The sequence below is a fragment of the Chenopodium album genome, chromosome 24 (genome assembly GCF_948465745.1).
Source record: "Chenopodium album chromosome 24, dcCheAlbu1.1, whole genome shotgun sequence".
Lineage (NCBI taxonomy): Eukaryota > Viridiplantae > Streptophyta > Magnoliopsida > Caryophyllales > Amaranthaceae > Chenopodium > Chenopodium album.
Window position 1 is genome coordinate 30,616,359 of NC_137857.1, and position 144,179 is coordinate 30,760,537.

Below are 144,179 nucleotides of genomic sequence, written 5' to 3' on the forward strand. Positions count from 1 at the left end.
ATACACAGCAATGTAATGGTAACATTTTACTACCACAAATCTTATCTGCTGTTATTGTCATTGCTGCTCTTGATATGTTTAGTATCAATCATGTTTATATGGTCTGGTTCATGTTTCATGCTCTTTTTCTAAACAAGTCTTATCAAAACCTTTTTAAGGTTCTTCATCTTCCTTAATCTCTCATAATTAGAAATATCATCAATATAATTCTCAAGTTGAATTATGATGTATAACAAAGCAACACATTAAATTCATAACATAAAATTCAGCAAACAAAAGCAGTTTCTGACGCCAAAAGAAGCAAGTCATTAAGCCAAGACATACAAATGAAATCAGTAATCCTTTGCTTAATCTCAATTACTTAATCTCAATCAAAAATCGATTTTCAAATTCTTTTTTATTGTATAACAAAGCCAATTCGAAAAATTTCCAAATAAAATTGTTGAAAATGTGAGAAATGCCACTGCCATGCCTCCTGAAAAACATAATGACTTTCATAAAATACCAATTTCATTCATCATTTGGATCTTTTGTAGATTTTTCGTTGCTTGCACAATATCTTGATATAGAACCCTTTTTGTTCCGAAACTCATTGAGATCCCCCAAAGCTTTATTATGAGCACTCGTATGTCCACCTACATGTCTATCAAATGCATCAACTCTGTTCCAATATCTGAACCCCTTATTGACAAAAGCATCCCCTCCTACCGCGCTATGATTCTTGAATAGATAGCAAACTAAACAAAACGCCGCATCCTTTTCAACACTATACTCGAGCCAAGATTTATACTTATCAAACCATTTAGAGCTAAATCGACGCATTTTGTTCCCAAAAGGTCTTTGAGGAAAGTCATGCATTTCAGGCTGATATGGCTTTCTTCGAATATATTCCCTCCGAACTAGATCTCTGTCATCGGGATGAAAATCAACCATCTTTCTCCTTTTTCCGGGGTCTTCTGGTAGATTTATAACATCGGATTCACTTAATCTTTCCTTCTCAATCCGAGGATTCGAATGAGCTCCAACTTCAATAATTTTACCATCTTGATTGTTACTAATAGAATCTTCAGATTTTTGATGTAAAGTACAGATTGACAAATCAGTAGATGAAGGAGGATTTGGACTAGAAGCATCTATATGTATTCTCTTTGAAAAGAAACTTGAAATTTTCCTTTCTTTTGTTCCCTTCATTCTGAAATTTATATTCAATTAGACATTTACAATAACCCAAATCTTTATTTAAGAACTTCAATTAAAACATATTTTTACAAAAAAAAGTTAAAACCGAAAATGTACCTTTGTTGATGAATGATGTGGCTGCAATCGTGCTACGTCTAGTTTGTTGTCGCTGAAGCCGAGTTGTCGTGTGGCTGCCGATTGAGAGAAGAGGTAAGAAAGACTGTGGAGGCGGTAGAAGGGAAGGTGGGAGGGAGAAGGTGAGTTTTTATATTTCTAGTCTAGGGTGCGCGGGTAAAAAGCGCGGGAGATGTTTATTATATATATTTTTTTTCTAAATTCAAATTTCTAATTTTATGATTTTACTTCTCATAAATTTGAAGAGGGTAAAAATCAAGTGCAAAAAATTGGAGATGATAATTTACTTAAAATGTTACTCGCTTACTCCCCTTTTAATTTTACACTCCACTTCAGATTGGTCGGACGAGCACCGGAACGGTGGAACCATGTCACTGCACAACGTACGGTAAATTTTGCAGAAATTGTTTTTAAGTATTGTTATTTTATTATTTTATTTGTGATAATGACTTGTTTAATGTTACAAAATAATTGTCTTAAACTTCAGTAGATAGTCTAGATACTATTAACAAAGTTGAATAAATTTTGTATTAAAAATATTTAACTTAAGGTGCTTACAAGTTAAAAGACCAATTTTTTTCTGGAGTAAAAATTGAAAAAAATAAATTCATTTAAAATCATTAACAGGACAAGGCTAATGATATCATTTATCTTGTCCTGTTACTCCTGTATAATAATGTAGGTGTTAAAACATTATCCATGGCTAATTTTTAGTGCCATACTTGTGTGGTGCATTTTACGGATTAGTTGGTTAAACAAATTGCTCATATGTATGACAGTAAGAGTGAAAACAGTAAATGTGTCTGGCCGAATCACATCTTCAATGTTCAAATGTTTCAATGTACTGCAATTCAATCACTTGCAATCATTTTAGGTATGTTATGAAAGACAGGTATTACTGTATAACGGAATAATATATAATAACTTACCTTGCGTAGTTGTGTAAGCACACTTATTTCTGTAATCGTCTTACTGAAGTGTCCTGCACAATGGGAAAATTTCCTGCAAATGCTAGTTTCTGTCAATCATAACAAGATGTACTACACTAAAACAAAAGAAAAGAAAAAAGAATTTTAATGTAGGAAGAAGTGTTAAGTGTGTGATCTGATTTCATATGCCTATGTAGGTTGTTAAGTGATAGAGCAATTGAATGGCTGGGCAAGTCTCCCTTGGCAGAAAGATGCGTTTCGTTTTCTGTTTTTTTTTTTTTTTTTTTTTTTTTTTTTTTTTTTTTTTTTTATTTTTTATTTTTTTTATTTTTTATTTATTTTTTTATTTTTTGTTTTTTCTGCCAAAGGAGAAATACCCTGTTATTCCCCTCTATTGTTATCCTTGAATGCCTTATTATTTACTTGATCACTTCAAATTTCAAAAAACTGCTATTTATAGTTTTATACAGCAGTTCTTGATCATATGCTAAGACTTCTTTTGGAATATTTCAAGCATTATCCTATATTTTGAGCTGTCGTGGGCCGCTTCTATCTGTTTATGCTTTATGTTTTTGCTATCTGGCAAGTCATTGGAATCAAATCTGCTAAAAAACCTTCCTCTATGATATCCAAATAGTTATTGGCTTTTCGCGTTAGGAAAACAAGAATAAAATTAGTAAGGTTTTCTTGAAAATCTATTTAGGACATAATTTGGATTAAATGTCTCAATTACATGGCTAAAATAAAATGATTACATTGGTTTCTTACCACCTATGTAAAAAAATTTATTGTAGTTTACTGTACAATTATTGGCTCATCCGTTTTGGCCCTTAAGGTATTCATGATCACTATACATATGTACGTACCATTATAAAACTACTTCATAAAAAATAATTGGTGACATTTACTGTAGTCTGTTTCAATTAAAAGCTGCAAAATTGTGCAAATATGATTGTTAGCAGAACATTATTTGCAGTATATGTATCATGAAGGCTCAGTCTTGAAAGTTTTCCAAATGTTAGCATAAAGGATATTAACCTCTTGCTCCAAGGGAATAGCTTAACTCGCAAGCTGCAATTGCAAAGCTGTAGTTCCTTAAATGATACAAGTACTGCAAAATATATTAGAGATGCCTATCAAAAGGAACAAAAAACATAAACATAAGAGAAGTAATAAAAAAAGAAATGATAAATTGCTTCCTTTTCACATAGATAGAGGGAATGACAATGCTGATGAATAGCAGGGCAATTCTCCTTTGGCATGCAGATTTTATGCAGTCGCATTGTCTGTATGCCCAAGGAGAATCGCTCTGTTATTCACCTGGCCTATAGCATCAAAAATTTTCTTCTAGGACCCTATGTTTCTTGTCAGATAACCTTGAAAATCATTATATATGCTAAAATCAATTTGACTCTAGATTGGATATGCCGTAAAAGGGTAGCATATGCTTAGCACAACATGAGTACTTTTACCTTTGGAATTATGGTCCCAAAACTGTCCTAGTATTCACCAAGGACCGATCTCCATCTTCGTAATATAAGCTAAAAAATAATTTGACCCATCTCCATCTCGATTAAGGTTCAAGCTCTATGATATCTGCACATATGTACATTAATGAAGTTGTATCAATTACTTGAGGGATGATACAACTTCATTAATGTACATTCAAAACTATTTCGTATGTACATATCTGCACATATGTACATTAATGAAGTATAGAACTGTTTTCGTTTCATTTTAGTTGCAACATGTGCTCTTTAGGAATCAAATTTTACAAACTTTGACCTTATGATGTTGTTGAATTGTTTCAATGCAATCTGATAAAGTACATGTTGTAACTTGTAACTGAAGAGAACCAGCTTGGAGGAAGTATTATTTCATTGTTTAACCTGTGTTCCACAACTAGCAATAGATTGGTCTTTAAGTATATACTGAGGCAAGAGTGATAAAAACTAGCTTAATTTAACGAAAGTCTATCTGAAATGTGATCTTAATCCTACTGGTTATTATAACAGGTAAGCTTGATTTTGTAAATCAGAATCTCAGAAACAAGGAAAATAATGATATTTGATACTGCCTTAGTAACTTTAATAAATTATATACAATGTGGCATGATGATTTTTCATAATTATTTCAATTGGATAGTTCTGATTTCTTTTAGCCTGGTAATCTATTATAATAACTTCAGAATTAAAAAAATCCATGCTGTCTTAAAGGTCAGCCTTTCTAAATTAGGAACTAAAAGGAGAGAGAAAGATTCAAGTTTTTTTTTTTCCCTTTGGAAAATAAAGTATAGCTGGACAAATTTTGGGCATAATAGAACATGCCATTGGATCTACTTATGCTAGGACTAATGGTTACTTTATAATGGATATGTAGGGCTGGAGGCAGATGCCTTTACAGTAGTCCTTCGCCGAAATTACTACTTCTGGCTTTTGAAGGGCAAGAGCTGCATATGCAAGGGTCGTCAAATTGTAAGGTTAAAGTACTTTTCAAAGATTGCGGTACTTTAAGGGATTTTGTTTGAAATTTGATTATGTAATGTAACTTCCATCCATCATGGAAAGATGGGTGTTTACAAAGCTTGCATAGGGCTAACAATATTTAGAACCTTTTTTCTCCCTTATCCATTTTATAGATAATCTTCATTATTATTCTTATTCGTTATCTAACAAAGTGCCATCATAAAGCTAAGTTAATTACTTCAATGAGTGAATAGCAGTGAGACTCAAGTTAAATTCTTTTCTGTGGTTTGGTTGGAGTATTGGCCGTATAGCATAGGGGATTCAACTTGATACCTCTTACAAGTCCTCAACTTTAAGCAATAAGCTGAGTCTCACATAACAATTAAATAACATGTTAAGGGAATATGAAACTTTATGGTATATGTTACACATATATGACCTTAAAGTGTGCTTAGTATTGGTTAACGTAGACTTTATGTTGTTAAATGAAAGGAAATTTTCTCTCTGGAAATGGGTATAGAATTCCATTTCATTAGGGATCCTAATTCGAGTCACAAAAATTGAAAATTTGTTTACTGAATCAGAGTTTCATTTGGATATGCCAAAGCAAGGTACAGCATATGCTTGGGACAGTCTAGGTCCTTTTGTTATCTATGGACTTTTGTTTCTGATTCTTCCACTACAGGATTATGCAGAAAGCCTGAAAAGGTCAGAATCTTCTGTTACAATATCCCCTTTTAAAATTTAGATATGGTTTTTGCAACAGACTGACATTTTTAAATTATCTTTTTATTCATTGCTTTTCTCTATTTTCTGATTCATGACTATGTACATCAATGTGCGTGCGCCTAAGAAGGCAGGTCGTTGAACACACCAGATCAAGGAAAATATCATAAAATTCATAATAGGTGTATTTTTGTAATTGACAAAAGTATTCATAGAACTGATTCATTTTCCTGCAGCCAGATTGTTAAGGAAGGCTTTGATGGCAACCTACATAGCTAATTAATCAGCTGATGTAAATGTAGAGTCTTGTCCTGATTCTATAATAAGATCATCAGGGTGATAAGAGCTGTGCAGGTTGCGTACTTGCCTCATTTTGATCAAAGACTTAGTTAACTTTAGGTTGATAATTCTTGTACAATGTAGATACAGGATGTACCTGAAATATTGCTTTTTTGTGAAAAGAAGCCATAAATTGTTTAATGCAGGATATCCTTTCTCCATGACAACAAATGCTCAAAAGGGTCATAACTCTGCACCTCTTTTATATAGTCTAATAATCTAATTTCTTGCTTCAAAAGTGAGTTTTAATTTTTCAGATGCATGGACAAATTACTGGGAAAATTCTTTTTGACAGTTGGTTTATGATCTGCTAATTTACAGTTCATCGAAACTTGCTCACTGTCAAAGGACATTTTACTAGTAATTTGGCCATGCGATATTACAATGCAAGCTTTCAATGCCGCCTCCCACATTGCATGATACAAGGCCACTCATGCTTTTCTGCTTCTGATGAAGTTCTTGCCTTCCTAAAAACTTTTGGTTGTCTTGGGTGTATATTTTTTTAGATCAGTAATATTTATTGTTCCTTATTTGCACCAGATGGCTCCTGTGGTATATGGCCATGACTTGAGTGAAAAGTATGTGATCATATGGATGTTCATGCCCATTATGGTAACGCATTTATTTTCACCCCCAAAATTGGCTATCTTCCTATATTTTCATTACCATTCTATCAAAAGGCATAGTTGGAAGTGCCTCTGTCATTTTGGACATCCTTATGGGACGTTTCATGAAAAATAACTAATAAATTACTACGTATTACCAATTACCTCAAGAAATGGACATATGTAGTCCAGTGAAATGGGTGTACTGGTTAAATACATTTTTCATTTGTACTTTGGATGAGAAAGACCACAAAAATATGTTGTGAGGGAGGCTTATCATTTCCATCTACATTGCTCCAACAAAGTATCTTGAGTAATGGTTCAATTAAGATACTTTCAGAGAGTTGGCGCAATGCATTACTTTTATTGTGTAAGCCCTCAATAGGGCATATTTAGAAAATGAATTCATGAGATGAAACCTAGCTAAATCTTAAACTTAGTACTTAAAGTTAGTATGATTGGCTTACAGTAAGCAACTACTTAGCACATTTATATCATGTTATAGACCTTACAGCAACTGCAAAATCATGATTTTCTATATATGTTCTTTCTGAAAGGTTTCTTTTTTATTTCTGAAACTTTTGAAGCAAAAAGTCAGAACTATAACAATAAACCTGCTTCTTGAGTACTTTGATCCTTGCAAAATCTGTACTCATCAACTGATTTACTATAGTAATGATATTTTGATATACAAACTGCGTTATCTTTGTGCACAGCCAAACACATGCCTTGATGAAGTTTGCATCCACTTGAAGAAGTAACTCGAGTGCATAATAAGAAGTAGTATCATTGATATTATGTCTTTCTTCACAACATTCCCTTAGCAAGATTGGTGATTCATCAGTTCGAGGCATAACTACAATACTTGAATGCTACGAGAAATTAGTCCAAACTGACCTGTTCAAGGAAAATGTTCAAGGTATGAAACATTTTGAAAAAAATAAATAGCATGAAAAGGATCTTAGTGAGAAAATATTCAAACCTGTGTCTATTCCTTATACTTAATTAACCTTTGTAATAAAGTCGCATAGACCATCTTGGATCCTAACCCCGGTGGTTGGAGAAATACTTTGTTGCTATATATAATTGTTGTAAAGACTGCAAACAAATAATTGTAGTGTTGAATGGCAGGGCAAGTCTCCTTTGGCATGACGGCAATTATGCATGGGCACTGTCCGCATGCCAAAGGAGAATCGCACTGTAATTCACCAACCTCACATTTTCTATCTTTGTTCTTACTTTGGGACGGAGATCTGAAGAGCTATTTAAGCTACTCAAAATGCTCCCTTTGATGGGATTGTGCCAAAATGAGGAGCATATGCTGAAAAAAAATGTGAGGAGAATCAAGGAATTTCCCTTTCTTTTGTTCGTCTAGACTCTATGGTTAGACACCCATCACAAAGCAATCATTTACAATATATTAATAGTATTAGCTACTAAGACCCTGTTCACATGTACTGAAATGAGCTGAATTAAATTAAACTGATTGGAGCTGAACTGAATTAAACTAAACTGAACTGATTAGAGCTGAACTGAACTTAATAGAGCTGAAAAGCCTGAAATGAATATTTTATGAGAGAAGAAATTAGGAGCTGAACTGCACTGAACTAAACCGATTGGAGTTGAACTGAACTGATTGGAGTTGAACTGAACTGAATAGAACTGAACTATTTGGAGCTAAGCTGAACTGAACTGAATAGAGCTGAAATGAATATTTATGAGAGAAGAAATTAGCCAATAAGAGCTGAACTGAAGTTAAGCTGAAGTGAACAGGCCCTAAGTATGGAGCCGTAAGACTGGTAACACAACAAAAGAATCCATTTAGTCTATGATGGATGACTCTTATACAGTAAAGATTATGATTATTCATTAGTAAGGTGGTCTATGTTGATTTGAAAACCAAATAATCATTTAATCTTGTTGCAGTAGTCTAATACCAAGTAGGGGCCTAGACCCTGTCAGATCCTACCCTAAAATACGGATATGAGTCCAATTTATTTAGATCCTATGGATCCAGGTAGTATTGGGTACAAAGTATTCAGACCCATACCCTGCCCATACCCTACCCATAGACCCGTCATACCCAAACCCTACATAGACTTGTTCAATTTATTAAATAAAAAAAATAAAATATTACTTGTAAAAGTAAAACCCTAAGTAAACAATTTGAGCTTCGTATTAATTTATTTTTCATTGTTGTTTATGATTTGTCAAAATAATTCTAATATTCTCATGTAATATTTTTATTTTGCGTGCCATATGCAACTGTATACTAAAAAAAGACTATTAAAATTAGGAGATAAAGGTTAAATGATTTTGTTTGAACCCTGGACCCTGCCAGATCCATAGAGTTCGGATAAGGGTCAAAAAATTTAAGACCCTAAGGGTCCGGGTAGGGTATGAGTGGAAAAAAAAATTACAGGTATGAGTCTGGGTATTACTAGACCCTGCCCAGACCCTACCCATTGTCATCCCTAATACCAAGTAGTAGTAGCAGTATAATTTAGTCCATTACCCCATTTGGGTGATAGTCCTGAATGATGTAATCCAGTAAAGTATGGGCTGGGCTGGTGGACTAAATTAAAAAGAGGACGTATAAGTAGGTTAGTAGCAGTATAAAAGCAGGAGTGTGGGCAGCAGTTGGAAAAATGGAGGGTTCTGGAAGCGCAGAGGCGGGTGTTACCGGGTTTGGGATGAACATGGATGAGGCTCGAAGCGGCCATGCGATGAAGAGGGAGAGATTCAAAGAGATGTAGAAATATAAATGATTTCTGAGGATTAATTGATAATCCAATGATGGGAAAATGTTAATAATAGTTTTCAATCTGAACAATTACTTTGTCTCTCTCTCACATCATTGCTGCTCGTCTTCTCTTCTTCATCCCAAAACATACATTCATACACACAAACATACATAATTAATACGGAGTATATAATAAGCTTTCTTTCTTTCTTTCTCTCTCTCCTTTTATCACAACACCCACCTCTTCGTCGCTTCCCCCTCCCCAACCTTATGATGATTTTCTTTCTGAAGGTTACCTCTTTTTTTTAAAAAAAAAAAATTTGAGTTTTTGTTTTGTTCAAACTTACTATCTGTTTTTTTTTCTTAAAAAAAAATTGACAATCAAATTTACAATCTGATTTGTACGGAACCTAGGTTTTGTTTGTTTGTTTGTTTTTGGTTTTTTTTTTTTTTTTTTTTTTTTTTTATATAATTTTTTTTTTAACAAAAAAAAAAAAAAAAAAAAGTACATTTATCAATTACATGCACGCACTGAAAATTTCCAAGTTCATATCTTAGAAAAACTGACATGTAAATTCGAATTATTCCCGGAAACCAATGATTTAGTTAATATTTGTGATCAATATATTGTGCTATTGTGCTGTGAAAGGTTCATAAAAGGAAAAAGCAAATTATGCAGAAAATTGGTCTAAGATGTTGATTTGGTTAACAATTGTGATCAATAATGTAATGTGAAAGGGTCATAAAAGGGTCCTTTAATTTACATTTAAAAAAAAAGAAAAAAAAAAGCTACAAATACGTTTACTATCACATTGAAATTAAAGCTTTACTATAAAAAAAAAATTCTATTAACAAAGAAGATTACCCTTTTGTTGAAACACAAATTTGGCCAACTTCTTTCATTTCTCCAACAAGGTGATTAACAATTTCGAGTATCAAGATTGAAAGAGATGAATATACAACATTATATCACAAGCTATTGCAATAGACAATGGTGGCTCAGAGAACTGCACAATGCTAATTTATGAAGCTAAGTAGTCTTGGCAACATTGTTAGCAAATCCACACTATACAACTTTACCACTTGAAGTCTTGAATTGGAAAAAGTGTACTGTAATTTATTCCAATTACCCTGTCCAAGTCAAAAGGAAAAAAAATATTATGCAGGGTAACTAACAGTCTAGCCTGATTAGAATCAGTGTGTAAGTGAGTAACTATCTGCCCTCTCTAGTACTGTTGACGGGTTGGGGTAAGGCATATACATCTTGACTTCCCTGGACCCTGATAACACCCGCAGCAATGCCAACAATGGTGATGAATGGCAGGGCAAGTCTCCTTTGGCATGACAGTAGTTATGCATATGGATTGTCTGCATGCCAAAGGAGAATCGCTCTGTAATTCACCAACCTCACATTTTCTATCTTTGCCTTGCTATTTGTTGGAGAACAAATGAGAACGCGCTATTTAAGCAGCTCTACTTGTTCCCTTCACTGGGAATGTGCTAAAATGAGTAGCATATGCTGAAAATATACCAAGGATGTTCTTTCTCCCTCAACTTCATTTTTTATTTTTTTTTTTTACTTTAATGCATCTAGGCTTTATGGTCAGACAATGAGATTTAGTGTTCTTTAACTTTGTAGTGCCGTGGTAGTCCCTACTGTTGATTCATAGATTGTACATGGTCTGGCCACTATGCACGTATAATTTGACAATCAAATGCAGTTGTGAAAATGAGATTAAGAATGTGATTCTTCAATCCCTATAGCACCCCCATATATGCACACTTTTGCTGTCTTATTCTCTTTTCACAAGATCGATTTGCCACAAAAGAAATCGAGTAGCTAGTTTATGCTGTATAATATGCCACCTAGTTCTGCATTTTGAAGGGAAATGTTATAGCATATGCTTAGAGGCGATTCCAATTGAGGATCCCTTTTGTCATTTCATGGTCTATAAAAGTTGCAACTGTTTTTTGCCTGCTTTTTCCTTTTGCACTGTATCAGATTTAGATGTCTCTTTATGATCAAAATATATACTCTTATTAAAGATGGTTAAAGAAGATCAAACAAGTCAAGCGTATACTAATTTATAAATCGGATATGCTTAGGAAAATATGAGGAATCTCAGATTAACTCTTTAGCAAAAGTTTGCAAGGATCTGACTCAATTTTGAGCATCAAAATAATGACCAAGTTTGTTTGAAGTATTAACTTATGTTAAAAAAATATGCAAAACTAGATTGTCCTTTAGCAGAGATGAAAATCAGAAAATGTTATGTATATTTAGGAACTAGAGTGTATTAACATATCTGTTTGGGAATTTCTGCATTCGTTTATCTTACATTATTTATGGAGCTTTAAAGACAAATGTAATCCATGATACTTTCGTAACAGGAGGATAAAGGGTAACTACAATTACCGTAAGAAGAAATTAAGAGATAAAGTCTAACAATGCTAGAGCATGCAATGGGATTGATCTTCCTGTTCTGTTTATGCTCCATATGGATCTGTTTTAAAATCAGAGTATGTGGTAAATCTTTCGAGTTCTGAAACATACGAATGAATCGATTAAAAGTGAGAGCACTAAAACCAAATATAGATTTTATAATCTGCCCATACAACTGCAGTATGTAGCAAGATGTGAACATAGAGCATCTGAACTAATGTGCTGTTGTTCTACGAGTATCATTTCCTTTTGTTCTAGCCAGGCTTTTATCAGGAGTAATTATCGCATATTCATGGACTAATTTCTCTAATTTTTCTTTCAGAGGGTTATTCAGGGCCTGTTCTTATTGACTGAACTCAACTGAGCTGAACTAAACTGAACTGAACTAAATTTCAACGTAAGAGAACAAGCCCTCACTGATTATTGTGTGATGGAAGTATCGGTATTAGACAATGCAACGTTTTTTCTTTCATCCAATTGGGAGCACATTTGCTTTATAACAATCTGTTATGATGTGTATGAGACACCAATTCCTGCTTCTGCTTGATGAAACCAGCAGTCCAGCATTGAGTTAAATAAACTTTGTTTAAGTTTTACGCATATTTGCTTCACCTGTCATATGTTGATGTAGTAATACAATTACAATATGGAATGTCTTAAATTGGTTTTTTATTTAATAAGAATTGCTTGAAATAGTATAGCTAAATTGTGCAAAGAGTGCCTGTTTAAGAATCTAATGCATATATTGTGTAATCCAATATATTTAGAGGTTACAACTTGTGTTACATGAAATTTATGTGTAATTACCAAAAAAAATAATAATTATGCAGTAGTCTACTACCACTCTCTTGCAGGCTGCAGTCAAAGCTCGAGGAAATCATATGTCCAGACTTAGTGGAAGCCTAGCTTTGAGCTCAGAAGATTGCATATTTGCAGTAGAGCGCGCAGGGCTTGGTGAAGTCTGTGTACACTGCTTTCCTTTGAGCTTTACCTATCTGAAAAAGTAACTTGAATGAATGATAAAATATTGGACTCTCATGAAAAGTTGAATCGCAGAAGGTATTTCTTAGTAATACTGTCCATGCTTCACTACATTCCCTTAATCTCCAAGAGAAAATTAGTCCAAATTGACCTGTTCAATGAAAAGGGAAACAAGAAAAATGATGAAAGAATATCAGTATGAAAAAGGATCATAGAGGGATAATATTCAAACCTGTATCGAACTATTGATTCCCTATACTTTAAACTTTCTTATACTCCTTGGATCATTGTAAACTCAATGGTTGGAGCTGTACTTTGTTGTTGAGGCTACGAATAAATTATTGTAGTGGTGAATGGCAGGGCAAGTCTCCTTTGGCATGGCGGAAATTTTGCATGACATTGTCCACATGCCAAAGGAGAATCGCACTGTAATTCACCAAGCTCACATTTTCTATCTTTGTTCTTACTTTGGGTAAGAGATCTAATGAGAGCGCTATTAAAGCTACTCGAAAATGTTCCCTTAAATGGGATTGTGCCAAATTTGAGGAGCATATGCTGAAAGATATGCTATGTATGTTTCTTTTCCATTGATTCCATTTTCTCCTTTTGTGTGCCTAGACTTTATGGTGAGATACAATTGTTGGTCCCTAGCTTGAATTCAGAGCTAGATATACATCAGATTCTGCTGTCTTATTCCCTTTTACATGCTCGACTTGCTACAAAAATGCAGAAGCTAGTTTATGCTGAATAATATGCTGAGAAAGACATATCTCTATGCTAGTAAACAATTCCAACTGAGGAGCCTTTCTCATCTTATGGTATTTAATATAGAAGTTTCAACGATTGCTGATTGCTGATTGTACAATTGCTTCTTTTTTTTTATTACTTTATCATTAAAATGTACACATTATAGTTAAACTAATTGTTGATGGTAAAATGAAGATCAAACAAGTCAAGCCTAATCTGATTTATATCTTTGAGTACTTGGATCCTTGCAAAATCTGTATCCATCAACTGATTATTAATTATAATGATATTTTGAGATACAAACTGCAGTATATCTTTGTGCACAGTCAAACACTACCTTGATGAAGTTTGCATCCATGTCTTTACATACAGCCTGCTGTTCAAGGAAGTAGCTTGATTCAGGATGATAAATTAGAGACTCTGATCAAAAACTGAAGAAGGTAAATCATAAATTTCAATCAACCTGTTTATGCTTCACATTGTTCAGGTTGAATAATTATGCAACCTAGCCTGGTATTTAATTTCGGACACCTAAGAGAAAAATAGTCCAAATTGATTAGCCTGCTCAAGGAAAATAATAAAAGAGCAAAACATTGTAAATATTTAACATCTAAAGAATGACAATGAGAAACTGTATAAACTTCATGTACTATTATTACCCTTTATAAATGTTTCTTGCTTCAATTCCACAGCGAGGACTTTTGCAACTTTGAACATTCAGTTGCAGACTTCAAACAGGCTAAATATTTTTCTGAATGCATAGAGTAATTAGCCCAGTTTTACTGCTCAATGGAAAAAAGGAAAACAGCAAAACATTAAAATTAAATAAGCATGGTAAGGATCACAGTGAATACTATCTAAATTTACTGGTATTTCATATACTGTTCCATTTTAAATGTTTACTCGGTGAGGGTTTTAAGAAAAAGCCACCTCTCTAATGCTGTCAAATATAGTATGGTCACACAAACCTTAATTTCATATCTAAATTTACTGGTATTTCATATGCTGTCAAAAACATTATAGTATTGTAATATAGTAAGGATGATGTTGCATGCTTAATGTTGAACTTGTGATTTATTAGTATATGATCACTTGGTAGATTAGTAGATTATTGCTGGAAAGTGGATTTCTATGAGATAGAGATTTAGCAGTTCCATAAAACAACTGTTGATTACTAATAATAGAATTTTTGTAGTGCTACCTCGTCTATATAAGACTTCTCAAACAAATTCAAGCACAACCAATTTATATTAAGCAATCATGAAAATGAGGTTAAGAATGTAATTCTTACTTCTAATATACATTTTTCAATTAGGGTTACAACAAGCAATTAAATAATTATATGCAATATTTGTTGTCAAAAATATTTTAGGATTGAAGAGTTAATTTCTCTTAATTATTACAAAACCTTCCCCTTTAAAACTCAACATTATTAAATAGTTTTGTCGAAGTTTGTTTTTTAAAAGTGGTAAAAAAATATGATAATAAAGAAAAATAATTTAATTATATTAAATTTTGAATGTTTATACAATAATATATTAAAAATATGTGGCTAGTGATTGGGTGTTTTGCATTAAATGGTTTGGTTGAGAATTCTAGGTTTTAGAGGGTGGTTGTCGATGGCCGTTGGGTTGGATGGGATATTCGAAAGTGGAGTGGTTTTTATTAGTTTGGGATGATTTGGTTTGCTTGAATGGATTTTAGGGTGGTTAAGGTGGTGGGTTGTGGGTTTTGGGTGGTAGGGGTAAGGTACAACAGTGGTGGGTAATTGTTGGTGGCTTGGGTAGAATTTTGGGTGATTACGATGATTTCACAAAGGTTCAAATGGTGAAAAAGGTGGCCTGGTGGTGGTGACCGCAGTGTGGCTGGTGGTGGGGGTGTTGGCCATGGTGGGGCGAGTGTTAGTGAGCAATGCCGTCTCGGACTTTTTTGGGGCCCGGTGCGAAATATAAAAGTGGGGCCCTAAATAATGTAGATGTAATTCATAAATAATATATGCCCAATATTATATAAATTTCATATTAAAAAAGTTCACCAAAATTATGAATTACATGAGAATCATTTAAAAAATCTTGTTCTTCCAGCATTTTTGGAAGCAAATTGAAATATTATTAGTAGCACAATCACCATTCTCATCATTATCACAGCAAGCATTTTTAACATTCATATCCACATCATTATTTCTAATTTCATCATCTAAGTGAACATTATCATCATTACTAGTAGCAATATGATCAGATATATCGACATCAGTGGGCACAGTAGCATTTTCATCAACTACATCAACAACATTTTCATTACTAATAGTAGAAAAATCTGAATTTTTAGAAAAAAAAAAAAAAAATTATCAATTGCTCCTCTTTGAGATCGAACTAACTTTTCTTTCTGTTTTTTCTTTTTACGCTTTTCACAACCCGATTCATATTTTCTCTTATGCTTCATAATTAAAAAAAAAAAAAAAACAAATAATAAAACAAAATAACAAAGTATAAACCATTAAAATTCTATCAAACAAAATTAAAAAACAATTATAAAACATGCACAGTATGAATTCAATTAAAAATGTGAATCGCTATTCGTCGCTCCCATTTTACATAGTAACGCTCCCATTTTGACTTGAATGGACAAATATGCCCTTCATCGAAATTGTAATATAAAAAGAGGACTTTGTTCCCTTCATGCACATTTTACCTACTATTGGTCCCCTCAAAGTAGTACACTGTAAATCCCGAGCACATCGGTCCCCACAAAATCAAACCAAATCGGTCCCCACGACCACCTTAAAATTTTTTTTAAAAAAAAAAATTTAAATCATCAAGTTTTTTCCGACGGATCTAGAATAATGGACGGGTGGGACGACGGGGAAGTTCGTACGCCGGAGAATGCATCGCAACATTCTGTAAGTTTTTTTTTTTTTTTTTTTTTATTTTTTGAAAATGGGACATCCGCCCAAAATATCCGGATGTCCCATGGAGGATCCGCCTAAAATTTCCGGATCCTCCATGGTACTTCCGGAAATTTTAGGCGGAAGTGATGATCCGCCTAAAATATCCGGATGTACCATGGAGGATCCGGAAATTTTAGGCGGATCCTCCATGGTACATCCGGATATTTTGGGCGGATGTACCATTTTAAATTTATTTTTTTTTTTTTTATTTTTTTATTATTATTATTATTATTATTATTAAAAAAATTAGCCGTTTTAAAAAAAAAATTTATTTTATTATTGTTGTTTTAATTTTGTGTTTTTCATAATTTCAATAATTAGTAATAATGTTATTGTTGTTAAATATTGTCGTTGTTATTAGTAGTCATATTAGTAATTTTATTATTTGAAACCTTATTAGCAGTCATATTAGTAATTTTATTATTTGAAACCTTATTATTGTTATTGTTATTGTTATTGTTATTGTTATAGTTATTGTTATTGTTATTGTTGTTGTTATTTTATTGTTGTTGTTGTTATTATTATTATTATTATTATTATTATTATTATTATTATTATTATTATTATTATTATTATTATTATTATTATTATTATTATTATTATTATTATTATGATTATTATTATTATTATTATTATTATTAATATTATTATTGTTATTATTATCATTATTATTATTATTATTATTATTATTAATAATGACATAAACCGTTGTTTTGTTTAATTTTTATAGGATATGGAATCTGAAGACGGCGGTGACGGTGTGAATTATAGTGGGAATTTCGTCACGGATACGTTCTTTCCAACGTTTGAGGATGCAGTTACATGGGCGGATGCTGTTTCCATTAATTTGGGATTTATTTTGGTGAAATCGTCTTATAACAAAACCAGAGATGGTCGGCCGTATCGATATTTGAGATGTGATCGGTCACGGAGGAGCAAGCCGAGGGATTTGGAGAACGCGATACGGAAGGACACAAAAACCAAAGCTAATGGTTGCCCTTTCTACATAAAGATATATTATGAAGTCAGCACTGATAGTTGGAAGATCCGGGCAAAAAACGATCACACCGGGACACATAACCACGCAATGGTTGTGTACCAAGAGGGTCATCGTAAAGTGAGCGGATTGAGTCCGGGTGCAAAACAGGTTGTGCGTGACATGACAAAGTCCAAGGTTGCGCCCCGTAACATCATGGCCACTATTGCAGAGCAATTTCCTGACGATCATCCAAATATCAGGCACATTTACAATTGCCGGAATGATTTCAGGATGGAGATGTCCGAAGGAAGAGGAGTTGTTCAACAATTTCTTCATTTGGCAAGAGAGAGCAAGTACATTTACTGGGTCACGGCCGATGATCTCGACGTGTTGCAACATGCATTTATGGTGCACCCGATCACAGTCAACATACTCTGCACATACCCACATGTCATAGGTATGGATTCTACTTACAAGACCAATCGATATGGGATGCCGTTCTTTGAGATAGTAGGTGTGACACCGACGAACCAGAATTTTCTAGTTGGTTATGTTTTCATGCGCGACGAGTGCACCACTAGCTATCGGTGGGTGTTGCAGAGATTAAGGGAGTTGATTGGGTTTGATAAAGAGCCATCGGTATTTTTGTCAGACCGTGAACTTGGCCTATGTGCGGCTTTGAGAGAAGTGTTTCCAGGGACGTCACATTTACTATGTCGATGGCACATTAACAAAGATGTGCAGGCAAAGGTGACAAAGTTGTTCAAAAACAAGAAGATAGGTGCTAGTTTTAAAAATGGCAAATGGAAACATATCATGGATGCAACAACCGAGGCGGAGTATGATCGTGCTGTCACTAGCATGAAAGTAAAGTGGGGAAGTTTTCCGAAAGTGATTGAGTATGTTGAGAGAACATGGCTTTGTCATAAAACCAAATTTGTGAAATATTGGACGAACCAAATTCTTCACTTTGGTAACATCAACAACTGTAGAGTTGAGAGCCAACATTCAGCCGTGAAGATGTGGTTTGAATCGTCCACAGGTTAGTTGTTTTACTGTATTAGTTGTTGAGGTTATTTTGTAGTTGTAAGTATAATAAAAGGAATTATAATGTAACATAATGTATTTACTAATGTGGATCAATGACAGGTTCTTTGGATACCGTATGGGCCCGAGTTAATTGTCATATCGGTAATCAAATCATTGAGATTCGAAATAAGTTGGAGGAATCAAGATCTAAAATTGGTGAGTTGTACAGACAGTTGCCGTTGTCACGTATAAACGGCAAAGTGTCTCAACATTGCTTGAAAGAACTTCATGAGGAGACAAAAAGGATGCGGGATTTGAGTTACCAGGTTTATGACCGTTGTGGATGTGCTATGCGAGTCACCCATGGTTTACCATGTGCTTGCCAGATACACGAGTCGATAGTTGCGCAAACAGGCTTGTACACTAGCCAAATTCATTCTTTTTGGAAGACTTTGGTTATTGGTGATGGTGTTAACATTCCTGAGTTTGTTAACGATTCGACCGAAGAGGCTGCACATTTTCGTTCCCTGGTTGATGAAGTCATGGAAAGTGATCCTGCTGTACGTCGAAATGTGACTCGCATCATTAAAGAGGAGCTGCATCCGGATCAAACACACCTTCAGCAACCACATGTGAACCTCAACGTTCGTGGTCGACGGAGGAACAATGACACCAGGCGTGATCAAAGTTATTTTGAGCATGTGGACCGTCAATACACTCAACGTGGTGGTGACCAAGAACCAGGTAATAGTAACTTCGATTTATTTTTGAAATTAAATGAATTGGTCCTTTGTAGATTTACTAATAACTGACTTTTTATTATGTGCGGCAGATCCAAATGACATTAATCAGTGCAGGTACTTGACCCTGCTTCCAGGCCCAATGTTGCCGTACATTACTTCATGGAAGGATGTTATTGGTGACGGGAACTGTGGCTTTCGTTGTGTGGCCGACTTCTTTTTCGGTGATCAGGCGAAGTGGTTTGATGCTAGGGAAACAATAGCGAACGAGGTCGCCGGTCATCCTGACTTGTACGAACGGATTTACGGGCAAGGACGACTATGGATGAACATCGAGCGTATTCGATGGGATGGTGGGGCTGTTGGGGAGAGGCATTGGATGGTAACCATTCAAGATTTATTTCCTATTGCTACTTGGTTCAATGCAAGGGTGATTTGTCTAGGTGTAGGACTAGTGCCAACATGCTACTACCCATGCATCACAGTGTTACCACTGAGGGCTCGGAACGGGGTCCGGACACCGAGTCGTGAGTTCGTGATTGCTACAGTTGGTGGATCACATTTCATCCGTCTTGACCTAACACCTGATTCACCTCTCCCGCCGATCGCCGGTTGGTGGACTGAGCACCATGAGAGTAGTGTCGATGGATGGGACCAACAATATGAAAGTAGAAGGAACATGTGGGATGCATTAGTTAGATAGTTTGTAATGTATTTCGATTAGGTACAGTTTAATGTACTTTAACTAAGCTGTTTAACATTACACGCCACAAAAAAAAAAAAAAAAAGTCCAGTTCTGTTCTTACATCCCTTGAGATCTAAAAAACAAAGTAATAATAAGCAGTTCAAACAAGTAATAAAACAGTTCAAATAACTAAACAACAATCTACATCCCCATTTTTGACTTCCAATCAAATAAAAGCTGCTCAGTCAATGCCTTGGTCTCATGCGACATGTGAGGATACTCCGCCAATGCTCTTTGGTGAATCTCCATGGACCGACTCATCCACTGCGAATCAAACAAAAATATATTAAATAAAAAACAATTATTATTCGTCAATCTTAATAGTACAATAAGCACAAAAACTTACATAATCAGTGTTAGTCCGTTCTGGAAGGTTGCTTGTAACTCCTGAACTTGGAGATACCCGAGGGTGAGAAAACCTATACAGCCACTGCATGTAACCTGGCAAAACTGTAGGAGCTCCAGCAACAAGTCTGGTGAGGGCACCAAATACTAAACTATGAGACGCGCCAGGGACAAACCTCTTCCACATCACATCTGTCATCTCGGTCGGAAAGTCTACCCGGTACATCTTCAAGTTAGTCGGCCTCTTAGCCTTCTCTGGCCTGATAATGTGACGTGGAATCCCCTGCACGAATCCAAGCTGTCGAACGACTCTGTCGGGCATGTACGGCTCAATGATGTTACGGTACCGGATGCAGCCAATGAATAAAGTGGAGGGGACTCGTTCCCCAGGATCAACTCCGTACGGTAGCCAGTTCACCTCCCGCTCAGTCAGCGCATCAATTCTAGTACGAAATGCTAATAGGCGCTCCAAGTTCTTGCTAGGACATCCCGCACCAACATCCCAAACAGACGCACGAGGGATATTAAGGTCCCTCGTCAAGGTACCCTGCTGAGGCCGAAAGCACGGAAAGTACTCGTAAATCCACGCTTGCAGCAGCGTCAGACATCCAGCGATCGGATCAGCACCCTTCCGTGATGCCGTACCCAATTGCCGATACAAATAAGCTAGTGCAGCTATTCCCCATGCGTACTCGTTAATAGGGACATCTTCATAACATAGCTCGTGGAGGAAGGAAGGATGTGTACGGTTACCGCTCTTGTCTACAAACAATGTACCTCCAAGCACTAACCACACGTACGCATGACACTGATCACCCCACTCTCTCTCAACCTCCAATGTCGACTCCAAAATCTTATCAGTCAACACCCCACTACCCTGCCAAATCGTCTTCGTGCCGCAAATCTCAGACAAATCATCCGGGGTCATATCCATGGTAACCGAGCAAGCGTCTCGTAGCACGTCCGTGCTAGGTGTAGTGGTGACCATCTGCCCATGAACACGTAGCCCGAGAATGTTGTACACATCGTGCAACATGATCGTGATCTCTCCAAATGGCATATGAAATGTGTTTGTATCTGGCTGCCATCTCTCAACAAATGCAGAAATCAACGGCCAATCAAGTCTTTTGAACATAAGTCCGGGTAAGTGAGACAACCAACTGGCATCAATCGACTGTTGGTTCTCCGCTGATTGACGACCTCGCCACCTAACCAGATCAGCACACAACTTTGTCCTACTCAAACACCGCAAAACACTACGCTCCTGCTCCGCCCATATATATCGGGCCACGTGACCACCAAAACTAGGGATAACAGTCTCATCCTCGGGACCACCCGGCATCGGCTCCTGCACTAACCATGTCTCTGCAGAGCTAGTAGTAGGCTGACTCGATCCACTACCAACAAATCTCCCATACTGACCCCTATATACCATATGATAATCCTGAGGGCCCGATTCTTCATCTTGGTCATCAGCATGACTACCCAAGTCTTCGTCGTCATCGTCAGATGATATTGGTGCTCTACCTGCCGAATACACAGGCCGACTACTACCCGACTGTTGGTCTCCCGACCAACCACTAGTAGACCCGTATTGCTGCTCGGGCTGTGACGGTGCTGGACGAGAAGACTGTCTCCTAATTGACGCATTCAAACGTCGTGATATTGCATGACGAGCACCAGAACCCTCGATCTACAATAAAAATAACAACAACAATAATAATCAGAATAATAATAATAATAATTATACTAATAATAATAACAATAATAATAATAATGACAATAATAACAATAACAACAACAACAACAACAACAACAACAACAACAACAACAACAACAACAACAACAACAACAACAACAACAACAATAATAATAATAATCACAACAACAACAACAACAACAATAATAATAATAATAATAATAATAATAATAATAATAATAATAATAATAATTATAATACTCATCATAACAAAAATAACAACAACACCACCAATAATCATATAATAATAATAATAATAATAATTATAATAATTATTATAATAATAATAACAACAACAACAACAACAACAATAATAATAATCCTAATCATAATCATAATCATAATAATAATAAGTATAATAATAATAACAATAATCATAATAATAACAATAATTACAATAATAATAATAATAACAACAACAACAACAACAACAACAACAATAATAATAATCATAATCATAATAATAATACGTATAATAATAATAACAATAATCATAATAATAACAATAATTACAATAATAATAATAACAACAACAACAACAACAACAATAATAATAATAATAATAATAATAATAATAATAATAATAATAATAATAATAATCACAACAACAATAATAATAATACTAATTATAATGCTCATCATAACTAACAAAAATCACAACAACACCACTAATAATCATATCATAATAATAATAATAATAATAATAATAATAATAATAATAATAATAATAATAATAATGTTGACGAAATTAAAATAACAACAACAAAAACAATAATAATACTAATTATAATGCTCATCATAACTAACAAAAATCACAACAACACCACTAATAATCATATCATAATAATAATAATAATAATAATGTTGACGAAATTAAAATAACAACAACAAAAACAATAATAGTAATAACAAAGCATTTTAATCCTAAAAAAAAAAAAAAAAAAAAAAAAAAAAAAAAAAAAAAAAAATTAAATCTGGAAATTCCAGGCTTCCGCCCAGAATTTCCGGAAGTCCAAGGAGGATCCGCCTGAAATTTCCGGATCCTCCAAGGAACTTCCGGAAAATTTAGGCGGAAGTGGACATCCGCCTAAATTTTCCGGAAGTTCCTTGGAGGATCCGGAAATTTCAGGCGGATCCTCCGTGGACTTCCGGAAATTATGGGCGGAAGTCCACTTCCCAGATTTTTTTTTTCAAAATAATTACCTCTTCGCCGCCGCCGTAGCCTCCGCCGCCGTTGCCGCCACCGCCGCCGAAACCCCTCCCTCCGTGTGTGATTCTAATTCGCCGCGAATCAGCCATCTTTTTTTGTGTACAATCTTGTAAATTATTTGTTGATGATTGTTGTATTTTTGTTTTTTAAAACTAATTAAATTTAGAATTTTGAATTTCAAATTTTAAGAGAGTTTGGAGTAAGAGAGATGGTGAATATGGTGAGGGAGTGAGCATGTGACTCCTTGAGTGAAAAAACCGTGTTTATATATTAAGGGTACAATTGGAATTTCATACAAAAAGTGGGAGCGTTACCCTGTAAAATGGGAGCGACGAATAACAACACCCTGTAATTTAATAAATTGTCTCCTATGTTTACTTTTTTTTTTTTTTTTTTTTTTTTTTGGTGTTTAGAGAGCCTGGACGGGGTGAGAATCGATCCAAAGATTTCCTGGAACCGGGAGGGAAACTCTAACCACTTGAGATATCTCTCGCTCGCTCTCTCCTGTATTTAATATGAAGGGGAATAATTCACTTGAACTTACAAAATGAACACAAGTATCTGTTAAGATTTGAAAAAAGGATGAAGTAGAGAAGTCACTGCCAAGAATACAAAGGAGTTGATTTGGTTGGTGTTGATTTCTTCTTCCATGAAAATATATCGGTCACCAACGGAATAATAGGCTTCTTCTTCATCTTCTTCTTCGCTTTTATACCATCCCCGAAATAGCAATCATAGTCAGCAATACTTAGTATTTGAGCTAATGTAGGGGAATCCACATTTTTCACCATCACTTCGAATTTTCTCGTTTCCTCATCTTTCATCCCTATCTCTCGATTTCCTTGTTCAACGACTGCCAAAGATTTTGCTGCTGCTTTTCCTGCTTCAGCAGCCTCAGCTTTGGCTATCTTGGACATATTTTTGTGGTAGCTCTGCATTCAAAGAAGCCAATGCCACCTCTGTCTCAGATTCTCTTTCTTTTAGCAGCTTCACTTCTGTCTTTGTTTCCTGCAACTCACTTTCTAGTCTTTTCAATATCATCAACATCATCACTAAATCATTCCCATGTACTATTTTCCCTTGCTTGTCGTTTGTCGGTTTCTGAAAACTTGGTGCCGGTTCAATTTCTTTACTTGAACTACTTGGAGATGGTGATATGCTCTTATCCCAGGGCAAACTTGAACAAGGATAAAATTTGTTCTCATTTTTCGGTATTTCAAGACTTGGTGTAGGTTCATACACTGATGAGTCTACAGCTTCACTGGTAGCTTTACTCTGATGCTTATAGGGACTCTGTGTAAACTCATATGAATCAGGTGTACCAATTTCGAGAGCAATACCAGGAGATTTTTCTGAACTTGGTGTGAGCTCTAAGGAAGGTGATAAAGACGCCTGCTCAATTGGCGGGGTTAAGGGTGCTAGCAAAGGTGACTGAACTTCTCTAAGAAGAATCCGTTTCCCAAAAATGGCAACCGCCTCTTTGACTGAGTGAAAAGGCCGAGAGGCATCCACTGTGGAGTTGCTATCTGCATCTGGTGTTGCAGGGGCCAGATTGTTCATCATTAAGATTTTGAATATTGATGGTGGACAGATTTGAGCATCCAAAAGCACAAACTCAATCTCTCTTATACAGACAAAAGAGAGAGTTAGTTTGAAGGCTAAGACTTGTCAGATGTTTGGTGCTAAGAAGACGACGACCGTTCACCTGTTTGGTTGGTTGATCATTTACAAAAAAGTGTAAATTGCATTTGGCGGAGAGATCATAAATGCTAATAATGAAGACAATGATGTAACACTTCATAATTTGGTAGTATTGTATTATTTATACTTGTGATAACAGCAACAATGCAACATGCACTATGAAATATAGAATTTTCTCTTATCATTATTATTTCTTTCTTTCACCAGAAATATGAAAGCTACAGAAACTTGACGTTAAATGTAGTACAGTAATTGCAAATGTTGCAAAATGGTTCATAAAGTTAGTAAAACAATAGAAATTATTGAACAAAAAATGACTGTTTAACGTCCAAATCCAATACTACCATTTTAGAATGTGATTTGTTAAGATATGAGATCAAGAGTTGTGCCGTCAATCCTGCACTCCAGCAAAAGCTTTTCAAGGGTTATCTATGACTGCAACCTAACTACTTTGAGTGACCTTCAAGCTTCGATACAATTCTCGGAAAGTGACAGATGATTTGATTCCAGAAGTCTGTTTCACCCCCTCACAAGGTCATATACACTTGATTTTTAGCTGCATAAGCAGTCTCCACTCGGTGCTCCTTGAGATGTTCAGAATCTGGCCAATCAGCGACTCATTCATTTGAATTTGAAAATTAGTCGTTTATGGATAACATGTGATAGAGGAACTAGTAGGATGATTCTCTATACCGTCTCCCTCAGGGCTACCGCTGCCTCAATGGAAGGACCTAAAGAAGTCTCTTTCTATAATAAATGAAAGGACTGACCTCTTATCAGCCAGCCAAATCAGGAAAGGGTGCTCCAGACACATTAGTCATGGTTATAGAAGCTTGAATCAAGTCTGATATTAGACTTACTCATCAACAGATAATTTTCTGTCAACGCTGGAAAATGTTTTGTAAAATGCTTTGAAAAGCTTATAAGCAGTGTCTATATCTTCCTTTCCACATATCTCCCTCACACTACATATAAGAAAACAAGCATTCAGGGTCAGCAGCATATTCAAACATCAAGAGTTCTAGCGCTAAAAATATTCAGGAAATATATATCATACTCCCTTAGTTCTACAAAGTTCTTCTGGCGTATTGTAGATCAACATATCAAGGAAAATAAATAAAATAATGTGGGAGATCATAATAAAAAGCAATACAAAGTGAATCAAGTTGGCGTAAAATAATAGTATTTCTTTGACAAAATGCAAAAGTGGGAAGAACTTTGTGGAACGAAGGGACTGTACAATGACATTAATCTGCAAATATTAATATATATAACCACACCTGACAAAATTAAGCTTAAGTGTACACAGAACAAAATAGTTTAGATTTGACCCACGCCAAATTTAACTCAATGCAAACAACACCAAAAGTAATAATAGCCTGAATGGAAGGACAGACCGCTTATCAGCCAGCCTAATCCAATTACAAGCCAGATTATAGCCTGATTCGAACCAATTGGATAATCACCCGAATATAACCTAAACTAAACTATCTCCAATTAAACTTGAACAGAACACAATCAACATTATTCTTTTTTCACATCTAATACAAGGCTTGTATGTGCACACAACCTTTCCTTTCTGCATCAAAGTATCCACTTAACATAGACTAGTTACTTTACTTTTCCCAACGTATTTCAGCGATCAACTAATGACCAAGATTTAACATCCTTGTTGATTCTCGATCTTTCTTCACAATCAGGGAAACAGGGGAAGCAACATTTATAACTTGCTTCATAGGACAGCAATCAACTCATTCAATAGTCATTTTCTTCTTTATAAGGAAATACTTTCATTCATAAGCCAATCTGACTTAGCCTTGGGAAAATCCTCCTATTGGTTAAACCATGTGGTACCCAGAGTAGTTGCCTAATTATTTCCTATGTTTCCAATGTAAGCTTTCCTCTACTAGATACTAGGTGAAAAAAGCCTAAAACCTGGATAGTTATTGAAATAGAGCTTGTTTCACATCTAGATTATCAAGTTTATCATCTCAATGTCATAGTCAATGCTACATCAGCCCTCTTGTTATAATTCAAAGCATGATAGAACAGTTTGATACCTGTGCATGGAAAGCTGAGGAATGCCACAATCAACAGTTCGTATCCCAACACCTGCAGCAAGTATGGGACCAATTGTTGATCCACAACCCATGTCATTTCTGACCACAAATTCCTACAATCAGAGAATTAGATCACGTCATTATTACACACATATAGACTTAACAAAAAAAAGTAATTAAGTGACGAACAAGTCTTGTACAGCAAATCCAAATAACTAGCTTAAAAGTGTTCTCAGAGGATAATCCATTAGAAGTCAAGGAAAACTTTATGACTCCTGTTTCCAAGAGAAGCATAGATTCTGGGAATTCAATCCATACTTGCTGAGAAGGGATGGTGCCTACTAGATGAACCTTCTTCACAAATTTGTGTGACGATAAATACATCTTGAAAGAAAGATTTAGGCAAACTGTATGTCATGATCGTGGTAATAATTGCAAACCCTTAAAAGTATGATTTCACCAATCCCTGGTTCGTAGAGGTGTATGTACCATGCGCATGGTACATATGTTTCCTTTTTTTTTTTTTTTTTTAGAATTTTAATGAACATATAGCTACAGTGAAAAGAACATATTATTAAAATGTAATGAACATATACCTAGAGTGAAAAGAACATATTGTTATAGAAATGTAATGAACATATAGCTACAGTATTATCAGAGAACATGATGTACTTTACATTTGTATAATGTACATTTAACTATGAATACTATGTTCTTTTCATATGTTCATTATTATATCAGATAATTCTCTTTATTAAATATATTAATAATCTATTATAAATGTCCATGTTTTTTGATTGCCAGTGTAATGTACTTTTTATTTGTCACATAATGTTCATTGCTTATTGTGAAATGTTCTCTAAATTTTATCTTCAGATTATGGTGGGTATATATAAATAATGTTCATTACATAATATTATCATGTTCTTTATTAATATTACGGATGTTCTTTAGATATACAAAAATAACATAAAGCTGGATGGTAGAAGCACAAAGAGAGCATTAATGAAGCATCGCCACATTGGTCAACACATAGTAATCCTTTACAACTCTCACTAATCGGGTGTAATTGTGTATCAGCCAATACTTAAATCTATGTCCAGGCTTTTAATTTAGATGCTTTTGGGGATTGATATTTGCTTAGTGAGGACTGTGATCATTGAGATGCAGGGGGTTTGGAAGTCCATAAACATTAGATGTTTAGAAGACTAGTAGAGGTAAAAGTCTTTTCTTTGGGTCGCTGTTGGATGCTCTAATAGATGATAAAAGAAGCACGTTTTAGCAAATATTATGCAATCAGCATAAAGAGGCAAGGTCACAAGGATCTTAGAAGTTAGAGCATCTAATGTCCCAGGCTGCTTGGACCTGAAGATTGGTAGCAAACTAATAAGTATTACCACCGGTTTTTTTTTTATCTATCCATTTTGACTTGCATGTTTCCCAACATGGAACATTGACCATCAATAACTTAATACTAAAACAGTCTCCGTGAGTGACACATGTCTCTTTCACAATAAAGCGATAGATGGAACCTGGTGTTGTTTTTTCCCTCCAAAACTCCTCTTCCCTTTCTAACTTCTTTTTTTTTTTTTTTTTTAATATTTGATTCTATAATAAAATCATTCCAAATCTTTTATATTATCTTTATGATAGATATATTCCCTTTTACTTGGTGTTCATAATACTTCCCTAAATAATTATTTCAATTTCATTTCAATTATCTTTTAAATAGGGTGTTATTAGATTTTAATTCTCTAAAAAAAGTAACAATAAATTGATTCATATAATAGATCTTATATAAATTACTTTAAAACATTACTTAAATTACTACCTCCGTTAACTTTTATTTGTAACTTTGGAATATTTTATATCTCACAAATAATACCCCAAAGTTGCAAATAAAAGTTAACGGAGGTAGTATATTTTTTCAAATACCTCTAGGCTCTAGCTAATATTTTATTTCAATTTCAATATAACTATATATTCAAATAAATTACAATTTTTTTCTGAAATTTTACTACTACGTATATATTATCACAAATTAAGGATTTCTACAATATAGTATGACTATAAAATAAATGTAGTGTTTGACAATAATATCATATGTCTAATTCTAAAGAGTTAAAATATCAATTAAATTTTTTGTAAATTACGTAATTTTAAATGTAGAGCATCAATCCATAAATAGAAAATGAAATAATATAGATTAGTGTTGCCCAATTATTGATTATTCTTTGCCTAAATGATCAAAGTAGTATTTATTTCCATAGAAATGATTTTTTAGGTATAAAATGTGATATATGTAATTAATATGTATATGTGTGTGCACGCCCGCACACACACTTTTGTGCACTTTTAATAACAGTTTTAGTGGAGATTTTAATCTGTTGTTTAAATAATTATGTTTTTTAAAAATGCATTTATAAATAAGTATCCACCAATATGGCTACTAGACCTGATTAAACCAAGTGCCTCGCCTGAAAGAAATTATCGGGTTTAGACAGCCTAAAAAAATCCATTTTTGTTTAATGTTTTTTCTTTGCCAATTAATACAAATTATGACATTATAATTTCTATATATTTGATGTGTATGTTTTATCAAATTTTATTTGTTGGATATAATTAATTTTCTTATAAAAAATTAGACTTACCGTGCATGGCACGGGCCTTAAGCTAGTTTGTTTAATATAAATAAGTAAAAATTATAACAAGACTGCAACAATTCTAACAAGATCCTACCTGACCATGTCTTTTCTTAAATCAGCAACATTGGTCAAAGTGGATTATGTAAATGGTGCAAAAAGCCAAAATGAGTAAATTAAAAAAAAATAAAAATAAAAATAAAAAAATTATGAGGATAATTTTTTATTAAACTCTATGGTATAATGTCTAAAAGCAGGTACGGTCTGTGTAAAAATGAGTGTAATACTTAGGATTTTCGGGTAAATCAAAATCTGAGGTAATTTTTTACTCTTCTACTCTAGTTGTAAAAGTGGTGTGGTTCAAAGCAAATCCGGTTAGGGAAGATGCTTGGATATGCAAGCAGCCTCTCTATGGTTGTAATCCTCACTTTTCTTTGTTATCTTTTCTCCATATTTTTCCAGTATTGAGTTTCGATATTGGCAAAGCGCTGGGACTTACACTTGAGGTATCCATCCAACAACCAAGTGATAGAGGGTCTGTGCATAGCCATATGATATTCAAGTGATAGAGAATTCAGAAGTGAGGATGGGTGATTTTTAGGGGTCTAAGTAAAACCCCTTTTTTATGCTTTGTGCTGATTTCAGTTACTGAATTTCAATTGGAAGTCAAAGGTCCCCTTAAGGTGAGCTACAATGTGTACTTTAGGTTTGGAAAGGCTCTATCGATTGCTATGCTCGAAACGGTAGTCAGGAATGGCAACATCACCTGACATTTGCTTTTTTTTTTTATCAAAGATAATAATGAGTCTTGCTCACATATCTTCTTCTAATGTGATATGATTTGCTAACTTTGGAAACGAGACCTTGCATCACATGAATTATGAATTGTCTTGTGTCAGATCTAGAAGGGCTTACAGATTTTCTCTGCGGGTTTGGTTCAGGGAAGGAGAAGAAGTGACTTTGGAGAAACACGTTAATCGCCTTCATGTGACGATTCTAGTTGGAGCAAATGGCTGATTTTTTTTTTTTTTTTTTTTTTTAAAAAATGGTGTTGTTTTCCCACATGATTTATAATGGGATAAAGTAACCTTATTGGCTTTTTTGTGAGCAAAGGAGGACAGGCGGCCAGGTTTGGAGGGAGAAAAGGATAAGGGGTGGGGGAGAAGGTCTTGCAAAGCTGGGACCCAACACATGTCAACCAGGCCAATGTTAGTTGGCAAAGCCCCTTGGGGGTGGGGCGAAGAGTAAGGGAATCCCCACCCCCAAAGAGTCCTCATGAATTTTTTTTTTTTTTTCCTGACGGGGCCCTCATGAGATTTAATCCCACAGCCATTAATGGCTTGTTTCTGATTACTTTATTGGAGACATACAAAGGAATTGAGTTAAGTATTAGTCCCTCCATTCTTTTTAATGATCTTGTTTTGACTGTGTATGTTTGTCAGTGCACATCTTTGAGTATCAAAATGTCTGATTATATAGCAAAATTATAAAAATTTGATATTACTAAAGCAAAATTTGATATTCCTAAAGCATTTATTAAGAAGAATTAAACAAGACTCCACATAACTATATATTTTCTTATAATATAAGGAATAATTTAGAAGGTTCCCTCAAATGCAAATAGTAGCAAGATTTCGAACAAGAACATCAAGAAGAAACATAGAGGGACTATTTCTATCAACATAATGACTGGACACCATCCTAGCAGACATATAAACTAATGCATAATTGAGGGATTGAAGGCAGCTTCTGTTTTGAAATAATGGGCATCATAGAAGACAAATAAGCTGGGGCTACTGGGGTTAGATGGGAACTGTTGATGTCACATAGGATTTAATTAAAGAAAATTGTTCAGTCCAAAACGAATGGCCTTGATGGCAATCAAAAGGTCACAAGCCTTTGGAGTTTGGTCCCACTATTTAAAAACACTATTAACTTAGTAGCTCTATTGTTTGTTTATTACTATGGCCTTGGTTGTCCCCCTACTTCAACATTTAATTAAAGGGTAGAATTACTCCAGCATGCAGAAATAAGAAAGTAATAGACTGTATCTATTCCAGTGCCCTCTAAGGTTACATTTGATCCTTGATGACAGCAAAAATGGTTCATTTTTTATTGCTGCCTCGTCACTCAGAGAAGACACGGTAGCCAATCATGCATAAGAAAGGGAACAGCCCAATAGAGGCTGAACATCAATAAAAGTACCTGAGTTGGTAAGTTATGAATTTTTGCAACTTCTTTGAAAAGAAAAGCAGTTACTCCACTGGTAGCATAGCGCTGGTTAGCATTATGTTTTATAACAAGCCCCTTTTGCATTTGTGGCCGATGGTTTTCTTCATGTTTGTCCATAAAATTTGGGTGAACTCCATGAGCCATGTCAGCTGACACTATTAAACATTGTTCCCAAACAGAAATAAGATATGTTCAGAACAATATACTTATAGTCACTATCGCAACTTTAAGTGATCTTACAATTTATGTGAATTCTTTTTCACAAAATAGCGACTGCTTCAGTTATGTACTCCCTCCGTCCCAGAATTGTTTGAACTATTCTGGAACAGAGGGAGTACCATTTAAGAATTAAAAAACTCAGTGCTCAAAACTAGGGGAAGGTCACTGAAATAGATTGAAAGCATCAGCAGAATAAATTCATCAGAGTAGGGGTTGTGGCATTAAGAATACTAGATATCCAGCTAAGTGATCTTTGGCAGACATACCTAAAAATGATTGCCGAATCGCTCTTTCTACAGTCCCTTCACCAACATTTTCATGAGCCAAGCAGCTAACTATGCGTCTCATAGCTTGAAACATTGTGGGTGCACCAGCACCCTGGATTGAGTCAGAACCCACCTGCAACACAAGTAATTACCAAATATATTTCAAAATACATGACTAGATTACTAAAAGTGAGTAACAGAGAGAGAATGCCTACTTGGATTTCCACATAAAATATAAAAAAAAGATTCAAATGCACATAGTAGAAGGACATGGAATGTCACAGTCAGCATATTATAACCAAGAGTATCACTTTGGAAAACTAAGAAAATAGCAAAATGTCCATCAGTAAACTTTTTAAATACAGCAGTCCCAATTGCAGACAAACCTATGACTCTACGAGATAGACAAATTAATAATGGAATTTAAATCAAAGAGTTAGACAGTACAAGCTAGATCATTACAGGAACATAAGAATAAGTACCCAAGTCAGCCTACTGATTCAAAATATATATCTATCAACAAAATATAGGACATAATCCCCTTCCAACAGCAAGAAAAAACAATGGCAACCAAGAAAATCCTACCTCTTCATTATCAAATAAAGCAATCATCCGTACAGCATCTTCATTAGATAAATCTCTCGGAGATGAACAAGAATCAAGAAGAGCTCTTAGTGCGCAAAAACTTGAGGCAAGATTATCTAATCTTCCAGAAAATATAAATTCATTGTTCATGCCCCCCAGACAACTGGCTTGAGTATCACAAACATTAAGCTCGAGACTCACTATGTCATCAACACAACAATCCAACTCGTCAGACAGAACCTGCCATATAATATTATTTTAAAAAAAATTAAAGACAGGAGTGGGACTAATACATGCATAGGCAAATTGCTCAAATTTGCCAGGATCAATAATGGTGGGATAAGAGCTGCCATATTATCATTTTCATTTTGGAAATAAGTCCAAAAGTACACTAAAATTCATTAATTAAAGTCATACAACACCTACAATTGACAATTAACGATAATGAAAACAAATTTAACAAATCAAAAAAGAATAACCGGGGAAGGGCTAAGAATCCTAATACATAAATATAACAATTCGGCCCATTCTCGATTCGTTTTCTCATACAACTATATGAGAGGATCCGTCGTCGCTTCGTAATTGTGTGAGAAAGAAAATTCTTGTGCTAATTTTGTAACCCGAATCCGAGCATTATTCAATCATAGCCCTGCACAACCAGTGTTTGAAAAAGTGCGCCTTAGGCACAAGGCGAAATGGGGTAAGCGCTTAACTTGGCTAGGGCAAGGCATTTTTGGTTAGGCACAGCCTAGGTGCATGAGGCACACCAAAAGCGCACAAGGTGCACCCGAGGCTCACCTGGAGAAAGTTCTGCCAATTTTTTTATACTGCTTGTAAAGTGCGCCTCACTTCAAAGAGGCGCGCCTTGGCGCTGCATGACCCTTCTCGCTTCAGTGCACCTTGAGATATTTTATTTATTGCGCACAACTGGAGACCAAATTAAACACAAATAAAATCTTGTCTTTCAAATGAGTTTGAAAAACCTTTTCTTTCGAAGGAGATTGAAAAAACCTTGTCTTCCAAAGGAGATCATCCCTTTCTTTCAAGACATTATTATAACCTAAGAAATAAAAAGGTTAAAAGAAATAAAGATGGCGCTTCCTACTAGTGAAATCCGATGGAAGCCCCTTCAAAATTAACAAAGGAGGCTAGACTTTAGGAGAGAGATGAGGCTAAGGTTTTTTTAATAGATTAAGATTTAATATCCATATTATCATATTTTTAAGAGTAAGGTCTGTTTTTATATAATTTAACATGTCCATTTGTCCAAGAATCAAAGTGGGCCAGCAAGTGTTACTGGGAACGTGATACAGACCCCCATTCGGTAAACCAAATAATTGATTTCCAAAACCTGATCCAATTTGCTGAACCATAAAACCCAGTTCAACAAGCCTATGACCCAAATCGTTGAAGGTCTTTTTGATATATTCATTTGTTACTGGATGTATTTAATTCACTACAGGCAGAATTCTGATTTTATTCTCGTACCACGAATTGTATTGTACAGCGTACCATATGACCATATAAAATTGGTCCTGACATATCCAAGTGTCTAGAGATTATATTTTGACATAAAATGAAACACCCAGATAACTAAGTCCCATAAGCATATCCAAGATATAATCCTTTGTAGGAAAATACAGAAAATGAGTAGAAAATTAGCTTATATTAGCAACATTTTAAATGTCCAGTCTCAGCTTCACAACAAGTTTTTACGTATAGCAGTATAAGTACTATAGTGGGTTATCTAAATGACTGAACTACTTACACGAAACTACATATATGACAATTGCTTTAGGAGATAATCAACTACTACTACTATTATTGCTATTATAATTACTATTATTGTTATTATTATTATTATTATTACTATTACTATTATTATTATTAATATCATTATTATTATTACTATTATCATTATTATCATCTTACCAATTTTATCCGTGTAAAAAGGCCATGCCTATGCAGTGTATGAGCAAATACATGGTGAAGTCCACAACAATAAAGCAAGTGATCAAATCAGTAATTACCTCCAGAAGCTGTGGATGATGCCAAGCCTTAGAAGATTTTGTTGGTCCCTGATCTTTAGGCTCTGGAAGCTCTTCTTCACATCTTGTTGACAGCAATGGGACAAGGTGTGTTTCTAAATTAGGTTTGAAACCATCCTGATTCACTGTTCTATAAGATAAGAGGCAAAAGAAGGAAAAAAAAAAAAGGTATCAAAGATCAACATAGGGCTCTTCCCAATGGGGAGGAACAAAGTAAAAGTTAGATAGTGTTTTCTTCACCTGAATTTCACTTATCTTATACCTAGACTTACTTTATCGAAACTTATCAAAATTTATTAGCCCTTATCTTATCCCATCTTAAATTATTTTATCTTATAGTATCATATTTGACCTTATTGGTCCTTACTATAAAGTCTTTTTAGAATTTAGTGGAATTTATTAACCCTTATCTCTAAATTTATTAGCTCCCTGGATTATCTTATCTGACCTTATTATCCCTTATATTATCTTATCTAAAGTTATTAGACCTAAAATAAGTGAGAATAACATGAGGAGAACACTGCCTTAGTTGTCACCTTCAATTGGATAACACAAATTTAGATGGACGATTTATAACAGGATTATTTGCATCCCCTCTACATTTACAGACATCAAATGACCTTATGATTTTAATAGTCTAATTCAAAAACGAAAAAATCTTTATTACTTAAATGACTGCCCCCCTTTAGTAGAATGGTAATAACCTAATAAAATAGAAATCCATCCAGCAGCTAACAGCACTCTTTCCTTTTTTTTTCCTTTTTTGGCAATCAGCCGATAGATATTTCTAAGGCATGCGAAGACAAAAAATGTTGGGGACACAAGTCAGCTTTGACAGAGTTGCAAGTCTTGAAACACATACCGGTTGAGATGAATGGCTAGAGTAGGTATTCGCAATAGTGGTCTATTTATTTTCACAAGTCTCTGAATGAAGGAACCATCATCACTCCTAACTATAACTCTTCCAGCAACAGTTAAGTCTCGGTCAAACCAAGTGTGCCACAAGCCACCACCATATGTTTGAACATTCAGCATTAGATATCCAGGTTTTGACGATGCTGATATTGGTTTAAGTTTTAAACATGGACTGTCGGTGTGGGCTGCAATAATGTGAAATCCATTGCCAGTTTTGTAACTGCAAAACAGATGATAACTTTTAGTTCACAATTTGCTCAGCATATCTTTAGTCTTCACTTGTTAAGCATACTGAGAAGATACTGCAAAGCACAATCAAGATTGTTTGTCACCATTTACGCTATCACATAGTAAAGAGAAGGCGGAAAATGTCTAAAGTCTATTCCTTATAGACACATGGTGATGTGATAGTTTAGAAAATCTAGTAACCAAACAGTACTAGAGAAGACCATAAGATACTCAGAAAAAATATTTAAGTTTAATAGTATTACACAGCAGACCACCAATGTTGAGGATGATTGTTTTTGTTAGCCACATTTACCATTTGGTCTAGCGGTCGAGCCTTATATTTAAAAAGCTAAATCCTTCTAAGAACTAATATTTAGAAATAATCTCATAATGACAAACCATTCTTACAATGGATAATGGTAATCTATAAATAAAATCCAATAGTCCATCTGTCCCAAAAATTTTGCCACAAATGAGTTTGGTGCAATTTTTAGGCACTTGAAAGGAGCACAAAAGATGCCATATTTGGACCTTTTTCATTGTTTATGAGGGTAGATAGGAAATTAATGGATGGGCTCCGGTTTAGCAAATAAGAAAATGAATAAATTTGGATGACTATGCCATGGGATGGAGAGAGTAACTTGTTACACCAATACACGGAAAAACTTTTATGTTTAGAGCATCAAATATTCCAGAAGTCAACAAATTAAGTTAATATCAAAAGATTACTTAAAATGTAAGGCTCTAATTAGCTTGCAAAGCTTCTTTGTTATAGGTGAATAATTTTCATGTTTGTTTGGGCATGTCAGAGATCGAAAAACACAACAGTAAGGAAAGTAGAGGGTTGTGATTAAGAACTAAGGAGATAGGTAAACCCCAAAGATGACTTGATGGAAGGAGTTAAGGACAAGAAGTTGGGTTAGCAGGAGCATATAACATTACACAGAAGAAAATGGAATGAGAGGATCATGATAGGCGAGTACTGGAGATAAAATCTTGGCTCATGTAGCCTGCCCCATCTTTGGGATTAAGGCTTTGATTGTTCTTGCTGTTCTTATTCTGGTTGTTTTGGATACATAGCTCGGAGTCGGAATCCTGTGGAGCAACCATAAATATGACCCTACACTAAAGGAAAACGAAAGAACACTATGGAGCTTGTACTAAATACAGCAGGTACACATGGAACACCAAACTACAGCAGCCAGCAAGTATACATAAAATTTACTTCATTAATTATGAAAGCTATTTCTTTGAATTTTTTTTTTTTCTTCTGCTTTTAAGGCAATATTACACATAGCAAAAAAAAAAAAAAATGTCAAGAGAGATTCACAAAGTTTTGACCATTAATAAAATATATTAATACCCCACACATTCGCTGTAAGACATATCACATACCCATACTACATTTCAAGCCTAAAGGCCCTAAACGTGATACAAATTAGGTAATTACGGTCAAATTAAAGTTCAAATAGAGTACAGAAAGGTATTGAAGAGTGGGAGTGTCATCAAGCGAGGAGAAACTACAAAGTAAGGGAGCAAGCTACCATCAATAAAAGAAGTAACAATTGTCAAAAATTAACCCAATTTTTTAAATCTTTAAACAACTATTACTTAGTAAATAACTAAAGTATATAAGAATTGCACTTAAACAAGCTTATATCTTACCTTTCACCAATGGAAAAAGCAACCAAAGAAGACATATTTCTTGTGAAAAAGTATCGACCACCAGGCTTGAGTTCCCATTCTTCACTCTCATTCAGTAGGTGGAAGCCAGCAGCAAGTAGTTGCCTTTTAGCTTCAGCTGCAATGATGTTACTGTGATCAGCAAGAAAGGACGGACTTAAAATGTTTCTCTTCTCGAAAAAAAAGGCTTCATAAGAGATAATCGATTGCAAAAAAATGTGCATAGAGGCTTCATGTCAGCAACAGGAGAATATGTGGTTACAAAATTAAAGAAGTTGAAGATCTAAGAGTTTTTGTACCAATAAAAATAAAATGCTATGTAGGAATCAACTACACCGATAGTCCTTAATCTGTAAATGTTATACTCCCTATGACTATTTATTGCATTTTGTTATTATTTTTTTTCTTATGTACCCACTTCTACTTTATTCAAATTTTGGCACACATTAGTTACCATCTTAGCACCCTATCTCCACAACAATACCACATTGTACTTTATCACCTTTTTCATACACCAAATGACCTCTTTACTTTATCTCTTCTACTTTAACCACCTTCTTCTTACACTCACTTAGTTAAAGGCTAGGAGTATCGTGCATGTGCTGTTAAGGTTAAGTAGTACTCTGTATAATTAACTAAATAACAGGCACGAGAACAGGTTATTCAATGATTAATTAAGATAAATTTATAAAGAATTACTCATCTTATCATGAAGAAAGAACCACATAAAACAGTTAGTCAATGCCTCATGTCTCCCAGCCTACCGTTGTATGATTTGACATATTCATTATACTACAAATATCATTGTTATTCATTGTTAGTTTTAAAAACACCAAAAACCACGAACTTCATGACAAAAATACAGTCCTTTTTAATGATTTGCTTGACTTAGTTGCTTAAAAGAGGTGAAACTATTTCAACTTTGGAATGAAAAAAATTTAGTCCAAATCTCAAATTTTTGAGAAAGCTTGTCTAGTTGTCTAATCTAGTGCGAATAACCCAATGCAATTTTCAAAGCCACCTTCTATGTTTTCCATTTGGACTCAACCGGCGCAATTTCTAAAATTTAATACTCTACAGTCTACACAATACAAAATCAAATGTGCAACAAATATTGCATAAGTAATCAAAAATAAAACATAATTATAGCATTGATATTTTGATAACTTTCTCAAAACCAATTACAATGCAAATATTGATATATACTAACCTCACAATAATAAATTACAGAACCCAAAGAGAAAAACATTTATGTATCCGTAAAAAATTGGAAAATTGTCCATGCAAAGAAGTGTGTAGTTCAGCATATACATTTACACATAGAGTATTCTTATACTCCCTCCAATCCCAAAAGTTTGACTCGCCTTCCATTTTGAGTGATAATAAAGGAAAATCTAGACTCACTTCTACTTTATTCCCACTTTGAAAACCCCCTTTTGATAGTTTAACCTTGTACCACAGATTATTTACGCCTTTGTACAACTTCACTTACTTTATCCCCCTTTTTCTTACACCCATCAACATTTTCACCCATTTCCAATTCACTCACTTTTTACTTACACCCCACTCGTTTTTCCCATGCATTCTTAACAGCAAGAGTCTACACTAAGCAAGTCAAACTTTTTCTTACGTTCTTACGGAGGGAGCACTTTTTCCATGCATTCTTAACAACAAGAGTCCACAATAAACAAGTCAAACTCTCGGCCACGGAGGGAGTAATACAAATCTGTCCGGTAATCACTATTTCTTCCACATTCTAATAGATTGACTTTATTATCGCCCAATTAGTTTACGTTAATTGAATGCGCTCATGTCCCTAAATTTGTAGGAACATCAATATTAACATCATTATTTACATCCTCAAGGCATCCCTATCAAATTCAATCCATTGAATTATTGTCAACCTAAAGAAACCTCAAATTATTAATCTTAGTTGAGTACATTTCTTGAAGTAATTCACTAAAAACTTTACCAACTTTTAGTAATCCGGTGAAAAATTCATCGAACCATAAACATCAAATTGATTATTTTCTGACCTATTGGTTCAGCAGGATTATAATACACACAATTAAAAGTCTACATATAAATAAATAGCTCAAATAAAATTGATACAAAATTCAAAATTTTCCACATTTGCAGCAAAAATTTCGTAAAATGAAACAAGTTGAAATTGTTCTTGATAACATACCAGTAGCATGAAATTGGGTCCATGATTCATTGAGATAATTCAGCAAATCCCCAACAATTGACCCATCTTTTTCATTATGGGAAGAATTCTACATATAAATTATTAAATTGTAACTATTAATAAATTGATAAATACTATAACGTTAATGAAGAAATAAATTTTTTTTTTTTGAAGAAAAAAAACCTGACGAATTTGATCGACATTGGAGGAAAGGCAACGAATGGCAGAGAAGCTTTTAGAAGAAGTAGAGAAATTGAAATTGGGTAGTTTGAATTTGATGTGAGGAGAGAGAAAACAAGGTTTGAGGAGTTTAGGGTGTGGATGTAGTTGGAGAAGTTGCAGTCTAGCAACAGTCGCCATTTTTGCTTTCTTCTTTTAGAGAATAGTTGATAAACTAATATCCAATGCTAGTTCATCTTGCCAAAGGGTATGGGAGAGGAGGAGTCAATCAAAAGTGGAGAGGATCCAATTAGTAGCAAGTGGGGGCAATATCGTATTTTCGCTACTTTAGTTGGGGCCAGCTGGGTAAGCAAAACGGAGTCTTTCGGCAAAGCAATTAAGAGAGAGAAAGTTCAAATCAATTAAGACCAACAAGTCTTAAGTGATGAGTCTTACCATCTTAGCCATTTATTAATTGAGTTTTTTTTTTTTTCAACAAAATTATAGTTAACTTACATAAGTTAATTTGTGTCTTACTATCTAAACAGTTGAATTTGATTGTTAAATTAAACAAGTATAAATTAGCAACTCGTGGCATCGCCCGGGCCACACACTAGTTTGAGAGAGAAAGTGTGAGCAAGTGCGAAAGAGTTGAGCATTCACCTCTTCCTGTTTAAGGTAAATCTCAATTGAAATCTAAATTCCATTTTCTTGTATTTGTGTGAAAATTACTAATTAGTTTTATATTTTGTTTGATTAATTCTAAATTTAGAATAAATTGATTACTTTATGTATTTTTCGATCGCTTGTGTTTGTAATTGACTAAAATTGCTCCATCTGATTTGTTAATTGTGGTAGATCAATTATAGGGTTATAGTTGAAGACCATTAGTTCAATTTAGGGTTTGTGAAATTGGGATAAATTGGTCCTTTGACTGATTTGGGCATGAATTTAGGGTTTAATATGAAGAGCACTAGTTGATGAAGTTGTGTTGGTGTAAAAGGACCATTAGCTCAATTTATTTAGTTCAATTTAGGGTTTTTGTTGCATTAGCTCAGTTTAGTTAAATTTAGGTCTTTGGTTGAAGTACCTACACCATTAGCTCATTAGTTCAATTTAAGGATTTTAAGGTTGTCGTTTAATTGGCATGTAGGATTTGAACAAATTTTGTCGTTTGTGGGGCTAGCAATTCAATTAGTGATACTAGATCATAAATATGATTGCCAAATGAAATCATTGACAATTGATTCACCTAATTATAAACAAGAAGGGGATACATTTAAACTTGTGGATCAACAAGTAACTACTAAACAAAACAAAAAGGCCGGAGGAACAACCCCATTAGAAAGAACAACATCATAGCACCTTGTATACTGCGTTCTGATGAGTCTATTTTATATGTATATTTATTCCCCGTCCCACGGTCATATTTGTGCTTATTTGAGCTCTACGGAGCTATTTTTATTACTAATATACGTTTTCTAGTGGTTTTGTAGAGTTGGTATTATTTTGTAGGAATTTGTAGATTTATGATAATTCCGGAGCTTATTAAACCACTACAAAGACACCCTAGTTTGATCGTATCTTATGACCGCATATTTGATGCCCAAGGCCAATTCGGTGATTAAGGACTCGATTAAGTGAGTACGCTATGAAGAAATTATAGCATGGACCAAGTAATGAGGAGAGGGAATTGGGCCAAGTTGAATGAAGCCCAAAGTTACAATTTAATAATATACTGATGTCAGCTTGGGCGTGGAAGAAGCGGGCCCGATCGGGCGGCCCAATGCCCGATCGGGAGAGTGTGCTGCAAGGTGTACTATAGTCGGTTATGTGAATTGACCGCTATAAATACTCTAGTTGGGTAGCTCTTTAGGGGCATGTCAGATTGTTAGTTTAGCTTTTGATATTTTTGTTTTGCTTTTAGAATTGTTATTAGGCAGCTTTTTTTGTATTCCTTATTGCTTAGGAGTTAGGATTATTACTACGTAGTTCTATTTGCTTTTCGTCAATTTCGTAACCGTATTAGTTGACTTCTATTAGCTAAATTACATTACTGTTCTTGTAAGTTCTTTTATCGTTTTATTGATTTCATTTTCTTTTTTTTTTTTCATATGTTTACTTTAATTGTTTTATTTAATTGCTTATCAATTTTATTTATGTTTAGTTTAATCACTTTGTTTAGTTTAGTTTTAATTATGTGTGAGTAGTTTTCTTACTAGGGTTTATGGGGATCCATAAATAATATGAAGGGGTAATTTATTATTGTTGATTGTCAATGCTAGATTAATTTCCTATTGATTGATTTAATACTATGCAATTAGATTAGCGCTGGTTTAATTGTATGAGTTACGCAATATTGATTCGAGATTCGAGAGATGAGAATTAATATTAAGGCCTAGTTTCAATAGGCCATTTAATTTATAAATGGTTAGGTCGAGATTCGAGAGATGAGATTTAATACCGGTAAATTAACTCTGTGATTGTAATACGTAGCGAAAGCCCTTTATGATCTGATTAAATGATACATTGATGATTGATTATTATGTTTTACCCTGGAGTATTATTTATTGGTGAACCTATGCCCTAGGTCCTTTATTCATTAATTTTCCCCTACTTTTATTTCTCCCTAATTTTATTCTTCGTAGTATAATTCCTTTAAATAACCACAATTTGGTTACTTAATAATTTAGATTATAATTAATTAATTAGGAATGAAAAGACTTGTTTCCCTGTGGATTCGACCCTACTTCCCTATCTATTTTAGTTAGTGGTTTTAGGAATTACTTTTGATTAGGTGATACGACTTTAGCCTGTCAAAATTTGGCGCCGTTGCCGGGGAAACGGTTTTATTTTTATTTCTGATTATTTTTGTAGTCTAGATTATTATATTTATTTATTTTTTTCTCGTCTCAGAGAACGCAAATTCTTTGAGATAGTTTCTCATATTTGTTTGTTTAGTACAGATCAGGAATCAATCATGAATCCACCGCCACCACCTCCACCTCGCAAGCTTAGCGATTATTCGCAGCCATCCCTGGCGGATTTTCCACATCTATCTCCTACACCAAATCTCGAGGGCGTACAATTCGAGATCAAACCCCAGTTTATTACTATGATTGAAAGAAAACAATTTAGCGGAGCTAAAGCTGAAGACCCAAATCTTCATATTGCAGATTTCTGTCAATATTGCAACACCATTAGGCAAGCTGGGGTCACACAAGACCAAATCAGGGAGATTCTTTTTCCCTTTTCTTTGTGTGGTAAAGCTAAATTATGGTATAATGGATTGAATAGAACTGCACTTGGTATTACTGACTGGGATACTTTTGTTTTGAATTTCTATAATAAATATTACCCTGCAGAGAGGACAGCTTTGTTAAGGAGTTCAATCCTAAATTTTTCCCAAGAAGCGGATGAATCTTTATATGAAGCTTGGGAAAGATTTAAGGATTTGCAGAGAGAATGTCCCCATCATAAACTAGAACAGTGGCAGATAATCCAAGCTTTCTACAATGGGCTTGGATATAATTCGAGAATGATTTTGGACTCTACAGCTAACGGAAGATTTATGAATTTGGATGTGAATATATCGAGTAATGTTGTCGAAGAGATGGCTATTCATAATTCCCAATATGGGAATCCCAGAGGATTTGCAAATAAGGGAAAACATCAAGTTGATGCTATATCCTTTTTGCAAGCACAATTGACTTCTATTAGCCAGAAATAAGACAATATTAATAATTCTAATTCATCTTCCGTTGCTAATGTTTCTGCTATTGGTACTAACCCTGTAATATTTTGTGAAAATTGTGGTCTTGTAGGTCATTGGGCGCAGAATTGTAGGAGCTCACTTGAGAAGGTTAATGCTTTTCAGGCATATAAGCAAATTAGTCCATACTCCAACACCTACAATGCAGGGTTGAAAAATAACCAAAATATGTCGTACAATAGTACGAATGTGCCTAACCCCCCACCACAGGTACAACAACCACAACAGAGGTACTACCAACCTCCACATCAGAGACCACAACAGGTTGTTACTTCTCCATTTGATTCTGACGTATCAGAAATCAAAACGATGTTAGGTACTATGCAGAAGCAGATGCAGAGTAGAGATGCGCAAATTGACTCATTGATAGCACATAATAAAATGATAGATACTCAGATTGCGCAACTTTCCGCTACTCTGCAAACTCGCCAGCAGGGAGCCCTACCATCACAGCCAGTACAACCTACAGAATATGCGAATGCAATTACCCTGAGGAGTGGTTCACACTATGATGGGCCTCCTATGCCCAAAGATGATGAACCTGTTATAACAAAAATTGCTAATCCTGATTCTGTTATACCAAATGATGTTGTTACTAGCCCTGCAGGGCTCCAGGGTAGCACTAATATTTTTGATAATTCTTTGCAGGGTAAACTCCAGGACAAGAGTGGAGATGTACAGAAACCAGTTATCAAACTTCCATTCCCCAATAGACATTTAAAGAGTAAGTTGAATAAGCAATTTGGTAAGTTTTTGGAGGTTGTGAAAAATTTGCAGGTAACGGTTCCTTTTACAGAATTAATTACTCAAGTTCCTGCATATTCTAAATTTATGAAAGAAATTTTAACTAGAAAAAGATCTATTAGTGAGGTAGAGACAGTTGCTTTTACTGCAGAATGTAGTGCTATTTTACAGAATAAATCTCCACCTAAACTAAAAGATCCGGGTAGTTTTTCTATTCCATGTCATATTGGTAATCTGATGATTGATAAAGCTTTATGTGATTTAGGTGCTAGTGTAAGTGTTATGCCATTATCTGTGAGCTCTAAATTAATATAGGTAAATTAAAATCTACTAATATTACTCTGCAAATGGCCGACCGTTCTGTTAAATATCCTTTAGGTATTTTAGAGGATGTTCCTGTTAGAGTAGGTAAATTTTATATACCTGTTGATTTTGTTGTTCTTGATATGAAGGAAGATTTGCAAATTCCGATTATTTTGGGTAGACCATTCCTTCATACTGCAGGGGCAATAATTGATGTGAAAAGTGGTAAACTTACATTATGTGTAGGGGATGATAATATTACTTTTAATTTAAATAATGTTCCTAAAAGCCCCATGTTAGAGGAAAAGTGCTATAGTGTTAGTGTGGTTGATGTAAATAATTTTTCTAATAAGCCCCAAGCTCTCGTTAGAGATCCCTTGGAGGCGGTATTTTGTCTTGCATCTTCCACAGGAAAAACTAATACATGGAAAGATGAAGTGGATGCTATAGAAAGAGCTCTAAATTGTGTAGGGTTCGGGTTTAAGGATAAACAAGTAGAGAAAGAGGAACAAGTTGCAAAAGTTGAGCGCGTGGTGAAAGTCCCACTTGATCGGATGATAGATGCTCAATCTTGTGGAAAAATGAAGAAAATCAAGTGTAAAAATAAATGTCGAGCAGCAAACAAGAAGAAGAAGCCAGTTCGGACTCTAGAGGCGGGCCCGGTCGGGCCACGCTCGCCCGGTCGGGCGCGAGACCGCGGCAGCAAAACTGGGCAACTTCAAACAGCTATAACTTTTGCGTTTCTCAACGAAATTTTGCGTGTGACCTATCATTGGAAAGCTCTTCAAGTCTACTTTCCAATTCAATTGGAATCACGTCATTATCATTTGTTTAAAAAAATTTATGAGCAAAATAGTGGACCTGACTCGTTTTTGCCTCTTCTCTTACTAACACTTTGTTTCTATTTTGTCCAAAATTGTACCAAGGTGATGCATTGCAATGTTTGGGATGGTGGTGGAGACAAGTTTGATGATGAAGGGTAGTCACTTGGATTACAAGCTTCCCTTTAAGCCAATGAGGACATTGTCTAATTTAGCTTGGGGGGATTTCTTGTATATTTAGGTACTCTTTCTTTCCCTTTTCTTTTTATTTTTCTTTGGTGTGTTCAGTTTAGCTTTTAATGCTTTCTTAGACTAGATTTTATTGCTTTCTAGTATAGTTTTATTGCTTTCCTATATGAGAAAAATACAAAAAAAATTAAAAAATTAAAAAATCCAAAAATACGTTCCAATGAATAATGAATCATGCTTCCCTGTGCCCCTTGATGAAATTTTCGAAATTATTTTGATTCTTGGTTTTTGATGATAAATATTGTGGATTAGTTGATCATGATTTGATGTTTGATTGCCTTGGAACCTTAACATGCGTCAATTTTGTCCAACTACTTGTGAATATAGTGCTTGACTAGTTGATTTGGTTAGGAATGTGTGATTAGTTCCTGGTATGTCAATGAATTTGAGTATTGATTTGCAACTATGAGTAGTGTTTCATGACTCAATATTATGCACATGTGGAGGACGAAGGCATTTGTTCTTTTAGGTAGCCTTCAGATTTATTTAGATACATTTGTTCCCTTCTTGCTACCCATGTTGTTGCCTTGACTTTTTATTGTTTTCGGCCACATTACAAGCCATGTTTGCCCCATTGGTTACTAGTCCCAAGCTTGGCTTGGGGGAGCTATTAGTGAGTGAGGTGAGGGAGTTTGTAGTGTGCACATTATTTGCACAATTTGGGTGGTTTTGAGAAGTTATTTGTTCTTGATCATATTTTTGTTTTGATGAGTTTTATAGTGTATATATTTGAGAAAAAATAAAAGTGTGATGAAAAAGAAAAAAAAAAGAAGTTCAAAGAAAAAAAAGTGAGAAAATAAAAAAAAGTGAACTTCTAATAAAAAAAAGAGCAAAAAGGAAAAAAAGTTTGATGTTCAAATTGTCTAAGTGAAGGTTGATCAAAAGAAAAGAAAGAGAAAAGGTTGAGTTTCAATGAAAATATTTCAAGTTTAATAACAAAGTTTGTTTTTCACTCTAGTTCCATATTATCATATTTTTATGAGTGAATTTTGTAAGTATTGGGATTGTTTATATTGATTGGAGTTGTATTTGGTGGTTTCTGTTGGAGTTAGTTATTGTTGGAGATGTATGATCATCATTTATTTTTGATCATGGGTTTATTAGGATTTGGCTCCCTTTTAGCAAGGCTTTTCTCTCACATATTCCCAAATTTATCCTACCCTTTACCCTAGTCTTACATTACAAGCTTTAAAGACCTTCTGACCTTGTGCATAGAGTTGTGTGAATGTGGAAGTGTTGTTTATCAATGCAAATTATGACTTGACATATTCCGAGTCGACTAATAGGTTGAGTGTATGTCTTTTTAAACACACGAGGTTGTGAGTTTGGGAGAGCATTGTTCACATAAAGGGGTTGGTTGGAGAGCGATCGAGTACATCTTTTACTCGCCACATAAATGAGAGTTGAGTGTGAGAGCACTAGTCTTGAATTCTATATGCTCATGTGGTTTGCTCTATTTGACAATTGTTAGGGAAGATTGGTAGTTGGATGGATTTGATTGGTTGACTTTGATACATATTTGTCGTATTTACCTTGAATTATATTTATTGATTTTAATTGTATTTGGGGTGAAGTATTGATTTATTTATTCATTGCTTTGTTAGGGACAAGCAAAGGTTTGGCTTAGGGGAGTTTGATGAGTCTATTTTATATGTATATTTATTCCCCGTCCCACGGTCATATTTGTGCTTATTTGAGCTCTACGGAGCTATTTTTATTACTAATATACGTTTTCTAGTGGTTTTGTAGAGTTGGTATTATTTTGTAGGAATTTGCAGATTTATGATAATTCCGGAGCTTATTAAACCACTACAAAGACACCCCAGTTTGATCGTATCTTATGACCGCATATTTGATGCCCAAGGCCAATTCGGTGATTAAGGACTCGATTAAGTGAGTACGCTATGAAGAAATTATAGCATGGACCAAGTAATGAGGAGAGGGAATTGGGCCAAGTTGAATGAAGCCCAAAGTTACAATTTAATAATATACTGATGTCAGCTTGGGCGTGGAAGAAGCGGGCCCGATCGGGCAGCCCAATGCCCGATCGGGAGAGTGTGCTGCAAGGTGTACTATAGTCGGTTATGTGAATTGACCGCTATAAATACTCTAGTTGGGTAGCTCTTTAGGGGCATGTCAGATTGTTAGTTTAGCTTTTGATATTTTTGTTTTGCTTTTAGAATTGTTATTAGGCAGCTTTTTTTGTATTCCTTATTGCTTAGGAGTTAGTATTATTAATACGTAGTTCTATTTGCTTTTCGTCAATTTCGTAACCGTATTAGTTGACTTCTATTAGCTAAATTACATTACTGTTCTTTTAAGTTCTTTTATCGTTTTATTGATTTCATTTTCTTTTTTATTTCATATGTTTACTTTAATTGTTTTATTTAATTGCTTATCAATTTTATTTATGTTTAGTTTAATCACTTTGTTTAGTTTAGTTTTAATTATGTGTGAGTAGTTTTCTTACTAGGGTTTATGGGGATCCATAAATAATATGAAGGGGTAATTTATTATTGTTGATTGTCAATGCTAGATTAATTTCCTATTGATTGATTTAATACTATGCAATTAGATTAGCGCTGGTTTAATTGTATGAGTTACGCAATATTGATTCGAGATTCGAGAGATGAGAATTAATATTAAGGCCTAGTTTCAATAGGCAGTTTAATTTATAAATGGTTAGGTCGAGATTCGAGAGATGAGATTTAATACCGGTAAATTAACTCTGTGATTGTAATACGTAGCGAAAGCCCTTTATGATCTGATTAAATGATACATTGATGATTGATTATTATGTTTTACCCTGGAGTATTATTTATTGGTGAACCTATGCCCTAGGTCCTTTATTCATTAATTTTCCCCTACTTTTATTTCTCCCTAATTTTATTCTTCGTAGTATAATTCCTTTAAATAACAACAATTTGGTTACTTAATAATTTAGATTATAATTAATTAATTAGGAATGAAAAGACTTGTTTCCCTGTGGATTCGACCCTACTTCCCTATCTATTTTAGTTAGTGGTTTTAGGAATTACTTTTGATTAGGTGATACGACTTTAGCCTGTCACGTTCCATCACACAAGTATGTTGAATATAGCACCTAGATACTTTTAAGACATTTGACTAGCATAAGTGATCAAGTATGATTACTTAATATCAAATGTGATTGAAATAACAAGCACATTCAATACAAACATGTTGTGTGTAATTGAAATAACAAGCATGTTGACCGCAATTCAAAATTCAATACATATATGTTCTATGTAATTGAAAATATAAGCACATAGATACTTTTAAGACATGTTCACCATTGTAGCTACACTATATGCAAAATTGCAAATCGACTAAAAACTTGCAAAGTAGTGGAAACGTTGTCTTCTTAAAATTAAAATTGCTACGTTGTATGACATCAAGCCTAACTTGTTACTATATTTTTTTAGATTATGAGGTTGATTATATTATTCTTGGTATGTGTAGGTTTTCTTTGTGTTGAATTCTTGTAACAATTACAAAGATCAAGGCAAAGAAAGTCGCTTGTAGAGGTAGATGGGGGGGGGGGGTAAGTTCTGGTTAAATTCTGTTGAATTATATGCACATGTTTACTTACATTTTGATTAATATATGAATCAATTGGTTGGACAATGTGCACTATACTTGCAGAGGTCATTGAGGAGGGTGATGGTTGTTCAACAAGTTAATACAACAAAGAAATTAAAGCTACAAAAAAAGAATCTCAATGCAACCAATGTTGTGAAGCTCAACATGATCAAAGTGATGATAAGCAGGAAAGTAGTTACTTTAGTTCAGATTATGCTACTGATTCCTCAGAGTCCTCGGAGGAGCCTATAAGAGGAAAGAAAAAAGTGGTTGGGTCTAAGATGTCTAAGAGATCATAGAGCAGGAGGTCTGGAAAGGTCGATATTCTTGAGAGTTCTTCCGCAAAAAAAAAAAAAGAACAAAAAAAACAAAAAAAAAACAAAACAAAAAAGGTTGTACGGAGGTCAAGGTTGGTGACCCAAAATTTGCGATATCTGCTGGTGATAAAGTGCGTAGTAAAGGCCTAGTCATCTACACTCAAAAACAAAGGACAAGAAATAGGGTAAGCACGCACTTATATTTGTGTAGATGTTGTTGAAGTGTTTTTTTTTTTTTTTTTTTTTTTTTTTTTTTTTTTTTTCTGTTATAAGGTATTTGCTATATATAACGTTTCTATAAATATTATAGAGCAAATAATTTCTTAATTTATTGAAAATAGCTATACTTATGGTCTTCGCTCTACTATTTGCAACCTCTCAATGTAATTTGTAGGGTTAATGCTAGGAGCAAACTGATAAATGAGCTTGATGAGACGAGAGTTATGGCTGTCAAGGGAATGGGTTTCGGTGGGTTGTTGGGAATTAAGCTAAATTTCATGCCAGGTCAACTATGTTATTGGTTGATGTCAAGGATTGTTCGCATGCCTTGTTATTGGTGATATGGAGTTCCCTTTGTGCCCCACCCAAGTTAATTGTGTTCTTGGGTTGCCTTTTGGACCGTTACAAGTCCTAAATGTTGAGGCGTAGGAGAAGCAACTCTTTAGTTGGTTGAAGTTGTTGTTAATAGATATGGTACTCTTCAAGAAAATATTGACGAAGATGGGAATGTTAAGTCGATTGTCAAATTTTGTGTAGATGATGTTATGAATGATGTAGAAGGACCAAGGGACGAAAAAGGTGATGTTGTACCATTGGGTGATGATGATGATAGAAAAAAATTTCACACGGCTTTCCTTGTTGCTGCTTTGGGTTTGATTTTGTGCCCCACAACAGATGGTAGTATCTTGGCAACTAGCTTGCTCCCCGCTGTCACATTAGCTTCCAATGCAGGCAATTATGATTGGTGTAATTTTGTTCTAGACTGGCTCTTAGATTATGCTAAGATGTTTCTGAAAAAGTTTAATGCCAAGGGATATGCTGGGGTTGTTGAGGGTGTACACTGTTTTTGGCGGTAAAGTCCTATTTTTACAACATTTATTCTAATTCCATTCTCCTATACATTAACATTTTGTATTAGTATGGAGATTTTCTACTTGGATCGCTTGAAATTAAAAGACCACCAGTTGAATGGAATGTGTTTCCACGGGTGATGGTAAGGTGTGGGATTCTGAGTTGGTGCGCCGTTTGGTGGTAACTGATAAGAGTACAACTGAGGACTATGGATAATTTGGGGTGAGTATGCTGATCTTTAGTAGTTGATGTATAATATGTAAATGATTAATTGTCAAATGTGTGTTCTAATTTGATCTGCTTTTTAAAAATGAAAAAATGAAAATCCAAATAAATCATTTTAAAAATGGTTGACCTTTACATTGCATAGCTACAAGTTGCTTGTTTTTGGATGAATGTTAGATGGGTACTTCCTCATTCACTCATTTGATATTTTTTTCCTTTCCAAAAGGTTGTTGATACTGCTTATGGGCATGCGTACCCGAAGCTTCCTCGGGATGGTAGGGTTACATACGTTGAGGAAGTTGCAACCGATGTGAAATTTTCGCTTGTCCATTTCAAAATATTGTCATATGCTATATTACAATTTGTGTGGTAAAAGGTTGTTTGTTATTGTACGCAGGTTGTGAGGCTTATTGGCCCAGAGATGCAGAAAATGATATTTTATTTTTCGCAATTGAATAAAAATATTATTGAACTACTCACAAGCTTATCGAGCCGAGTTATAGCATGCTTAACTCGAGTATAGGCAATTGGAGTCAGGTTTAGACCAAGAAAACTGGGTTTGAGTAATGTCCAACCACAATCTTGGTAATTACCAAGAAAAACCATAATCTTGGTAATTACCAATAAATTAGGTTTAGGTATTATTCATGGACATAAGTATTAATTATTTTATTTTCTTTAAGGGAATATAAAATTAACTTATATGATTTTTTTTAATTTCATAATTAATAATAATATTACCAAGCTATTCACGAACTTATTGAGTCGAGTTATAACTTGCTTACCTCATTCTCGTTAAGGTTAACAGTTTGAGTCGAGACAACTTAAGTTGAGTTTGACCCAGATTTATCAGAGTTGACCTCGAGTTGCTCAACTCGATTACCACTCCTAGTGATATTATTAGTTGTCTCAAAAAAAATTTATAAAGTATCATTAGTGTTTGTCACTAATTACAATTATAGGGTAAAGTATTAATATATAATTACAATTATTATTACAAAATCACTCGCTAAACAATAAAATGTATATAATTTTGATAAATAATTTAAATTTAAGTTGAATTGTTATCCCAAAACCTTTGCTAATGAATTTTTAACAAATAATAACAACAACAACAACAACAACAACAACAACAACAACAATAATAATAATAGTAGTATTAACTCTCTTCATATAAATAAAAATAAATGACAATTACAAAACTAATTAACAAAACTCATAATAATTAACTCAAGTATAGGCAACTAGAGTCGGGTTTAAACCAAGAAAACTAGGTTTAGGTAATGTCCATCCACAATTTTGGTAATTATCAAGAAAACTAGATTTTTTCTGTAACTTGATATATAGCTAAAATAAAAAAGCTATATAATGTCTTAAAAGTTAAAGCCCAAACAAAATTAGACCCAATGTTTCAATAACTCAAGCCTTAAACAAAAGCTAAGTTATTCATACAATTGAAGAGAGGCTAAGGGTCTGTTCACTTCAGTTTAATTATTTCAGTTCTATTAAGTTTAGCTCCAATCAGTCCATTTCAGCTTCTAATTTTCTTCTCTCATAAAATATTCATTTCAGCTCAGTTCAGTTCAGTAAATGTGAGCAAGCCCTAAGTTTCTCTTTTTATAACCTCTCCATGTCAATACTTTCTATTTCTTTCAAAGTGGGACTTTTTGCTCAACACAATATTACTATCCACTCTCTCCATAGCCTACTTTGTACAAAAATATTTCATTAATTTTCCTTCACTTTTCTCTAAAGAGGTACCAAATTATTTTTTAACTATGATATTTTATTTTCATAATTAATAACAATAATAATCAAGCTACTCACGAGCTTATCGAGCCGAGTTATACCTTGCTCCATTTGAGTCGAGTTTTTACAGAGCATTGACCAAGTTGTTCTCAAATTACACAACTCGAATTAAACCCCTAGTAATAATATTAGTTGTGGTGAAAAGATATTAAGTATTTGTAATGATAGTCATTAGTTTGTTCAACGGAGTGATGATATTAATAATAGTCATAAGTAATGATATTAAGTGTTAGAAATGATAGTCATTAGTTTGGTAAAGAATTTAACAAAGTGTGTTACTTATAGCTTGTTCAACTCGTGCTCATCTAACTTACAAGTTTGAAACGAGACAACTCAAGTTGAGTTTTGACCAAATCAATATCAATTTGCTCAAGCTAATTAGTATATAGTTTTTAATAATAATAATAATAGTAATAGTAATAGTAATAGTAATAGTAATAGTAACAGTAATAGTAATAGTAATAGTAATAGTAATAGTAATAGTAATAGTAGTAGTAATAGTAGTAGTAATAGTAGTAATAGTAATAGTAATAATAATAATAGTAATAATAATAATAATAATAATAATAATAATAATAATAATAATAATAATAATAATAATAATAATAATAATAATAATAATAATAATAATAATAATAGTAATAGTAATAGTAATAGTAATAGTAATAGTAATAGTAATAGTAATAGTAATAGTAATAGTAATAGTAATAGTAATAGTAATAGTAATAGTAATAGTAATAGTAATAGTAATAGTAATAGTAATAGTAATAGTAATAGTAATAGTAATAGTAATAGTAATAGTAATAGTAATAGTAATAGTAATAGTAATAGTAATAGTAATAGTAATAGTAATAGTAGTAGTAATAGTAGTAGTAATAGTAGTAGTAATAGTAGTAGTAGTAATAATAGTAATAGTAGTAATAGTAGTAATAGTAGTAATAATAATAATAATAATAATAATAATAATAATAATAATAATAATAATAATAATAATAATAATAATAATAATAATAATAATAATAATAATAATAATAATAATAATAATAATAATAATAATAATAATAATAATAATAATAATAATAATAATAATAATAATAATAATAATAATAATAATAATAATAATAATAATAATAATAACAATAATAACAATAATAATAACAATAATAATAACAATAATAATAACAATAATAATAACAATAATAATAACAATAATAATAATAATAATAATAATAATAATAATAATAATAATAATAATAATAATAATAATAATAATAATAATAATAATAATAATAATAATAATAATAATAATAATAATAATAATAATAATAATAATAATAATAATAATAATAATAATAATAATAATAATAATAATAATAATAATAATAATAATAATAATAATAATAATAATAATAATAATAATAATAATAATAATAATAATAATAATAATAATAATAATATAGACTTTTGATGTATGTCTTCAGGCTTGGTATTTAGATGACGACACGATTATTGGAGACACTTTGGTGGTGGGGCAAGTTCTGCAGTTGATTATGGAGGAAGGACCTCGTTCTAGGTTATGTCTTAACGTGGAAAAAACTGAAGTTTTCTGGCCTACGGAAGACCCTCGAAGCAGGCTGGTGGGTGTCTTTCCGCCTAATATTGCTCGACCTCTGCGTGGTGTTAGGTTGCTTGGAGGTCCCGCTAGTTCCGATTCTGGTTTCAGTGGTGAGCTTGTGATGCAGAGGGTGACCAAGACCATTGCCCTTATGGATAAGGTCGCTATGCTAGATGATCCTCAGTGTGAACTGTTGTTACTTAGGGCATGTACTGGAGTTTCAAAACTCTACTTTGCATTACGTACTTGTCCTCCTAGTACTTTTGAGGTAGCTCAGCGCACTTTTGATGGAGCTCTTCGATCTTCCTTGGAGCGTATTGTTACCGCTTCGGGGCCTGGGTTTGGTGATTGGCAGTGGCGGCTTGCCACCTTACCATTTGCGTTTGGAGGGCTTGGTGTTTATTCTGCAGGTGATGTTCGTCACTATGCTTTTCTTGCTTCTCGGTTGCAGTCTGTTGGGTTGCAGACACAACTTCTTCGGCATACTGGCATTGTTGGTCTTGGACGAGCCTTTGAGGATGCGTTGTGTCTGTTTAATGGAACAGTGGAGTCTGACATTTTGAGTAATCCGAGTGAGGTCGCTGCCCCTAAACTCATGAAGAAATTGGCAGATATGTATTTCACAAAGATTACCGCTTCTGCAGAATCTGCTTATTCTTTAACTCCTCGACAATCAGCATTGTGGAAATCACAGCAGGGTGATCACACCTCTGCTTGGCTTCGGGCGGTTCCTATTTCGGGGTTGGGTCAGACGATGGACGCCAAGACTTATCGATGTGTGTTGTCCTATCGGTTGGGTGTTCCATTGTTCTCTATCTCCACGTCTTGCTCTGCTTGTTCGAGGGTTTTTGCTGGAGATATTTTCGGTGATCACGCGGTGTCTTGTGCTGGTATTGTGGGTATTAAACATCGGCATAATGTTGTTCGGGATACCCTTGTTGATGTTTGTTATCGTTCTGGGATTTCAGCGAGAAAAGAGGTTGACATTGGGTTGGCTGGAGGGAACGACGAGGCCCTCAGACCTGCGGATGTGTTACTTTATTCATGGGATCGTGGTCGCGATGTCTGTGTTGATTTGACAGGGTCTTCTCCTTTGACACAGTCAGGGCTATCTGTAATCCCCCATATTTTAAGCTAAATTATAATTTATTTATATATTATTCTTGTAATTATATTTATGGTAATTTCATTAATTAAATTATTTTTATGGAAGGATTTAAATAAACTAGTGTATTTTTTTATTAATTTACTAGTAATTCTAACATAACCCAAAACCCAAATACTACTCCTAATCTAATTAGGAAATTAAAGCCCAAATAAAAACCCTTATACTCCTTCTCCTCCCTCAACTCTCACGTAAAAAAAAAAAAAAGAGCCCTCTTCTCCTCCTACTGCTTTCACGATCAAAGAGAAAAAAAAAAAAAAAAAAAACAACAAACCTGCTGCTACAGTGCTGCCGCCAGCAGCACCACCGCCCTGCCGCCAGCAGCCACCGCGCGCCGCCAGCAGCCACCGCCCAACAGTTGTCTCCTCCCTTTCTCCTTCCCTTATTTCTCCTTCTCTTATTCTTGTTATTTTTAATTAAAGTTTTAATCTTTGTTCTTAAATTGTTATTATTATGGTTTGATTATACATATGAAGTATAAAAGATTATAAATTTATGAGTTTTAACATGTTTAGTTTATTATTGAAAGTTTCAGATTTTGTATTATGTAAAAATTAGGGTTTATACCTTGAATTTTCATGTTTTAGGGCTTGAAAACGTGTTTAGCAAGTTAGTCATCAATACTATGATTTCATAATAATAAAACCCATAATTTCATAATTAAAATTAATTTTCAGATTATGTATTTTGTGAAATTGGAGTTTTATGTTGGTTATTTGAAGGATTTGAAGGTTTTAATGTGAAATATACTATTATAGTTATTGATTTATGTATGTAGATCTTTAAAAGCTTGAATCTTGCAATTTAATTTATTTTTCAGATTTTATATAATCTGATTTTTATTAGTTTTGAGTCAAAAATAAAGGTCTAGTATGCTTCCTTATGTTTTAAACAACTATTTATGAAATATGATGAGTATAGATTATTTGAATTGCAAAAACTACTAATAAAGTAAATTTTCAGCATATTCTGGTGAATTGAACTTGCTGGAATTTTATATTATACACTATATTTTCATAATTTTGACATATAAACTTATAGTTGGAATGTTATATTACTACTAATGGCTATTGGGGACAATTTAAAGGCTTTGTTTTGACGATTTAAGAGGTTTTAAAGTAATTTAGTATTGCTGTAAATTTATTTGCTTGGGTATTGATTTATTCCTTATTATTTGGTTTAGGAGAGGACTTTGTAGAAGGTGATTTCTAGTCTTTAAAGTGGCCAATCGAATTGTTTACTCAAGGTACGTACAAGTTACAAAACCTTGCTTTTAGGTGCATGTTCAAGGATGGATCGAGAACTTAGTATCATGTCTAGGGATGACTGGGTTAAATTGTTTGGTTATACATTGTGAATTTCCTTTGACGTGCACTATTCCTTATTGTAATTATTGGTTATGTTCTAATTATGCAAAGTGTGCTTAGAGGCAAAGGTATGTGATTGGTGAAATGATTTAATTATTACTCATTCATGATTTAATGAAATAGGATGAGTAAATGAATTGGTTCATGTCTTATAAGACAAGGTTAAGAGTTTGGGGTGCCTTATGCACTCAAGGTGTTTATACACCGAGGTAGTAAAGGAATAAATAATAAATGTTGCTTGCCACTAATAAATCAAGAATTGAAATTGAAAAGTTGTTTTACTTGATTGAATTGATATTGGAATGATTGAATTGTTATGCATATGAGTCATCACCAAGTCTAAACCTGTAAATCACGTAAAGTGCAAGATGGATGAGCAATAAAACTCTGGATTGGTGCACTTCTGGAGTAATGACAATCAGGGGTTGGGGTACATGGGGTATTAGCCGTGTACTTTTCTCGAGGCCGTCTGATCTACGAGTCTCTTATTTCAAATACTTTTTCAAAACTAGGAGTTAGGTGAGATCTCATACTAACTACGGTCACGGAGTCGCGCCCGTGGTCGTTGGATGTTTATTGATGTTTCCGAAAGGAGGCATGGGGTTTTTCTTTATTGATGTTCCAAATGGGACATGGGTTGGACAACCTTGTCTATTGCTAAATCCAATGAATAAATTGAAATGAGTTAGCTACTATTAGCTAGTGGAGTCTTAATAAGTTAAATAATCGAGTCGTATGTTGAGTTTGTGATTTAATGATGCGTATGATTGATTATTAGTAGCATGTTAAGTACTTCCTTATTTTACTTTGCAGCTTGTATGTACTCAGCTTTGCTGATTGCGTGCTTTTGTGTGTGTGTCCTTCTTTGGTCATGGCCTTCGCCTTCAAATGACCCTGTGACGATCCAATTTTTACACTTGTAATATTGGGGAGCAGAATAACCACAGGTTCTCTCACATGCAGCATTCATCAGGGTTGTGGGATCTTGAGTAGAGAGTTGGTTGCTTATTTTCGCGTTTCTTGCAAGTTTGATTTTATGTAACTCGATTTCACTTGACACCATTTCTTTTGGTTTAAGTTTGTTTTAACACTGAATTTTAATTACTTACTTATGCTTTTGGGTTTTGAATAAGGGCCTTAAAGGTTCCAACTTGTAATACTTATTTTGATTTAAATACTTTGCTTTGAGGTTTATTTAAAACTGTTTTGGTTTTCCGCTGCTAACTTCTGAGATAGCCTTAACGTTTGAACACGTGGCGGTAGCACACCAGTAATTCTCTTGGATTTGTTCGGGTTATTTACAGGTTTCTCACAGGTTTTTAAGAGAGAATTATTGGGGTGTTACACTATCTGACTTTATTCATGAGCGGGTTGTGGCTGATGCTGCTCATCGGAAGCGGGTTAAGTATGAAGCTCGATGTCAGGCTATTGGATATGGTTTCATTCCCTTCTCCTTTTCTTCGCTTGGGGAATTAGAGAAGGAGGTTGTTGAGTTACTGAAGCGGATTCAGAGGTTCTCGACGACGCAAGACATTGGGGCTCGTGCTGCAGCTCATATCTTCACTAGGGTAGGATTTGCTATAGCTAGAGGAGTGGGGGCCCAGATTGTATCTCGGCTTCCCACTAATTTATTGTAGGTTGTATGACTTTTGTTTTTGAGATAATAATAATAATAATAATAATAATAATAATAATAATAATAATAATAATAATAATAATAATAATAATAATAATAATAATAATAATAATAACAATAATAACAATAATAAGAATAATAATAATAACAATAACAATAACAATAATAATAACAATAATAATAATAACAATAATAATAACAATAATAATAACAATAATAATAATAACAATAATAATAACAATAATAATAACAATAATAACAATAATAATAATAATAATAATAATAATAATAGTACTAATAATGACAATAGTAATAATAATAATAATAATAATAGTAATAATAATGACAATAATAATAATAATAATAATGACAATAGTAATAATAATGACAATAATAATAATAATAATAGTACTAATAATGACAATAATAATAATAATAATAATAATAATAATGACAATAGTAATAATAATAATAATAATAGTAATAATAATAAGAATAATAATAATGACAATAGTAATAATAATGACAATAGTAATAATAATAATAATAATAATAGTAATAATAATGACAATAATAATAATAATAATAATAATGACAATAGTAATAATAATGACAATAATAATAATAATAATAGTACTAATAATGACAATAATAATAATAATAATAATAATAACAATAATAATAATAATGACAATAATTAATAATAATGACGATAATGATAATGACAAAAATTAATAATAATGACGATAATGATAATGACAATAATAATAATGACGATAATAATAATGACAATAATAATAATGACGATAATGATAATGACAATAATAAGAATGACGATAATGATAATGACAATAATAAGAATGACGATAATGATAATGACAATAATAAGAATGACGATAATGATAATGACAATAATAAGAATGACGATAATGATAATGACAATAATAAGAATGACGATAATGATAATAATAATAATAAGAATGACGATAATGATAATGACAATAATAAGAATAATGATAATGATAATAATAATAATAATAATAATAATAATAATAATAATAAGAATAATGATAATGACAATAATAATAATGATAATGACAATAATGACAATAATAACAATAATGACAATAATGATAATAATAATAATAATATTAATAATATTAATAATAAGAATAATAATAATGACAATAATGACAATAATGACAATAATGATAATAATAATAATAATAATAATAATAATAATGACAATAATGATAATAATAATAATAATAATTACAATAATGATAATAATAATAATAATGACAATAGTAATAATAATGACAATAATAATAATAATAATAATAATAATAATAATAATAATAATGATAATGATAATAATAATAATAATAATTACAATAATGACATTAATGATAATAATAATAATAATAATGACAATAATGACAATAATGATAATAGTAGTAGTAGTAGTAGTAGTAGTAATAATAATAATAAATAATAATAATAATAATAATTATAATAATTATAATAATAATAAGAGAAGATTTTAATAATAATATTAATAATAACAATAACAATAATCATAATAATAATAATGACACTAATAATAATAATAACAACAACAACAACAACAATAACAAGTACAATAAGGATGTGGAGTTGGCTTGATTGTAGCACTCCCATATCGTAACCTCGAGGTTAAGGGATCGATTCTTGCCCCCAGCATATGCTGGAATTTCCCCCGCCCCTAGTTATACCCGCCCTTGTGGCTCATAAGAATAAAAAAAAAAACAAGTACAATGATAATAATTATAATAATAGCCAATAATCACAAGCACATTAGCAATAACAAGAACAATAATTATTATAATAACTATTTCTTGTATTATCAATATTGTACTTGATAATTCTAATTAAAAATATATATTATACTTGATAATTAATTTATAATGCCATTATTTTAACTCTCAATGATGCACACAAGCATTTTGATTTCACTAGAATTATTATTATTATTATTTATAATTCTCAATGATGCTCAAAAATTTTTTAATTTTCTAAAATAACAAAAATTTTCAATTCTTTTTGGTACTCATGTATCTTCATTATCAATTCAATGGTGAAATTAGTTAATATTTTTTTTTTTTGAAAGAAGTTAATCATTTTAATCATCTATTAACCATGGTTAGTTTTTTGTTTTTAATAATTAATTATTTAAAAAAAAAATTACCTCAACATCCCCAGCCACCCCCTGCCACTATGCCAGCCCCAACCACCCTGCCTGGCGTCGACGCCGACTCTCCTCACAATTCCGCTGTCGCGTCTCCACCTCCCCATGAACCACAAAACCCCTTAAAATAGCCCGCGTTGGTGTTGTCCGCCGATCCCAATCACCCAATCCTCCTCCGTCCCCCTGTTTCGCGACCCAACCACCCAATCCCCTTCCCCATGAGACGGCGACATATCTTAACGCCGACGAGATTACACTGTTGTCTTTCGGGTTAGATTTAGGCTTGGCCATTTGGGTTTTGGTTTGGGATCGTCGATGAAAGGGAGGGGGTGAAAAGGGAGCGCCGAAGGTTTTTGATCGGCCTACGGGGAAGGGGGTTGGGTTGCCAACGTCATTTTGGCTGGGTTGCCGGCAGTTGTGGCGTCGGTGGTCGCCGATGGAAAGGGTGGCCGTTTTTTTTTCTATTTTTTATTTTCTGATTTTCAAAAATAATTAAAATCTTTTTTTAAAAAGATTTTCTAACATTCATAAAATATTTAACCGATTTTTGGCAAAATAAAAAATAGAGTGGACCTTTTTTTTTGTGGTAAAATATCTGCCACCACAATGGGCCCACCTTTACCTTATGGTTAGGGATGTCAATATGGGGGCGGGGCGGATGTAGGCCTTCCCATCCCCATTCCCACCTAACACTTTCATCCCCATCCCCATCCCGCGGTGGGTCTAATATTCATCCCCATCCCCGCCTCGGCGGGTACAACTCCAAAACCATCCCCGCCCCAACCCCCACTTGAATATCTATTCCCACCTAATCCCCACCAAAGACCCTCCTAATCCCCACCCAAGACCCACCTAATCTCCGTCTCTCAAATACACAATCCTACATAATTAATACGAATTATAAAAAAAAAAAAAAACATTCTTAATATTACACATATTTTTGTTTATAATATAAGTGTAGTACAAGGTATTATAATTAATATTTTATTTCACGTAATTATTTTATAAAATAGTATAAAAGTATATACTTTGCTTTTAAAGATATATAGATGTGGGTATATGGTGGAATAGGGCGGGTACGAAGTGGGGCGGGGCGAAGATGGGGCGGGTACAACTTAAAATCCACCCCACCCCATCACCCATGGCGGGTATGGTTTTTATCCCCATCCCCGCCCCACCACCCGCCAAACCGAGACCCATCTCCATCCCACTGGGGCGGGAATGGGGCGGGTCTCCTACTTGACCCGCCCCCACTGACATCCCTATTTATGGTGATCGAAAATACTTTGATGACTATAGAAACATCCCCTCAAGACCCACTCACAAGTCAGCTAAGAGCATCCACATTAGCAGAGTAGCTCACAATTTCTCTCTTCAATTTTAATCCTTTCACATCATATTCCACTAACTCAAGTCACTATTATGAGTCACTCACTTATTTATTTTTTCACAATGGTAAGCTAGCTCACTACAATTAAAAGAAATATTTGGCAAAAAAAAATTGAATAAAAATACAAAAATATGCCACTTATCATTTTCATGTTTGTCACCAGGCTCGTGTGTCGAGGTGGTCAACGACTTGGAAGAGGGAGAAGCCTCACCCCATGAGTCACCTTTCACAATGGTAAGCTACCTCAAAATAGGAGAGAGAGTATTGTGGGGAGGGTCTTGAGTAACCCGTTGTGGGTACTCTACCCCAAAGCATGAAAGAGTGGAGGAAGTAGTAATGCAGTATTGTTATGCATTTACAACTGCATGACAAATAATAAAATATTAGAAATCACATGGAAAAGAAAGAAAGGAGTAGAGAGATAGCTAAGTGAAACCACTTTCAATTGTACTACTGAAAGCTTATATAATTATTTAGTAATACTATATATGCACATACTAAGTACCACTACATACATACATAGTACCACTGAATATAATGATACTATTTGATTACCTAATGGTACTATTGAAATATTGATCACTCAATAGTACTATTCTAAATTCAAAATATACATTTACGCGTAATTTTACCCTTGTCCCTCATTATCCAATTGTTGGTGCATAACAATACTCCCTTTGAACACTCTCTGAGAGAGTTTTGTGGGGAGGTTCATGGGTTACCCATTCTGGGTGCTTGTTCTCTTAGGTGTACATACATTCAAATAGCTTTCAGGTCTTTTTTATGCTAATAGTTATTCTCTCTTTGTTCTAGGTTTTTTAAGAGGAATTTTAAAGTGAGAAATATTATGCATGTAGAAATGCATAACAAAAGGGCATTCATATAATTACACATATATACAAACGAACACATATTCTAGTATCATTGGATGATCAAATAATACCATTGAACATACGGTGATACTATATGCGCATATAGCGGTATTATATATTCATTCAATTGTATTAAATTTATGCATAAATAGTACCTTTGAAGATTCAATTGTCTATATCTATATAAACTTAAATATGTGTTTTCTTCGTTCACCTCGAAAACCGATAACCTGATGAAAGGGTTAAATCTCTGAAGATTCAATTGTCTATATCTATATAAACTTAAATATGTGTTTTCTTCGTTCACCTCGAAAACCGATAACCTGATGAAAGGGTTAAATTGGGTGACCATAATCATAGTTATCTAACTGACTGAGTAGTTTGATATTTTAAGATGACAATTGACAAACTGTTGAACAATATGTAAATTAATATAGAAAAAGAAATTGAGCAGATAATAGGAACATCGTAGTAGATTGGCTGATGCTCAATAGTAATGCATTTTAGTGAGCGGTGACGACATTATCTACATTAAGAATTTGAAAGGTACATAAACTATCCAACATATTTAGAAACATCTCAACTGGAATCCAAACAAAAACAAAGGCGAGTGCTGCTAATATTAACATCATATCGATCCCTTCACAAGCAATTGAGAGTACTCGCGAACAGAACTTTATCCGAATGCTCCATGGCTCCATGCCAACATTCAGGGAGCATTACATCCCCAATTTCGTTTTACTTTGCTCCAGGCTTCTAGGGTTTACTACAAAGATTGAAAGATACAAGCTAGATATCAGTTTGTAATTACAATTATAAGGTAATCACTAATCAGAGTCGAAAGATAATTTTATAAAGCATGTCTATATATCTAAACAGTGAAGCCAATGCCTTTAAAACTTTTTAGTAGACTATATTTCAAGTTCCCAAAGCATTATTATCAATGGAACAACTGCCAAAAGCTCCTTATAAGAATTTTAAATGAGATTAATTAAAACAAGGTTCAAAAAAAAAAATGTCGAGCATAAAAGGATGCATTCTATTAACCTAATTTTCACTATTACAAACTTATTAGCGCTCATATTAGTTGTGTCATGAAATTGGATAACCCTTATTAACCCTTACCAAAATCTAAAATAAATGGAAAAAAGGGGGAATAGGGCCTAAGTTGTTTCTTCATGTCAAATTAAAAAAGCATGTAATACTATAAAATTTGTACTGGGCTTATGTTCCTCTCCGTTACATTATACAGTAAGGTACTACAAAATCCTGTCATGCACAGTTCTTTTGCATGAAATCCAGCAAATAATTAGGCTTGTATTTCAAGCATATCACAGCATATATCCATATGAAAATATTCAAGGTTTGTAATAGGCATCTCCTATAGTTACAAGTTATAGAAAGCACCAATTCTTGCCATACCTTAACTGAAAAAATCTCAGGCCTCTCAAAGTAACGACGTGCTTTCAGTTTTTTTTCATCATCATCATCATCAACAATGGCAGTTCCAGATTGAGATGTGTCCCAATCACAAGCTCCCTTGCAGAAATGCAAGGAATCTAAATGTGAACTGAGAAAAGGCCAGTTAACTGCTTACAAAAGTATCCCAAACAAATTTAGATCATTCTGGCCCACCTCAGCTCAATATGCCTGTGCACCCTGCCACACAGAATGTGCTGCCATATTTCCTTGGAGTTCAGAGTCCAAGCAGGCAGGGTGCAGGCATTGCCCATGCCCCTCAACGGGGCCGGGCAAATCCAAGGGTTGCATCATGTTGTTGCTGTTGCGACTGCACATATTGCACAAGAAATAGTATATAAGTACAAAATGCCAAGATGAGTATAACTAATTACAAGAATTTTCTCCTCCTATATTTTAGTTATTATCTAAACTATTTTCCTCTTAGTCTCTCACCACTCATACACATTTCCTTACAATATCAAATTTCATAATTTTATATTTTTATACAAGACAAATTGAGGATGTAAGAATTATTTTTTCAAAGACCTACCCAGACAGATAAGACACCTGAATTTTATCCAGCATCAAATCAGTATCTAGTGTTATTGACTTATTGCTACCTATGCTATTCAAAATCCAAATATCACCTTGAGTACCCATGCGGGATCCTCAAACCCACACATAGGTCGTCACCTGCTATTTCAAGCACTAAAGTTTCCAAAACTAGAGCTCTAAAGTATATAATTACAAATTAATAATAATTCACTACCTACCAAAGGATAGGGAATACTAAAGAGGAATATTACTTCAATATTTGATTCCTAACCAGATACAAAGACATTAGTTTAATATGTAACCATAAGAGTGTGTTATGTTCTATGGTTTCAACAAGGTATGTACTCCACCTTATGAAGCACAGGTACGGCAGTTTTGTGGTCGTTCCTGTACCAGGGACAGCTCGGGGACATAATCCCCAAGCCATTTCCAAAAATTTGGGTACAAAAAGGGAATGTGGATACCATGTCCCTGAATTTGTCTCAGAGCTACTTAACTCCCCTTAAGTCAACTCACATGTCTCCAATTAAATCCTTGTTGGGACCTATAAACAATTGTTTATGAATATGCTTAAGATTCTCCTTTTTGAAAGGAAAGTGGTTAAAGATACACGAAATAGGTGTTTCTATGTCACCGACCTAAACATACTTTTAATACAAAGACCTTTAAAGATGGAGAAAAATAATAGAATATAGGAGAACCATGAGAGAAACAATTGACAACCAATCAGCAATCATTTTGGTAAAAAACAAATTCCTACCTGACATTCCAATATCCTCCAACATCATTGTATTAGGCTATTAGCCATATATACTTGTTTTAAAGCTACCATTGAAAAATTTACATTTGATACGAATGATAATTTATACTACTTCCCTCCGTTCCCTTTTATTTTTGACGTTTGGAATTATGCGCGGTTATTAAGAAATTGTGTAAAGTAGAGGAATATTGGAATAATTCAATGATTGAAAGTACAAGTTTACTTTGGAAAAGAATATTGTACATGTGGGGTGAAGAATGTAAGAAGGAAAAAGAAGAGAGAGGAGAGAGAAAGTAATAATGAGTATTAGAAAACCATTGAAATAGAACTAAAAGTACAAATGCACATGACAAAGTAAGGATATTTGAGTATTTATATTGTAAAGCAAGGGTAATTTTGTCTAAAATTTATGACTATAAAAGGAAAGATACTAAATGTAAAGAATAAAAAGGAACACCTAAAATGGAAACGTAAAGAACAAAAGGGAACGGAGGGAGTATTTAGCTTTATTATACAAGCAAATGCAATTAATATTTGTTGAAAGCAATCAGATTTTGTAATTAGAAACCCTGATACTAAAGGAGCTTAACAGAGTTGAATGATGTAGCTTTGACATTAACTATTTAATCTTCTTATTACCTCACTTTTTTAACAAATAAAGAACCTCTATGCAGAGCTAGAATCTTCCTCTGAAAACATAAGATGTCCATGCTTCCAAGATCTAGCCATCTAGGTTTGAACAACCACCACACCAAACCCCCCCCCCCCCCCCCCCCCAAAAAAAAAAAAAAAAAAAAAAATAGAGCATTGGTAGATGAATTATTCTGTAATATCACAATTTTGACTGTATTGGTACATGAGTAATATTGTAATGAAGGAAACACAATTAAAAATTAAAAAATAAAAGTTATCAAAATAATAGTCAGGCAAATCGTGGACAACTGGACATGCCCTTTTCCAGCACTGTGGCCAAAAAAGAGAGATCCATATGACAACAGAGTTTGTTTGATTACCAGTTTGCTACTGAAGTGAAAGCAGAATTCTCCACTGTGTCAGACCCCCCCCCCCCCCCCCAACAATTTTTTTATTTTTTTTATTTTTTTACTAAGTTGCTAATTAATCAGCAAGGACCCATCATAAACCCAAACATCCTGGTCAAATTGACCAACAGGAAGACGTACTGAATAAACATGAAATTCGAACAATCAAAGCAACATGTCCATTATTCTCCATCAAAAGTCAAAATCTTCACAATAGTCATGAGAAGCCAGCAAACATGGAGACAAGGCCAGTTAACCATCATTAGACTATGCAAGTATAATTGTAAATATACTTCTAAATAAAGGTAAAGGTAGAGAGATCCATATGACAACAGAGTTTATTTGTTTACCAGTTTGTTACTGAAGTGAAAGCAGAATTGTCCACTATGTCAGAACCACCCCCCCCCCCCCCCCCCCACAAACCACCAATATTTTTTATTTTTATTTTTACCAAGTTGCTAATTAATCAGCAAAGAACCATCATAAACCCAAACATCCTGGTCAAATTGACCAACAGGAAGACGTACTGAATAAACATGAAATTGGAACAATCAAAGCAACATGTCCATTATTCTCCCTCAAAAGTCAAAATCTTCACAATAGTCATGAGAAGCCAGCAAGCATGGAGACAAGGCCAGTTAACCATCATTAGAATAAGCAAGTATAATAGTAAAAATACTTCTAAATAAAGGTAAAGGTAGAGACAGTGGTTTCACTCAGTGGTTCACCTCTCTCAATATTATGCCCAAGAAGGGCCTTTCCCTTCCCTTCCCTCCCGTTCCCCAACAACAAAATATAAATAGAGAATAACTGCATACCTGCTGATATGATTGGTGAATATGTTCATGAGGATGAATGAATGGCATTCCAGGACGCTGACAAGGGTAATGAGTGGTATGTAGATATATAGTAGATGCAGAACGTGGACTAACATGATTTGGACTATATGCAGCCATCATGGCCTCTGGATGACCATAATTGAGACCTGCAGGGTTAGACGGAGATGCCCATGGAGGTAATTGCTGTGGGAGTGGCCTAGGTGGATCAGCAGAAATCTGAGGCCTAGGAGTTGAGCCAAGTTGAGGAAATTCTGTATTATAATTAACAGCCGGGGAGTACATAGGTTGGACAGTATAGGGCCCAGCATTAAATCCAAATCCAGGGTCAAACCTTTGCAGATATCTGAACAAACAATCTTAATCATTAGCATATAATTTAAAAATAAAATCATCGCACACAATAAATATGTGATTGCAGAGAAATCAATAATAAGACATATGAAGGCAATATCGAACTGCAGAAATAGTTTTACAAGCATCATAAAGACTACTACATCGTAACATTAGAAAGCTAACATTTTGGTTCAAAATAGGAGTTAATAGAAAAGACTTAATTCTGAAACCTAAGGAAATGTCACTAAAGAAAGCAATATTTTATTCCAGGGCAAACAGTTGACTTATGATATGATACTATGCAAATTTAAACAAGAGTGCAACAGAGAACTAGTAATCCAATCATCTGTATTTAGTTATGAGCAGAGGACAGGAAAAAGTGATACCTGCTATAAGGTATGATATAAAATAATATACAAGCTACACATGTAATCAACTAAAAGCAACCCAACAGCTATTTGGGGAAGATCAGCTCTCCAAAAAATTTCATCGTGTGAGAACAAAAAGCACATACAGCAATAATACAAAAAATTAAAGGTGATGACAGATAACTGAAGCTTGCAAATCAAAATGCCGACTACAGGCTGATTTTAAATATCAAGAATGTAATAAGCAACTTCAATAAAGTTATGGTTACATTACATGTAAAATAGTGTAGCTTAGATCTAGGTCTATATGAAAATCCATGCTTTAAGATTTGTTTGTGTTCAATTGAAGTTTTAAACGACTTATGCTAAACAAGCAGAAATATATATCCCTGTATATTATAGGGGTATTGACGGGGCAAAGGGGAAATTGTCCATGCAAATTGCAGCCCAAGCTTAAAAACCAACAACAAATCAACACACAACACTCCCTTCTCTCTCTAACACCCTCCTCCCCCCACCAACACACACAGACAGAGTATAAAAAGGAAACAATGTGTGCTATCATATAACTCGTTTGTTCATGCTTATACCCCTGGATGTGCTAGAAAGCATTCGAGTGAGTGAACATATATAGTGAAAAGGCCAAGTTAGTTAGACGAAGAAAAATAGATTTTAATCTATTTTCTTTCTGGGGAACAGGGAGTGAAGGATTCAAGAAGGCAATAATGAAGAATGAAACTGTCCAGATAAGAAAACCCAAATCATATTAAATAAAGTGAATACCTATCATAATTCCGGTCATAATCAGGATCTTTTCTGTCGATTTCACGGTCCCTAAAAATAGCAACCCTATTATTGGGTCTGTACCTATTAACAGGGTCTTTTTCTGTTCTACTTCTAGCTGACCTACTGCTACCACTTGAAGAATCAACTACTGAAACAGCTCTCCTGCTACTCAAGTCAGAAGCTCCAGATGCAGGTTTCTCATCAACTTTTGGCAGTCCCAAAGATGGCAGCTGCAAGTTATCTGTTTTTTTTGCCTCAACATCAGGTTTTAAACCAGGAGAACCATTTGGGTTATTTGAATTAAAAATCCGTGCACGAGCTCTGTTGTACTCCTCTTTTCTTTCCTCGACACTTTTGTTATGATTTGTTTTTTGAGAACCAGAATTACCACTGCTGGATGAAGATGAATGCTTTTGAGGCCTTTGTTTAATGGCAACCTTGACAATGCCATTGTCTTCTTGAGGCAAGTTTACAGGGATATCTGCCAGGCGGATACGAGGCAAACGGCACTCAGTTGAAGTCTTTTGGACTATAATTCTGGAGCCCGACCCATCAGGGAGACTATTATCTAGCAAAACCATAGACTGCAGAAAGTAATGCTGAGCAACACGATGAGCAGCAAGCCTCAAATAAGAAGTTGGAAGCTGCTGAAATTCCATTTGTTGCTGCGTAGGATCCTGAATAAACTGTTCAACATCTTGTTCCATTCGCAGGACTGAAATCAACAATCATATATTCAACATCAGAACTTGTAAAGAAATTGACATCGACATGACAATACACAGCAAAACCACTCAGAAGATTAGAAATTGCAACTCAAATAGACACATGAAATCCTAATGATGCTGTTAAGTCATTGGTTCATAAGAAGCATAACAGACAACTATGACATGCCGACATGGAACTGAATTTTATAATACTAATAGCTTGACAAGTTGCAAAACAGATAACCAAAACCAAAAAGAACAAAAGCAAAATCTTTGTGGAATTATGGTGACACATACACTAACAATTAAGATATGTCGTTGATACAAGACTTCAAGATATTTTTAAAAAAAAAATTAAAACAAATAGAATATTTTAGGATTGCATATAAGAGACAGCTGCAAAGAAAACAAACGTCATTATGATTTTGGTACAGAACAGCTTAAAGAATGGTATATGTTAATAAACTAATCATATTGCCGTACTCAATGAAACATAAAGCTCTGATACAAATCTCACTAAATAAGTCACAATCAGCAGAGAAATATCACGGACACCACACACAGCTCATGCGAAGAGAAAAGGGAGGAATGAAAAGTGGGAGGAAAATAAGCCCAATTACGAGCCTTAATGATTCATCCTACAATAGATGTGCTCCAAAACAACACAAATGATGGCATCATGGTCCTCAAAGCAAATATATATCATAGATAGTGTGTTTGGATTAAAAAAAAAAAGGGGGAAGGAAAAGAAGGGGAGGGAGGATAAGCAGAGGGGAGGGAAGATTGGTGAGCTTTCGTTCCATATCTCTCCATTGTTGGAGGGATCATTTTCCTACAATTTAATCCCTCCATTTCTCTCTCCTCCAATTCCCTTCCTTCCTCACTTGTTATCCAAATAAAAGATACCCCATCTCTCCATTTTTCTTCCTTCTTTCCCTCCATTTCCTTCAATCCAAACACACCGAGAGAGACGAGAGTTTTAACCACCAATCTACATGCTACATCTTAGTGATACCAAAAGGCAAAAACAATCTTAACCTACAAGCATCCCTAAGAAAGTGAGAATGCAAACACTCTAAACTACAACTTTCACGACTAAACCAATTACACAACTAATACAATCTTACAGAATGTCCATGTTGTGGGATCCCTCATATATACTAAGAATAATAGATACACACAAAAACAAAAAATAAAAAATAGATAAATAAATAAACTGCAAATCAGTTTCCACAAACGCATCTGATTCTGTATTTACAAGTATATCAACAAAAATTTTCCATATCAAGACTCAAACAGAACAACAGCAGACAAAATACTTTCCTTCTCACAGATCATAAATGCAGGAAATAAGCCAACCATCCTAAGTCCTAACTAAGGTCAAACTGCAAGTCCCCAAATTGACAACTATAACAATGGTCAATGCATAGGCAAAATTTGGCATTGGGTAGATGCACTTACACCCACAAAGAAATTCATTCCACGAAGATTGCAGCTTCAACACCATCGCAGTTCAGTCAGTGCTCAGTTCAACCTAAGGTGCATTCAAGCTCAAAAATGCAATATAGACTACAAATGGACCTATATAATGGCTACGTGTATTCATAAAATCACATGATTCATCAATGGAGCTCAATGAGCACCTTAGTTAAAAAAAATATATATATACTCAAGTACCAAACAGCAGCTCCTTCATCCGAATAATATTTCCAGCTGGTCTAAATATTAATCCAATGAATTGTCGAGAAATCGACCAAATTTCTTGATTCCCATAGAACTGTTGCTTTATCTTTCTAAGCTAACGCAACATTTGGCCATTATGACTTTTTATACCTTCAAGTGACATTAGCTAATACTCAAGTCACAGCACAGGTAGAGACAACCACAAATCAATTAGCATTGCCACATTCCTATACCAGGACATAAGCATAACGAGACAAAATAAAACCCGAAATACTCCGCTATCATGCATTTCTATTCTTGCATTTGACATGGTAGTCACACCTAACAAAAGAGTGGGAATAGAAATCGTAATACACCACCGATTACTTCGAAAATAATGTACCCACCAATCCCACATTCCCACCTCGTCATATAACAGCTTCACCGATACCTCATCGAAACTTTTTGATACCAAATTAATCAAACTATTCTACAAACATAACTTTCTGCTTTCTTGGTCTAATCTATAGTACATAAGCAACGAAGAATCAGCATGAATTCAGAAAAATACACGTATCTGAATCAAAAAGATCTAAAAAACAACAAACAAACTTACTGGACAAGCGTTCACGAGGGTTTTGCAAAGCTTCACGAAGAAACTGATCAACCTGATTAATAGCATCATCCGAAAGCTCAGCGTTTTCAGCACCAGTTGAAAAACCCAAATTGAGCGAACCAGAAGTTGTCAAATCATCAGCTGAAATAGAATTGCTAGGAGAAGATGAAGTAACAGAGTCTTTGATAGAAGAAGAAAGCAGCAATCTCTTCATACTCTCCTCCACATCCGCCACTTCCCATGACTCAGGATCTTCAACAGCGTTTCCACCCTCCATTGTCGAAAGTCGAAGAAGCTATTGAGATGGAGCTGCTGCTGCTGCTATGAATTTTGTGGGTGGTTTTCATGGCGGAAACCCTAATTTGTTGATGAGAATTGATTTTCATGGAAATTTGGGGATTAGGGTTTGGAGAGGAGAACAGGTTAGGGCAACAGATGATTGAATACGAGAAAGAGAGAGGAGATAGGGTTTGACGTATTTTCTGGGTTGAGACTTCCGATTTTACGTGTCAATCAAGTGGAATTAAGAGCAGGGCCGATTGATGTGTGTCCATGTAATCATAACTCATAAGGTGCATAGCCGCTACGGAGTATTTATTGAAGAAGTAAAAGTTTATAATTGTGCTAAACTAACAATATTTGAATAATAACTTTTTCTCTCTTTTCTCTCTCCAGCCCTCTCTCTCCAAATAATCTCCGTTTTCTTTTTTTCTCCGGCAATGAGGCTCGCCGGCGGCCGTGTGGCTCACCGCCCACGCCAAATCGTCGGCGAGCCTTCGATCTATTCCCTTAGGTTGTTTTTTTCCTTTTCCGTTTTGCTTTTTTGTCTTTTCAGCCTTACAAGTTGCGCCGCTCCTTTTCGTTCGCCGCCTCTGTTCATCACCGGCCGTGAGGTTGGCTTGCCGCCGTACTTCTTCTCCGCTTCCCCGCTGCGCCTATGCTCCACCTCTTTGGTTGTTGTAGCGACGTTGATTTCGAGAACGGGGAGGGTGAGTTATCGCCCTCTAAGTCCCTCGTTTAGGGTCGTTCTGAGTCCCTCATGTAGGGTCGTCGGTGCCGCGGCTCGGGGGTATGTGGGGTCTGGGCTTCTCGGGCGGGTTTCAGCGGTTGTGGGTTAGGTTGGTGAACCTCGGAGCGTTGGTGGTGGGGCTCGGTTTGGTGGCGGGGTGGGTTGTTAGGGTTTCGTTCGTTGTTTTAGTTTTTAAGTTTTTTCCTGTTTTTTCTTTTAGGTGCCTTTGTGTGTTTTTTAGTTTTTTTATTTTTTCTGTTTGTGTGGTGTGTTTGGGTGATTTGGGGCTTGCAGATCGGTTTACCGATCTTCTGGTGCAGGATTTAAACCGGGTTTTTTTTGCTATGGGGCTTCGGTTTGATCATCTGGTTGTTTGGGCTAAAAGGGTATGCTTCCATGCCGATATTCGTGTTTGAATCGGAGATTGTCTTGTCTATGGTGAAGTGTACGACACCAATTTTGATTTCAGGTCGAGGAGTACGGGATTCTGAGCCAATGAAGGTTCACGTCAGAAACTACAACATATTGCCATACCCCCTTGCAAGAGGCTGCATAGGACAGCGTTATATGAGCCAAAGGTACTTAAGAATGTCATTTTGCGCGTACAATTGTAGTTTCCTTTATTTCGAACTTGTAATTGGTTCTGTTGTCTTTGTATTGTTCGATTACGATCTCTTATGTAAGTGCCGTATGACTTATTATTAATGAATTTTAATCTCCCCCCTTCAAAAAAAAAAAAAACAAAGTTAAGCACATGGCATTTTCGTAATAAAATTGCATTGGAGTCCGTGCTTGGCCAATAAACAATTATAAAGTATTCTAAAGTATCTGACATTTGCTTCAGGCACTAACAAACAAACTAATGGCAAGTAACAAACGTCCGTCGGGGTAACTCCCACTCCTAACCACAGTAACTATCAACCCCAATCACGGTAATTTTGCTTGAGTTAACAATTTAGTATCTCTGAAATTACTGGTAGTTGTCTCTGGTAGAGAGAGAAGTACCAAATCCCCCAAATCCGAAAACCCAGTGAGAGAGAGATGAGGTTTCAAGCTTGCTAGATATGCGAAGGGGATGCTGAATTGATTCCAAGCTCGATTGATCTGGGAACGGGTTTCAAGATCTGTGAAACCCGTGGTTGTTATGTCTCGCAGAGACGGAGGTAAGTTTTCGTTTCTACCAATTTTTGGTTGATTATTATTTCCAAATAACAAAATTGGATGGCTTTTTTCATTTGGTTCTTCTATTTTCGTGGATATTTGTAGCTAATTTGGCAAAGTTGTTGTATATAACAAAATTGGATGGCTTTTTTCACCTGGTTGTTCTCTTTTTCATGGGTAATTTTAGCTGGTGTGTTGGTTCGTTTCTACTAATTTTTGGTTGATTATTAAGTCCAAATAACAAGATTGGATGGCTTTTTTCACCTGGTTCTACTATTTTTCGTGGATAATTGTAGCTTTTTTTAGGTAATTTTGCTTTATGGATTTTTTAGTGTTGTATAGGTGAATTGTAAAATTCTGTTTTTTGTGTTTTTGGGTATACTAGGGGGCTTTATGCGCGCTACGCGCGCGATGCTAGTCTGACGCTTAGCGTGTAATGCTCGTTTAGAGGTGAGGCAATGTGGGAAAATAACGTATTGTTTTGCGTATATGTTATGATGTTGGATTGGAGGTTTGCATTGTTGTTTTAATTAAGTGATAATAATGTTGCTAAATGTAAAGTGTCACATAGGTTGTGTTATAAGTAAATATAGTATATTAGTTATTCAAAGGGATTAGTATTATTTTTAATTGTAGAATGTTTTTTTAGTAGAAATGAAAAGGCTTGTAGGTTTGTAGGCAATTGCATATTGATTGGGCTTTGGTTGTGAATTGGGCTCATTCTTGAAGGGACAAAAGTAGTGTTATGGTTACTATGTTGGTTAGTTGATAGGTGTTGTGGAATTGGTTTGATCTACAATATGAGTTAGGCAATTTTTTTTTAAAATTTTGATACTTACAATGGCATTGGCTTAAAAAGCGCACGTATTTGATACTTTAAAATCACATCTAAGCTATAGTATATTTGATGAATTCAATAAACTGATCATACAAACGGAGGTCTATCTCTTTCTCTTTCTCTTCCTCTCTCCTAAGTTAACTGCCTCGATATTTGTATGTGATCTTTCTTAATTGGTGTCTCACCTCTCTTAAGCCAATTGACCTTATTTTGATAAATGATTTTCTTTAGTGGATGTTTTCTCTTTTTCTCTCTTAAGATAGTTGCCTTGATTTTCTTAAGTGATCTTTTATGTAATCTCTTTTTTCTCTAGCATTTTAGTAAATCTTTTTCCTAACCTAATTGTTTTTTCATAAGCTAATCGTCCTATCTTTCTTAAGTGATTGACCTTTCTTAAGTTGTCTCTCTAAGTCATTGTTTCTTTACTCCCTTTCCTAGGCTAATTGCCCTAAGTTTTTCTCCTAAACTAATTGTTTATAGTTGCCCTAGTTTCTTAAGTTATCTTTCTTTATTTAGTGACCTTTTTTCTTGAGTGATCTTTCTTTTTCTTGAGTGATTTTTCTTTCTTAAGAGGTCTCTCTCACTAATGGTTTCTTTCTTTACGCTCCTATACTAATTGACCTAAGATTCTCACCTAAAATAATTTCCTTGAGTTCTAAGCTATCTTTTTTTCCATTAGTGATCTTTCTTCTTGAGTCATTTTTCTTCGTAATTGATATTTCTTAAGTGGCTTTCTTTCTTTTTAACATTTTAGTAACAATTTTTTCTTAAGCTATTTTTTTTTATTTTCATAAGTAATCTTTCAAGTGGTTTCCCTCTTTTTGTTAAGTGAGATTTCTAAAGTGGTCTCTCTCAAATGATTTTTCTTAAATGGTCTCTCTCTCTCTCTCTCTCTAGTCAGTCACTTCCTAAGTTAGTTGCCCTAATTTTAATTTCTTAAGTGGTTTTTCCTTAGTGGTCTCTCTCTATTTTTCTCTTTCTATCTCTTTCACTAATTTTAGTAACCCTTTTTCTAAGCTAATTGTTTTTTCTTAAGCTACTTGTCTTAATTTTCTCAAGTGATCTTTTCTTATAAGTGCCCAATTTCTCTCTCTCTCTCTCTCTCTCTCTAGTAGGTCGCTTCCTAAGCTAATTACAGTGATTTTAATATTAAGTGGGTTTTCCTTAGTAGTCTTTCTTGCTAGCAATCTCTCTCTCTCTCTCTCTCTCTCCCTCTCTCATTTAAGCTGATTGTGTTTTCCTATGCTAATTGCCTCAATTTCCTAAGTGATCTTTCTAAGAGGATCCTCTCTCTCTCTCTCTCTCTCTCTCTTATAAGCTAATTGCCTCAATTTTTGCGTATGATCTTTATTAATTAGTCTCTCACCTCTCTAAAGCCAATTGACCTTACTTTCAAAAATGATAATTCTTAAGTGGTTGTTTTCTCTTTTTATCTCTTAAGATAGTTGCCTTGGTTTTCTTAAGTGATCTTTTATGTACAATCTTTTTTCTCTCGCATTTACGTAAGTCTTTTTCCTAAACTAATGTGTTTTCATAAGCTAATCATCCTAATAGGTGATGGACCATTCTTAAGTTGTTTCTCTCACTCATGGTTTCTTTCTCTCCCTCTCCTAAGCTAATTGTTCTAAGTTTTATCCAAAAATATTTATTTATAATTACCCTAGTTTCTTAGGTTATCTATCTTTCTTTAGTTATCTTTTTTCTTGAGTGATCTTTCTTTTCCTTGAGTGAGTTTTCTTTCTTAAGTGGTCTCGCTTACTAATGGTTTCTTTCTTTTCCTCTCCTAAGGTAATTGCCCTAACTTTCTCACCTAAACTAATTGCCTTGATTTCTTTTTCTTCTTGAGGGATTTTTATGCTTAATTGCTTCTTCTTAAGTGGTCTCTCTTTCTTTCTAGCATTTTAGTAACTCTAGTAGGTCGCTTCCTAAGCTAATTCCACTTATTTTAATTTCTTAAATGGTTTTTTCTCAGTGGTCTCTCTCTCTCTCTCTCTCTCTCTATCTCTCTCTCTCTCCCCTAAGTTAATTGTCTCGATTTTTGTATCTAATCTTTCTTAATTAGTGTCTCACCTCTCCAAAGCCAATTGACCTTATTTTCATAAATAATTTTTCTTTAGTGGATGTTTTCTTTTTTTCTCTCTTAAGATAGTTGCCTTGATTTTCCTAAGTTATCTTTTATGTAGTCTCTTTTTTCTCTAGCATTTGAGTAAATCTTTTCCTAATCTAATTATATTTTTATAAGCTAATTGCCCTTTTCTTAGGTGATAGACCTTTCTTAAGTTGTCTCTTTAACTCATTATTTCTTCTCTCCCTTTCCTAGGCTTATTGCCCTAGTTTAAACTAATTTATTTATAATTGCCCTAGTTTCTTAAGTTTTCTTTCTTTCTTTAGTAACCTTTTTTCTTGAGTGATTTTTCTTTCTAAAGTGATCTCTCTCACTAATGGTCTCTTTCTTTTACTCTTCTCAACTAATTGCCTTAATATTCTCACCTAAACTAATTGCCCCGAGTTCTAAGCTATCTTTTTTTTCCTTTAGTGATCTTTCTTCTTGAGTCATTTTTCTTCTTAATTGATGTTTCCTATGTGACTCTCTTACTCTTTAGCATTGTAGTAAAAAAAAATTTCCTAAGCTAATTTTTCTTAGTAATCTTACAAATGGTTTCCCTCTTTTTGTTAAGTGATTTTTCTTAAATGGTCTCTCTCATATGATTTTTCTTAAATGGTCTCTCTCTATCTGGTAAGTCACTTCCTAAGCTAGTTGCCCTGATTTTAATTTCTTAAGTGGGTTTTCTTTATTGGTCTCTCTCTCTATTTTTCTCTCTCTATCTCTCTCTTTAATTTTATAACCCTCTTTCTAAGCTATTTTTTTTTTCTTAAGCTAATTGCTTCAATTTTCTCAAGTGGTCTTTATTATAAGTGCCCATTCTCTCTCTCTCTCTCTCTCTCTCTCTCCCCCTAAGTTAATTGCCTCGATTTTTGTATGTGATCTTTCCTAATTGGTGTGTCACCTCTCCAAAGTCAATTGACCTTATTTTCATAAATGATTTTTCTTAAGTGGCTTCTTTCTCTTTTTCTCTCTTAAGGTAATTGCCTTGATTTTCGTAAGTGATCTTTTATGTTGTCTCTTTTGCTATCGCATTTTAGTAAGCTTTTTCCCTAAGATATTACGTTTTTTTAAGCTAATCAACCTAACTTTCTTAGGTGATGGACCTTTCTTTAGTTCTCTCTCTCACTCATGGTTTCTTTCTCTCCCTCTCCTAAGCTAACTACCCTATATTTCTCTCCTAAACTAATTGTCCTTAATTTCCCTAAGTTCCTCCTAAACTAATTGTCTTGATTTTTTAAAGTTACCGTTCTTTTTTTTTTTAGTGATCTTTCTTCTTGAGTGATGTTTTTATAAGTAATCTTTCAAGATGCTTCCCTCTTTTTATTAAGTAATTTTTCTAAAGTGGTCTCTCTCAAATGATTTTTCGTAAATGCTCTCTCTCCCTTTCTCTCTCTTAAGTGAGGATTTTTCGTAATTGATCTCTCTCTCTAGTAGGTCGCTTCCTAAGCTAATTGCAGTGATTTTAACCTATTAAGTGGTTTTTCCTTAGTGGTCTTTCTTGCTAGCGTGCTCTCTCTCTCTCTCTCTCTCTCTCTCTCTCTCTCTCTCTCTCTCTCTCTCTCTTAATTTAAGTAACTGTTTTTCTAAGCTAATTGTGTTTCCTAAGCTAATTGCCTCATTTTCCTTCAGTGATATTTCTTTAGATGACTCTTTAATTTCTCTCTCTCTATTTCTCTCTTATAAGCTAATTGCCTCGATTTTTGCGTATGATCTTTATTAATTGATATCGCACCTCTCCAAAGTCAATTGACCTTATTTTCAAAAATGATTTTTTTAATTGATTGTCACCTATAATATCACCTCACCATGTAAGTCTTACTACTTAACAATGTTGTTATTTATTAATTCCTTTACTTTTTTCTTTTTCCAAGTCCACACTTCATCAGAGAATAGAGCGTGATCACAAGAGTAATCTTCTCCCTACAATGTCAATCATCTGTTAAGATGAACAAAAATTGAAATCGAACCTTTGCTGCTTTAAAGCTGCTACAACACAGATGTTGCTGCTATATGGTGCTGCCGCAACGATGTTGTTGCTGCAGTGGTGCTGCCGCAATGCTGCTGTTGCTACAGTGCTGCAACAACGCAGATTTTGCTGCAGCAGTGCTGCCGCAATGCTACTGTTGTTGCAGTGCTTCTACAACGTAGCTGTTGCTGCTGTGGGGCTGCCGCAACGCTGCTGTTGCTACTCTGTGCTGCAATAGTTTTTAGAGCTGTTTCCATGTGTAGCAGCATATTCACTAAGCTTAATGCGTGACATCTGATATGTAGACGATTTACATTGCAAGCATAGGAAGCATACATTATTATTAATGTCAAATTTCTCCAATTGACAAAGAACAAACATGCATTACATATTAAACCATTTAATGTTCAAATCCAACTTCTTCATAACAAGAAATGTTTACTATTTTTCTCTTGAAATAAGAACATTAAACAAAGTAATGAAGTATAGAAAATCATTTACTAATTATTTAGGTGGGTAACCTTAATGAAGTCACCCGTGTTTGGCCTACCACCTATTGTATCAACAATATGATGCTAATTTACAAAATTCTAGCATATACCTTCTATTGAATTTCATAAATGCTGCAAAATTAATAAATAAAAAAAAAGGAAAGAAAGAAACATGTAGGATGTAGTACTATACTATGGCATAAAATCTGAACGAAACTCCTGAATCAAATTATCAAAAAGAGAGTTTCATCTAATCGAAATCACAAAGCTAGTCCAGCATAGATCTTCAAATCATCTTCGCAGTCAGGGTTGCCTTCATAATACTTAGGATGGCTCTCAACCATTTTAGCTACACCCTTAAACATTGCAGTAAGAGGGAGAGAAGGGAAGTCATAAACTTGCTTCTGAGGTTTAATTTGAGCCAGTGATGCCATTGCTGTTGCACCTGATTCCTCTAAATGAGATATAGTGTTTCTCACATGGTGCTACTCCATTCTTGCGATGTCAGCTATGCCTAGAAAAATGTAAAATGGAGGAAAAGAGTGATAAAACTTAAGTTGACCATTTTTGTATAAATTCTGACAGCTAGAAAAGGAAGAGGTGCTAATTTTAGATGGAATAGATACCAGCAATGGAGATGTGATACGTTTTTCTACAGCAGGCACAACACCTTGGTCTTTATCCCAACCGTAGTAGAACCCAGCTGACTTTTGGAAGACAATGGAGTTTCCAAGTTAGCTATAAAAATCCTCTAAACCCCCACCCCACCCCAACACACACACACACACAAAAAAAAAGTAAGTAAAATAAAATATCACACATAGCACGGAAGCTGTAAAAATGAATAGCATACCTTGATAGCCTCAATAGCATACTCAACCTGAAACCTTGATTGTGGCAAAAACCACAACTAAAACTACACAATGTGAACACCGCTATTAGTGCCCCTTGATGACTATAACCCATGGCAAAGTTTAAACAACAATGTTATTCGATGTTCACTGTTCAAATAAATAAAAAAGTAGTACTGAGCCAATGATGAAATCTATACGTATATATGCTATTGAGAACTCAAATGACCTGCTTAAACATATCGTATAGAGAAGTGGCATAAATCAGCGTCATTGCTTCAGCTCTTATAGATTTGGTTTCTTCTATAGGATTATAGTAGATTTGAGCTTGCGAACCCAACAATATCTGAGGAAATTTAAGATAATTTAGAGTAAAATTTGACAGTCTACAGCTCAATTGCATCAAATCGAAAAATATTCTATGATCCAAAAATATTCTACTCAATATACTAACCTTAAATTGACTAAACTGATGAGTAATAGATTAAACCAAGAGGAAGGATTGCGAAAATCTTTCTATCACAATGTCTCAAAAAATTTCATTTGACTTTCATTTCATACATCAGAAAGTTTATTGTATACTTCGCATCTAACAGGTCTAATTGGAGAAATCTTGAGCCATGTTACAGAAGGTGCGCATGATGTTACCTGCAACATCTAGCAACTACAAATACTTGTTTGCTCCATCAACAAGACACTACAAAACATACCAAATTAAGGTTTACCATAATGTCATAAAGCACAAGGTAATTAAACAATCAAAATTAAGTGAAATAAAATAATAAAATATCATGCTGAATTACTGTCGTATTACAACTAATATATGATAATGTTTCATCAAATCAGCAATACAATCAGTCACTACTGCTTGTCATTAATTAATTTTTTCATCTGATTATTGATTAATTAAAGAGATATTTTATGAAAAATAAAATCTGAAATCAATTTTTATAATTTAATTTGGACAATATTGCCTCCAATTTCTATTGTTGACCGCTAAGTTACATTCTACAATGTAATAAAATGTTAAAACCGGTAGCAAGAAAGGAGCAGAAAAAGGGATCCTACTACATTCAGATACAGGAGAAATGTATACAGTTACTTTGAGCAAGAAGCAGAAGTTAGGAAGGCATTCTAGTAATTTGAATGAGAGTCCCACAAAAAAGGCTTGAGAATATATTTATATATGACATGAAACCCAGCCATTCCAGCAACAAAAAACTATGTACTACGCATACTCACCTTATCTATTTCACCTAACTTGTTGAAAATCCTAGCCTTTTGCTCATCTGACAAAAAAAATTATACTGATCTAAAATCAAACAAATGAGGGAAGGCTACCTGAAGACCAGTTGTAGGAACGGCAAGAGATGCGGGTCTTGCGAATTAGCGACCCATTAAAAACTGAAGGACGACTCTATCCCTATCAATAACTGTCTCTAATATTAAATGAGCAGCATGAATTAATCAGATATTGTATACTTACTCTATTCAGCTGAAGTGGCAAATGCACCAGTTTTACGAGCAACACTCTCAACCCCTAAAATGTATAATAAACTCAAAATGAATGACAAAGCTCAAGTAGAAATTAATATTATAATGCTAGAATTAAGCTTACAAACACTCTCAAGCGATCCAAAACCCCTAAGATCACCTTCACATGACGCCGAAGGCGGTAACGGCGGAAGCACCGGAGGTGGCGGCGTCGGAGGAGAGTAATCCCCATGAAATTGATACGAATTCTCAACCCCACTTCCAATAATCGAAAACCCATCATCATCATCATCATAAATTAAATCAATTGCAAAAGTATAATTCAAATTCAACCCAACTATAATAATCATTAAACCCCTAAAAATTCCCAAATAAACCAAAAGAAATTTAAAACCCTACAACTAAAAATAAATCAATTCCAGATCATAGAAAAAGGGGAAGAAATTAATGTGAAATACAAAAATTCACAATCAATCCATCTTACCTTAGCTTCAATGGTGGATAGAAAGGTCAGAGCACGCTTCAATGGAAAAATCGGAGTAAGCTTCAATGGAAGACTGGAAGGAAAATAGAAGAGGAAAGAGAAAGAGAGTAGGAAGAGAGAGAACGGGATTGAGAGGCTGAGAGTAAATTAGGGAAAAAGAAAAATGAGGAGAGAGACTGAAAAGTATGGAGGGTAATATAGTCACGCCACTGTAGATAAGGATTTTCAAGAACAAAATACAGGGGCAAATTCGCCCGTGCACTGTTCATAAGCAATCCCTCATTTCAGCTGAATCTCTTATTTGTGATCCCCGGCTTTTATAGGGTAGGGATAATGCCGGTGTGTGTCCAGAGAAATAATATTATGGAACTCTATTATGCTCATTTAATTTAGTCTTATTGAGTGTTGACGCATGTTTTGTATCATAATTTTATTTCAGTGCCTTGGCTGAACAGTTTCAGTAGGGTCAGTGTGTAGAACTTGCAATACTGGTGCTTTAATGTGTTGTTTTTCTTCCTTGATATTAGAATTGTTGTTAGTGCGGTAATGTGTTGTGTGTAAGTGCCTTGGCATTATCCTATGTAACCTATGGAGCCATATGTTATGTTTTGTTACAGTTTATTTATTTTTGGTGTTTGGTTTATGCTTAGATGTCTTTGAATGAAGGAAATGATGGATATGGTAATTGCATGGTAAACTTGAGTGATGGAAATTGTGATAGCTTGGCTGATGACATCAATGACCCAGACATAGCTACGGTTTCATTGTCTAGTTGTTCTGGCTTTGATTATATGGATGTTGGGGAGGGTATGGGGCTGCAACTGCCTCCAATCTTCCCAAGTGTAATTCCCAGGGGGGCACAGGTCTATTATTCCCCAATCCATACTGTCTGTACTGTGCAGACTATGGAGACAGTTGTCTCAACAAACAATGATGTGACTTATGTAGTAGATCCACCGGCAGAGGGTATGGTCTTCAAAAGCTGGCTGGATATTGAGGCCCACTTTAAACTGTATGCAGAACAACATGGTTTTGGAGTTAGTAGGGTTTCAAGTGCGTACAAAGATAAAACTAGAGAGCGTAGGGCCATTACTTGGAGGTGTGAATATTGGGGTGCCCCTGATATGAGGGCGCAAAGAGAGGCCAAGAAGAGGGCGAAGGCCATGAATGTTAGTAGAACCGGGGGCAATGTCAATGGTGTGATAGGGCAAGATGAGCTGAAAAAGGGCCAACGAAAATAAAAAAAGTGTCACTGTGAAGTAGAAGTTTATGCTAGTATTAACGGCAAAGGAAATTGGGTAATAAGATCTGTGCACCTTGAACACAAAGTACATAACCCCACCCCTAGCAAGGCAAATCTGGTGAAGTAATTCGAATGAAGAATTACACTTCAACGGTTCGTAAAAGGCTTTTCAACTTTGTTGAGGAGGGTGTTCCTGTTTCTCGAATACGTGGGCGTTTATCCCATGAAAAGGATAAATTGCCTAACGTAAAGGATTTGCAACACGAGGTGTACAAGGAGAGGAGATTGAAAATGGAGGGTGGGGACGCTGTAGCTATGATGAGGTATTTTGAAAAGATGCAAGCCGACAACCAGAACTTCTTCCATGCACATCGTTTGGATGGAGAAGGCCGGCTCAAGGATGTGTTGTGGGTAGAAGCAAGGAGCCGGGCTGCTTATGATCACTTTGGGGACGTTGTATGCTTTGATGCAACGTATTTGACGAACGAGTACGAGCTCCCATTTGCGAATTTTTTCGGCGTCAATCATCATGGACAATCAATTCTATTGGGGTGTGCCCTTGTGTCACATGAGACCTGTGACCTACGCTTTGGTCTTCAAACAATGGCTATTGTGCATGGGGAACCGTCCGCCATTAGGTATTCTTACTGACCAAGCAGCTTAATGAGGAGATCACTGGCTGAAATTATGCCTTCATCTCGACATAGGTGGTGCATATGGCACATTATGAGTAAGTTTGGTGACAAGCTAGGCAAATGCAAGTGGTAAGTGATTTATGTTCTATTCTTCTCTTTAACCAAATCATGGTAAACTTGCACTTGTTTTGGTAGAATTAATTTGTATAATCCACCTTTATGCTACTTATTATGTAATTCATGTCCTAGCTTTGCTAGATACCTCACTTGACTGCATCATTTAATTCTGTTGATCCTTTAATTCTGTCTGAAACCTTAGACAGTACTACTGCACTTACATTTCTCCCACATCAGTGTATTGCATAAATTCTGCCCTATTTTATTGTGACATAAGATTCAAAATTTGTTGTGAAGCGACTGTTTTGTAATTCATGTTGCTGTTCTAATGTGGATTGTTATCAAATGTGTCTCATACATCATGTTTTGTTTGGAAACATTACTGATAAGTAATCCCTGCATCCTGCATCCTGCATCCTGCATCCTGCATCATCGTATAATTGATTTTGTTCTTGGATACTGTCTTATAATTTAGTGTTCCTCACATTAATCGTTGTTACATCCCTCAATGATACATTTCCCCAATAACAACATGCCTAATTTTTAAGTCATTAAATCCCTCATTAAAACCAAAAAAAGTTTTTAACAACATGCCTATTCTGAAATGGAAATCAGAATTGTTGTAACTTAGAGGTCAAGTGATGCTCATAAGCTGACACATGACTCTAATGAGGGTACGCTATTCCCTCCAAAATCTGATGCTTTCCTATGTTCCAAGTGCACAATCGATTTCTTTTACTTGATGGCCAGCCAAGTGGAAAATGTGCTTCAACCATAGCTTCCAATTTGATGCTGTTACACAGGTATATACAGGACCTAGACATTTACACCTTAAATAGATCCAAACCTTTCCAATAAAAATTAAAAGTGAGAACAATATTTCTTCACAGCTTGTTTCATGTATAATATCTCTTTTATAACATTTTGCCTATTTGTTCATAACTTGTTTCATGTTTTAATCAAATTTATAGCTGTCATGAGTAATAAAATGTAGTAATGGATGCTGTCATATTTACTAATATGTGTTTTAAAGGCTTTTATTATGGTTTGATTTGTTGCGCTTGGTACTGACTAGGTTCAATGACTTCAAAAGTCCACTAAAGACTCTCATTTATGAAAGCTTTACTTTGGATGAGTTTGAGCTCCATTGGTGTGCTAGTATTAAGGAATACGAACTTGAAGAAAATGAATGGCTTTAGGATTTTTCAATGAGCGTGATATGTGGGTTCCATGCTTTATGAAAGAGCACTTCTGGGCTGGTATGAAAACGACCCAAAGGGTGGAGAGCATCAATAGCTTTTTCGATGGCTTTGTAAACCGGAAGACCAAGCTTTTTGAGTTTCTCCAAAAATACACCAGAGCGATGACTATGTAACACCCCCAAATCTCCCTCTACATAAATATTATATTTATACGTATACAAATACTGTAGATATAGACTTGGGCGTATTACCGCCACGTGAAAACGTAAGGCTTAATTAATTACTCAAATTGCAGCGGAAAAATAACTAACTTTTATTAATAGTAGGAATAACCATAATAACTGTTTCAAAATAAACTAATAAAAACTTGTCCATATATAAATAAAATTAATTCCTAACTATGTGATCCCAATCCCGACTTTAGTATGCGCACGAACAACTTCACACCTGAAATCAAGACTGCTTACCAAAATGGTAAACAGGGCGAACCAAAACAAAAGGGAAAACAGATTAGCAAAAACGCTAACTACGTATAAGTGCAAGGCATGTAAATACTTTTATTAGGTAAACATACTTTTGAAATAACCATTTAAATTTAAACCTGTCACAAGTCAATTTCAAAAATTAAACTTTCCAAAAATAATTAAACCTTCCAAGGGTAGTAATATTCATCAATAAAAGCTTTCCAAACCAATAGATTTCCAATTTATAAACTTCTCAATTTTAAAATATAATTCCAAACCAATTTTCCTCACCTAAGTGTGCACACCCCCCAAGCAAGTTATACAATACTCGAGGAAAGACCAGATCATACAAAGCTCATGGTCTTACTTAACCAGTCCCGGTAGAGGGACAATTAAAATACTAAATACTCAGGCCAATGAGCTGCAAATTAATTAAATGAAGTAATTTATAAATCAACAACATTTATTAAATCGATCAACACTTTTAAAGATTAAACCGTTAAATCGTAAAATTATATATTTCAACTTATCATGAAAATCCTTAACTTAAAAATTCATACGTTTATTCAAACAATCATTCAAACAATCATTTACCCAAAACACGCATTGTATCAAGGACCTGGCCACCTATACGTACCTTGATCACGAGAACAATTAAGGTACGATCACTAAACTTGACCACGATCGAGGGACTCCTTCTACACAATTAAAATAACCTTAATTAATATAAGGTTAACAAAATTAACACAAAACTATAAATAATACTCCACTAGTGCATGAACTACCAAACTATTAACTTATAAACCAATCCTTTAAAATGATGATTCTTAGTACGTAAAATTTGTACATTAAAACTATAACATCAATAAAAGTATAATAGTATTATCTTTAGGGTAGTAGTAAAAAATAACTAATAGCAGTATTATGGATACATAAAAAGAATCAAGTTACAATAAGTAGAAGGGTGCGTAGCACCTTAGCTTGCGGCAACGATATTAATATGGGTCGGCACAAGTTGACGAGAGAAGGGTAGTGTATGGTTGGGAGAAATGGTGGTTTGGTTGAGCACAAGAAAGGAATAGAGGAGGGCTTGAGATTGAGAGTAGAGAAAAGAGTTTTCTGATTTTTGGTGTGAGGAATTTGTGAAGTGTTGAGGGTCTATTTATAGTGTTTAAGGGGTAGTAAGATAGAGTTAAAGGAGGTTTGAGATTAACATGGGAACATGATAAATGTAAGTTTGTTAAATGAATATGAGTGAAATTTAGTCTAGGTTAATTCATGTGGGAAAATCCATTGGAAAGGATTAAAGATGGAGTGAGATAAATACTAATATGGTTAAGAAAGATATATTAAATGATTTAAAATAGGATAAAGATAAGTAAGTACTTGGCTTGAGTTTCTTAACTCACAGCCTAAATATTTTTTTTTTAATAAAAAAACGAAAATAAATAAAATAATTAGATTTTATAATTAAATCAAGTTAAAATATATACTTCCTCCGTTTTCTTTTACTTGCAACACACCTTTTAAGCACGCAGTTTTAGGAGATGATTAGTGAGGGTAAACAAGCAATTTTATCAATATAATTTTTACACGAAAATTAGAATAGGGTTAAGTATCATTTGTAAAAATTATAATGAAAAATTTGTCCGTTTACATTACATAAACCCGACCTCAAAACACGTGCCACAAGGCTATGTTGCAAGTAAAAGAAAACGGAGGAAGTAGATAATATCAAAACTAAGATTTGTTGTAATTCATGAGATAATAATTAAGCTAAAGTTGTTAAGTATTATTAAGATAAAATACGGAAAATAAAATTAAAAACGGAATATAACGGTAATTAATAAAGTATGGACCGACCAAGATCATAATTTAGAAATTTTAGTTATTTCAATTAGTTAAAGAAATTACTAATTAAGAAAATATTTCCAAAAATTAGGGGTATTACAGTCTACCCCCCTTAAAAGAAGTTTCGTCCCGAAACTTAAAATTATTTAATAACTCGAATTAATACTCCAAATTAGTTAAAATTTAGTAAGTTCATGCACAACCTAAGGACTTCACTCAAAAGACTCACTTAATACAGACATAAAAGGAAAGCGCGAAACTCTATTGTATTCTACCCCCCTTAAAAGGAAGTTACGTCCCCGTAACTTTACCACTCACCATGAATAGGTTTGGGTACTTTTTCCACATTTCTGCCTCAGCTTCCCAAGTAGCTTCCTCAACCTTATGGTTCGACCATAGAACCTTGACAAGCTTCACATCCTTGTTTCTGGTGCTTCTAACTTTACTATCTAAAATTCTCACCGGTCTTTCTTCATAGGTCAAACTCTCATCTAGCTCAATTTTCTCTGGTTCTAGCACATGTGCAACATCAGGAACATACTTGCGGATCTGACTCACATGAAAGACATTGTGCACCCTTTCCAACTCGTTGGGTAAGTCCAACTTATATGCTACTTTTCCAACTTTCTGAAGAATCTCATATGGCCCAATGTACTTAGGGCTCAACTTCCCCCTCTTCCTAAATCTCATTACCCCCTTCATAGGAGATATCTTTAGCAACACCTTCTCTCCTACTTGGAATTCTACATCTCTACGCTTCTCATCAGCATAACTTTTCTGTCTATCTTGGGCTGCTTTGATTTTCTCCTGGATTAACTTCACTTGCTTAACAGTTTCCTCAATCATTTTAGGCCCAAGCACAACCATTTCACTTATGTCACTCCAACAAACTGGGCTCCTACATTTCCTTCCATACAAGGCCTCAAATGGGGCCATTCCAATGCTTGCATGATGGCTATTATTATATGAAAACTCAATCAAGTCTAAGTGGTCTTCCCATGAACCTTGATACTCCAATACACATGCTCTCAACATGTCCTCCAAGGTCTGTATGGTCCTTTCAGTCTGACCATCAGTTGCAGGGTGAAAAGCTGTACTCATTAATAGCTTTGTTCCCATGGCCTTTTGCAAAATTTTCCAAAAGTTAGACAAGAATCTCGAATCACGATCTGAAATGATATCTGTAGGTACTCCATGATACTTCACCACAAACTTCACATATGCCCTTCCCAACTGATCCATAGACCAAGTGTTTTTCAAAGGTATAAAGGTTGCGGACTTAGTCAATCGATCCACAATGACCCAAATAGTATCATTCCCTGCCCTGGTCCTTGGTAATGTCCCCACGAAATCCATGGCGATCGAATCCCACTTCCACTTTGGTACTTCCAAGGATTGAACCATTCCTTGTGGCCTTCGATGCTCTATCTTTACTTTCTGGCATGTTAAGCATTTTGCCACAAACTCTGCTACTTCTCTCTTCATATTTGGCCACCAAAAGACCTTTTTCATATCCTTATACAACTTATCCCCTCCAGGATGAATTGAATAAGGAGAGTTATGGGCCTCCTCCATCAGTCTTTGCTTAATGTCCCCATGATGTTGTGGGATACACCATCTCCCTTTAAATCGAATACTTCCATCATCAGCAATAGTAAAGTCCAAAACCTGCCCTCCCTCAATCTTCTCTTTTATTGCCTTCAACTTCGAGTCCCCCAACCGACTTCCTCTAATCTCATCATAAATAGAAGGTTTCACTGCCAAGGCATTCAACATCTTACTGACCTCTCCATGCTCCACTACTTCCAAATTCATCTTCTGAAATTCTACACACAACTGGTCTGGCAAAATCATCAAATTCATTAAATAATTGGTTTTCCTACTTAAAGCATCAGCTACCACATTAGCTTTCCCCTCATGATATTGGATATTCACACTATAATCTTTCATAAATTCCAACCATCGACTCTATCTCGAGTTCAAATATTGCTGAGTGTAAATGAACTTTAGACTTTGATGATCTGTGAACATTTTACAAGCTGCACCATATAGATAATGTCTCCAAATTTTCAAAGCAAACACAATCGCAGCTAACTCTAGGTCATGGGTTGGATAGTTCACCTCATGTTGTTTCAACTGTCTCGAAGCATACGCAATGACCCTCCGATTTTGCATTAAAACACAACCTAATCCAAACTTCGATGCATCACTATACACCTCATATTATCCACTTTCATCTGGCAAAGCCAACACTGGTGCTGAGGTTAACTTATCTTTCAAGGTCTGGAATGCTTGCTCACATTCCTGGGTCCAAACAAACTTACATTCCTTTTTCATTAAATTCGTCATGGGCCTCGCAATCTTCGAAAAACCCTTCACAAATCTTCGATAATAACCTGCCAATCCTAAGAAACTTCGTGCATCTGACACATTCTTCGGTGTTGTCCATTCACTCACTGCATTGATTTTCGAGGGATCTACTGAAATTCCTTCCTTAGAAATCACGTGACCCAAAAAGGCTACCTTTTCTAACCAAAACTCACACTTTGACAGCTTAGGATACAACTGGTGCTCCCTCAGGATCAACAATACTTTCCTCAAATGATCTTCATGTTCCTCCCTATTTTTGGAGTAGATCAAAATATCATCAATGAAAACCACCACAAACTTATCCAAATATAGCCTAAAGATTCGGTTCATTAAATCCATGAATACTGCAGGTGCATTAGTTAACCCAAATGGCATAACTATGAACTCATAATGACCATAACGTGTCCTGAAAGCACTCTTGGGAATGTCTTGCTCTGCAATTCTCAACTGATGGTACCCTGACCTCAAATCTATCTTGGAAAATATTCCAGCCCCTTTCAACTGATCAAACAAATCATCAATTCTAGGCAAAGGATACTTATTCTTGACTGTCACATTATTCAACTCACGATAGTCTATGTACAACCTCAAACTTCCATCCTTCATTTTCACAAACAACACTGGAGCACCCCATGGAGAAGAACTAGGTCGAATGTATCCCTTATCCAACAAGTCATCTAACTGAGTTTTCAATTCCCTCATCTCAGCCGGAGCCATCCTATATGGAGTCTTCGAGATAGGTCCAGTCCCTGGTACCAATTTAATGGTAAACTCAACATCCCTCACTGGTGGCATACCTGGTATCTCATCAAGAAAGACATCTGAAAATTCCTCAACTACAAGAATACTCTCTTTCTTCTCATCCTCCTTTCCCACTTCTTGAACACTACACATGTAAATAGGGTAACCCTTCCTGACACAATTTCGAAATTGCAAGGAAGAAATAATTTCGATCCCTGAACTCTTCCCTTCCTTCCTATAAGTCACTGTCACCTTACCCGGACCCAACAATTTCACTTTTTGAGCAGCACAATCTATGTGAGCCTTATAATTTCCTAGCCAGTCCATCCCTAAAATCACATCTAAGTCTTGCAACTCAAACTCAATCAAATCTAAAGGAAATTCTACTCCAGCTATGGTGATAGGTAGCCCTTTATGAGACTTAGAACAATTTCTCACCTCCCCAGTTGGAATAGAAACACCTAAAGACACTTGTAATGGACTCTCTAACTTTAATCTCTAGACTAGAGATTTTGAAATAAAAGAATGAGACGCACCCGAATCAAACATGACTCTAGCATTCAAAGAACAAACAAGGAAAGTGCCAATTACCACATCATTAGAAGCCTCAGCCTCACGATGATTCATCACGAACACACGACCCTTAGGGGCCCCTCCTGCACCGCTACTGGTTCCATTCCTCTGAGCTGGTCCATTGGCCTGGGTGGTTTAGGTGGGTTATTGGTCTCCTGGACATTCCCCATCTTAACATCCTTCTCCTTAGTGTAGCACTCATACTCCCGATGCCCCAGTTTCTGACAGTAACGACAAGTCACAGGGTTTCCCTCACAGTCCTTCCCTGGGTGGTTTTTCTCACATCTCTTACAAAAATAACTTCTCTTAGGCCTGGTGTTATTTCCATTCCCATGATTGTTATTTCCCTGTCCATAAGCTCCCTTCCCAAGGTTTCCCTTATTGTCCCTCCTGTTGAATTGCCCATTTCCCCCAGAACTCTCCCCAATTCTAGGCCTCTTATCAACTCCATGTGAACCCCCATCACTCTTCCTTTTCCCTCCAGCTGAGTTCTCTAACTATCTCCCTCGGATCCCATATAGGCGGGCAGCTCTCCCATAGACTTCATCTAGTGTTTCAAAGGTTACCCCTCCCAACTTCCCCTGAAGACTTAGGGTCAAACCTTACTCAAACCTTTGGGCTTTCAACTCCTCCGTGGGTACTACCTCTGGTGCAAACCTCATCAACTCAATAAATTTATTATAATATTCATTAATGGTCATATTCCCCATCCTCAGGTTGGTAAACTCCATGCATTTCTGCTTCTTCAGATACGCAGGGTAAAACTTGTCTCTTATTGCCTTCTTTAGTTCCTTCCATCGATCCAAAGTTAGGGGTTTCCAAAAGCCTATCCCTATTTTGACTCCACCACAGATCATCTTCTTCCCTCAAGTAATACACAGCATTATTAACCTTTAATTCTTCAGGACAGTTAATAGCATCAAACAGTTTGTCAAATTCCCTTATCCAATTTTCTAAACTAGCAGGATCCTCCTTCCCAAGGTAAGTGGGTGGCTTTGCAGCTGCCACCCTCTTAAAAACTTCCCCAAACTGATCCAAGTCGTTGCTACGGTTCCCTTGACTCACCAGTTGGCTCATGTTCTCAGCAATGGTAGTTAGCCTCCTAAGAGTAGCGCTCATTTTGGAACCAGTGCGTCTACTACTTCCGGCTCTCAAAGACATCTGGAATAACTTAGAATAACAAATACACATTTTATTATAAAAAAAATTCATAGAATTCTTATTAATAATTGAAACTTCATACTTAGCCACATAGGCTTATTAAAACAAATAATCTTGTCACTAAGAATTCATAAGGGCCACTATTTGGCTTACAAAACACAACAACTTGCTACTAATAGAAGAAATCAGTCAATTATTATTCTGAAGTTCTACTCTTGGTCTTAGCTTGCTGGATCATCTTTTCTGGCCACGTCACCTGTGTTTCCTGTGGAAAGTTGAGAGGAATCAAGATGTAAAAGTTTATCCATGTGGGTTGGATTTTGGTTAAATTCAAGCAAAAAGGTGGGATTATATTCACTGTAAGTTGGGCTACGACAAGATCCATAGCTAGAATGGCGGTTCGGGCTAACATAGGGGTTAAGTTTACAGTTTGTGCTGTGGTTTGGACTAGATACTTGACCTCTTGGGATAGGGGGTTCAGGGAAATGAGGCGGAGATTCAAAGTCACTTGGGTGAGGGATTTCTGAGTCATCTGATGATGTATAGTCGAGGTGCAAACATGGAGGTGGTAAGGGTGGCATATCATGGTTTAAATTATTCAAGTTTTGTAAATCTCGAGGTGTAAGTTGAAGCCGAATTTCAGCAACTACTGGTCTTGGGGGTTGGCTCCATTCAACTTCAATAAAATGTAAGTCTGCCTTAAAATTGGTTAAAGTTCCTAGCCACTTTCCTTCATGCATATAGGCATCTATGTTCCACAACCCATTAGGTTTAATCAAATTCTTATACTTTATTATTAATATATCATATTTAGGTGTGTTGGGTAAGTGAACTAAGGCCAGTAGGATGATCCATGGTTCCTCAATCATAAATTTCATATTCCTGTGTCTTTTTATATCAGTAGCACGCCAAACAATGTCTGTTATAAAGTCACGCACAGAGATAGCATCCGATTTTACAAGCCTTTGATCAAAGAAATGTCTTCTAACAGTTTCCATCATCTGAGATAATACAAACTATTTAAGTAAGCAAATCAAATTTCCTCAAGGATAAATCCAAAATGAATACCAATGGAACTTAAATTCCATAAACACACAAATAACTAGACGACCCTAGTCATACTTAGACTAATGCAAATTAGCTGTTTCAAAATTCAAATAATTTCAATTCATTTTGTTTTTGAAAATAATAATGTACTCGATTCTTGATATTGGACGGTCGAGCCCGCGTCTCCCAGGAAAGTTACCTACAGCGTCGAGGAGAGCCTTTCCTAGACAGAGAGTCGTACCCATTATAGGCCTTCGAAGAGAACCCGGGCATCCTTTTTTTTCAATCATCTTTCCAAATAAGAAAATAGTTTTTATAGAAAATAATTTTACTTTCGAAGAATGCGAAACTCTATCTATTCTATATGCCCATCTTAAGTCTACCCATAAGTTTTATTTTCAGTTTTAATCTTTCTTAGACCCGGAAATCTGATACCACTTTGTAACACCCCCAAATCTCCCTCTACGTAAATATTATATTTATACGTATACAAATACCGTAGAGATAGAATTGGGCGTATTACCGCCACGTGAAAACGTAAGGCTTAATTAATTACTCAAATTGCAGCGGAAAAATAACTAACTTTTATTAATAGTAGGAATAACCATAATAACTGTTTCAAAATAAACTAATAAAAACTTGTCCATATATAAATAAAATTAATTCCTAACTATGTGATCCCAATCCCGACTCTAGTATGCGCACGAACAACTTCACACCTGAAATCAAGACTGCTTACCAAAATGGTAAACAGGGCGAACCAAAACAAAAAGGTAAACAGGTTAGCAAAAACGCTAAGTACGTAGAAGTGCAAGGCATGTAAATACTTTTATTAGGCAAACATATTTTCGAAATAACCATTTAAATTTAAACCTGTCACGAGTCAATTTCCAAAATTAAACTTTCCAAAAATAATTAAACCTTCCAAGGGTAGTAATATTCATCAATAAAAGTTTTCCAACCAATAGATTTCCAATTTATAAACTTCTCAATTTTAAAATATAATTCCAAACCAATTTTCCTCACCTAAGTGTGCACACCCCCCAAGCAAGTTATACAATACTCGAGGAAAGACCAGATCATACAAAGCTCATGGTCTTACTTAACCAGTCCCGGTAGAGGGACAATTAAAATACTAAATACTCAGGCCAATGAGCTGCAAATTAATTAAATGAAGTAATTTATAAATCAACAACATTTATTAAATCGATCAACACTTTTAAAGATTAAACCGTTAAATCGTAAAATTATATATTTCAACTTATCATGAAAATCGTTAACTTAAAAATTCATACGTTATTCAAACAATCATTTACCCAAAACACGCATTGTATCAAGGACCTGGCCACCTATACGTACCTTAATCACGAGAACAATTAAGGTACGATCACTAAACTTGACCACGATTGAGGGACTCCTCCTACACAAATAAAATAACCTTAATTAATATAAGGTTAACAAAATTAACACAAAACTATAAATAATACTCCACTAGTGCATGAACTACCAAACTATTAACTTATAAACACATCCTTTAAAATGGTGATTCTTTGTACATTAAAACTATAACATCAATAAAAGTATAATAGTATTATTTTTAGGGTAGTAGTAAAAATAAATAATAGTAGTATTATGGATACATAAAAAGAATCAAGTTACAATAAGTAGAAGGGTGCGTAGCACCTTAGCTTTCGGCAACGATATTAATATGGGTCGGCACAAGTTGACGAGAGAATTAGGGTAGTGTATGGTTGGGAGAAATGGTGGTTTGGTTGAGCACAAGAAAGGAATAGAGGAGGGCTTGAGATTGAGAGTAGAGAAAAGAGTTTTCTGATTTTTGGTGTGAGGAATTTGTGAAGTGTTGAGGGTCTATTTATAGTGTTTAAGGGGTAGTAAGATAGAGTTAAAGGAGGGTTGAGATTAACATGGGAACATGATAAATGTAAGTTTGTTAAATGAATATGAGTGAAATTTAGTCTAGGTTAATTCATGTGGGAAAATCCATTGGAAAGGATTAGAGATGGAGTGAGATAAATACTAATATGGTTAAGAAAGATATATTAAATGATTTAAAATAGGATAAAGATAAGTAAGTACTTGGCTTGAGTTTCTTAACTCACGGCCAAAATATTTTTTTTTTTAATAAAAAAACGAAAATAAATAAAATAATTAGATTTGATAAAAAAAAATCAAGTTAAAATATATAGATAATATCAAAACTAAGATTTGTTGTAATTCATGAGATAATAATTAAGCTAAAGTTGTTAAGTATTATTAAGATAAAATCCGGAAAATAAAATTAAAAACGGAATATAACGGTAATTAATAAAGTATGGACCGACTAAGATCATAATTTAGAAATATTTAATTATTTCAATTAATTAAAGAAATTACTAATTAAGAAAATATTTCCAAAAATTAGGGGTATTACAGACTAAACGAGTCGAAGATGAATGACGTGGGGAAAACTAGGTCGTTGGGCTAATCTTCCCTAGGTCAAACAAAATTTATAAACACTCAACAAACCTAAATACAAGTATAGAGGTAAGTTAAGGGTCGAACCCAAAGGAACGGTAATGTCTAAGTGCTTTCAATTGTATGCCTAAGCTAGGTCGAAAACAAGAGATAAAAGAGTATACTAACAACTACTAAGACAAGGAAATCAAACAAATAAAATGCTAGGGATTAGGATTCACTTATATTAGCAATGAACAAAGCAAATTGGTTTAGAAAGTTAATTAAGTCAAGCAATGTGAGGGAAGATCAATTATGCAACCAAAAGAGCATATCAAGCTATTCTCCTAGAGGTCTAACTAGCGTCAACTACGATAAACTCTAGCTAGGAAACATCACAAGACACCTCGATCGTGTAAATGCAAGCCACAAATCAATGGTCCGTATCAATGTGAACTTACAATGCAATCTAGTGTGAATAACTAGGGTGATCAAGCCTAAATCAAACACACACATGCACATAATCAATTAACCAATTTAATCACATCATCAACTCCATCAAAATCCCCAATCTACATCAATCATTACATAATACAAGCTTCACCAAATCCCTAACCAAACAACTACTCTAGCAACATCATCAAATCAACTAACAACTAAAGAAATCAACAATTAACAATCAAAGAATCAACAATTAAAGAAGAACAATTACCCTAATCAAACATTAATCATCAAATCATCAAAACTCAATCAAAATCAACAATCTAAACATGAATACTAAACAAAACAATAAATGAGATAGAGTTTAGAAATGCTCATTGATAATAGAGTAGATCTCCAATACAATTGTCACCATTGGATCTTCAATCTCTCAATCACCATTGAAATTCTTCACTTTCTCTCTCTAAAATCTACTCCTAAAACTAACCCCTAAATCTAGAGAGAGAAGCTCTCAACTAAGCTAAGAATATGATCTAATTCTATTATCACTTGTTACTACAAAAATAGAAGGAAATAACTATATATACAAAGGAGAAGGTCGGATTTGACGCCCAAGAATAGACCCACGCAGGTGCGGGCGCTCGAAGGAGAGAGAATGGTGCGCACGGGGGCACACCCAGGAATGTGCGCCCGCACACACCTGATGTGCGGCCGCACACGACAGATGTGCGGCCGCACACTCCTGATGTGCGCCCGCACATAGCTGCAGTTTCCTCCTTTCTTCTTTGCCCTTGCTCACGAGGTGCACGCATCCTAGATGATGATGATGGAGGACAAGGTAGGCAACAACTTCCTTGAATTTCTTGAAGAAAATGAGCCATGAGGAAGGCATTTACAAGGCCTTGAAGCATGCCCCTTTGATCCCTCTTTTGACTTGAAACTTCTTGCACAAGCTTAAGGCATGAAAACAATGAAAGATTATGGAGAGGAAGCTCGGGAATCCTTGGACAATCAATCACAACCTACAAACAAAGGAGAAAAAGCAAATAAAAGGGAAAAATAACAAATAAACTAGAAAAAGCACAAAATAGAGAAACTAACTACAAAAAGCATAAAATGAAGAAAACAAGAATAAAACTAAGGAAAACTAAAGAAAGGAGTAATAAAATGGAATGAAATTCATCCAAAAAGGAACCAAATGAGTGCCAAAAATGTCACTCATTAATGAAACTGAAGCTGATGCAAGATCAACAAATTATGTTAGAAGTTTGGTTAGTGGGTTTAAGGTTGAGAGACTTTATCAAAATATTTACACAGATGCCAAATTCCAAGAGATCCAAAAAGATTTGTCGAGGATGATGTATTGTTATGGGCGGGAGGAAAGGGTTATTGATGATAATACTGTCCATTACTACCTTGAGGATCGCGTGTGGGTGGTTCCGGAAGGTTTGAGTGAAGAAGTTATCACTGACAGAAGGCGCATATACTCTGTAAAGTTTAGTCGATAGTCAAAAGAGGTGATCTGCGATTGCTGTAAATTCGAAACTTTTGGGATCCTATGCAAGCATTGCATCCGTGTCCTAGACCAAAACCTAGTGTTTGATATATCAAAAAAGTATATTTTGGACCGGTGGCGCAAGGATGCTATAAGAAAGCACACTGGGTTTAAGGTTGCCTATCACGATCCGTCCGACACAAAGGAGGTTCAAAGGTTCAACAAGATAATGAATCTGTTCGAACCTATTTGTGATGAAGCATCGATGGTTGATGATGATACAGTTGAGATGGTCACGTCTACTCTGTCAAAGCTCAAGATTGATGTCAGTGATCGGAGGAAGAAGTTCATCGAAGCAAATGGTGTAATGACTCTCCCTAGCACACAATATCCCACATCCGGAAAAGGTTCTACGAGTAGCTTGAAAACTCCATCTTCTGTTAGAAAACAAATGGTCATGAGGTCGTGGACTGTGATGGAGTTCCTGATCAAGTGGTAAGTCCTCACACCCATGTACCTGAATTCAGCCAGCACATACTTGATCCCAATGTAAAAAAGAGACATCGAGGGAGGCCTAAAGGATCTCGCAACAAACCCTACTCAAAGACAGGCTACAAATCCACAAAAAAGAAATAGGTACAATGCACACTTCTTCTTCATTGAGTACCCCAATTTACCACTCTTCTGAATATCTCTATCAAACTAACACTGCTATGCCTCAAGGGGAAGGATGTGCAGCCTACATCTGATGTGCAGCCTGGAGATGCAGATACGGATATGGAAATGGACCTACCTCTGAGTGCTATGCGTGCTAAGATACCAAAGGTTGCCGCTGTGCCGGCTAAGGTAATTGAATTCTCATTTGTGACCTTTGCTATGATACTTTGAGTTTGCTGTAATTATTTAGAACCAGTACTTGACATTGCCCCTGTGTGCTGTACGCAGGGAAGGAGGAAATACAAGAAACGTAGCAGGAACACTACTGTGAAATTGGCTACATGTTTTGAAGAAGAAGAAGAGGTTTCAATGGAATTCTGAATACAACCTAATTGAATGGTGATTATGTTATGATCAGGATAATTTGTGTTATAGAATCTTGACATTATCTGAACTGTTTGTATTGTGATAGCATCGGGATGTTTGTTATGTCGTCGTATCGTTAAGCTCCTTAGCCTTAAGACTATTGAACTGTTGTTTAGGTCCTTTTGTCACATCTATTGGTTATTACTTTGTTAGGTGGGAACCTTTTCTGAAGTGTGTTAAGGGTTTGCTTGATGCGATTTGGGCCTTGCCTTAATTTGTGTTCTTTGCAGGCCTTGTTTTTCCTCTTTTATTATTTTTTTTAAAAATTGGGTTTTTTTTAAAAATAACCAATTATTGACCTACAACTTTTCTAATAATAATTAATTATTAAAACCTAGATCTTTTTACTTAAAGTAATACTTATTACCTTCTGGAAATGCTTCCAAGAGAGAAAGGAAGATTGACAATGAGAGGACCCTCTGGTCAATTATAGTGTTCTTTATGGGAGAAAAGGTAATTAAGTTCTATTAAAAGCCCATTCAAGATTACCCTTGGTTTCACATGATTGCTTTGTTCACGTTATACGGATAAACACAATTACTTGCCAAGTTGTATACAGATTCAGAATACGCTGGGCTGGCCCTTTAACTCAATGAGGCCTCTTTAATTGGGCTTTTGCCATTTAATTGGCTTTGCCATGTAATTTGATCTTGCTGGGCATTGTGTTGGTCTGGTTCTCTTTCCTATTTTTTTTTTATCTATTTTTTAATTTTTTTTTTTAACATAAGGTTCTTTTTCTTTTAATTACTTCATCATTTGATAGATTTTTCCTTTTTCCTTTTTATATTTATTAAAATTTACAGTTTCTCACATAGACTATTCAGTGCGATTGTTTGTAGCTCATTACCATTTGATTTATTTGATTTACGGTTTTAAACCGACTATGATTTTTTTAATTGCGCTTTTTTAATCCTAATATTAAGTACACATGATATTAAAAAATGTGAAAACATGTGAAATAGGACAAATTTTTTAACACAAAAACAGGCACACATTTATTATATCACGACAACATTACACAATTTTTAATTAAGATACTACAAAGTACTACTACTAACATTAGGACTACTTATAACTTTAGCTCTTCCAACACTATTACTTAAATACTACTTACTATCAATTATTACTTACTGACTCAGCCTTAGAACGCATGGACTAAAGCCTAATAACCTAAACCATATCATAATAACACAAACTTAGTATTAATCAAACTGCTTGTTTTACATAACACTTTGAACGATTTACTTAACACATGATGACGCTCCACTATCCTTACATAATAATAGATTACTCAATGTCAGATTCACGAACACAACGTAACGATGGTAGCGGACATTAGGAAGAGCATACACAACCCCTTTGTTACGAATTTTAGCACCACCAATGGTCTGACTTAGGCTCAAAACCCGGCATTGATTCATCAGCATCACCTTCTTAGGGTCGAAAATGAATGCAACACCCCACATGTGGTAGATGTTGCTAAGCTTTGTGTCAAGGCGGCCTTCAACTTTGACTTTCCTAGGGTTGTCGCTTACATCAGTGAGGTAGAACTTCTTGATCCATGCATCCATGTTAGCTTGTGGATTCTGGAACATACATTGACTAATATAAGCACATCTTTTGTCATATATATTATTGACAAAATAAAGTCAAAGGTAATAATTAGTATTTTACATGCAAAAAGTAAAAAAAATAAAATAAAATAAACCTTGTGACTTGCATGGAGCATGTCACCATGCCCGAGACCAACGTAACATGCAATGTCTTATGGAGATATAACCCCTCCAGTCCTTGAGTTGGTCAAGAACATGTCCTTCACACGGCAGTCGACTTTCTCAGCATAGTCGTCGTATATCTCCTTGAAGGTCTGGTTCCCAGTGATGGCATACATAACACCAAGATCACCATCGTTGTTGCGTGAAACAACGAGGTAATGGACGTTGAACCGCCCAATCCTAGGCTTGTTGCCGTTGTCAAGCTTCAGTATGGGAGTGGGGCTATTGCTCCGCGCAGGTTGACGGAGATTTTTCTCCTTAGGAATATCATCATGGTCTACGATGACTTCCTCAGGATTGTGGGTAGCACAGCGGCTGCCAACCAGGCCAGCATGCATCTGCTTCTGGACTTTCACAATTGTACACCATGGTACGTTGTATTGGATTGGTGGTAATGGGTTATGGAGGGCTTCAAAAGCATTGTTGCTCAAGGTTGTCCTTAACAGACGGTTGGCTTTCTTCCCACCCTTTTTTTTGTTAGGTGCATGAGAGCCGCTGGATAAGGATACTTTGGATTTGTTGGATAACAAGGATGGCTTAAGGGAAGGCTTCATTTTTGTGAAGATAATAATACTTTGATTGTGTTAGTTGTGATTTTTTTTTTCTGTTCCAATAAAGCCCTTTTTATAACAAGAGTCCTATTAGGGTTTACACCTTCTTTTTTTTTTTTTTTTTTTTTTTTTTTTTTTTTTTAATAATAGTGGACTTTTAGGGTTTACACTTAACTTGTTGACTTTTGCCTTAGAGGGTAATTAGGTATAATACGAGGAAATACAAATCTTTAGATGAAATTGAATCAATTTTAGTATAATGTTGTTATTATTATTTGATAGTTTATTACTGAAATAATTTATAATTAATTTTCAATGCTTATGACATTAAATTCCAATTTATAATTAATTTTTACATAATTTATATCACACTTTGATTCGACATAATTGCTTAATTTATAAGTATTTTCTTAGCTTCGAAAGTACTTACTCATCATAATAAAACTAATTACTTTTGAATTTCGTACTTCGCAACGAAGCACGTAATTCTAACTCAACGTAGCACATAATTCATCTAGGCCCCCCCTTTTTTTTTAAAAAAAAAACTTTCTTAGTTTGTTACACTTTAGATTTACTCTGCGGTAAACGTTAACTGAAATAAGTCGACAGCCTTATGCCTTTCGCATTGTACTACGTTCGTCTACTATGTTTTTTTTAAAAGGATAAACTTGACTATTTTGAGATTTTACTACTTGATAGTGGTTTTCTTATTTTTAATGAACGATTAATTTAACTATTACACAATTTTAAATTGGTTAAATGAAATTAGTAAGTTTATTTAACGCAATTAACATGAGGATTTAGTTGACTATTTATTAACAATTACATATTCTTTTTTTCTTCATTTAACATTATCCTAAAATTTGTCTCATAAATTTATTACTTATTAAAAAAGATAAACCTATGTTGTTCTCATTAACATCGTATTTTACTGTGGTAGAGAAGGGGTAAATAATCGTACAAGGTCTGTCCATATCTACATTGCAATGATGGTCTACATTTGATTATGAACTTTGCTTCATAGTTTTACACATACTCTTTTAGTGCTAGCATGATACATGTGATTTCCTTCATCCTTTGCCCTCATTTCTGCGGATTTTTATTTTACTTTCCCAATTTTTGGCCTTAACGGTACTTTTAAATTTATTTTTTAATTTATCTAACCCATGCACCTCAATTCAGTGGGTTTTCTTCATACTTTTGTAGGTTTTGGTCTTATTAGAACGTCAATAGGCCTTACTTATCCGCAGACCTATCCCATCTTCTTTTTCATGCTTTTGTGATAAAAAGATATCTACAGATCAGATTACCAACTTTTGAACGTTTCCATTCTTGTTTTGTAAGGCATGTCTATAATAGCTCCTACTGTCTAATTCGTAAAGGCAATTCGAAATCAAAATCCAATTTAATGGATTTCGAGTCCGTATGAATTGTAATAGTACAGCTTTTTTATTAGTTTCAAGTTCATTGACTTAATTATGTTTTAACGTCGTATAAACTAAAGTAATAAGATTTGCAAATAAATTGGAGAACTGTGTAAACTAGTTAATTGGAGTTGCTAAATATTTTCACAGTCACTTATGTTATTTTTGGGTTCTCTTGTATAGTAATTTAATTTTTTGTTTGATTGATTATAATTTTATACATAATTTGGGATATCGGGTTTAGTGGGTGGACTTTACTTGTTTCTTTAGTTGTTGGTACTTGCTTTACTCTCCACTCATGAGCTTGTTATTTAGTCAAGTATTTGAGTGTTTAAGGATTTTTAAAAATAATTTTAAAATTAATTTTAGGGTGGAAATTGTAATAAATGAATGAATTCATGACATATGTTTTGCGAACACATTTACAATTTTTTCCTTTTAGATTAACTATTAACTCTTATTTGAGTCGACATTCACTTTTAACTTTTGGGAAATTCTCTTTGGTGAACTCTAACTTTTTGGTTTTCTAAGTGGTAAACATTCTTAAATTTTATTATCAATGGTAAACCTCAATTTGTGATTACCATTGATAAGTGTTATTTCAATAAAAAATCCTTAACTATGGTTAGTTTTTTATTTTTGTAATAATTAAATTATTATAAAAATATTTATAAAAAAAAAACCTTCCCCACCCAACCTAGCCGCCGGTGGCGCCGACCTTCGATCCCCCCCTCCACCTCCTCACTTTCTCCCAACCTCGAACCCCACCACCTTCCATTTCCCTCACCGCCTCACTACCGACCTCGACTCCACCCCAAACCACCCTTAAAATCGGCGTATCTCCCCCTCAACCCCCCTCCAAAGTTCGTCGGCCCAGATTTCCTTAAAACCACCCAAAAAACCAAAAAATGCCCAAACCCGTTTAAGGGTTTCGAAACCAAACCCGTAAAAATACCCTCCCCCAACCACCTTGAACTCTGAATTAGGCCCTCCCCCTCCCTCGAAACTTCGTCGCCTAGGGTATCGAGGGTAGGAAAGGGTCGGATTTGGGTTTTAACGTGGTGGGGGAGGGTTTATTGAGGTTTCGGGTTGGGTTGTCTGGGTTGGGTGGTGGAGTTTCGGGTTGGGTTGTCTGGGCGCCGACAGAGGGAGGGTGGGGGTTCGTAGCACCGGCGTGGGGAGGGGGAAATCGGCGCAAGGGAAGGGGGTTAGGTGGTGGTCGGAATTAATTAGGTGGTTTAGGGGACCGGCTGGTGGCCGGGATTAAGGGTGGTTGGTTTTTTTTTTTTTTTTTTTTTTTTTTTTTTTTTTTTATAAATTGTTCTTAAATTATTTTAGCCAATTCACTTGTGACATGTGTCACTTAAAACAAAACCCAAAAAAAAAACTAACTATAGTTAACTATCTAGTTAAAATTTGTCATTAATGTTATAGTTGACTTAATATAACAAATTGAGGTTTACCATTGATAATAAAATTTAAGAATATTTACCACTTAGAAAACCAAAAAGTTGGAGTTCACCAAAGAGAATTTCCCTTAACTTTTTTTTAATTTCGAGAGGTCACTACTTGCTGTTGGCCAACAAAGGTGAGTGTACGATGGCATCGCCTTCAAAATGTGAGCAGGATAATCAAAACTCATAAAAAATGTGATAGGACGGGTACCAAGTACGACTTGATTTATTACTAATAAGGAATGTTTCGAGTAAACCCTTGGACATCTCATTACAAATCTAAATCGTAATCTGACGACCCTATTCACTAACCCCTAACCTTAAACCCTTAACACAAAACCCTAAACCGTAAAACCTAATCGATAAACAAACCTCTAAATCGTCGACGATAAACCCTAAACCCTCACTAACCCCTAAACCTAAACCCTAAACCCTAGTCGATAAACTAACCCCTAACCCTAAACCCTAAACCCTATTGATAAACCCTAAACCCTACACCCGTAAACCCTAAGCCCTAAACGATAAAACGTAAACCCTAAACCTTAAACGATATACTCAGACCCTAATCCTTAAACCAGAAACCCTAAACGATAAACCCTAAACTCTAAAAGATGAACCCTAAACCCTAAACCCTAAACGACAGACTCAAACCCTAAACCCTAACCCTTAAACTCTAACCCTAAACCCTAAACCTTAAACAGTTAACGACAAACCCTAAACCCTATACGACAGAATCAAACCCTAATCCATATACTCTAAACCCTAAACCCTAACCCCGAACCCTTGAGGTTAAAACCATATACCCTAAAAATAAATCCTAAACAATAATCTAGTGACGACCTTAAACCCTAAATACTGAAATCATAAACATTATGCCTGATTTAATCGATATAAACCCTAAGTTTGATCAGTACTAAACTCGTATTGATTGCAGCGGTGCCTAATTTAATCGATGTATACTTTATTGATTGGAGATCGAATGAAAAAATCTGAACATGTTGGGGCTGAGTAGGAGTATATTCAAATGAATTGAACTGATTAGATCTAATTTCAACTGATTAGGATAGTTGAAAGATTTTATGCAATGTTATCGTTAATATAAAGTCCTTAGCTATTGGAAAAAAATAGTATACTTTCTGTTTTGCAATTAGACGAATTATGAAACAAATAATTCTTCATCTTTCGTAGAATTAGCTATTGGAAAAAAAAAGTATACTTTCTATTTTGCAATTAGACGAATTATGAAACAAATAATTCTTCATCTTTCGTAGAATTAGGTTTTTAATGTTTTTTTTTAAAAAAAGCATGAACTACTATTGGAAAATCCTTTCCAACTATGATTAGGTAATGTTCAACCTAATTCAAACCATTTTTTAAATTATTTCTTTTTTCCAAAACTATTTTTATATTATAAGTTTTAATAACTAATGATTGACAAATATTGCAAAGCTTGTGAATTCTTTGTTATTTTAAATGAGGTAATGTCCAACTTGAATTATCTTTTTTTTGGATTATGCACTTCTATAAGTACATACCTATTTACCTACCCAATGATGTATCTCTGGAGAATCAATTTGGCAGAATTGTAGCCAATCCAATTTATCTAACTGAAGCTCCTTTCTAACATTTCGATACAACACTGCCCCCATGACTTCTAACTCCATCCTCCCTTGAATTGTCTTATCATACCTTTTCGTTTTTGATGTAACTATCACTAGGATTTTATACTTCACTTCTTTGCTTCTTTGCAAAGGGTGTCTTCGTACGATAAAAAAATATTTTCATGGTCTTATTATAAGATATTTTTGTAGTAATAACATTACTTAAGTGTCAGTTAATTAATATTTAAACCTAGGTCAATCTTATGTAATCTATAACTTAAGTCAATATATTTTCCTTGTAAGATATTCCCATACTCTCCTCCTATTCTCATAATTCTACAGTCAAATACGTATGTACTCTCATATAAACCTACCTAACTAATCATCGCCTCCCTCCAATCAACGTCCACCCTAATCACCATGCCAAGGGCTGCTAGAACCCCGAATGGAAAACAGGCACTTTTGTTTTTCGAACCACCCCAAGGCCAAACCCCGGAAAAGGACATGAATAGTATCATTTTCCTTTGCCGTGACTCAAATGACAACCCTTCGTATGTTTCAAAAAAAAACAATTGCCAATTTCATATATACTAAACCCTACTAAGATAACCACCGAGTTCTCGACGTTGAAAATGAGGTCAGTTGATTTGCAAGATGAACTCCGACTTGCACACTTGCCTAGCATTGATGATGGCTATCGTTTGCCGGTGTTGATCACGAGGATTATCAAATGGTTCCTTGAAAAACATCACACCTTACCCTACTACTTACAACACCTCATTGACCCTGAACCTAAACTTGATTTCTCTAACCCTGCATTCAAGTTTGGGTTTGAGGCTTTGTTATGTGCATGGGCAATTTTACCTATGCTTTCCAAGTAGTGAATCCACCAGATTACCCATGTGTCCTCATCCTAACGGTAATTCGTGCACCAGATTCCACTAAAAGATCACCGTACCACATTGTTGGGCTTGATCCTGTCCTTACCCTCCCTTGGGTTCCTAATGTTATGCCTATCCACCACAACACCCGTATAGTGACTTGGAATGTGAGAGGAATTACAAGGGATTCATTCATTCGAAACTTTGAGCTGGTCCACAAATCCATGAATCCATCTATTATTATTTTGTTGAGAGAAGGCATTTTAGTGAAAATGTTACTTAGGTTGTGGAGCGTCTGCCTCGTCGATATAGTGTGCTTATCTCGTCAACTAGGTTTTTTGGGGGTGGTTGTGCAGTGCTGTGGAAGGCCGAAATGGTGAAGGTTGTTCAAAACCCAACTTTTTCGGGTCCGGCGTTGTGCAATGTCATATTACAAGTTAGTTTACCATTAAATTAATTAGTTCAATGTTTAACAAAGTATTAGTGTATTTTCTTATTCAATTTATATTCATATGCTGTGTGCAGGGTGCTCATAGTGGACCCAAGAATTCTCAACCAACCATTAAGAAAGCAAAGAAGGTTTTTCGGGGGATGTGCTTCAAGTGACGAGCTAAACAAGAATGGGTAGTAGGAGAATGAGGGCTCTAGGAGAATTAGTCGAAAATTAATCATGATCCATGTTGAATTATGTTTCCTTCACGTGCATGTTTACTGTTAGTACTTAAAATTATTAATTAGGACGCATGTGTACTCAGATGGGGTATGGATGAACTAATGTGTTGTTATTGTTGTTGCTAAAACGTTGTTATTTCATGTTTTTTAAACTAACAATAAAATGAATTATACCTGTCATTAAATTTATTTTTGATCGTTGTTTAAAAAATCTCCAATTAATTTATTCAAACAACATTTAGATTTCACTAATTCGGGCCGGACTCCCAATCATGTCAATAATCCGCATTCCGAATCAAGGAAAATATCCATAATCCGATCCAATCCGATTTATAGTTCAGTTATTTTGATCCAATATGTAAATAAAATTGCAATAATTTAATTTCAATTGTTGGAAGTATAGTAGAACATGATTAATACAAGTCTTGAGAGCATAGGTTTACTCGGTTACTACTATTACATTAAAAAACATAGCTTAACATGATTAATATTTACAACATTTTTTAAACTCGATAACGAGTCAGTAATCTGGGTATGTCGATCAATCCGGTCCGATCTGAAAATTTGTATCTTCAAAAAAACTTTAAATACAATCCGATCATATATTCATTTAAGAGGCGAACCAAATAGAGATTTTGTTGTTTATTGATTTGCATTTTGGTTTTTGTTTGAATAATGAACACCCTTACTTCGACCTCGGTAAATGTACAATATTAGGGGTCCCTTTCTTCGTAAGGGATTAGCCTACGTCGGCTCTCCATTGTGAAGCGATTAGGGTATTACACATTCGATATCCCTATCTTTGTAATGGATCAGGGTACTCCGGCTCTGTATTAGCAAGCGATTAGGTTATTATAGATTTGTTAGGGGAGTTGGGTTGCCCTTAGTTCTTAATTAGTAAGGGGATTCCGGTGCTGTATTGGTAAGCGATTAGGGTATTTTTGATTGGTTTAGTGGAATTGGATTTCTCTATCTTCGGAAAGAGTGCGGGTCTTCCGGCTCTCTATTAGTAAGCGATTAGGGGATTATACATTGGTTAGGGGAGTTGGATTTTATCTTTCATCGGAAGGATGTAGGATATTCCGGCCCTTTACTGTCAAACGATTAGGGCATTATAGATTGGTTAGGGGTGTTGGATTTCTCTTGACTCGGTAGGGTTTAGGGTATTCTGGCCGTCTATTGTCAAGCGATCAGGACATTTGCAAGATTCTTTAGGGGATTTATTTCCCTATCTTTGGAAGGGTATAGTGTAATCCGCCAATCCGTTCCCCTATCGTTAAGTGATTAGGCATTACGGATTGGTTAGGTGAGTTGGATTTCTCTATCTTCGGAAGGGTTAATGGTATTCCACTTCCCGTGTTTAAGGCTATTTTAGATTGGGTAGGGGTGTTGGTTTTCTATTTCTTCTTAAGGGTTTAGGTATTCTGGCCCTCTATTGGCAAGCGATAAGGACAATGTAGCTTGGTTAGGGGATTTGGATTTCTCTATCTTCGGAGGGGTTTAGGGTATCTCTAAACGGTTAATTAAGTAAAAACAAAAATTGGTGCAATAATCCCAACTTGGACTAATGTTTTGTAATTATATGGGATGGGATTAGGGCTTGTACTCTGACCTTGAAATTCAGTTCAGTTCAGCTTGAGTTCAGTTCAGTTCAGTTCAGCTGGAGTTCAATTCAGTTCAGTGCAATTTAGTTCAGCTATATTCAATTCAGTTTAGTTCAGTTCAGCTTAATTCAGTTCAGTTCAGTTCATAAAATAATTTCCTTACAAAATATTAAATTATATGAGTTGGGATTAGTCCATAATTATGAAAAATATTGGATTATTTTCAAAGGCAAAAATACAAGATAATTATATGAGTTGTGATAACTCCATAGTAATAACAACATTCGGATTATTATAAAAGGGAAAATAGAAGATAATTACATGAGTTTGGATTAGTTCATTCAAAAAAAATTAAAAAAAAATAAAAAGGGATTATTTTCAAAGGGACAAATACTATATAATTATATGAGTTGGGATTAGTCCATTATAATAAAAAAAATTGGATTATATACAAAGGGACAAATTCGAGGTAATTATATGAGTTGTGATAACTCCATAGTAATAACAAGATTTGGATTATTATAAAAGGGAAAATACAAGATAATTATATGAGTTGGGATTAGTCCATTACAATCAACAATTTGGATTATTTTAAAAAGGAAAGGAGAAGATAATTATATGAGTTGTGATTACTCCATAATAATCACAAAATTTGATTTATTATAAAAAGAAAAATACAAGATAATTAAATGAGTTGGGATTAGTCCATAACAATCAATAATATGGATTATTATAAAAGGGAAAATACAAGGGGATAAAGATAGTAATCATTTTTTCAAATTTCAGATTAAACTTATTTTTTTAAAAACACCAAGGCCTCAACATCAATTTCTCAGTCACTGTAGTTTGTAGAAAGTTCATACCCTTTATTCCATCAATCAAGATCGTGCCACTTGGATTTAATCAAAAGTATTGATTGCTTTGTTTCTAAAAGATCGATTATTTTACAAAGGGGTCAAGGATCGATGACTTGGCAAATTGGGTGAGGTGTGGCTATGTATAGTACTAATTTTCCATGCTTTACATACAGTTGCCCCTTTTATAGCAATTTGTCACTATCATTAAAACATGTAACTGTTATCTTTATACAAACTTGGTTGGATGCCTTTTATTTATTAGTTTTTTTAAGTGTATTTGTATACACATATAATTTAATAGTTTCATTTGTATTCTGATCATTTAGCAAAGACGTGTGGCGCCAAGGAAATGCATTAAAATAATAAAGGCGCCAAGTTGAATTTTTTTTTGTGGTGGCGCCATAAGAGTCTGAACATATTAGCTTATTTGGCGCCAAAGATTAGTTGTTCTTCTTTATAAATAGGCAAGTCTTGATGCCAAATTTAAGGTACAAATATCCAAAATTGTAAACCATAAGAAACCATGGTAAACACAATAAATGTACCATTGAGTTGTTTCACAAGAAATGCAAAGACCTTAAAAACAAAGAAGAAAAAGGTAACAGATGTGGCGGAGAATGGTAGGTCGTTGGGATACCACCCCACCCTATCAAACAATATTTATAGCTTAACTAACCCCTATATAGCGTAGTGGCAAGTCAAGGTCGAACCCAAGGGAATGGATATCAAGTGCACGAAGTCTAGATCAAGCTATTTCGGAATCAAAAGGGGTTTGAAGTAGAACTAAAGCTAAACTAGGTAATGCAAACTTGTATTGAATCAATCTAAGACACTAGGGCAATGGATCCACATGCAATCATAATGGAATCGGTAATTTGGGAGGTCAAACCGACTAAGTCAAGGGATATGAAGGAAAATCATCATGTATCCAAAAGAGCATACTAAGGTGGTTCACCTAGAGGTCTAACTAGCGTCAACTACACTAAACACTAACTAGGGAACGTCACAAAGCACCTCAATCGTGAAATTGCAAGTCTCCTAATCAATGGTCCGTATCATAGCAAACTTACAATGCAATCTAGTGTATTAATCAAAGATGGCCAAACCTCAATTAATCACACACATGCACATGAAAGATCAACCAATTTAATCATATCATCAACTCCATCAATTATCCCCAAATTACACTATTCCATCATTCATACATGCTTCACCATCTCCCTAGCTAGGAAACTACTCACTAGCCATAGAAATGGAGATCAAAACTACAACATTCCTCAAATTCATCATCAACATGCTTGAATTCAAAGATTAAACCAACAATCAATCAAAATCAATCAAAATTCAATCAATAACCAAATCAATCATCAACAACATGAAAAACTAATGAAATCAACTAAAATCAAACTTGAATTGAGATTAAGAAGATCCTTACAAAATTTTGATCAAAAGATCAAATACAATGATGAATTCTTGAACAAACACCAAAGATCATGAGTTTCACTCTCTAGTTCTTGAGTTTCTCTCTCTGAAATTCTCCCAAAAACTAACTATCAAATTCAATCTAAAACTTCCTTTCTAAAAATAGGTAGAAATAACTATATATACAAGGAGTAGGTCGGTAATGACGCCCAAAAATAGATCCTCGTAAGTGCGGGCGCTCGGAGGAGGGAGAAAGGTACGCACGGGACACACCCAGGCATGTGCGCCCGCACGTACCTGGTGTGCGGCCGCACACGACCAATGTGCGGCCGCACACGACCAATGTGCGGCCGCACACTCCCTTTGTGCGCCCGCACATAGCTGGGTTTCCTCCCCTTCTTCTCTTCGTCCTAGCTCAAGTGGTGCACGCATCCAGGATGATGATGATGGAGGACAAAGTGGGCAGAAACTTTCTTGAATTTCTTGAAGAATAAAAGCCATGAATAAGGCATAAACAAAGCCTTGGAGCTTGCCCCTTGGATCCACCTTTGACTTGGAACTTCTTGCACCTTCTTTAGGCATAAAAGCAATGAAAACTCGTAGAGAGGAGGCTCGGGAATTCTTGGACAATCAATTACCACCTACAAGCAAAAGATAAAAAGCAAGTAAAAGAGAAAAATAACAAGTAAACTAAAAAAAGACATGAAAAAGAGAAATAAACTACAAAAAGCATAAAATGAGGAAAACAAGAATAAAACTAAGGAAAACTAAAGAAAAGAGAGATAAAATGAAATAAAAATCATCCAAAAAGGAAACAAATGAGTGCCAAAAATGTCACTCATCAAATTCCCCCAAGCTAAACTTTTGCTCGTCCTCGAGCAAAACAAAGCAAGGAAAAGAAAGGATGAAAATCTTATTGAAAACGAAAAAGAAAGACTCAAGATAAGAATATACACTAAAACTCATTGTCGTAGGAATCACGGTTGTTTTTAGCTACAACAAGCCCTTTAAACCCCAAAGTCGCCTGTGAGGACGAGTGAGGTCTCGTAAGGGTATCCTAAGAGTTTGACCCATAACTCTCCACCAAACATCAATGAGGCAAACCAAAGAAGAAAAAGAAAGAAAAACAAACCTTTACGAAATGAATCAACATAAAGACTATAAAGCAAATGAATGACAATCTTTCTCAAGTAGTTAAGGTATGCACGTTTCAAGATATCCAAGGTTGATTGAAACATAGGGTATGCTAGGCATAGGAACTAGTTATCACAATTCACTTTCATCCCAAACAATCTTACCGCGTTCTTCCCACTAGTCTCAAATCTCCCCTTAGTGAGTGTCCCAATGATTCCTCGAAGGAACCGGAAAAAGAAATATTTTTAAGGCTACTCGACATCTTGACTATGCATCCCCTTTCCTTAGGTAATGACCCATGATGCCCTCCCCCGAATAGTGACTCAACTATCTAGGTCGAAAGGTCTTTCCCCAAGGTTGTAATGTAAGGCATAAAGGGTGAAGGTAGGCTAAAATTTAAAAATTTGGTGATATTCCTAAAAAGTGAAGCAAAAGGGTGATCAATCCTTAACACCACAATCAAGAAATTACCAAACAAAAACAACACCCCCAAGCTTACTTGAAGCTATACTCACAAAAATATATACAAAAAGCGTACACGCTTCTCCCCCAAGCTAGAATGGAGCATTGTCCTCAATGCTTAGTAGGAGAAAAGAATACATCAAAATATTTTTGAATTTTTCACTTTTCAGTTTTTTTTTTTGTTTTTATATTATAATTGCAAAGTCCTTGCCTTTTTTTAACTTTGGACGGCTTTTACAACTTTTGCACTTATTTGTCCATGCCTTTTATAATATAGGACGGCTTTTACTCATACTCATTTGCCATTATTCACAAAGAAATCGTAACACAATCTTGCTTTCAGAAAAACCAAATTTCCAACTTAACCACCACAAACTTCATCTCAAATGATCATATTGCTTCACAAAAATCAAGAAAGGTAGAAAATGAAACAAAAGGTCAAATAACTAAAGATGTGGCTTGAAAAGAAGGGATAAGGCTCAAATGGTTGCAAGAAGGCAAATGTAAACCCAAAATAAAAGAAAATAACAAAATAAGGTAAAAATGAAAAATACCACCCCGAAAAATGTGCCTTTGTCCTTCCTAGATAGTTCGGTCTCGTGTTTGAGAATCATACATCAAGATTTATTAGATTAGGTTTGCATAGTCAAGGATCCACACCGCTCATACAAGGAATGTTGAAGGCTAGAAAAACAAGTAACCTCACAAGGTTGTGGCAAAAACTCACCAATGGTGTCAAATCAACTATAGGAAGCAACTATCAACATACCACAAACAAGTAGAATCCGGCTTCATGATCCTCCTAGTTCAAACCAACTACCCTAGCATACACTATCCTAGAGTCAACTGAACATAATCTCAAACCGTGCATACCTTTACAACCTAGGAAGAAAGTCATGCAAAAGACAAGTCCAATGTACAAGGTTCATCTCAAAAGAAAAGAAATGAAAAACAATGCCTCAAAATCACATCAAAAATAAAAAGAAAAATAAAAGAAAATAAGAGAAAAAGGGTAAAATAAAAGAAAGTAAAAGAAAAGAAAAAGGAGACATAGGAAAGGAAAACATAGGAGAAAAGCATGCAAAGGTCTAGAAAGCATGTTAAACACATAAAAATCCCAATCGACAAACAAGTGATCGATAGACAACAAAGTCACCGATCCCAAACAAATTACGTGTTAACAAGCATCCATCCTCGAACCATTCAACTTCTCCTAAACTAATCCTATTCTATACAACCAAGGAAAATAAAGAGAAAAATAAGAAAGGTCTCACCGGAATTCCAAGCATAGCAAAAATAAACGAAGCAATAAGAAACCACCTCGTAGCATTCCATATCCATAAGCTCTTCAAGGAACCAAGTGAGAAAAAGAAATAAAAGAAACTATGAACAAAGAAAATGGTTAGTAACATCAAAACAAAGAAAAGAAAACAACAAATAAAAGAAAATAAACAAAGCAAGTAATATATACAACTAAAGGAAAGAAAAGCTAAACTAACCAAAGAAAATAAAGAATAAAAAGAAATAAAATCTAAACTAACTAAAGAACTACTCTAAACTACAAGATTTGGATTTAAGGGATTTGGATTGAGGGATTTGGATTGAAGGGATCATCAACAACAACATGTCAAGCAAAACATCTCCACAAACAACAAACATCCAAGCGAATAAGGCAAACAAGCTAGCTACAAGGAAAGTAGCCTAGAGATTAAGAAAATGAGGAAACCAAAAAGAGGAATGAAAATAAACATGCAAGCAACTAAGATATGTACACAACAACAACAAGGTCACCGAGCAAGTTACTAGTTCCCCCAAGCTAGATAGAAAATACATCTCAGCATCCCAAATCAAAACAAAGCAAGTATCAAAAATATAAGGGATGGAGGTAAAAAGCATGAGAAGCTAAAAGGGAACTAATAACTACTACCATCACCACCACCACTCCCACTAGGCCCGGCCCCATCGGGGTCTCTGTTGCGCTCGGGGTCATCGAAGGGATGAGGGTAAGGCTCCCATCCTCCGGTGTACCCATCGGGCCACCCATAATGCCCCTTGAAAAGATCTTGTTGCCAAGGAGCAAGAGGGGTGTAGTTATCGGGCAAAGTGAGTTCAAAAGGGTGGTTGGGATGGACATGGAGGTAGTTAGGATCCCCCCTATAGTCACTACCACCCGGAGCCTTATAATCATAGTTGCCATGCTCGTCCGGGTAATAGTGACGCTCGGTGTCGGAGTTAGGAGGCCCCGACCAATAAGGATGCCCAAACAAAGGTAGAAGACCTTGTTGGGGCGGGAAATACGGATAGTTAACCGGGGGAGTGATGTTCCCACGGTTAACTTCCGCATCATAAAGTTGTTGTTGTTGTGAAAACATACCTTGTTGCACTTCTTGAATACCTCGTATTTGGTCATAGAGTGCCCCAAAGTCTTGATCATACATGCCATCAATGTGGATTTTCAATCCACTCATTTGCTCACTAAGAGCTCTCAAATCATCATTGGCAAAAGCATGTTGCCCTTGCTCTTGCTCTTGCTCATGAGAAGCTTGTTGTTGTGGAGAAAAATGTTGTTGTTGTTGATGTTGTTGTTGTTGTTGATCTTGTTGTTCTTCCTCAACTTCTTCTTCTTCATCCTCCTCGGAATCAAAGTTGGGATGCCGGAAGAACCTTGGAACATGCCAAACATTGTCGGCAATCCTAGCCAAAGAAGTCAAGCTAGGGTTAGGCAAGAAGCACCAATGCTCGTTGCTCCTTAGCCACTGATCATATCTCCCTTCACTAAAACCCTTGGAGATAAATTGGATTTGGCCCAATTGTTGCATATCAAGATAGATGGAAGACGCATCCCCTATCTCTTTACAAAATGGAAGATAATCATTGAGGCGAAGGCGAGTCACAAGCCTAGTCACCATACCCCCACAAGGGATCTCTACCGTCCTTCTTTTGCGAAGGTCCAAACAATATTGGGCAAAGATGTAGCCCAAGTTCACCCGGCCCACAAACTCCGGGCGAGTAGATAGCCAAAGGACCTTGAGCTCCAATTTACTCAATTTCCCCATCTCTTGCTTGGGGAACAAGACATAGCCCAATAGACGGTGTACAACCCTAAGACAAGGTTGGTACACGTCCGAGATCTTGGCCTTGTTGGCACTGAACTCACTACCACCGGAGATGTCTTCCCACCAAGAATCTTGATCATAATCCGGGAAGATGAAGTGTTCAACGTTAATAATATCCCCATGGGGATCAAAGTCCAAAGAAGCGTTGAACTCCTCCAAAGATTGGTCAAAAATGTGGTTGAATAATTGGAACTGCACTCTATATACCCCTCCAATGGGTACAAGCTCCAAGGTAGCCAAGAATTCCAAAGTAGGCTCCTTGTAAGTGTGGTAGGAATCGGCGATGAAAGAGAGGTTGGAGGTCGTGTTTGAGTGGAAGATGGGTTGGAAGTACTAGGCCTAGAAGATGTACTAGGCCTAGAGGAGGTACTTGGGCGGGGAGGCTCCTCGATGCTAACATCTGTTTTTCGCTTTTTGGTGAGTTTCTTGAGGTATTTAGACATTGTGAGAGGTATAGAAAATCACCAACAACCAATCAAGTAACCAACCAAAGAACCAAGAACACCACACCCAAATTCAACGCGTACTACCAAAATCACCAAACTTCCAATTTCACAATTTCTTTCAACCAAACCAAATCTAAACCAATCAATAATACCAATGTACCAAGAAAAATTCCTTTCAATCAATCCAAGAGCAAACACAAAGCCAATTCCAAAATCACCACTTACTACCAACTTTCCAAAATTTCAACTCACAAGAATTCAACCAAATTTGATGAAAATTGCTACAAAATCAACAAACAACACAATGTCATGCAAAATCAATCAACAAACATCACTAAATCACAACCAAAATCAAGAACAAGCATCAAAAATCACAAAATCAATACTACACTATTCATGCTCATACAAATTTGTAGTTCATGAAAATTTATGATATAATTGACAAAATTAAAGCAAGGATTAGTGATTATACCATAAAAGAAGCAAGATAAACCAAGTTTGAGCAAGCAATTCCAACTCCACACAAAACCCCCAATTTCGGCCACCAAGAGTAGGAGAGAGAGTGAGTGAAATTTGGGTCAAATTGTGAGGAATTTGTAGTGTAGAAAGATTTGTGAGTGATTTTGAGTGAAAAAGGAGTGATTTTACTGAGGATTTGAGTGATTTTAGATGGTGAATGAGGAGGTAGGAGGTGCGCACAAGAGGAGGGTTTGAAGGGTGATGCTCGTGGTGTTGAATGAGGGAAATGAAGGAATGAAGGGAAAGAAGGAGGAAGAAGAACATAAAAGGGACGTTCAGCTCATGTGCGGTCGCACAGAGCTGATGTGCGGCCGCACACACAGGCTGTGCGCCTGCACATGCCTCGTGTGCGGCCGCATATCCTGTGCGTGCTCCTTCCTTCTTTTTTTTCTTAAAAATTTGATACTTACTGCCTATTTGGGTGCGCACATGAATCATGATGGTGATGAGGAACAACATAGGCAGTAGAAAAAATCATTTTCAAAGTCCTCAAAGTTGAAAATTCATGTGCACACCTCAATAATTCACTAAGTATCAATTTCCTCCATTATTCAAAATATGAATTTCCTATCTCACCTCTCTAAAAATTCTTACCCTTTTACCTCAAATTTCGATTAGAATCGAACAAAATATGATTTGTGTCATGAACACCTTCCATCCATCATGCATGCTTGTTGAATTCCAATCCCACAAACGGACATCCTAAAAATCCAAATAAAGAGAAAAGTAAAAGAAAAGACAAAGTAATAAAAGAAACAAAAATGAGAAAATTCAAAAATCAAAGAGAAAGGTTAGAAACTCTGGGTTGCCTCCCGGGAAGCGCTTGGCTTAAGGTCCTAAGCTCGACCCTTCCTCCTAATCACGGAGGATCAAAGAACACCACCTTCTTCAAGGTGGTTGATAAAACAAATTTTTCTTCAACCTTTGGCAACTTCTCATTGTTGCTTGAGGAAACTCTCACAAACTTCTTTTCAAACTCTTCTTTTTCACTTCTCAACTTCTTTCTTTTTCTTGCCTTCTTTGAGTCACGAGCCTTTTTCTTTGGCTTGACTTCAACATCCTTTGTCATGGAAGCTTTCTCTTCCTCATGAGAATTAAACTTGAACCAATTTGGAAAACCAACATCTTTCTCATCCTTTGGCTTTTGAATCTCAAATTCTTCTTCACTAACAACATCAATACTTGCACAAACATCATCAACAAACTCAAAAACATTATCTTGGACATGCAAATACCATCAATGGAACGAGAAAGACTAGCACATGCAATATCTTGGACACAAGACAAAGACTCATGCATAGGTTTCAACTTAAAACTCTCTTCTAAATTCCCACACCTCAAAGTAATTTGACCCCCTTTGACATCTATTAGAGCTCCCGAGGTAGCTAAGAAAGGCCTCCCTAAGATGATTGGAATATATTCATCTTCCTCAATCTTTAGAACAACAAAATCCACCGGAAAAACAAACTCTCCAATCCTTAAGGGGACATCATCAATTCTTCCCTTAGGAAGCTTAATAGAACGGTCGGCCAATTGAAGTGTTATCTTGGATGGTTGAAGCTCACCAAGATCAAGCCGCTTGAAAACCGAGAAAGGCATAATGCTAACACTAGCACCAAGGTCACACAAAGCATTTTCAAAAATCATTTTCTTAATTTGACAAGGGATTGAAAAATTCCCCGGATCTTTCATCTTCCTTGGGAGTTCACCATGGATAAGAGCACTAAAGCATTTCCCTCCTTCCACCGAACTACCCTCATCAAAATCCTCTCTCTCTTCTAAGATCTCCTTAACAAACTTGGAGTACTTAGGCATGTCGGGAATTGGTTCGGTAGGGGGTGTAGAATCATGAACATCCTTTAAAGCTTCAAGGAATTTCCCAAATTGCTCATCCATTTTGAATCTCAAGTATTTTTGGGGATATGGAAGATCGGGAATTCTCTCTATCTCACTCATCCTTTCATCAACACACTCTTATATTTTGTCAACCTCACAAAAGAATTCCTTAGACTCAACTTTTTCCTCTTCATTCTCCTTAGCACAACACTCATCTCTTTCCACCTTTGACCAAGAAACTCCCTCATCAAAATCATGTCCACCACTAGTGGCAATAGAGTACACGGGTTTCTTTGGTTCAACACCTTGGGAAGGCAAAGATGAAGGACTAGCAAAATCCTTAATAGTGCTTGCTAATTGAGTAATTTGAGTCTCAAGCATCTTATTGTGGGTCATCATCTCATTGAATTTCTTATCACTAACCGCCATATAAGTGTTAATGATCTTAGTTTGATTATCAATCAACTCTTCCAAGGTTGTCTTAGGAGAAGAAGGTTGTGAATAGGAATTTTCATTTTGAGTCTTTGGAGCAAAACCGGGTGGGGGACCTCTTTGAGCATTGTTTTGAAAATTTCCCCTTCCTTGGTTGTTCCAATTACTCCTATTTTGATTTGAACCATAACCTTGATTATGGTTACCACCACCATGATTATGGTTTCCATTACCTTGGTTATGATTCACATAACCTTGGTTTTGATTACCATAATCATGATTTTGATTACCATAATTTTGGCCTTGATTTTGGCTACTATAACCTTGGTTATTGTTACCACGAGAACCTTGATTCCCTTGGTTCCTATAACCACCATTATGATTATAGTTGTCAAAATTGCCTTGGTTTTGGTAATTCCTATTCCATTGGCCTTTTTGATTATCAAACCTTTGAACATTGTTGTTTGACACAAAATTGACATGTTCACATTCATTGTCAAACTCATCAACACATTCATTAGGACAAGCACTAGAGTCATGATCATACGATCCACATGCATCACAAAACAAGCAACCCAAAGGCATATTATGTGAAGAGGGAGGGGATTGAGAGTTAGAAGGAGTACCTCTCCCCTTAAATTGGGAGGGAAGATTGGAAGCTTGAGAAGAGGTAGAAGTGCTCTCCAACTTAGCTTTGATTGCGGTGACCTCCTTTCCTAGATTTGTCATTTGAGAGGAAAGGTTGTTGATTGTATTGAGATGGTCCACTGAATACAATGAAGATTGTTTGCTTGAAGAGTCTCTCTCCCCATCTTGCCAATCCCTATAATATGTCACCACATCCTCAATGATGTCCACAACTTCTTCCTCGGTTTTGTTCATGATAGGGCCCCCGGCCCCTCCATCAAGGCATGACTTGCCTTGGGGACTTAAACCGCCATAGAAGATTTGGATCACTTGGTATGTGGGGATTCCATGATGAGGGCACTCCCTTTGATACTCTTTAAATCTCTCCCATGCTTCATAGAGACTTTCATTTGGCCTTTGCTTGAACCCTTGAATCAAGGCTCTTTCCTCCGCCGTCTTCTTTTGGGGATAGAAACGGGACAAGAAAGCCTTTGTAACATCATCCCAAGTTCTCAAGGAGTTGGGCTTCACCTCCTTGTCTAGCCACTCCAAAGATCTTCCTATTAGAGAGAAGGGGAACAACTTGAGGCGGATGAATTCTTGAGAGACCCCATTGACTTTGATAGTGTTGCAATATTTTTCAAATTCTTTCAAATGGTTCAATGGGCTTTCATTCTTAGCCCCACTATATTGCCTTCTCTCAATCAAGGTGATCATTGCCGGACGGATTTCGAAGTCATTTTCCAGGGTAGTTGGTGGAGCAATTCCACTCTCAAATCTATATGCCCCGGGCACTCCAAGCTCCTTCAAGGCTATTCTAGGATGTTCACCCATTCCTTGTTCTTCTTGAACTTCTTCTTCACTCGAAGAGCTATAAGCCAAAGATCTAATATCCACTCTTCTTCTTGAAATAGTCCTTTCTATTTCCGGATCAAGGGGAACAAGGGGACGATCACGGGTTCTATGCATGCAAAACTCACAAAAAAATGTTAGTAGCACGGCTACAAATGTAGCCTAGAGAAACAAAATCTTTTTGTATTTTATCAAAATAAAATAGACTCAAAAACAACATACACTCAAGCACCATTCCCCGGCAACGGCGCCATTTTGATGTGGCGGAGAATGGTAGGTCGTTGGGCTACCACCCCACCCTATCAAACAATATTTATAGTTTAACTAACCCCTATATAGCGTAGTGGCAAGTCAAGGTCGAACCCAAGGGAATGGATATCAAGTGCACGAAGTCTAGATCAAGCTATTTCGGAATCAAAAGGGGTTTGAAGTAGAACTAAAGCTAAACTAGGTAATGCAAACTTGTATTGAATCAATCTAAGACACTAGGGCAATGGATCCACATGCAATCATAATGGAATCGGTAATTTGGGAGGTCAAACCGACTAAGTCAAGGGATATGAAGGAAAATCATCATGTATCCTAAAGAGCATACTAAGGTGGTTCACCTAGAGGTCTAACTAGCGTCAACTACGCTAAACACTAACTAGGGAACGTCACAAAGCACCTCAATCGTGAAATTGCAAGTCTCCTAATCAATGGTCCGTATCATAGCAAACTTACAATGCAATCTAGTGTATTAATCAAAGATGGCCAAACCTCAATTAATCACACACATGCACATGAAAGATCAACCAATTTAATCATATCATCAACTCCATCAATTATCCCCAAATTACACTATTCCATCATTCATACATACTTCACCATCTCCCTAGCTAGGAAACTACTCACTAGCCATAGAAATGGAGATCAAAACTACAACATTCATCAAATTCATCATCAACATGCTTGAATTCAAAGATTAAACCAACAATCAATCAAAATCAATCAAAATTCAATCAATAACCAAATCAATCATCAACAACATGAAAAACTAATGAAATCAACTAAAATCAAACTTGAATTGAGATTAAGAAGAAGATCCTTACAAAACTTTGATCAAAAGATCAAATACAATGATGAATTCTTGAACAAACACCAAAGATCATGAGTTTCACTCTCTAGTTGTTGAGTTTCTCTCTCTAAAATTCTCCCAAAAATTAACTATCAAATTCAATCTAAAACTTCCTTTCTAAAAATAGGTAGAAATAACTATATATACAAGGAGGAGGTCGGTAATGACGCCCAAAAATAGACCCTCGTAAGTGCGGGCGCTCGGAGGAGGGAGAAAGGTACGCACGGGACACACCCAGGCATGTGCGCCCGCACGCACCTGGTGTGCGGCCGCACACGACCAATGTGCGGCCGCACACTCCCTTTGTGCGCCCGCACATAGCTGGGTTTCCTCCCCTTCTTCTCTTCGTCCTAGCTCAAGTGGTGCACGCATCTAGGATGATGATGATGGAGGACAAAGTGGGCAGAAACTTTCTTGAATTTCTTGAAGAATAAAAGCCATGAATAAGGCATAAACAAAGCCTTGAAGCTTGCCCCTTGGATCCACCTTTGACTTGGAACTTCTTGCACCTTCTTTAGGCATAAAAGCAATGAAAACTCGTAGAGAGGAGGCTCGGGAATTCTTGGACAATCAATTACCACCTACAAGCAAAAGATAAAAAGCAAGTAAAAGAGAAAAATAACAAGTAAACTAGAAAAAGACATGAAAAAGAGAAATAAACTACAAAAAGCATAGAATGAGGAAAACAAGAATAAAACTAAGGAAAACTAAAGAAAAGAGAGATAAAATGAAATAAAAATCATCCAAAAAGGAACCAAATGAGTGCCAAAAATGTCACTCATCAGTAACCAAACACAAATATCATCCTACATTTATCGTAAAGAAAGTGCCTTACCTACTTAGAAACACAAACACTATACACATCACTAGTAAACCACTTCGTCCGGTGGGTGGAAATCCATTTCTAGGTAGAGGGTTGTTTGGTGTTATACAATCTCATCGAATCGCAAGTGATGGGACAATACTCGTGAGGATGGTAGAGGTAAGCGAGGTGGCGGCGTGGATATGCGGTGGCAAAAACGAGATGGGTGACCTTGTGGTGCTACATAGCAAAGGGTTGTATCCGGCTCATGTGCCCGATTTATCAGACCTGGCTTTGCTACCACCGGCGTTGAAAATGTCAGTGAGGTGGGCACTCTTGAAAGAGGGTAGTGTTAAAGGAGAAAGTGCACAACATCTGGTTCCTTCAAGCGTGAAGAACATTATTTACCCTACTTCAGGGTTACCCGACGTGATGGAATCCTTCTCCATTACATCAGAAGGGGTTCACGTGATGGAGGTCAACAGCTACTCCGACGACTTGAAAATTATTGTGAGTGAAGGCCATCTTAGCCTCAACAACATTTTCGTCGCTTTGTCTTGGTTGGGAGGACACCTCTTGGATGGTAGGAGAGCTACGTTGCAGTTCACAGCCACACGTACTAAAACAATGAGTACAGCTAAACTAGTTACGTGGAATTGTAGGGATATGGGCAGGGAGTCATTTATGGAACAGTTAGAACATCTGATTGAGCTGCAACTGCCGGATATAATACTCCTAACGGAGACACGTGTGTCCATTCACATGGCAAGATTCATATGCAAGCATATTAACTGGACTTCAATGCACGGTCTTTCATCAAAGGGTGTTGTAGGAGGGTATGCTCTTATGGTGTTGTCCAACAAGGTAAATGTAAGTGCTGATAGTGACAGTAGGAAATGGAGAGTCATTGAGATGTAGTATAACACTTCCGAGCATTGAAATATATATCATTCTTACTAATGTTGCGTTATGTATTATAGTTTTAACCATCTTTTGGTAACTTAGTATTGTACGTTTTTTAAACTTAATATTAATTATGGTTTTTTACATTTTTTTTAATTTTTTAATTTAATATGGTTAATCATGTTAAACTTGTAAACGGACACATACAATAACCGTGACTTTACTTTCATTAACATTAAAAAATAAAATAAATACAAAATAAAAAAATTCGCATACTAGATAAGTTTGTCATTTAATTTTATTTTTTACAAAGGCGATTAGAAATTAGTTGGTGATTGTAAATAAAAAAAAAAAAAGGAAGTATATGAGTATGAATTGTAAAGTCAAAATGTCAAAACAATAGAGTGAGACAAATTGTTTCACCTTTTTAAAAAGGGTAAGTAGCACTAAAAACATGTGACTCTATCAATTAAAAATTTAGAAAATCAATAAACTGATACAAATTTATTAACCCTTTTTAAAAAGAGACAGTGCTAAAAACCCAAAAAGAAGGTAAAAAAATTACTATAACATTGATGGTTAAAAAAAATAATGATGTAAAGATTTATGTATAGTAATACAAATACATTTAAAAAAAGGAGAATTTGTTTGCCAGGGATTTGATAAATTAAATTTAATCAAAATAAAGTCAGGTTTGTAAAGAGTTTGAAGACGACTAGTCCTATTCTAATTTTATTTGGTTGGGAATAAGTCCAGTTTGCCGTAATAATGTTGAAACCACCATTGGTAAGAATCAGAAAAAGGTTAACACAACACACACATAACATTAATTTAAGTCACAGTACAGTACAAGATAAAATATGGTACCAAATAAAGTCCGGGTACACGTAAGCAGCATCAAGTGAACATAACATAATATTATCCTAAAACACATACTCTAAACACATCATTAAGTTAAACTCCAGTCATTAGAACTAACTTAAACATAATACGTAGAAAATCCATTGAATATTACAACAATAACATAGTTGAACTTGCAAAGAGCACACATAACACCATAACACATCTTCAAAGCAGGCCACCACCAGATCTTATCGCCTCGAACCTGTTTTGGAAAATTTTAAAAAAAAGAAGCAATCAGAACTAGGTGAAGACAAATAAGTATTATGAACTTAAATTTAAAAAAAAAAGGAAAAAAAGGCTTATTACTCTTGAAACAATCAGATCGCAACCGCCCTCATGGTAGCCACAATGCGGAGGGGGATATCAGACACCGACACTTGAACCACACCATTCAGGGGCGGAGCTAGGGGGGTTCAAGGTTATTCATTGAACCCACAGATTTTTTGGAAAAAATTATAAGTTTTAAATTTTTTTTTTTTTAAAAAAAGGTTTAAAAGAAATTTCTGTGAGGATAATAATCACATGGGTAAGTTTGGTGCATTAGTAATGCTTTGAATAATAGAACAGCGCGCCCCTTTAATGGGTCTTAGGTCTTAGGTTCGACTCTTGATGGCCTCATTTTTTGTACCTTTTTTCTTTTTACTCCTTACATTCAATTTTCAGATTTCAGAAATCAAACATCGACATTTCTAATTTTCCCCAAATTCCCAAACACCAAAACCCTAACCTTGACACCCTATGACCCTAGCCGCCGCGGCACCGCACACCGAGACACCGACCGGCGAGCGGGAGCACTGACGACCTCACGTCCTCACGCAGTGACGGAGACACGGACGAGGGACGACTGTTCTGAGTTCAGACTTCAGAGTTCTTCTAAAATTGTCAGTCCTCTTAATCTCTTATTCCTCTACTCCTATTAATTCTTAATCTTGGTTTGCTTGTTTTATTTTATAAATTGGTTTATGTTTCTGATATATTGTTGAATTTCTGAATTATTGAGAAATTGAATTGTAGAAACTTAGAAGTTAGAATTATAGATTTTTACTTGTTCTGTTAATTGAAATTTGATAATTAGAAGAAGTTTATATTGTCAAATTGGTGTTTATTGGGGACTTGTGATTTTAATTGATAATTAATTGTGTATTTTGTGTATTATTGAAGATTGTAGAACTTTTGTTACCATGAGTTTAGAGTCTTTTTGGAAACGTGCCAGGAAGTCTCAAATGTCCTCTACTTGTTCTTCACCTAGTTCAAGGAATCCTCCAATAGAAGAAGATGTTGTAACTCCCATTGATGATGCGGATATTGAGTCTCCTAATGATGATGCGGATGTCGTGTCTCCTAATAACGATGCGGTTCCAGTGGCTGCTTCAATTCCAATCCCTGAAAACACAACTCAAAGTAATCCAAATGCTAGTGTTGAGTCTGATGATACTCGCATTGATGATGTTGATCTTCTTCCACATGATCCTGGAAAAAGAATTCCAATTTTGGAATATCCTGCTACTGATAGAGATGCTGTGAGAAGAGGTTATATTACAATGAAACGTTGTGATCCACGCACTCATAATTTACCTCGAAGTCAAATAGGAGGTATGCGTCGATTTAATGTTGCTTGGTTTGATAAATATGATTGGCTTGAATATAGTGTGGAGAAAGATGCGGCTTTTTGTTTTGTGTGCTACTTGTTCAAAGATAAAGTTGATTCTATGGCTGCTAATGATTGCTTTATTAAAGGGGGGTTTAGAGGATGGAATAAGATTGGTAGATTTAATCTTCATGTGGGAGGTCTTGGTAGTTTGCATAATCAAGCTTATGAAAAATACAATTTTTTCATTAACCCAAAAACATCAGTTGCTGAATCTTTTTCCACTTAAACCACAGAAGCTAAACTTCAATACAAATCTCGATTGACGTACAAGGCTTAGCTTTTCATGGGCATGATGAAAGCGAAGACTCTTGGAATAGGGGTAATTTTCTTGCACTCTTAACATGGCTTTAAGAGAATAATAGTGATGTTGCAAAGGTTGTTCTAAGTAATGCCCCGGGAAATAATCAAATGACTTCTTCTTTAATTTAAAAGGACCTCATTAATTGTTGTGCGAAAGAAACCACTAGACTTCTCATTGATGATATTGGGGATGACTACTTTGGAATACTAGCAGATGAATCTAGTGATGTATCTCAAAAGGAACAAATGACCCTTTGTTTGCTTTATGTGAATAATAAAGGGAAGATAACTGAGAGGTTTCTTGGAATTGTACATGTTAAGGATAACACTGCTTTGTCACTAAAGAGTGCAATTGAGTCTTTGCTTATGGAGTATTCATTGAGTTTGTCTAGAGTTCGTGGACAAGGTTACGATGGTGCTAGTAATATGAGGGGTGAGATAAACGGTTTGAAGACTTTGATCATGAATGAAACAAAACAAGCTTATTATATTCATTGTTTTGCTCACCAACTTCAATTAACCCTTGTTGCTGTTGCTAAGGATAATGATGATTGTATTTGGTTGTTTGACCAACTTGCTATTTTATTGAATATTATTGGTGTTTCTTGTAAGCGAAGGGAAATGATAAGAGAAATACAATCTCAACATGTTCTAGAAGCATTAGATCTAGGGGAAATTGAAAGTGGGCAAGGTTTAAACCAAGAACTTGGTTTAGGTAGGCCTGGTGATACTAGGTGGGGGTCACACTACAAAACTGTTTCAAATGTTACCTCATTATATGCTACTATTGTCAAAGTTCTTGAGAAGGTTGGATCAAATAAGCTTTATAAGGATGATCGTGTAAAGGCTATCACTGTTATGTCTACATTTGAATCCTTTGAGTTTGTTTTCATGATACATTTAATGTCTGAAATATTTAGGCAAACTGATAAATTGTGTCAAGCTTTGCAAAGAGGAGGCCAAGATATTGTTAATGCCATGTCATTTGTTATGTTGACTAAGGAACAATACTACTACAAAAAAGGGCTTAGAGAACTGTCAAAATAGGCCTTATAGATCGCCTGAGGACCGTTCTTCTGCTAAGCGATGTATAAGGTTTATAGAACGGTTTTTAATAGGCGTTTTGTATGCTCAACTATAGAGAACGGTTGTGTTTGATCACAGTTCTCTATTCCCTGCCTAAAATGTGATAAAAATGAAAGAAAAGAGAACGGTCATGACACTTAGCCGCTTTGTTTTCCTTTACCATAGAGAACGGTTTGGTATGCCAAAAGTTCTCTATTCCTCCCTTTTTAAACAAAAAAAAAAAAAACATTTGCGATATACTTGATACCATAACTGTAATACTTAATAAATAAATAGTGGAATCCAAAAGGTTATTGAAAATTCCATTAAATTAATAATTTTTTTATACAACTTAAATGTAGATGAAGAAGGAATAACAAGATTTAAAAAAAAAATCTACAAGAATATCTTATTCTTTCAAAGTTGTTGTGTTGTTGTCCCGCAATGAATCATATATATAGTACTTGATCTTCTTTAAGCACAGTATTTGATCTTCTCATTTATGATTAATCTGCATTAATATGAAAAAAATACCATTGTTACACAACTAGCAAAAGAAAAGTATCTATATAAATTCTTCTATCAAACGCTTATATCTACAAAACATGTCCATCAATTAAAACAAAACTTTTACGCTGTTAAAACAATTGATGATGAAAAAACATCTAACCAAAATCCAATGAAAACTCTACGATTGTGACAAATACAATTTCAAAATAACATCAAAATTAAGATTTCATTAAGAATCAAGCAAAATCCAACATAAAAAATTGAAATCATAAGCATTTGGATATAACGACATCAATACAAAATTTTCAATCATATACCAAACACTGATGGGTTTTTGCAGAAGTGTTTAACCAAAAAGACATGATTAATTTGAAATTTAATTTGGCACAACATGAGGAATAAAAAAACGAACTTCTCAAATCTCAATCAATATATGTAAAAATAAAATTTAAATAATGATAGAATCGAAATGGATGAAAAAATAAGTCGTTAAAGATTTGAAACCAAATTAATATGAAATTAAACAAAATAAAGATGAAATGATGAATGATCTAACTTGAAATTGGATCTCATCGACTTCGATCTACTGATACGACTTTGAAATAGTTCAAAAGGAGTAAAGGATAAACTTAAAATCATCGATTGTTGCCATTGGAGTAATGGGAAATTGCGGCGAAATCAACAGAGGAGTTTCATCGTCAGCGCCCGCATGGCTCGCCATTGTCAAGCTTCTCTAATATAAGGTCGATCGAGCATCTCTTTCTCTATCAACAACCCGATCAGTTAGGATCAAATTCATTGAGGGAAGAACTCTAAACGGATTTGAGGAGAAGAGAAAGAGGAAATCTATGAGAGGGATGAGAAGAAGCGGCTATTGAAAAGTTAAGATTAAAGGAACAAAGAGGAGAGTCGTCCTAGGGTTATATTATTATGTTATCCGATTTTTTTTTTCTTTTTTTATTATTATGTTAAATCAAATAGGAACGGTTAGCCAAGAAAAGCGTTCTTTATGTAAATTCATATTTTTTAAAAAATATAATTAAAAGTCAAATAGAACGGTTAACTAAAGAGGCGTTATATAAGATTCAACATATAAAACGCTCATCTTATCTAGGAGTTCTATAAAATCCTAGAGATCGCCTATCCAACTTAACAGTTGTGTACTATGCGTTCCTTATTCCACTTTTTGTAATTACAACAAATGAGGGACCATGGGTAGGAAGAATTTTTGCATCTTGTGCTTTCTTTTTGTGCTAAACATAATGTGGAAGCTCCTAATATGGATGATATGTATGTTCCTCGTGGAAGATCAAAACGCTTCTTTGCCAAAGTGACAAATCTTCATCCTTTTTAGATAGAAATGTATTTAAGTGTCATTGATTTACAACTCCAAGAGAAAAATTTATAGATTTGATGAGAAAAATATGGAGTTGCTTATTTGTATGTCATGCTTAAATCCGGTAAATTCATTTGCGGCATTTGATAAGCAAAAGTTGATGAGACTTGCCGAGTTATATCCCGAAGAGTTTCCCACTAATGACATGACAATGACTGCTCTTCATCATGAACTTGGTTTCTATATTAATGACATGCGTACAGATGCAAGGTTTGGAGATTTGAAGGGTATTAATGAGCTTTCTATGATGCTTGTTGAAACAAATAAGCATACTTCTTACAAATTAGTTTACTTGTTGATAAGACTAGCATTGATCCTTCCGGTGGCGACTGCAAGCGTGGAACGAGTGTTTTCATCAATGACTTATGTAAAAAATAAGTTGCGGAATAGTATGGGTGATCAACTATTGAATGATAGTTTAGTTACTTATCTTGAGAGAGACTTATTTGCAAGAGTTAGTGATGATGATGTATTAGCACGCTTTCAAAGTATGAAAACTCGAAGAATGCTTTTATAGTTTTTTTTTTTAATTTGTTTTTTTATTTATTTTTTTCTATTGTGTAATCCATCCATTTGTAATAAAAATTTGAATTTATATATTGAATTTTTAATCAATATATGATCATCATTTTTTTTAAGATTTCGAACCCACAGTTCGGAATTCCTAGATACGCCACTGACACCATTGAACCTCCTTGGATCCCAAAAAACAACACTTCCCCCATGTATCCCCAGCCTTGGATCCACCTTCCATGACATAGTTGTGCCGAGTGCTTCAATGATCCTAGTGCAGTTGGTCATCTGGGATCCTACCTCCGTAACAATGATCAGGGCAGGGTTGTGAGTAGCAACAACCTCGGTGAAGTGCGGCTTAAAAGAAGGCCTGGAAATCCTTCGGCCATTCCACATAATCACACTAGCACCATACTCTAAAGTGGCCTCACCATCCTCACTCTTAGAAAAAAGTTCAATTGTAGAATAGCGTCTAGACGGATCATCATCCATAAATTGGTCCCGGACCACATTGAAGGTAAGGCACGTAATAGGAGAACGAACCTAGGACGAAGAAGAAATTAACATCTTAATTTTATTATAATCCTTAATGTTTAAATAAAAAGTAAAAAAAATAACACATTTAATTAAATATAATCCTTATTGATAGAAAAAAAAAAGAAACTTTTACATTAATTACATTAAACGCTTCTTTAAAAAAAACTAAAAAAAAAAAAAAACAAACAAACAAAACAGGAAAAAAATTAAATTTAATTAAATGCTCAACGTGTGTAATTTTATAAATGTAACTAATTAAACTTTCATGATGCAACTAATTATATTTTACCACATAACCTAGCTAGAAGAAAGTCATAAGAGGAAATAAAGAAAACGGAGGATCAAATCAAATACTTTTATCCAGCTACAAGAAAGTCATAAGAGGAAACACATTTTTCATTTCCAGGTTTTTTTCCAGCAATAAAATTAGTAACTTCTACTTTATTCCAGATATTTTCATGATATGGGGTTTTAAGGAAAACTAACGCGTGATATTATAAAGACATATACAATTCATGTTAAAGGTTATGTTATATACCTGGAAGTACAAGATGTCATCGGTGTATGATCCAAAATCACAAGTGAACTTCTCGCCAATGGAGTAAATAGGCCCACTTCGACGAATTTTGGGCTTCGGATCTACCTTTTCCTTCAGCTTCTTTGGGACAAGGTGGTTGGCTCCATCATACTCAACTTGCCCATCTTCGAGTTCATCAATTATCGCCTGAACATCGGCATTACCGATTACATCAGCAATGTTGGGTAAATGGGCAGGGGCGATGTCACCCACCTCGACACCTCGTTCACCATCATTAGCTTGTCAAGCAAGGCTTGTCTTTCAAGTGGTTTGGCTATGATGGCCCGAAGGATATCGGCATCAAGGACCTTGGTGGTAAGGCGGCCGGTGTCACTAAAGAAGTACACGTACTCGTTGAAATTCATCTCCGGGGTAGAATTGTTGTTACGACTAAATAAGTGAAGGGAAGACGGTGCCCTCTCACCATAAAAACCAGGAGGGTAAGGAAGGTCTTTGGCCATGGAGGAACTTTTGAAAATAAAAATTTTGGAGATGGTTTGGAATGGGCAGGTACTTATATTTTTAGCTTGGAGAGGTAGTAATGTTCTGATTGAATGAAGAACTATAGCCTAAATTTATAGAGAAAGAGTAGGGACCACCTTATCATAGAGTCAAATATTTTACCTTAGTCTACTACTCACTTATACTACATTTTAGCATAGTGAAGTACAACCTATTAATAAATTACTACAAGAAAACATTTGAAAAAAATCATTTTATTAACTAATAAAAAGTATGAATTGTCTTATCATACATTACTTGTCATATTTACCATATATCTTGCCATTCAAATATAACTAGATTGGTATTACGAAGTGGGCATACCAACTTAATCAAATGTAATTGAAAGTGGTAAAGTGTGAAATAGTTTGTTCAATTAGCATTGAGGAAGGCAAGTTAAAAGAAAATATTATACTCAAGTGGAAATAAATCTAAGAAATCAATTTTCTACCGCCAATTACTTAAAAGATTCATAAAAAACGTATTGTGTTAGATGTTGGATAAGTGTTAATAGTTTACAATTTAGATATCGTACGTGCATAAGTGTATATAGTGTTTCTCATTTTAATACAAAAAATTAATATGGGAATAATAATGATCTTGTACTGTGAAACAAGGGATATCCATTAAACTCATAACTATTTACTTCCAAGTGGAAAACATACGAAATTAGGAGACGGATTGATTCATTTCATTATTATAGGAGGTAGACAACTAAATTTATATAGCCATGAATAATTAAGGATCAAGCGATTTCAAATCTAATTTTACCCTCAATAACTTTTGGTATGGTTTTGGGATTGGCCATCTAGTCTAGTAGGTTGGGCCATGCCCAGATGTTAAAGAACAATATTACTCACACAATCTGGCAAAATCATCATTTGTAAATTTGGGTGAAAACAATTATTAAAGAGTAGTTCATCCAGTTGGTTTGGGCTAAGCCCAAGCCATTGTTTCACATTACAAGATTTAATGTCCAATTATTAAGTCCAAACTCAGAAAGTTCATCATATGTGAGTTTGGGCTAAGAGGATTATTAAAAATAAATTCATCCACTTGGTTTGGGCTAAGCCCAAGCCTTTGTGTCACATTATAAGCTATAATGTCCAATAAGTCAGCCCAAACTCAGTAACAAATCAGCTCATTAAGAATACAAGACACATTTCATTACATGATAATAGGTACCTCTGGTCGTACTTAATTGAACCACGATACACCAGCACCCTTCCAAGGCCTCCTTCGCCTGGGCTTTGGGGATGAATTCGTTTCTGGCACTTCGATCTGCAGGTGTAGCAAGTACTATCAGCAGACATAAACCTCCAATATGATAGCATGGAATACATTCGTCTACCAACTGCTACATTGTACCTTACAACAAGATTCAGGAGGTCCATTGGTATCCCTCGCGTCTAAAGGGTGGGTTTCACCGAACATCTAGCATCTGTCGAACGCAAACTCTAACTAAGTATTGCCGAACACATGTTCACTAATTATCAACAAATGTTCACAAACAGACGAGAAACATACCCCAAGTTTGCCAAATTCGCCAACATCGCTAATGCGATCATCTCTGGCTACAAGTCGTATATCATGTTTGCCCCAAACAATTATTCAGGGGAATGTCCCCCAGCGAAGGGGATCCCTGATAAGCCGATCCAGGTAAAAGACCTACGGTTTGACAACACAAAACCACCACAGCAAAAGAGGATACTACATAAGGATACAACACACAACCAAAACAGCACAACAAAACAGGATACTATGGCAGGAACCAACACATGATACTATGGCAGGAAACAACAACACAAAGTCATATGTTCAACACATTTAAACGCGGATATTTCGATTTAAGTACTAACCACAATAAACAACAAGCAGCCACCGCTACCACCACCATTTCCAGTTGCATCTAAACGCTTCGCAAATGAAGAGACAGAAGACAGAAACTTGGACAGCACTAAGTTGCACCGGTCATACTTATCACATTCAGTTGCACAAGTCAAAGCAGGAAACAAATCGGAAGATAAACGTGGTGACTGTGTAGGGCAGAGAACCATATGAAGTGAAAGAATGAGAAATAGGGTCTTAAATTCATCCTCCTCGCTCTCTTCCCAATTACCTTCAACTTTATCCATTATGGTGGAATTAACATGGATGCCCTTCACAACATACGCACGTCCTTCGTATCTCGTGCATTTTGTTTCCCATGAATGACCGTATCGACTGAGCAACTTCTCAACTTGGTCCTTAACATCTAGCCTCATATTTTTTTTCAAGGGAACACACTTGCCACCATTCGGAATGCCAAGTATCCAGTGTACTTGATTCGCTGATAACTTAAACTCAGACCCCTTGGGAGAAATCAACATCTTCCTAATGGGATCCACCCGACTCAGCAACCAATATTCCAGCTGCCTAGGCATATGCATCCCAAAAGCTAAATGAAGGAAACCAGAAAACCCCATTTCAGACACCCACCTCTTTCGTCTCTCGTCAAACTTCTGACATATTCTTCCAAATGACTCCACACGGCAAGTCAAATTTGGTGCCTGGTAAAACCAACAATGGATACATTTCAGACTACACCATGATGTTTATGAAAGACAAGCTGTCTAACACAAATTGAACTACATATGTGTCACTCATTTAAAGTGAAAAGAAAATTAATGAGATATTGAGAAGGATACATGTTATGTTGCTAAGTATTTGACAGAACCTCATAACATCATTGGAAAATAATCATAAATAATTTAACTAAAATGAGGAACATAATTACATAAGAATTCCCATATCAGTTGCAATGTCCCATAGTCAAACTGGTGATAGTGTCTTGTTGGATCCCCGTCAAATACACTTAGAAGAATTTCAAAAGCAACACCAAGAATTTGGTCGGAGTAATATACTCTTTCCTAAAGGATTTCAGCCCTGAATTCCTAAGGTTTAAGTGAATTTTGAAATTGTTTGAACAACTTAAGCATGATGTTTGAACAAGGTCGTATGAGTTAAATGACCTTTGTTGTACCTAAACACACATGGGGATTCAGTGTTTCTGTTTTTTGATTTACTTGACCCCCCCCCCCCCACACAACGTAATGTTTCCATTTTGTAAAAAAGACAATTCAACCAATGTGACTCATTCAATTATAAGCATAAGTATCTGAACTTGTATGAAAAATATCATACCTTCTCCACCAATTTCCTTTTCGACCTTGCAAAACCTGCCTACATTGGACAGCGGCTTAATCAGTCCCCGTTCATCACAACATAATTTACAAGATACAAGCAGAAAATATATGTGAACTCATACCTTCAGCTCCAATTTCCTCTTCGACATTTACTCCCCAATATTTTGCCTACATTTACATGACATACAACACTCTTCACTAACAAGCTAACCGATATCAAAATGCTAATTCAAATAGAAAACGCTGAAAATTGGAGTAAATGGTAGATTACACCAACTTTAAACTCAATTACAGTAGCAAAAAGTGGCAAACCCCTAATTTCCGTCTCATAATAATTTGAAATTGAAGATGCAAACAATTTGTTCGAATGAGAAAATGGAGTAAAATCAGAAATTACTCCTACTTTATCAAGAATCACTGTTGATTATAGCTAGCAAACACAAATAAAACCCCTAATTTTCATCTCACTTGTGCAAATTATAAGCCAATTCAAATTGGAAAATTCAAATTCAAAATAGCAGAGAAATTGCAGTAAAATCGAAAATTACACCTAATTAATCAAGAATCACTGTTGATTATAGCCAGCAAATACAAATAGATTCCCTAATTTTCATCTCACTTGTGCAAATTATAAGCCAATTGAAATTGGAAAATTCAAATCCTAAACAGCAAAGATATTGAAGTAAATCTAAAATTACACCTACTTTATCGCAAACACATTGAAAACGCAAACAAATTGGAGTAACAAAGCAACACAAACACGCACCTGATAATCGTTGACCTATCCGAGTAAATGAATTTACAGAATTCCTCCGCAATTTCCCCAGATCGACGAACACAACAGCATTCCCGACACCAAATCCACAAGAAGAGCTGATCTCCCAGTAAATGAGGAATGGCGAATTTTAATCTGATTAATTGCATGCAAAAGGATTCAAGTTCTGGCTAGGTAGAAGAACAAGAAACAAACAATGAGGGACTGAAAAAGCACGGTCAAATTAAAAAGGACAAGGACTCGTGTTTCGTATTTACAGTTGATGTGTTGGATTGGTGTAACACCAAGTAACCATGGTTAAGCAAGGCAAAGTAACGTCCAACATAACAGTAGTTAGGCATCAAAATCGCCTTGGACATTTTAACCCTTACTTTTGAATCTGAATTGACGATAATGCCCTGTTATAAACGGACCAAGTTTAGCACAGTTATTAACCTAGGCCGGCTCATATTTATTTGTGATGCATATAGGAAGGTTAACTACTAAATTCACGTAATGTTTGTAATTTATTTTCGTTATAGAGGTATTTTTAATAGGAATTTTTTTTTTAATAACTTTTTAATATGAAAATTTGTTCAAAAGGGTCACTGAAGTGGCCTCTTTAGTTTAAAAGGATTTATTAAGAAAAAAAGTTGTTTAAATGGACCACAAAAGACAGTTTGGGTAGTTGAGGAGGACCAAAGCCGATTTTCAGGCAAGTTAACGCCAAACTCCGGCGTTGACCATCACGTGCAAAGCACATGACTCATTAATTTCACCAAAATTTAATTTTTTTTCCTTTTCCATAATTTTCCGATTAACCCCAATTTAACCCTTTTCAATTTCATTATCTCTCCTCCTTTCTTTCTTTATACTCATCTTGTTTGCCATTGTTAGTGAGGTCAAAGCATCAAGTTAAATGGTTAATGAAATTAGCTTCACCACAAGCAGCAAATAAGCACAACATCAACCCACAACACGCTAACCCTCCTCCCACTTCACCACCAGCAACAACCAGGCCACCACTCCAACACACCTCCGCACCTCCACCAAACAACCCAAACTAACACCTAACGAACCCACAACCACCTAAACCCACAATGCTTACCTTGTGAAAATTATCCTCAATTGTAGTGTGGATGAATTCGTTTGAAAATAAATGCGAAATTACGGGTTGAATATAATCAAAGGTTACAGAATTGAGGAGAGAGAATGAAGGGAAAAAGGGATAATTGGGGTTAAAGGGAAAAATGAGGAGAAATTGTGGAAAAAGGAAAAAACAAATTTGGTTCATGGTTTAGATTCATTGTTTATGCTTTGAGGAGTGAGAAAGAAGTAGAATGGGAAAAATTGGGGATTAAGGGAAAATATGGGGGGAATTGGTGGAAAGAGGGAAAAAAAAGGGAAAATTAAAATTTGGCCTCAAAATAATGAAGCACATGCTTGACACGTGATGGTCAATGCCAAATTCCAGCGTTGACTTGCCTGAAAATTGGCTTTGGTCCTCCTCAACTACTCAAACTGTGTTTTGTGGTCCTTTTAAACAACTTTTTCCTTAATAGGTCCTTTTGAACAAAATAGGCCACTTAAGTGGTCCTTGTGAACAAATTTTCCTTTTTAATACTTCTTTCGTTTTCTTTTAGATGCAACACACCCTTTAGCGCGCTAATTAAGAAAGGTGGGGTTTACATATAGGATGAGTGGTTGTTAGGAGTGTAATTTAGTGGGCCATGTGCTTTAAATAAGGGATATAGTATAGTTTTTCCCTAAAGTAACTTTCCTTTTATAGTGTGTTGCAAGTATTGTGACATTTCCTTTTTAGGGAAGTGTTGCAAGTAAGACAAAACGGAGGAAGTATATAATTATACATGTACTTCCTCCGCTTTTAAATACTTGCTCCACTTTTCATTTCCGGCCGTTTTTAAATACTTGCTCCATTTCCTATTTTGGAAAGCTTTTATGATATTTAAGTCATTTCTCATACCTAGTACCCAACATAATACTCCCTCTCCTCTAATTCTTCCACCACTTTTTCTTTTTGTAATTTTTTCTCCACTACCCCACTACCTCCATATTTTACTACTTTCTCCAATTTCTCCTAAAACTCCGTGCATGGAGAAATGGAGCAAGTATTTAAAAACGGAGGGGGTACTAGATAAAGCCCATGCGATGCACGATTTATTTGAAATTTTTTTTATTTTTTTTATTTTTTTTGTATTTATGTGGTAAAATTTGTTACATATTTAGATAAACTAGATGAAGCCCGTGCGATGCACGGTTTGCTTTCATTTTTTTAAAATAATTTTTTTGTATTAATGTGCTAAAGTTTGTAATATATTTAGATAAAATTCCTAATATTAAAAGAAAATATATAATATTTAATTAATTTAAACTTAAAATTTCCATTCGCCAATTTTGGCTTACGTGGTATTTGAATTATATAATTCTACAAGAAATTAATAATCTCTTATTTAATTGGCGGGTCCCTCAAACGCCAATGCATACACAGAATATAAAAGCATGCACTTAAGCACAAAGAGGAGAAAGATGAGAAACTTAGCACGACTACAACCATACACATACAGTTTTCTTTAAAACCAATCAAGTGTACAAATTGGAAGGTCTAAAATTTAATAACCCCTTCACTAAAACATTTTTTAAACTTCATATCCATTTTAACGTGTCAATTAAATGAAAACATAAGGAATTGATATCAAAACAAAATATAGGAAGATAATAAAAAGGTAAACAAAGGGATATCGTCGGTTAAAAAAAGCAAAGGGACATCAAAATAGAAAACGAAATATTATCTCGGTTATACGAAGTATATTATTTGCAACAATTAGACATTTTCCTTCTCTACTTTATGTCAAACCGTTTCAAATTAAATAATATATTACCTCCGTTACATATTATTTGCAACGATTAGACATTTTTACTCTCTACTTTATGTCAAATCGTTGCAAATAATATGTAACGGAGGTAGTATAACGGAAGTAGTATAAGAAGATGAAAAAGAATGAAGAAGGTTATTAAGCACGTGGCCCAAACTTTGAGCTTGATAGTCGATGCTTAGGTCAATGCGTAGGGGAGTACTTATTAAAGATGAAAAAGAAGTAAAAGGAACAAAGGGATAAAGGGAGTAATTATTAGAGCGCATGGCCCAAATACTAAATGATTTTAACTTTTAAGGGAAGTATATTATTCACTTATTCAGGTTGCTAGCTTTTTCACTCTCTCTCTCAAAAATCTTTATTTCGTTCTAAAAATAAAAATAAAAATAAAAAAAAAACCAAACATACAACGAACAACAAAAAAAAAAAAAAAAAAAATTAAAACCACGGGCAAAGATCAATGTTATTAAATAATTCAAAGATCAATGTTTTTGCTGGCGAAGATGCAAAAATCAATGTTATTGTGGCTAATTTTGTTTACTGGGATGATTTGGCTAACTGATGCTAATGAACGTCCTGGTAAGTCGGAATTTAGATGTATAATTCCTCCCTTTTATTTCCAATGTTTTGAATTCTTGTCGATACTGCATATATTTAACTAACCATGATATTTTTAGTGATTATTTAGAGTTGACAGATGATACGTAATTGTAAATACTAGTTACTTAGAATGAAATAATGTTTATAAAAGGAAAAAAAAAGATGTATTGAACACCATAAAAAAAAAAAGAGCTAGAGGAAGTAGATTGTTGTTTATTTATTTACTAGCTAAAGTTTCATGATTGCACGAGTTTTATTAAATTATATAACAAAGTACAACCCTAATTTAACAATTAATCAATAATCAATCAATCATCAATCAATCAATAACTTAATACTAAAACAGACACCGAGAATGACACGTGTCACATCCTGGTGCTGTTTTTTCCCTCCAAAACTCTCATTTCTTTTTTTATTTTATTTTTTTGTTAACATTTTATTCTATAATTATGTCATTTTAAATATTTTATGTTATTTTTATGACAATTTTTTTTTGTTAATATATGATTTTGATTCTATAATCATATCTTTCCAAATATTTTATATTGTCTTTATTTTCAAATGGAGTATTACTAAATTTTGCAAAAAAAAAAAGTAATAATAAATTGATTCACATAATAGATGTTAAAAAAAAACTTATTTTTTTTTCCAATTTCTCTAGCTAATATTTCATCTTAATATCTATTTCAATATGATCGAAATTAATTAAAAAAATTTCTGAAATTTTACTACGACGTATATATTCTTACAAATTAAGGACTTATAGAGTATACAGAGTGTGTGTTTGACAATTATATCATATGTCTAATTCTTGGAAATGGTAAAATATCAATTAATCTAATTTTTGATGTTTATTAAAAATTCATTTATAAATAAGTATTTACTAATATGGCCAGTTGGCCATTAGACTTGATCAAACCAAGCCCCGCCTGAAAAAGATTTCAGGTTTAGGTAGCCCAAATTTTTATTTGTTTAATATTTGGCTTGCCTATTAATCTAGATTATGAAATTATAATTTCTATATTTGATGTGTATGCTTTATCAAATTTGATTTGTTAGATATTCTTACAAAAATTAGATTTATCGTGCATGACACGGGCTATAAGCTAGTATTATACCAAAACAGACACCAGGTATGACACATGTAATTTCATGATGTTGTTTTTTTCCCTCCAGAATACCCTCCCCCCCCCCCCCCCTCGTTTTTTTTTTTTTAAATTTTATTATAGCCAATGACATTAATTTCTTACGTTACTATAAAGTTATACACAATATATTCACCAAATCATATAGTTTATTTGTGATTATATTGATTCATATACTTTTTGTTTCTGTAAGATATGAGAATTATATAGCCACTTCAATTCACAAAGGAGCGGTAATTGAAATTATAGATCCATAGAAGACATGCATAACATTTATAGAGAAATTTGGGTGGAGAGAGAGGTGAGTAGTAGAGGGTTTTTTTGGGGGGAAAAGAAAAAGGGCAGCTTCAATGGAGGGAAAGAGGAGTACTGAGGGTTTTTTTGGGGATAAGTTAGTTTTTGGGGAAAAGTATAGTACTATACTAGGTAATCTTCAAGAACCTTTTTTTTCCTTTTTGAAATATTTATTTTTATTTATTGCAACAACAAGTTCTTGCTAATTCATGAAAACTTATTCACATCTTACGTGGCGATACATAAGAAAATTTTAATTGCAATAACAATTTTGTAGTGACAGACTGACAAATATACCCAAATTTTCACAAACACCCCATGCGAATTTTAGGAGGAGGGAAATGAAAATTTCATTCATTGCAACAACATTAACAACGCCTAATCTGAGTCGTTGTCAATAATATTTTGGAAAAATTGCTCCCATTAACTGAACTTTGCCTCGTCCGCCCAAATTAATCCTTACTTTCGATTATTCCCCATCACTCCCAACATTAGGGGGTATTAATTTCTATTGCACCCAACCGGTTATCTAACTTGATGTAGCAAGTTACCTAGACACGTGTCATCGTATGATTTGCTTAAAAAAATTAAAATTAAAATAAATAAATAAAGTTAAAAAAAATAAAATAAAGTAAAGTAAAGTAAATTAAATTAGATTAAAATAAACACCTTATCTCTCCGCCCTCCTCCCCCTTCCCTTTCTGCCATCTATGGATCTCCACCAGGCCATCAAGACCACAAGCAACCAGACACCGGCAACCTCCCTGCCCACCTCCCCTTCCCCCACCTCCGTATTGCCGCCTCCTTGCCCACCTCCCCGCTTCCACTTCCCTGCGCCCTTCACACACTCCACCAACCTCCCTGCTTTCCCTTCCCTGCAACTCCACCAACAGCCCGCTGCCACCACGACCACCGACAATAGCCGCTTCCACCACGACGAGCGCCGATGCTAGTGCTTCCCGATCACTTCCCCTTTCCTCTTCAATCACCCCGCAAACCAGCCAAAATCCCCCAAATCCTAACCCCTAACCCTAACATTCGAAACATTACAAAAATGGCGACAAAATCAGCCACTAATGGTATATAGTGAAATATCTTTTAATTTAATGGTATATGCTGAAATAACTTTATAAAAATGGGTATATGGTGAATTAGTTAAATTCCACAAACGGCAAGCTAACAATAGTTACAAAAAAAGGTATTTTGTGGTGTTGCACAGGATCTCAATGGTATATGGTGAATTAGAAAGTTTTTGGTGGTATATGATGAATTAAGTTAAAACTCAGTGGTATGTGGTGAAAAAACTGTTAATTTAATGTTAAATGGTTCTCTCTCCTCCCCTCTAGAAGCAATTTTTTCTTTCTCCGCCCCTCTAAAAGCAGTTATATCTCTCTCCTTTGTACATCCAACATCGCACGACCACCTTCGGGGTATAATTCAGCCAGCCAAGGACTGCAAACGATCCGAGCTGAGCCGAGCCGAGTTTTGTCTGTTCGAGCTAACCTTGATAAGAATTATTCGTGTTCGAATTATTTCGATCTTGTAAAAATCTTGTTCGAGCTTGGCTCTTTAAGAATTTGGCTTGTTCGAGCTTTGCTCACGAACACACGCGATTGACTTCCAAGTATAAATTCAAGCTTAAATCGGCCTTGATTAAATAAACGAAAACTAATTTATCATTAAAAAATGATTTTTTTTTTCAAGTTTTAACACATCCATTTAATATTATATAAGATGTTTTCCTTCTTTTTAGAAAAAGATAATGATAGAGTTTTTATGCTTATATGTGATAAAGTAACTATTAATTTTACAAATATGTATAAGTAAAAGATATAAAGTATACAAATTGATTGAGTGTTATTTGAGCGTGGAAAAAGTTTATAAATGAACTTAAACAAGTTGTGTACATGAACATTATCGAGTCAAACATGATGTTGTTCAAGCTTTGTTCATCTATTTGACGAGCTTAAAACTTTTGTTCAAGCTTATTAGTTAGATTAATAAACGAGTTTTGACTGAGCTTGTTTGCGAGTAGTTCACAAACGTATTAGTTCATTTACACTCTTTGGCCAGCTGGCCGACCAACTGACCAAACAAAGACACCCTATTTGCAAAGCATGTGAAATGGGCTCATAATTACCCTTTAGGGAAAGGAAATCGCTCGTGCATTGGTGTTAATGGTCGTGGTGGTATTAATGGTCATGCGGTGGTATTAATGGTCATGGTGGTAGTGCTAGTGGTCTTGCAGAGGTCATGGTAGTGGTGTGTATGGTTGTGCAGTGGTGACAAAGATGACTGATGGCTTAGATTTTTTTTTTTTGAAAGGGAAAGGGGGTAAAGCTAAGAAAATACAAAAATACCCATGATGTTAACATTTTTTTGTTTGTTAATCTAATATATATGTATATATATATATGTATATATATATATATGTACATTATATATATATACATATATATATATATATACATATATATATATATGTACATATATATATATATATATATATATATATATATATATAATGTACATATATATATATATATGTACATATATATATGTACATATATATATATACATATATATATATATATATATATATATATATATATATATATATATATATATATATATATATATATATATATATATATATATATATATATATATATATATATATATATATATATATAAGAGATTTTTTCCCAAGTTTTAATAGAGCCACGTAGGAGCCATGTAGGATAATACATTTTAGTGGTAGCCAATTACATACGAGATTATTAATTTTTTTTAGAATTAAATAATTTAAATGACACGTAAGCAAAATTAACGAATGAGATTTTCCAGTTTAAATTAATTAAATATAAAATATTATCTTTTGATATTAGAAATTTTATCTAAATATAATCGGAAATTTCACCAAATGCCCCTGAATTATTTTTTTATGCACCAAATACCCATCAAAACTTTCAAATTCACCAAATACTCATGAGTTTCACAAAAATGTCACCAAATGCCCTTAATGACTAACGGCGGTTAATTATGTTAGTCATCAAGGTTAATAAGGCCACGTGGCATGCTACAATTGGTTCACTTTTAATTAATTAATCAATTAATTTAATTAATTACTTAATTTATATATATAAAAAAAATTAAACCCACCCCCAGCCACCCCGCTCCCCTACCAATAGGGGTGAGCATGGATCGGATATCCGATCCGAAATCAGATTTCGGATCGGATATCCGTATCCGAAAATCCAAATATTTGATATTCGATATCCGATCCGAAAGTGTCGGATATCCGATT

At 35.0% G+C, this 144,179-nt stretch overlaps 4 protein-coding genes, 1 long non-coding RNA gene, 1 other non-coding gene and 2 pseudogenes across 21 annotated transcripts; 3 read left to right on the forward strand and 5 right to left on the reverse strand.

The window, feature by feature from the left end:
- Window positions 1-18,034: 18,034 nt before the first annotated feature.
- On the forward strand, window positions 18,035-19,690 carry LOC145610803 (uncharacterized). The gene is made up of 4 exons (XM_081666093.1): window positions 18,035-18,260; window positions 18,368-18,661; window positions 18,755-18,991; window positions 19,080-19,690. Exons 1-4 carry the CDS (start codon window positions 18,035-18,037, stop codon window positions 19,688-19,690), a joined length of 1,368 nt encoding a protein of 455 aa, XP_081522219.1.
- Window positions 19,691-23,854: 4,164 nt separating this feature from the next.
- On the reverse strand, window positions 23,855-24,613 carry LOC145612507 (uncharacterized). The gene has a single exon (XM_081667863.1). It carries the CDS (start codon window positions 24,607-24,609, stop codon window positions 23,941-23,943), a length of 669 nt encoding a protein of 222 aa, XP_081523989.1. The 5' UTR covers window positions 24,610-24,613; the 3' UTR covers window positions 23,855-23,940.
- Window positions 24,614-24,911: 298 nt separating this feature from the next.
- LOC145611298 (putative aspartyl aminopeptidase) lies at window positions 24,912-40,233 on the reverse strand. 2 transcript variants are annotated; one of them, XM_081666610.1, is made up of 10 exons: window positions 39,997-40,233; window positions 39,814-39,901; window positions 37,608-37,743; window positions 35,662-35,934; window positions 34,782-34,929; window positions 32,752-32,991; window positions 32,167-32,299; window positions 31,655-31,836; window positions 26,808-26,920; window positions 24,912-25,712 (listed from the first exon to the last, which is right to left on the reverse strand). In XM_081666610.1, the coding sequence occupies exons 1-10, from the start codon at window positions 40,171-40,173 to the stop codon at window positions 25,604-25,606; spliced, it is 1,599 nt and encodes a 532-aa protein (XP_081522736.1). In that variant the 5' UTR covers window positions 40,174-40,233; the 3' UTR covers window positions 24,912-25,603. The 2 variants fall into 2 exon arrangements, with proteins under 2 accessions (XP_081522736.1, XP_081522737.1); XM_081666611.1 differs by having other exon boundaries at window positions 37,608-37,757; window positions 39,997-40,134.
- Window positions 40,234-43,348: 3,115 nt separating this feature from the next.
- On the reverse strand, window positions 43,349-43,455 carry LOC145612794 (small nucleolar RNA R71). Its single transcript, XR_014106716.1, has one exon. It is a non-coding gene; the product is annotated as a small nucleolar RNA R71 (small nucleolar RNA).
- A 20,201-nt stretch (window positions 43,456-63,656) lies between these two features.
- Window positions 63,657-72,831, reverse strand: LOC145611451 (uncharacterized). Its single transcript, XM_081666783.1, has 5 exons — window positions 72,283-72,831; window positions 69,295-70,012; window positions 67,790-68,153; window positions 64,578-64,944; window positions 63,657-63,921 (listed from the first exon to the last, which is right to left on the reverse strand). Exons 1-4 carry the CDS (start codon window positions 72,557-72,559, stop codon window positions 64,894-64,896), a joined length of 1,410 nt encoding a protein of 469 aa, XP_081522909.1. The 5' UTR covers window positions 72,560-72,831; the 3' UTR covers window positions 63,657-63,921; window positions 64,578-64,893.
- Window positions 72,832-79,843: 7,012 nt separating this feature from the next.
- Window positions 79,844-82,985, reverse strand: LOC145611817 (uncharacterized). Of its 15 annotated transcripts, none has more exons than XR_014106469.1 (6): window positions 82,684-82,985; window positions 82,360-82,457; window positions 81,948-82,245; window positions 80,708-81,402; window positions 80,481-80,605; window positions 79,844-80,368 (listed from the first exon to the last, which is right to left on the reverse strand). It is a non-coding gene; the product is annotated as an uncharacterized LOC145611817 (long non-coding RNA). The 15 variants fall into 15 exon arrangements; XR_014106463.1 differs by having other exon boundaries at window positions 81,948-81,994; window positions 82,192-82,245; window positions 82,360-82,985; XR_014106467.1 differs by having other exon boundaries at window positions 81,948-82,109; window positions 82,192-82,245; window positions 82,360-82,985.
- A 37,731-nt stretch (window positions 82,986-120,716) lies between these two features.
- On the forward strand, window positions 120,717-120,815 carry LOC145612801 (small nucleolar RNA R71; annotated as a pseudogene).
- Window positions 120,816-126,859: 6,044 nt separating this feature from the next.
- Window positions 126,860-127,948, forward strand: LOC145610804 (uncharacterized; annotated as a pseudogene).
- Window positions 127,949-144,179: the final 16,231 nt, after the last annotated feature.

Bases quoted from the DNA above. Each gene is read 5' to 3' on its own strand.
- LOC145611451 (XM_081666783.1), bottom strand. From the start codon at position 72,559: ATGGAGGGTGGAAACGCTGTTGAAGATCCTGAGTCATGGGAAGTGGCG. The intron at 70,013-72,282 runs GTAAGTTTGTTT...TGTTGATTTCAG, and splicing joins CCCTCGTGAACGCTTGTCCA to TCCTGCGAATGGAACAAGAT. The intron at 68,154-69,294 runs GTATTCACTTTA...TTGTTTGTTCAG, and splicing joins TATGACCGGAATTATGATAG to ATATCTGCAAAGGTTTGACC.
- LOC145612507 (XM_081667863.1), bottom strand. From the start codon at position 24,609: ATGATGAACAATCTGGCCCCTGCAACACCAGATGCAGATAGCAACTCC.
- LOC145610803 (XM_081666093.1), top strand. From the start codon at position 18,035: ATGGATGCAACAACCGAGGCGGAGTATGATCGTGCTGTCACTAGCATG. The intron at 18,261-18,367 runs GTTAGTTGTTTT...GATCAATGACAG, and splicing joins GTGGTTTGAATCGTCCACAG to GTTCTTTGGATACCGTATGG. The intron at 18,662-18,754 runs GCTTGTACACTA...ATTCGACCGAAG, and splicing joins GTCGATAGTTGCGCAAACAG to AGGCTGCACATTTTCGTTCC.
- LOC145611298 (XM_081666610.1), bottom strand. From the start codon at position 40,173: ATGGCGACTGTTGCTAGACTGCAACTTCTCCAACTACATCCACACCCT. The intron at 32,300-32,751 runs GTAGGATTTTCT...CTTGTGTTGCAG, and splicing joins CTTTATTTGATAATGAAGAG to GTGGGTTCTGACTCAATCCA. The intron at 26,921-31,654 runs GTACTTTTATTG...CTCTGATTGTAG, and splicing joins TTCATAACTTACCAACTCAG to GAATTTGTGGTCAGAAATGA.